We start from the raw sequence: 144,179 nt of genomic DNA on the forward strand, positions 1-144,179 counted from the left end.
ATTTGCCCCTGTGACTGGATTGGCTAGGCCTATTGTATAAACATGAAGCACCTAGCCTTCTGCTCTCACCAGATCTTCTATCTTCTGCACATCAGGCTGAAACTTCCTCAGCTTTCAGCCCCTGACGTTAAGGTGCAGAGGTCTTGTCCTCAGGGCTGACCCAGGTCATTTTGTTGCCTGAAGCAAAGAATAAGAGAGCTTCCCCCCCCCTTACGATTCCAAGTACAGAAGAATGAATAAGGTCTGGTCTTGGGGAAACAGCTGGTGTGGAAGCAACCCAGGTTTGCTTGTTTTTGGGAAGAAAACGACACTGCTTCTAGAGACTGGCCACTTCCCCACTAAGGCTCCTTTGCCTGGCTGAGCCATTTCAGTGCTCATAGCCCTTAATATAGGGCTACATTATCAGGCAATGCCTGTCCGCATGGCCAAGAGGATTTTGCAATGTGTGCCCAGGCAGCCACAAATAGTCAGGGAGGGAGAAGCAGTTGGCCTCCAGGCCTTGTGTTGTCCATGGTGGGCTGTGTGAAAAAAATGAAATGGACTGCCTTCAAGTCAATTCCGACTTATGGCGACCCTATGAATAGGGTTTTCATGGTAAGCGGTATTCAGAGGTGGTTTACTCTGAGGCTGAGAGATTACAAATTGTCAATAACACATTACCAGATTCAGCCTGACAAACGTGTTATTGACAATTTGTAATCTTTTGAATAACATCAACAATACCATCACTTTGAAGGAAGAATTTAAACTAGCATCCCCTGATGAAGGCTACATGTGATTAGTCGAAACACGTTGGGCTTTTTATATAATTTTTATTCATAAAAACGGAATAAAATTGTGACTTTTTATCATATTGCTTTGTCATTCTGGGCACCTCCCTCCTACCACACTGCTAGCCTACATGTTTCCTAACAGAGGGGAAAAATAGAGACAGTATAGTGGGAGAACAAATATCCCCAGTGTTTGCCTGGTTGCTCAAATTATTGTTGGGCAGGGGGAGAATTGCCATAATAATCCCCAGGTGTGTTCTTAATCATTCTTCTTCATAATTTCTATAGCTCTTTTAAGGGACAATGCCCTCCAAGCAAACCTGTACAATGTTAATTGTACAGAAAAAAAAGACGTAGGTTCCTTTTACACACTTCCTCACCAGCAAGGATACTGCTGCCGCGCCACTTCCATTGTTCCCACATAAGGCTGGGAATGGGTACAGCAGCCTTTGCCAACTTGATGCCCTCCAGGGGGTTTAGACTACAACTCTCATCAGACTCAGCCAGCACTTATGTGGTATATGAAAAAGCCTGGAGCCAGGTTTCATGTTACACACTCCACTGAGAGGCCACCCAAAATGGCACCTCCAAGATGGCTTCTCCCCTCTCTGTCCTCCATTATGGGTGCAGGAATGTACACCCTGTGAGTCCACACCACTGGCTGATAGGGATGGAAGGATCTGTCAGTTTTGGTTTTCTCTGTTGCTCAGTTTTCCAAACTTAAATTCAGTTCTAGAGCAATTTGCAATTTTTAAAAAAATCCTCAAAAATTCTTCAGCATTTTTAGTGTGAATTGTTCTTTTCATTTCTTTTCATTTTTGTGTGCAGGTTTGACTAGTGTACACATTTCTGCACGCAATTTCTCCTAAGAAAACGCATTTCTGCGTGTCATATTCACCAACATATTCATTTTTATACATACTTTCCCCTCATACATACATTTTTATAAACATTGGTTGGAGAACTGCATCGCAGCATTGAGAGAAGTGTGAATTTCAAAGGACGGCTGAGTTTCGGTTCTCAGATTGTTTTGGAAAGTGCAAATTTGATAGATTCGGTTTGAACTGCAAACTGAATGGAATTTCTCCCCCTTCCTTACAAGAAGCTCAGAACTTGGTGATGCTGAGTCACAGGGTAAGTGTTCCCAACTGTTACAGGGGAGAGGGCAGATTTTGGAAAAGTTACTTTTTTGAACTACAACTCCCATCAGCCCCAGCCAGCATGGCCTCTGGATTGGGCTGATGGGAGTAGTAGTTCAAAAAAGTAACTTTTCCAAGCTCTGGAGAGGGGAAGCATCTGTCCTGGGGGTGCTCTTTTCCTTTGCATCCCCATGGTGTGTTTAATGAGTAGCCCAGCTCACTCCTGGAAGCAACAAAATGGAAGCCTGTACACATTCCTGGACAAGCATGGGAACCACCAAGTAACTTGCCCAACTCTGAAAAGTACATCTACAGATAATTAGGAGGGTTTTGAAGTGCTCCACACACAGAATACACACACACAACTTGGGATTAGAACACAGGGTTGGGAACCTTTGGCCCTCTAGATCAGCCTTTCCCAACTGGTGTGCCTCCAGATGTTGTTGGACCACAACTCCCATCTTCCTGACCATTGGCAATGCTGGCTGAGGGTGATGGGAGTTGTGGTCCAACAACATATGGAGGCACACTGGTTGGGAAAGGCTGCTCTGGATGTTACTGAATACAAATCCCATCAGCCCCAGCCATATGGGCAGTGGGCGGAGATGGTGGGGATTGTAGTTCAGCAACATCTGAAGGGTCAGAGGTTCCCTGCACCTGGATTAGAACACAGGTGGTGAGCCTGCGGCACACATACTGTCAGTGGCACCAGCAGCAGTAATTTGTGATGATCCTGAAGAGATGCAGAGAGATTGAGTGGTTTAGCTACAACACAGTGAGGCCCTATGATTTTGCTTGACTCTTCCTCGCTGCACTGCTGCCTTGCCCATTAGGCTAGATATAAAGCCACACAAGAGCATAATGGGTTGCATATGTTATGTACTGTAGTGCACGCTGCAGAGGCATTGGCTCATGCTTTGGACTTACCTTGTGGCATTCTTGGCAAAGAGGGTGTCCAACCCACTGTATCAGGCAAGAACAAGAGAGACAAGGTGCCTAGAACAAATGGGATTAAAAATCTCAGGAAGAACACACCTTGTTGAAGGGTGCCTATTACGTTCCTAGGGTTTTGTGTGTGTATGTGTATTGTGCATCAGATACACTTCTCTCCTACATTTCCATGAAAGCCCATGAACCCCAAGGGATGGCATTCATAAAGTTTATGACACTTACCCTTTATCTGTTTTGGCAATCAGCCGGTTCACATTCTTCATTTGCTGCGAAAACAGAAAGGATTTCTGCAAGCAAGCTGGTCAACAAATGAAAGAGCCACATTGACCGAAACGTGTGTTTGGGTGTGGTGTTTTTTTTCTTTTTCTTTTTTAAATCTCTCTCTTCCTAATGCTGTTAATGCGCTACAGAAAACAGCAGTGATGCACTGAACGTGAAAAGTCTCTTGCTGCCTGATCATATCACACAGGAACCTAGGAAGATGCCTTCTACCGAGTCAGATTGTTGGTCCGTCTAGTTCAGTACTGTTTGGCAGTGGCTCTTCAGGGTTTTAGGCAGAGGACATTTCCAGCCCAACCTGGAGATGGTGGGGATTGAGCCTGGGACCCTCTGCATGCAAAGCAGGTCCTCTGCCGCTGAGCTAGGGCCCTTCCTTTAGTGCTGTGCAACCAGGGTGTTTGCATGTTCTTTTCGTTAGCCAACATTGGTCCAGCAAAAGGCATTGTCTCACCTTTTTCAGCCTGGTACCTAAAGTAGTAACTCGTATCTAGAAAACATTTTTCCAGTGTGTGACTCCAAAATTATCTGCTGAGTATGTCCACAGATAGGAGGTACATAGGGGCAGTGGCTTCTTTCTTTATTACATTTATATCCCACCTTTCCTCCAAGGAGCTTATGGTGATGCACATGGTTCACCTCCTCATTCTATCCCCACAACAACCCTATGAGGCAGACTGAAGGCCACATACACGCCAGATATTTATTCTACTATTATTCCACTTTAAACAGTCAGGCCTTCCCCCAAGGAATCCTGGGAAGTGTCATTTGTGAAGGATGCTGAGAGTTGTTAGGAGACTCCCTATTTCCCTCATAGAGCTACAATCCCTGGGAAGAGGGATTGACTGTTAAACCACTCAGGGAATTGTAGCTTTGTGAGGAGAATAGAGCTTTCCTAACAACTCTCAGCACCTTTCACAAACTACCCTTCCTGGGATTCTTTGGGGTAAAGACATGACTGTTTAAAGTGGAATAATAGTGGAATAAATGTATGGTGAATGTAGTCTGAGAGACAGTGACTGGCCTAAGGTCACCCAGTGAGCTTCATGGTTGAGTGGGGATTTGAACCCTAGTCTCCCAGTCCTAGTTCAACATGGTAACCATTACACTCCTCTCTCTTTCTGTCTCTGTGAAACTTTGTGGATTCATACACAGAGTTTGTAGTGTCTCGGGGAGTGTGGTCCAAGTACAAATTTTGAATTGGGCCCAAGAAAAAAACCTGTTGGCAGGCCTGCAAAATGATTTTATTACCTGCTTACAAATGTAAGGCAGGCTTCTGACTGCTCCATCCCATTATCCTCCTGCTAAATCCATGGATTGCCATGCAGATTGCTTTTATGTAGAATGAATTTCCAGACTGGGCAACTGAAGTGCCCTAAATCAGAACACTCAGCTATCAGATATCTCCCCACACAGCCTTCAGTCTACAATACTCACAGCAATCAGTAGTTTTTTATGTGAGTATAGGGAACTATCTGATTTCAAACCTGGACAGGCAATGCCACCATTTTTCTCTGGGGTAGGTTGTTATCTACAATCTTTTACAAATGAAAAGGAAGCCAACATTTATTGTGAAACCGCTAGGATTTTGCAGAGAACAGCCTTAGTTATATTGTTTATGTCCCAGAACAGAGAGAGGAGAGAGCACATACTTAATTTTAAAATTTTTATTATAGGTTCCCAACGCTTCTTCCAAGGATCCTATACAAAGCGGTGGCTTACCCTCAGTTTGGAGGCCTCATCTGGCCCCCAAGCAAATGTTTCTGGCCCTCCAAGACCAGTAGTATAGTGGCAAATTCGGAAGTACACAAACCTTTCATGATATTCATACCACATCCCCTCACAGCCATGCCCCCTTTTCCACATTGCCTTATCTCCCTTACTCTCCCTGTTGCCTTGTGAGTCCACACTCCACTACAACAGACGTCCCTAGCAGCCAATCATCATGAAAGGGGAGGCTGTGTGTTAGTTACTGAGAAGAGTCTTCTCAATATTTGTTTATTTATTTATTTATTTATTTTATTTAATTTATATACCGCCCTAAGCCCGAAGGCTCTCTGGGCAGTGTACATAGTTGTCTCACCTTCTTTCACTCTGATTGGCTCCAACCAGCACCCAAGGGGAAGGACTCCTCTCAGTGGCTAACACACTCCCTTTTCATGCAGATTGGCTCATATATAGGGACGTGGCTGGGACCCTGCTCCCCCCAAAATAATGGGACTATGACCCTCCGCAACCCCAGACAACTATACCCCTGCCCAAGACCCTACCAATTTTGGTGATGGCAGCAAAGGGGGGGGGAGACAGTGCTGATGTAAGCAGAGCCCAGTACTCTAATGAGGATTTCAAATGGCTCTCTTCCAGGTCATCCAAATAATGGTTTGATGAGAAGAAAGACAGCAATAACTCCCCTCTTCAACTGAATTGAACAGCTCACATGAAGGGGGGTTGTCTGCCTCTGTTTGTGTATCTGCATGTGTGTCCTATGTGTGTATGTGTGTGTATGTGAGAGTATGGGGTGGTCACTAAGGATGGGGGAAAATATCTGCTAAATTGAACTTGGTGCCGGATTCCAACTCAGTCCAACAGTCTGCTGTCTTTTCAGACTGGAACTGATTTCTTGGGATGGGTCGTGGCTGTCACTGGCATGTTTTTTTTAAAAAAAATCCACTCCAAATTTTATGTTATTATCTTTGTGGCTGTCCTCTAAATTGATGGCATTCTTAACAACTTAGGTGATAACGATCACCATTTACATCCATTAACCTCCTTCTAAGATCCTCCGTGGCGCAGAGTGGTAAGCGGCGGTAACGCAGCCAAAGGTCTGCTCATGGCCAGAGTTCAATTCTAATGGAAGGAGGAAGTCAAATCTCCTGTAAAAGGGGTTGAGGTTCACTCAGCCTTCCATCCATCCATGGTCGGTAAAATGAGTACCCGGCATATGCTGGGGGGTAAAGAAAGACCGGGGAAGGAACTGGCAAACCCACCCCATATATACGGTCTGCCTAGTAAACGTCACAAGACGTCACCCTAAGAGTCAGAAACGACTCGCACTATAAGTGCGGGGATACCTTTACCTTTAACCTCCTTCTAATTTTCTCTTTGTTTTGTTAATTCTCAGAAAAGGCTATTAACATGCATGTTAATTTCTTTTTTTTGTCTTTCTATTCTCTAATTCTTCTGTTCCTTAAATAATGTTTAGGTTAAGAGCATAAGAACATAAGAAGAGCCTGCTGGATCAGGCCAGTGGCCTATCTAGTCCAGCATCCTGTTCTCAAAGTGGCCACCCAGGTACCTGGGGGAAGCCAGCAAGCAGGGCCCGAGTGCAAGAACACTCTCCCCTCCTGAGGCTTCCGGCAACTGGTTTTCAGAAGCATGCTGCCTCTGACTAGGCTGGCAGACCACAGCCATCATGGCTAGTAGCCATTGATAGCCCTGTCCTCCATGAATTTGTCTAATCATCTTTTAAAGCCATCCACGCTGGTGGCCATGAATGCGTCTTGTGGGAGCAAATTCCATAGTTTAACTACGCGCTGAGTAAAGAAGTACTTCCTTTTGTCTGTCCTGAATCTTCCAACATTCAGCTTCTTTGAATGTCCACGAATTCTAGTATTATGAGAGAGGGAGAAAAACTCTTCTCTATCCACTTTCTCAATGCCATGCATAATTTTATACACTTCTATCATGTCTCCTCTGACCCGCCTTTTCTCTAAACTAAAAAGCCCCAAATGCTGCAACCTTTCCTCGTAAGGGAGTCGCTCCATCCCCTTGATCATTCTGGTTGCCCTCTTCTGAACTTTTTCCAACTCTATAATAACCTTTTTGAGATGAGGCGACCAGAACTGTACACAGTATTCCAAATGGGGCCGCACCATAGATTTATACAACGGCATTATGATATCGGCTGTTTTATTTTCAATACCTTTCCTAATTATTGCTAGCATGGAATTTGCCTTTTTCACAGCTGCCACACACTGGGTCGACATTTTCATCGTGCTGTCCACTACAACCCCGAGGTCTCTCTCCTGGTCGGTCACCTCCAGTTCAGACCCCATGAGCGTATATGTGAAATTAAGATTTTTTGCTACAATATGCATAATTTTACACTTGTTTATATTGAATTGCATTTGCCATTTTTCCGCCCATTCACTCAGTTTGGAGAGGTCTTTTTGGAGCTCTTCACAATCCCTTTCTGTTTTAACAACCCTGAACAATTTAGTATCGTCAGCAAACTTGGCCACTTCACTTTACTGTTAAGTAACCATTTTGGTCATTATTCATTATCAAATTAAATCTCAGAAGAAAATGTAGTTTCCTCAATCTAACAAATGATGTTTCAATGCAATGCAATTTTTTTCATTTTCATTTTCACCTATGAAAGACTACGTAAAATGTTCTTCTAAGTGACAACAACATCACGATGCCACACACAGCACAGCAGACACTCTGTGTGGGCCTTAAATAATGCTTTGTAGCAGTGTGTGGATTGCACTGGTGGACACAGGTGGATGGACATTGCATTAAAGTTTGCAAGCGAAGCAGCATCATTTTATTACAACAAATCTTCTGTCAATTGCAGCAGTTGCTCTCTCACACTGACTTATTTAGATGCCATTTTACACATACATGAAAAAATTGACTGCTTCTCCTTACTTATTAATTCTATATGAATTGGTCATGTCTGCTCATTATGTCAATTACGAAAATAGTGACATTTCACTGCAATGCAGTGAAGGACACTACTTTTTGAATGCAATAGAAGGGACTCACTTCATTCACTACTCAGTACTCAGCATATATGTTTGGCTTTCTCTTATAAATTATATAAATAAGCCCCTGAATGCTGATGCTAGAGGAGAGATGACAATGCTTATTTGTACTGCAGTGCATTGGGCACCTGCCTTTGGGGGTGTGTGTGTGTGTGTGACTGTCAATTAAGTCATCTGCGCTGTTGTGAAAGGAAGGATGCTTCCTCAACGAGGTGGTACAGTGGATTGAAAAGAGAGACATAGCTTAGGTTAGTAAGGTGCACACAAACCGCGTTAATGGCAATGCCATTGTATAAGCTTGACCTCATCAAATGCAGCAACATGCTAGCAGTAACAGTATAAAAAATAAAATGTCCACCCCTCCCATGTGAAAACGTTGAACTGAATTATATTTCAAAACACCATACTGCAGGCGGGAAGGAACTCCAGAGTCTAGAGCCAGAGAGTAGACCAGATTTGGCTAGAAATATAATGCACAACATTTCTGCCTGTTAATTGCAGCAGCTTGACTCTTGTCTCACAGCACCTTTTTTATCATCACAATTTTTAAAACATTAATTTTAAAAAAACGACTAAATTGCAGCACCTTCCGCTTGACTCTTATTACTCATCCAGATGACTGCAAAATGTGTGACACACCCTCTATGTGTGTTCATTATTTTTCGGTCGTCCAAATGACGTCTCGCGCTGTTACGCATTTTCGCGGGTTAAATCCGCTCCTTGCAATATTGGCAAAAATACGATTTGCTGTTTAAAATCGGGAATCACCCGCTGTGCCTTCAGGAGTTAGGATGCAATACCATGGACTTTACAGCTGATGGGTGGTTCTTGGGCATTTCCCCTTGCCCCTTCTTCTCATTCCAGCCAATCATGTATCTGCACTTTTGCGCATGTGCGAGAATAAGCCCGGGAAAATTGAACCAATCATCGCAATGGTGGGGTGTTGGTGGTGGGGTCTGCAACTACTGCGCAGATGCATTTTATTTTTTGCCAGCCTGCAAACTGGGCGGCCACTCTGGGTGACATCTGCAATGCACAGCAAGCGAGAAAGGGGGGAGGGTCGGTTTCAGCCTGCCTCGGAAAGCTTTGTCAATTTCATTCTACTTGCTGGGGTTTTTGCTTCAAATCAGAAAAGCAAACATTCCTTTAAGTGTAATATGGCAAATTCAAACAAGAAAAGGTTTGCTGGTTGGTTTCACGCCTGCTCCAGAAAGCTTTGTCAATTTCATTCTGGTGGGAAGGAAACAGAGAAGGAGGGGTGGTGGTGATAGGTTTCTTGCTTTTTTGGAGAAATAAGTGCAATTGCCAGCGTGTGTATCTCCTTAAATATCAATAAAGGCAGAAAAACATACATTCATTTAAGCATAATATCACAAATACAAACAAGGCAGGTGTGAAACCGACCAGCAGCCTTTCCTTCCGAGGCGAGAACTCCTTTACAGCCATATTGTGCTTCGTTGCAAAGGGGGAGAGGAGCATACGTAATTTTTTTGCTGACCAATTGGTTGATAGGGGGAGGTTTTAGAGGCAGAGCTTGGAAAAAGCGAAAAGAATGTAGGGGTCTTACTGCTGCGTGTGTGGGTGCAAACAGGCGTTTTTTTTAATTGGGAAAGAGCGAACTAAAAGGCAAAGTGAGGACTATCACATGACAAACCGAATATGGAAACCGTGGATTATCCCGCTCTGTTTGGATAAGCCCTTAGTCCGAATAAGGTCAATGAAGGGACAGTAGCCCAGACTTAAGGTGCATGTGTGTGTGTGTGTGTGTGTGTGTGTGTGTTGCACTGTGGGGTGGTCCTTCAACATTGTTGTCTAGTAATTGACAGTGAATAGTTGACAACGCAAAAATCAACGCAGCAGAAAGGAGAAGAAAGAAAAAACCCTAATTCCTAGATCTTCATGTTCATTGGGTTAAAAAAATTATGAACAGGTGTGGTGTAGAAGGCATGGCTTTTCATTTTCAGATTTTTCATCATCATACATTCAACAACTCATCCTTTTTTTTTCTTCCTTCCCCACCCCCCATTACACTGTAGTACAGAGCAGCCAGACTCGGACAGGATCCCCCATCCAGGCTTTTGAATCTGTACTGCTAAAATTTAGCCAGAAAAAAAGGGCGGATTGGGAAGGAAGGGCGGATTGGGAAGGAAGGATGGACTTTCAGAATCCAAGCAGATTGGAACTAGGCAGTGAACCCCATCCCTAGTGTTCATACCCTCTTTTGGTCACACCCTCTCTTGGCATGTGGACCTCTGGAGGGTTGGCTGTCGGTTATACACACTCTCTCTCTCTCTCACCTAGGTGGTTTTCCATCTCACCAACTTACTGGACCAGGTCTGTTTAGTTTCAGTATTGGAATTGACCTCTGTGCCTTCAGACCATTCTGTAGCCAAGGCTCTTACCTTAGTTATGCAAATGTATATTCATGCCTATCTGAGAAGAGAGGTGCACACTAGAGACCCTGCTCCTGTCAAAACTCCTTGGATGTGTCGGTGATATTATGTCAGAAGGTCTGTACACTACACAAAAGGGTCATTTGCTGCTCTTCTTCAGACCCACTCAGCATTATGAAATGAATGGTGTGACAACGCATTTTGATGAAAATAACCACTTTTCTCTTTTCTGTCCGCTGCCCACAATCAGAGGGAGAAAGGGTGAATGTGTGTTTCTTGCATCTCAGTGCCCCATAGCGAAGAGAATCGTGAGGAAATAATATTCTATTTGAAGTCTTTGTGCTGTCTTTAAAAAAAACAACCCTGTAAAGCAGCGTCTTCAAAGAGGACAAGCTGATAGGATGGAAGAAGTATTTGGTTTACTACTCAAAAAGTTGAGTAGTTCTGTTTCTTAGCAGAGTATATATTTTGCAAAGCGGAATGAGAATTAACCAGCCCACCTTCCCCTCATACAGACTAGCTAAATAAAAACAACTGAGACGGTCTTGTTTGGTAAAACGTATTAAGAATGTTTACTCCCAACCTTTCATATGTTCAGGAAATATAGGCTCCAGCTTGAAGAGAATAAGGTAGAAGTAGGTAGTAGATTTAGTCCATGATTAGGATCATCTGGGAGAGAAGCCTGTAGAAGTTTCTCTCTCCTGTGGCTTAATGGAGAATTATGCTAATAAGAGAACATCTCTTAACAAAGAAGAGGAAGAAAAGAAGGGAAATAACACCTATCAACAGGAAGTTACATCACAGTAAACAAGCATAGAGGTGTCCCCAAATTCTGCCTGGAAGGGATATCACCCTATTAAAAAGCATGCAAGCTTGCTTAGCTCAACCGAAAGGATCCATACTGTCTTACACCCACCTCCACCTGTGCAGACCACATGAAATTTTTATCAGTGAAGTTTAATCAAAAAGTGCTTCTAAGGAGCATTCCATGAGGTGCGAATGTGTGTGGGGAGAAGAGGAAATCTCTTTTGAACCAACATGCCGGTGTATAGAAATGCTGTCTGGGTAATTGTTAAGCCACGTCCTGAAAGAATCTCTGTGCTAACTCCTCTGTACTTGCAATGACAAACTAGAGGCCTTTAGCCCCAAATCTGTCTGGTTATTTAAAATCAGCATAAGAACTTCAACCTACTAATGCTGATCTTGGCCATGAGCAACTCTCTTCCCTGCCTGTTCTCCCTCCTAGTTTTCCTCCTCTGCCCTCCTCAGATGCCTTTCCTCACCACCACACCCATCTCAGAGGATGCAAAGAGGAGCATCTTGGGTCCCTTGCTTTCCTTGGTCCCCAGTTTTCCTTACCTCTTTTTCCCTAGAGTCTTCTGCCTGCCTTGCCTCTCCCCTCTACAGGATCAGGGCAGTTCTCAGCCGTTGGGAGCCAGACTTCCTTAACAGGAAAGCAACCCACTGAATGGCAAGCAGACTAGGGTATGGATGGGGTGTGGGTGTGGGTGTCTCAGGTTCCGTTTCCTGGATACGAGAGAGAAAAGCTGACCTTCTTTCCCATCCAGTTTTTCCTTTCGTTTGTTCCTTTCCTATTTTTGCTTAAATCATCTGTTTATGAATGCATCATTCTAAGCACGTGCACTGACAGGGAGGCCCAGAACTAGTTGTAAGAGCACATGGCACTGGCCTGTGCACATGGAAGATGGATGGATGGCGAGAAGCAGCCATGCTGGCTGGCTTGATACCACCTTCTGCCACCAGCCCTGAGGTAAATGAACCAGCGGGCCAGCCCTAGGGCTGACCGAAAAACTTTAGCTGCCTGACACGGAACAGCAAATGGCTCTCTGCCCCCCCCCGCCTCAAGTCAAGGTGCATCATGCCCAAGGTCACCCAAGTGACTTTGACACTTGAAGCAGAAAATCATATGACACTCAAAATATGCTGCAGGAGGTAGCCATCTCACTCTGCCTAATGTTAGGATGGCCTTGGCCGGTCTGCTCCCTCTCTCCCTCCCTCCCTGGTACCTGCCCAGGGCCATCTGGGCATCAGCAGTAACAGCAGTGGAAGAGCAGTGCTGCAGTTGCTGACGTGAACAGGCCAGCCAGCAGCAGAGAGGACCAGCTAGCAGATCAGGAGGCCTAACTCGGTGTCTCAGTCTGGGACAGGTCTTACTCTTCCGGCTGGCAGTGTGCATGACAAGAGATTGAGAGAGAAAGAGTCACTATTCCCTCTTAGGAACACAGAAAGCTGCCTTATACTGAGTCAGACCATTGCTCCACCCAGCTCAGTCTCGTCTCCACCAACTGGCAGCAGCTCATGCCTGCTCATAGGACAAACCTTGGTTACAGCTCCTGGTTTGTCTAGAGAGAGCTAACCCACAAGCCTAGGCTCAGATGACACAGTAAGCCAAACCATGGCTTGAGGCTGCACAGTGCAGCCGCAAAACAGCCTCAGAGGAGTAAAGTGCCCACAATCATCTCTCTGGGAACCCACATGCTTGTGCTTTCATGCCAAGCCATTGTTTTGCTTTATATGTGAACTAGGCCTGTGAGTCACAGTGAACGGAGTGTTGGATTTCGGCTGGGAGATCTGGATTCAAATCTACAGTGCAAATGCGGAATTCATAGGCAAGTCTCTCTCAGCTAATGTTTCAACACAGGGGTGTGTTTGGGGAATGTTATGGTGGGGGGTACACAATTTGCCCTGAGCTTAGAGAAAAGATAGCATACAGATGTGATAAATGTAACATGCCATTTCATGAGGGATTAGCCACTGTGGGTAAAACGTGGGCAATCAGGCCAGTTACTTCAAATGGTGCCCAAATGGTTCCTATTTTCAGTGGCTACCACAGTGCTATCTGTATGAATTAAGACTTATCTCTCACTGCAGGGAATCAGGGAGTCTGTTTTGTTTGTTGATACAGGAAAAGGCATTTTTCCTTGTTAACAGCTACCACCTTGTGCTTACCCCTTTCTTTTGCTGTTCACAAATCTCTCCTTTTGCTCAAGTAGCTAATGAGCAGCCCTGCTGTGCTGAGCTGCTGAGGTTGTTAGCATAACTTCGGAAGGAGTGGATAAAACAGGATTAGGTACCATTTCTGCTAACAGTTGTCAGGCTGGTCCTCGCCTGTGGAATTTCCTAAATACATTTTCTCACCAGGAGGATCCTATCCAGTTGACATGTTTATCCAGCATTTGGCAAGAAACGCACAAAGGATGTAGTTCCCACCCACTCATTACATTTTCTTCATCCCTTGATGTTGAGATGCTATAGAGGCCACAGGAAGCAGGAACTGAGTCCATATTTTAGGTGTGCATATTAAACAAACAAAAATGTGTCTTGAAGCTGCTTTAAATAATACCTATGAGGGTATATGCAGGAAATGAGAAATAAATGGGGTTGCTTTAACAGTGAGAAGTGATGTAGCAAAAACAAGAGCTATAATGCAAGGTCTGAGCGAGTTATATCAAAGAGATTTCACGGGAAACCTATTAATATAACCATCATCCAAGTCTATGCTCCAACGGCAAATGCAGAAGAAGAGGAATCGGAGAGATTTTACACAGAAGTACAGGAAGAAATTGATCACACACCAAAACAAGATGTTCTGATAATCATGGGGACTGGAATGCAAAGGTAGGGAATAAAGAAGAACCAGGAATTGTGGGGAAATGGGGCTTAGGAGATAGAAACAAAGCAGGATAAAGACTTATTGAATTCTGTGAAGCCAATAATTTATTTCTCGCAAACACATTTTTTGAGCAACTGAAAAGACGACTGTACACGTGGACATCGCCAAATGGTCAGCATAGGAATCAAATTGATTATATAATTGGTAGCAGATGATGGAGAAGTTCCATACTTTCTGCAAAAACAAGACCGGGAGCAGACTGCGGTACAGATCATGAACTGGTCATATCGAAAATCAGAGTAAAGCTAAAGAAGAACAACAAAGCACTCATAATTTATTTATTTATTGAATTTCTTAGTCGCCCATCTGGCTGGCTATCCAGCCACTCTGGGTGACGTACAAAATAAGCATACAGATAAAATAAACATTAAAAATCTGGACACAAGATAATAAAATCTAGCCAAAATACAATTTAAGTAACATCCCCGAAAAATATAAAGATCAAACAAGGAACAGATTTGAGGCTTTAAACTGAGTTGACAGAGAACCAGAAGAACTATGGAGTGCAGTCAGAGAGATTATCAGGGAAGAATGCAAAAAGACAATACCTCTAGTTAAAAAGAAAGACCTCAATGGATGACTGATGAAACTCTTAAAATAGTTAAAGAGAGAAGGAAAGCAAAAGCAAAAGAAGATGGAAACACGGTTAGAACCTTAAAGGCAACAATACAGCAACTAGTATGCAGGGACAAAGAGAACTATACAATGCTTATTGTATAGAAATAGAGGACAACAAAAAGGGTAGCCTTATTCCAAAAGATTAGAGAAATGAAAGGGAAATTTAAACCAAGAGTAGGGATGTTGAATAATCAGCAGGGGAACACATTGACTGACTGAGACAAAATAAAAGGAAGATGGAAGCAATACACTGAAGAACTCTATAAAAGAGATGCAAGGATGACAGATTAATTCACGGAGGAACTGTATGAAGAAGAACCAGAAATTTTAGAATGTGAGGTGGAAGCTGCTCTTAAAATCCTTGGAAGAAACAAATCACCAGGAACAGATGGCATACCAATAGAGTTGCTACAAGCTACTGAGACTGAATCTGTCCAAATTTTGACAAAAATTTGTCAACAAATATGGAAAACTAAACAATGGCCCACAGACTGAAAGCGTTTAATATACATCCCAATTCCAAAGAAAGGGGATCCCAGGGAATACAGTTATTATCGAACTATTGCCTTAATATCCCAAGCAAGTAAAGTAATGCTCAAGATTCTACAACAAAGGCTCTTACCATATATGGAGTGAGAAATGCCAGACATCAGAGCTAGATTTAGAAAGGGAAGAGGCACCAGGGATCATATTGCAAACATATGCTGGACAGTGAAACGGACCAAGGAATTTCAGAAGGAAATCACCCTGTGTTTTATAGATTACAACAAAGCCTTTGATTGTGTAGATCATGAAATACTATGGAATACTTTAAAAGAAATGGGGGTGCCACAGCATCTGATTGTCCTGATGCGCAACCTATACTATGGACAAGAGGCTACTGTAAGGACAGAATTTGGAGAAACCTATTGGTTCCCAGTCGGAAAGGGTATGAGACAGGGGTGTATATTATCATCCTGCGTGTTTAATCTATACACAGAATACATCATACAGAAAGCCGGATTTGACCAAGATGAAGGAGGTGTGAAAACTGGAGGGAGAAATATCAATAATTTAAGATATGCAGACGATATCATACTCTTAGCAGAAACCAATAAGGATTTGAAACAAATGCTGATGAAAGTTAAAGAGGAAAGCACAAAAGCAGGACTACAGCTGAATGTCAAGAAAACTAAAGTAATGACAAAAGATGATTTATGTAACTTTAAAGTTGACAACGAGGACATTGAACTTGTCAAGGATTATCAATACCTCGGCACAGTCATTAACCAAAATGGAGACAATAGTCAAGAAATCAGAAGAAGGCTAGGACTGGGGAGGGCAGCTATGAGAGAACCAGAAAAGGTCCTCAAATGCAAAGATGTATCACTGAACACTAAAGTCAGGATCATTCACACCATGGTATTCCCGATCTCTATGTATGGATGTGAAAGTTGGACAATGAAAAAAGCGGATAAGAGTAACATCAACTCATTTGAAATGTGGTGTTGGAGGAGAGCTTTGCACATACCATGGACTGAGAAGAAGACAAATAATTGGGTGTTAGAACAAATTAAACCAGATCACTAGAAGCTAAGATGATGAAACTGAGGTTATCATACTTTGGACATATAATGAGAACACATGATTCACTAGAAAAGATAATAATGCTGGGAAAAACAGAAGGGAGTGGAAAAAGAGGAAGGCCAAACAAGAGATGGATTGATTATATAAAGGAAGCCACAGACCTGAACTTACAAAATCTGAACAGGGTGGTTCATGACAGATGCTATTGGAAGTCGCTGACTTGAAGGCACATAACAACAACGAAGCCCAGAAGCCTTCTAATATGTGCACATCACAGAGTGAACAATTGTGAACTCCCTGTGGCCTGTACCTAAGTGTGTAATTTTCAACATTGTACAATGCAGTTGTAGTGTGTGTAGCTGATGAGTAGTTGAGGTATGTACCTTTTGAGTGAAGTTATAGTTCTCCAGAAGGCCATCTTCTCTCCAGAAGAGAGAGAGAGTGTGTGTTCAAGGTCACGAATCCTAGCTCAGCATATTTCTACTCACTGCAAGTTTCAAATTGCCAGTTGGTTTAGTGATAAATACTGTTTATATAATTGGATTACCAGCTCCTGTTTGTCATTCGCTCGTCTTGCAAATGTTCCTTTTGGCAAGTGGGTGCTTTACTACCTGGGACTTGATGTAACACATTTTTTTAAGCATATGAAAATACTTTGATGTGGTCTGTAGCTTCATGTGAAGCAATCAGCATAGATTCAGTTCTTCAAGGGACTGAACAAGTCCTTGCCTATCCCTTTTCATTTGACAGAATTAATGTTTTGCCTGTGAAGCTCCTTCATGTGAAGGAGGTGAAACTGCCCCTAAAGGACCAAGTCCGCAGCCTAGGGGTTGTCCTTGATTCCAAGCTGTCCATGGAGGCTCAGATTTCGGCAGTGAGCCGGGCAGCTTGGTATCAATTACACCTCATACGTAGACTGCAACCCTACCTCCCTGTTCATCAGCTCCCATTAGTGGTACATGCCCTGGTCACCTCTCGTTTGGACTACTGTAATGCGCTCTACGTGGGGCTACCCTTGAAAACGGTCCGGAAACTACAACTTATACAAAATGCGGCGGCTCGACTACTTACAAACTGTCGTCGCCGGGAGCACATCACCCCAGTGCTGCTCGATCTGCACTGGCTCCCAGTTGTTTTCCGGGCCCAATTCAAGGTGTTGGTATTAACCTTTAAAGCCCTACATGGTCTCGGCCCAGTTTATCTGATGGAGCGCCTCCAACGCCACCAATTATGCCGCCCGACAAGATCAGCCACACAGGGCCTTCTCTCAGTCCCACCAACTAAAACAGCTAGGCTGGTGGGGACTAGAGAGAGGGCCTTCTCAGTGGCGGCCCCCACTCTCTGGAACTCCCTCCCATATGATCTTCGACATGCCCCTTCCCTGAATGTATTCCGCCAGGCCTTGAAGTCCTGGCTTTTCAGACAGGCCTTCGGGACTTCCGGGGAGGGTTAATCTTTTTGACTAATTGCCTGCTACTCTGAACTGTCACTGTTTTACTGTTTTATTGTTGTACTGTATTTATTATGATGTATTTTAATTGAGTTGTACGTCACCTAGAGTGGCCATTGGCCAGATAGGCGACTTATAAATTAAAATTATTATTATTATTATTATTATTCATGTGTGCAGCTACTTCAATCTTTCCTTCAGAATCATGTAAGTGAGAAAAGGGGTTATCTTCTGAGTGTTCTTCGCATTGATCTTCCATTCTTTGGTGATGCTTGCTTAAGAATAAAGGTAAGGGCGCTGAAAGGCTGTGCAAGACTAGGTGGCCATGCATAGCGAGGCTGCAACCCTCTGCACATTTAATTGGGAGTAAGTCCCTTTCAACTTGATACACCTTGCTTCTGAGGATGGGGCTGTCAGGTCTCAGATACTGAAAGGTGGATGGTAGTTATAGCGATAGCTCTAGATTATTAAAACAATAGCATAACAATGAAGTACAGCAATTAGAAATTCAGAAAGTAAAATTCAATTTAAAATCAGAGCAGCAAAAGCTCCGATCACATTAGAAGCCTGGGATAATAGTCTTGCCTTCAACTGACATCAGCCATTGGAAGGGACACCAAATGTGAATGGGCAGAGGGAGAGAATTCCCAGAGCTTGGAAAAGTTACTTTTTTGAACTACAACTCCCATCAGCCCCAGCCAGCATGGCCACTGGATTGGGCTGATAGGAGTTGTAGTTCAAAAAAAATGAACTTTTCCATCTCTGGGAATTCCGCAAGCAAACTGTCACAACTGAGAGGAACCTGGCCCTAGCTGCCATTCATCTCACTTCCGGAGGTAAAGAACGAACAAAGCTTAACTGCTGGGACAGGATGTTTACGAGTGTCCCATCTCATTCAAAATTCACAATGACAACAAAATCTATATTATAATATATCAAAGGATCTGGTAGTGGTGACAACAGAGCCTTCAACTATAATGATCTATGTGGTCCTAGGAGGCTGCCTTATACCGAGTCAAACCAATTGGTCTATCTAACTCAGGATTGTCTACACTGACTGGCAGCAAATCTCCAGGGTTTCAGACAGGGGAATATTCCCACCCTTAAGCTGGTGATGTCGGGGAATGACCTGGGACCTTTGGCATGCCAAACAGATATCCTACCACTGAACTATGACCCTTCCTAGTGTCAGAGAGGGCAGGAGCAGGTAAGAGAGTCTCTGGGTAGAGACACACTCACTGTTCTGCAGCTTCCAGTGCGTCTCCGCCTCTCTTTTCTGAAAATGGGGGACATGACACTAGAACAACCCCACCCCTTTTTACTCTAAAACCTGGTGGGAGCAGCTTGAGTGCTGTTTTTTTTTAATCGCTTCAAAGAGATTTTGCAACTGATCAGCAGATCAACCCATTTCCCCTCCAGGTGGGGCCAATGGAAATGCTTTGCTGTAGGCGACTACTGTGCTCACAGCCTCTGTCTGTCATTGTCTGAACTAGGGAGTCAAGCAGGAGGATCTAGGTAGAACAGAGGGGAATGGAATGTAAACCTGGCAGGGAAGCAGGAGCCAGGGACCGGAGAAGGCAGCCAGACAAGGAAAGGGGGGTTCAGAAATGGGAGAGGCAGTGACCAGAAGAATAGGGGCAGGGGAAGGCTAGAGGGAGGAGTCTGAAAAGAGAAAGGTAACAGACCTGGTCTTGGATTATCAAGCAGCAGCTGTGGCCAGGAGTATGTTTTGCCAGATTGGGTAGGTACCTCAGTGGTGCTCTTGCTGGAGAACATCATTTTCAAATGTTTTGCATGTTCTGGTAACATTCTGACAACTAGAATACTTTGCATATGGAGCTACCTTTGAAGATAGTACAGAAACGTCAGCTGGTCCAAAATGTGGCCATGTATCTTTTGTCCAAGAATGGCCACATAGAGCATATTATACCAGTTTTTAAAAAGTCCCGCTGGCTACCTGTTAGTTTTGGGGCCTAATTCAAGGTGTTTCGTGTTAATGACCTGGGTAGAGGATATTTGAAGGATATTCTTCTGTCAGATGTACCCCTCTTCCCCCCACAATTACAGGTCAAGAGATGAGGCCCTTCTTTGGGTGCCACCCACCACCCACTGAGGCTTTCTGGTTAGTGGTGTCCCCCGCCCCCACCCCAACTTGAATGGGATATAATAGAGCCACACAACTGATGCATTTATATTAGCTGTAAAAACATTTCGTTTATTTTCCCAGGCCACCAGAACAATGGTCTTACATACAGCCTTTTGCTTCACAACGTCTGTTTCTGATTTTGATTGATGTTGATTGGAGTACTGCATTGTATTGTGTTGTAAGCCACCCACAGAACTCTTTCGTTAAAAGGCAGGATGCAAATCTAAACATAAATGTAAACAAATAGAACTCTGCTGTGTATGAAAGATCTCAGATGACACAGATGCATGATGGGGGAGAAATCAATACTTTCCCTTTCAAAAGTTGCAGCTCTCTTTACAATGCCCCAATGTCCCTCAATCCATATCCGGAGATAAAGTCTGTACCTCCTATTTCTACAGCTCTAACACAGTAGCCAAGAGCACTTCATATCTCTCTAAAGTAGGAGAAGCATGGCATGACATGTCTCAATATTGACAGAGCCCCTGCTTCCATGCAGCTGTTGCCACGGTAATCATACTGACAGTGATGTCTGTTCACAGTCTGAACACCATGGCTTGGCTGAGCACTGGACACTACAGAGCCAAAGAAGCACAACTAATTTGTGGTCCAGGGCAGATCACCCAGGTCACATGTGTGTCACCTTTGCACTGATGCTACATGGGAAATAAATGCTGGACCCTATTGTGTGATTTACCACAACAGGATGATGCCTACTCCACTATTACAATAGACCCTGTACCCACTTTCATTAACTTGACTCAATAGATGCACCCTTCTCAAATGCCTTGTACTTTGTTTTCAGAATTACTCCTTTATCTCGTTGTATTCAATTAACGTGGATTTTTCTTATTTGTACTCCTTGAAATGATAAAACCATTAAAAAAACCCTAATATATGGCTTTGCACTGGGAACGGATATGCAGTTATACTTTAACACAGTGGTTTTCAAACTATGTTTTGGGAATCTTGGGGTTAGCACTGCAACTGAATGCTGGCAGAAGCTGAACTGTAACAGGAGTCCCGTTGAAGCAGCACACCTTACCCTGGATATAATCACACTGAGAGTCTGGCATTAAGAAAACCATAAACTGGCATTTATGAAAGGAAATACATGTTTGATGGGAAAGATCCCTAGTTCTGCTAACTAAGGTGAAGGTGCAACAAGGCATGCACGTTCCTGCATCTCAAGAGAACAGAGATTCAGAGCATCTCCTCTCCAAGGGAGGAATGGAAGAGAGAGAGAGAAAGAGGAACCAGGAAGCAAGGTCAGCAACCCTAAGGTATCAGTCTTGCACTGGAAGGTAGGATGGGAATGGGGACAGTCTAGGAAGCATGGAGTTTCTCTTGTCTATTCTTTCCCATGCGGGCACATCAGTCTTCAGTGCAAGCTGAGTTGCACCCCCACATTTCCAACACTTACAAGCTTAACAGGGAGTTTCCCAAAGAGAAGGAATAGCAAGACAAGCTTCCTAGGAAGACAGCTTTCAGCTCAAATCTTTCAGTGCAATGTGTAGCCACATTGGTATGATCTGGGCTGTGATTTCTGTTCACACAGGGCAACTATGAGTCCCAAAAGGCCCAATCAGTGCCCTGCATGTTCACCCCTAGGGCACGCTCAGTAGCACAAAAGGGCTCCATGTCAGATGTGAGAAGGTGAGAATATGAAAACCAATGTATTATCAGCTGATCTATTTCATGGAAATATTTACAACAGGGTGGTTTATAACAGATGCTATTGGAAGTTGCCAATTCATAAGGTTGCCATAAGTCGTAATTGACTTGAAGGCATATAACAACAACAACAACCATACAGAATTCTTCATACAATGCTTAATGAACTTCTGCAATTCATTAGCCTTTTTAAAAAGATTAGATAAATTAATGGAGGATAAATCTGTCTACAGTTAATAGCCTTGATGAATGGAACATCTCTGTTGAGAATACAAATGGAGGAGAATTTCATTTGGTTTACATTTTTCAGTGAACAAAACTAATCTGCAACTCCTAGATTCATATAGGGACTGGAAGACAATCATCCTTAAAACTGTGCACTTCTCCAAATTTTGCAATATAGTTCTCAGCTAAAAGATATAACAAAATGCACTAAAGATACACATTTTATAATAAAATCAATATATATCTTTAAGTATGTATTTTCATATGATCTTTCTTGAAATGCAGATTAATGCAAAAAATAAGATGGGATGGACTTATTAAGAAGCACATGTAAACCTGACATGTACTGAAAACAGACTGTTCCATACATCCCGAGTTCAAAAGCTATATACCTCTAAGAATCATATGGGACAAGTAGCCATTGCCTTCCCACTCTTGTTACAAGCTGCAGGAGGTATCTATCAGAGTACTGTTGCAAACCAAACATGAAGGACGAGGTGGATTCTTGGTGTGATCGCAGAAGGATTGTTTTATGTTCTTATTCACTCTTAGGAACTTATTTTTTAATTTTTTATGTCTGAAATAGTTTACAATGTTCCATTTTGCTTTGTCTTTGAGAACAACGTATACCTATCTCTCCTTTGCAGTGCCAGGGAAATCTGCTCTCCTGTCAGCCTTCCGTTTTGCAAATGTTCATAGTTTGCAGCACCCAAGTAATGATCAACAATCTCACCCATTCCTACTGCCTCAGAACTTCAGGAAAGCGGTATGAGATGAGAGAGTCTGACATTCTGCTTTTTGAGGGGTCTACAAAATCCTCATGCCAAATGTCTGGTTTTACATGCAAGTAAGTTTTTAAAAATGTCCACAGAAAATCCTTGCTCAACTGCTGAACAGAAAATTGTCGTATAGTACTTTGCCTATACATGGGAAGTAATTGGGATCCAGAATGTGGCACAAATGTCACAAAGAGACCCAGAAGTGCTTGTTTGTTTGAAAACTTGAACCTCTGTTGCTGACAGAGTGGTTGCAATCTGGCTCGGATAAAGAGATCTTTGTTGGAATAATCAGCACCACCCAGGTAGGTACACACATACCTATCTCTCGGTCTTGTGATGATGACCGAGTACAAAAACATTTCTGCAATATCCTCCATTTCAATGGGTCGGGTGTCCTTGACACAACTGCATGTTGATTCTTTGTAATTAATAAATGGTATCTTGGTAGAAAGTGTAATTCACTGAAGTAAATTAAACCAGACAGTAACATCAGAATTGGATTTACTGGCAAAACATCATGTCTGAGCTAATTACTCATTATTAAACAATCCTACTGTATAATGATCACTAGAAGAGAAGGGAGGAGCCCCTTCTTTGCCAAACCAAAGCACAGGAGGGAAATTCTCTGTGGTAACTGAAAATAGCCCAACCTGGTTTCCTCCAGAAGTTTTGGACTACAACTCCCATCAATCCCATCTAGCACAACCATGCTGGATGGGGCTAATGGGAGCTGTAATCCAAAATATCTGGAGGACACTAGGTTGGGGAAGGCTATTCTAGGTTCTCAAGCCATGTGGTGCTCCACCTGCACACCAGGAAGGTCACAGGAGTAGTAAAACTCTCTGATGTTTACCCAGAAGAAAGTCCTATTGCATTCTATGGAACTTCCACCACCACCCCAAAAGAAAAGTCCATAGGATTGCTGTCAGCATTGGTGCTGAATGTTGGCAGAAGCTGGACTATACCAGGATCCCTGTTGAAAGAGCACACATTACAGGTGGATATCATATAATCACACTGAAAGTCTGGGGTTAAAAAACCAATAAACTGGCATTTATTAAAGGAAATACATGACTGAAAGGAAAGATCCCAAGTTTTGGCTAACTGAGGTGGAGGTGCAACAAGGCACGCTCATGCCTGCATCTCAAGAGAACAGAGATCCAGAAGGAGAGAGGGGGGGGGAAGTAGGAAGTGAGGTCAGCAACCCTAAGAGTATCAGTCTAGCACTGGAAGGTAGATCAACATAGGTTAGAAGAGAAAGGATGGTCTAGGAAGCAAGGAGATTCCTCTCTCTGTCTACTCTTTCTCATGCAGACACATCAGCCTTCAGTGCAAGCTGACTTGCACCCCAACACTTCCAACAATTGCAACATTAATTTATCTGTATACATAATGTATTTAAACAACATATTCTGCTACAGGAATCTGGAATCTTGGTTTCTAAACATATTTATTATCATTAACAACAACAAAGCTTGTTAGTCACTTCTTACAAAAAAAGGTCTCCAAGTGACTTACAACATATTTAAACGTAAGCATAAGTACAATATACAGTACGATATAAGTACATTTACACAAAAGCACATTCACACAAAAATACAAAAGCAACTCCACCCCAAATAATAGCAGCAGAAAGCTGCTAGTTATTTTTGTCACTGAGCGCTAGACAAAAGCAGTATTGTACACTGATTTTTGAAGATATATTGTATTCTAGGCGCTAGTTCCGTGCCATTCCGTTCATGGGCTGTTTGCCAGCAGTGATCAGGAATGCTGTCTGAAGCAAATTAAAATAACTGGGATTTGCAAAATGCCCAGTTCCTTTCAAAAGGGAAAATGGAGCACAAAAGGGCTCATCTGTTTATGACCCAGCCCCTTAGGCACTTCTAAGTTAAGGCATGACTCGAGGACAGCGTTTTTATATGACACGGCTTTAATTTGGGGGAGACTCAGTGACTTAATCGAGGAAAAACTTTCCCTTTTTATGCTCATTTGCTCCATCCTTTGGAGGCCAGTCTTTGAACAAAGCACCCCTATTGTGAGAGGCACGCTGGAGCAGCTGCAGGTGTCCCCATAGCGACACATGACAAAGCCCATTTGTTAATCAGCTGTGTCACATGGCCCGTGGTCCCCTTCTCCAGGCATCACCGCTGCCTTCAAAAGCAAAATCTACACATTTGGTCAAAAGATCTATTCTCCACAAATTTCTTAGCAACTACTGTCCCTGGGGTGCGTATGAAAGCAGGGGTCTGTCTCTTTGCCCCAGCGGCCAGCTCTGGCTCTTGGTCAGCTTGGAGATTCTTTGAAGAAATCTGTGAGGAGACTGCTGAGGCATTAAGAAGTTGGAGGGCGGCTTCCTTTGAGCCCTTCTCAGCATAAAGGATCACCATGAAAACACTTTCAAAAGTAAAACGGTGAGATAGCCCTGGTCCTAGAAAGGATGGTTTACACCAGGTTGATATTATTCATTCAGGACTGTTTACAAGTAATATTGTCCTAGGCACCATGTATGTTTGTGTGTGTGTGTGTGTTTATATTTTTGTTTTCAAATGTGTTGTAAGGAGCCTGGAGACTTTTTGATAACAAGCTACTAACAAATATTACTACTACTATTACTACTGCTACTACCACCACCACTTTTTCAGACAAGGTCAAGGCAACATACATGCCCCCCCTTTATCATCAGAATAACCATGTGTTAGTTAGCTTACCTCTATTTGTGTTATCGCCAAGACTGGTTCGTCATTTGTCCCTGCCCCATGTTGCTTTTAGGTAATTATTACTGTCTATTTCTTTTGCTTTTTGTTTCCACCTGACTTCTCCATTCCCTCAACCCTGATTGTACATATGACTCTGATCCATTAATGTTTATATGCCACAATAAAATCATTCATCTTTCAGGTGCCACAAGATCCTTTGTCGTTCTGGTGAAGTAGGCTAGGCTGAGACGCAGTGACTGTGGGTGGATTTGAACCCAGGTTTCCCCAGTCTAAATTTGACACTATAACCACTACACCACAGTAGCTATTATATATACTAAAACCTATTATCTTTGAAAATATTTTACTTAAGGTGGTTTACAGTAACAATCAATAAAACATTGTCATAACAAGAAAAGTGGCTTTGAGTCAGTAGTTTAAACAATGAACTACCAAAAAGGAAAGGGTTCCACCAAACAAACACAAAAGGGGAGTCACTACCCAACGTGATGGAAAGCAAAAAAGGGGGAACAGGAGGCACTGGGGCATCCCACTGTAATGCAATGTAAACAAGTGTACAAATAGCCAAAATACAAGGGAAATCACACCAAACAGTAACCAAAGACAATGAAGTATAATGCCGTAATCCTGATAATACAATGCAAACATATATTACAAATGGCCTAAATGCAATACAATACACAACAACCAGTACAATATCCCACAATGGCCAAAAGCAGTGAAATGAGACACAACGATGGCATTAAAATGACCCCAAGCAGTAAGGAATGAAGCTGCAATGACAGCTACTCCAGATTGTAGAAACTATTTCAATACTTCTTCAGATACCCCTGCTTCTAAAATCACAGATTCTTGGCTATTGTAGCACTCAGAGCTTGGAAAAGTTACTTTTTTGAACTACAACTCCCATCAGCCCAATCTAGTGGCCATGCTGGCTGGGGCTGATGGGAGTTGTAGTTCAAAAAAGTAACTTTTCCAAGCTCTGATTTTGTACTGATTGTTGTATTTTGGCTATTTTTAAACTTGTTTACATTGCATTACAGTAGTACGCCCCATTCCCCCCTTTTTTGCTTTCCATCATACTGGGAAGCGAGTCCTTTTTTGCGGTAGTTTAAACAATGCCATGGATTTGGTAATATAAGAATGATTTAAGATGGTGTACTACGACCTGGGAGACCAGGGTTCGAATCCCCACATAGCCATGAAGCTCAGTGGGTGACCTTGGGCCAGTCACTGCCTCTCAGCCTCAGAGGGAGGCAATGGTAAATCCCCTCTGAATACCGCTTACCATGAAAACCCTATTGGTAGCATTGTCATAAGTTGGGATCGACTTGAAAGCAGTCCATTTCCATTTCAACTTCCTTCCTCAACCTAAACTTTAGGGAGAGTGCTCCAAAGACCAGTCCCCACCATGGAGAAGTCCCTGCTGCTAAACCAAATAAATAACAAAGCAACATTAACCAATATGCTGTGCAGGGGTGGGTGGGAGAGGTATGTTTGACCAGAGCTGCCCAAACTCCTGTTTAGGTCCTGCAGTGCCCAGGTACAGGAAAACATCTCTAAAAAAGGTTCCAAAGTCCACTGTTGGTGGATACTTTTGTTAGGACTAGCTGAAAAGTCACAAATATGTGGCAAGCTTTTGATTTCTCCGGAACTCTTCATCGTACAAGATGTTACACAAAATGGCAGAGGGCTGGGGCTGGGATGAGGAAAAATAAAAAAACAAGTAGAAAATTTAGGCCAGGTGTTGCAGCCATGGGGCTCCATTCTAAGATGGAAACTGCAGGTTGAGTAAGTCCCTTCTTATTACTGCAGGTATCAGGTTGCACACCTAAGATTCTATGATAAAAAAGCAATGGCTGCTTTCTCCATTGTTTGGGAAAATAAAGTCTGGCTTGTAACCCAGATCTGTCCCACACCTTAAAATGAAACATACAGATTCCTGGGCAGAGAGCAGACGTAAAGAGAAACACAGCAATGCCAGTAGTTAATTTTGTTCAATGTGCTAGGTAAAAGAGTCAACTGAAAGCATATAGTGTAATGTTACCTGGTGGTTGGAGGAGATGCAACCCTCAAACTGCAAAATCCATCTTCAGATGATCTTGCTCTTGACTAGATTTGGTACTCTTCAAGGCACATAAAAAGCAAAGGTAGGCATATTAGGTCATGAGTGAAAGCTCTGAAATCGACAGTTGGAAAATACCGTTATTAGGAGGACTGACCAAAAAGAGTATGGGAATCTTTTGAGTTCTCTAGAATTCAGTAATGCCCCTACACTAACATTCTGCATAATGCAGGCATAAGCCATGGTTGCCTTTGTATAGTCAGGCAGGGGATATCCACAGACTGAAGCCCCTGTGGTCTATAGTAATAGAATGCCCTGCGGAGGTGCAGCCAGCCTCTGATAGTATGCACAGTACAGTATGCATTTCCAGTTATGTTATTTTGCAAACATTTTGAAGGGGAAATTCTTCCTCTAAGAAGATCAAAACTGCGTGCATGACGGGTGCTTCCAGATGGGAGTTTTATTGTGGAATTGGTGCTGCTAGGAATGGAAAGACCTGCCAGTTTCTCAGTTTCTTGTTTTCCCAGTGGTAAATTCAGCTCTGCAGCAATTTGTGGTTTTTTTTAATCCTCATGAAAATTCTTCAGCATTTTAGTGCAAATTTCTCCTAGTAAAAACACATTTTTGTATGCAGTTTTGACTAAGGTACACATTTTTGCAAACAATTTTCCCAATATAATGCACTATTGCATGTTATTTTCACTACTATATTAATGTTCATGCACATTTCCCCCTAAAATATTGTTTGGTAAACATTGTTTGGTTGGAGAACTCCATCGCAAAATTCAGACAAGTGTGAATTTCAAAGAATGGCTCTGTTTCGGTTTTTGTATTGTTTCAGAAAATGTGCATTTGACAGATTTGGCTTTAAAAGAGAACCAAATCAAATTTATCCCCCATCTCCCAGTGCTGTTCGTGCTCAACAGTATTTCATGTCATCCACATGACACTGCTATAATCAAAATGCCAGCCCATAAAAAAATCTAAAAAGGCCAGCCTGTTTTTTTCTTCATTTAATCTGGATGCACTCATTCCTTGGAAAACCTGAGAAACAAAAACAACATGTTAAACATCCACACTCACTGCTGGCGTGGAAGTATGCTGGTACATTATTTTGCCAAGTGGCTTGTCATCTACGTGGTGATGCTTTGGCTCGTGGCCTCTATCGCCACATTTCCATGCTCCTCATTCAAGAACATCCTAGCCATTTTGTTTTTGCATGCCTAAATGATACACATTTGTGTATTGCCACATGCTGAAGGCATGTCCAAATTTCAATAACCAGAAATTTCAACAATCCATTTCATCTTCATAATAATCCTGGGTGGTATGGTGGGCTGACCAAGATTGCCCAGTGAACATGGCTGAGCAGTGGCTTGAACTCAGGAACAAGTTCAACCCTCTTATTATCACTGATTCTGATTGGTGATGCCCTGAATTAAGGGTTAGGCAGAGGACAAGGATTGTCTGTGAAGCTCAGCTTTACTCCAGAACTTGCAATTGTTTAGCAGGCTTTTGGTTCTTAAATGTATGTATGTTAAATCTTTGTAAGTCCCTTTGAGACTCTTTTGTAAAAAGCAATTAATAATAATAATAATACACCAGAAAGGACATATAATCAAATTATTTATTATTTATAGTAATATAAGTCCTATTTATATTAATACAAGCAAACAACAACAGTTCTGGAACTCAATCCATGCAATTTATTTTGTCCCATCTGGATAAAAGGGACAAAACATTGTCATTGCATCTCAGGGTTCCATGGAGATGAGCTATTTAATATTCATAAAGCTTTCCACACACAGATGTTAAAGAAAGACTGGAGTGATTAATTGATCAGTCGCTGTTGAGCTGGCGTGTAACTGGAGAATTACCTTTGTTGAAGTAGCTTCAGAAGCCATCAGAAGGTTTCGTCAGGAATTTAGTAAATAAAAGATTCCCATGTCTTAATGGCACAGTAGAACAATTGTCCCCAGTTCTTCAATAATTTATCTTGAGAAATAAAGAAAGACAAAAATGTAAGTTGGGATATTTGTATTTCAGCATCCTTTGAGTGAGAGATTTAGAGAAGATGTGTTGTCATTGTGACACCTCCATAGCAGCAGCTGCAAAAGTCAAATAGTAAAGGGTGATGTGGGGGGTGGGTGGGCCTGAAGGAGACCTCAAATGTAAATTGGGGTCTTCTTGAAGTTAATGGGGTTTCATTGTCATGGCTTCCTCCAAAGTGCCAAGGAATGGTGGTAGCTTTGTTGAGAACCAGTTAACTTTACCAGAAGTTCCAACTGCTATGTAACAAATAATCAGGTTTGAACCATTTGGTTCTCTCCCCCAAATTTCCAGGAATTGTAACTGATCATGGTACATATCCCTAAGCTACCTTCTCCCAAACATTTGGTAGATGAGTCACACTCTTTGTTTCTCTCTCTCTTTTGCTAAAGTGAAGCTGGTATAGCACAGTGGGGAGGAGAGCCTGGCTGGGAGTCCAGAGTCTGAGAGTTCAAATCCCCGCTCGTGTTTCCTGGGTGTCAAGGGCCAGCTAAAGATCACCCCCACAGTGAGTAGCTCAGGGGTTATGTGCCCTGCCACCTGTGCAGCACTGGGCAAGCTGCATAGTCCCAAGGAGCCCAGTTGCCCCTCAGCTGGCAGTTGCAGACAAGGAAGGGGCTGGCTTGTGCAGCTGTGGCAAGCTGAGCAGGCCCTCGCCAGCTGGGGAGGACTAGCCTCAGAGGGAGGCAATGGTTAACCCCCTCTGAATACCGCTTACCATGAAATCCCTATTCATAGGGTCGCCATAAGTCGGGATCGACTTGAAGGCAGTCCATTTCATTTTTATTTTTTTTTGCTAAAGTAAAATTGAAGGCACACTTCATTCTTACAGACCCCCCTGCACACTTCATTTTTTTTAGAGTGTGCCAAAGTGAGAATTACCCACCACGAGTCCCCACTTACGTTTCTGCATGAGTCACTTTTTTGTGCCTGCCCCTTCACTTGAAGGAGGCAACCTCGCAGAAGTGACTCATACAGAGCTTGGAAAAGTTACTTTTTTGAACTACAACTCCCATCAGCCGCAGCCAGCATGGCCACTGGATTGGGCTGATGGGAGTTGTAGTTCAAAAAAGTAACTTTTCCAAGCTCTGCGAGTCATACATCGTCTCAAAGGCAGACACCTTTGAGGGCTGGTAACTCTGCTATTTGTATCGTGAAAGGTGGAATGCGCCAGCATACCCACCACAGAGAACAGGACAAAACAACCCACCCACAGTGGAGCTGATAGGAGAACGAGGCAAGCTGGGATCAGTGCATGTAAAGGTACAGGAGGCAGCCTTTTCTATGGCTAGTTCACAGAGCCTTGAGTTGTTTCATTAACCTATTTATTTCTCATGACGCACTAGCAGTTTATGCATGGCACACCAGCACATAGTTTGGGAAGTTCTACCCAAGGCATATTACAGAACTATAGTTCCCAGGAATAAGGATGGATGAATCTGTCCATTTTGATTTCTCTCAGCTTCTCATTTTTCCAACATTAACTTCAGTTCTCTGCTTTTGTGCAGCAATTTGCAACTTTTTTTAAAAAAGAAGATATTGGCATGAAAACTCATCAGCATTTTAGTGCAAATTCCTCCTAATGTACACATTTGTGTATGCAGTTTTCACTTAAACTTGTTTTTGAAAGCAATTTCCCCTAATATAATGCATTTGTGGTTATTTTTTGTATGAATGCATGCATTTTTACACACAATCTTCCCTGCTACATGCATTTGTGTATATACATTGTTTGGTTGGAGAAGTGTGCATTTCAAAGGAGAATTGTGTTTTGATTCATGTATTGGTTTGATGAGTACAAACTAAGTAGTCATTAAAATACAAACAAAATCAAATTCCTCCCCCATCCCTACCCAGGAGCTCTTGGTTCGGAGCAAAGACCGTTGAACTGACTAAAAACTGGTTTAAAACTGTGGTTTCAAGAGGCAGCTTGTAGCTACATTTTCACACACACACCCTTTTTCTTTTTTTGCTACTCTTCTTTCATCTTACTCATTTGCAGTTGCTTCCAAAACTTCCAGGTACAGATAATAAAATACAAAAACAAGGTTTTCTGTTCTCTGATACCATGTGATTGTGTCTCCCTGAAAAATTACATATGAATCTGAAAATATAATTTTTAGGTTTTGCTAAAGTAAGCAAACTCTTTCTCTCCCTAATTAAGTGCTATCCTTGTGGCCTTGTGTCATAGGTGTAAACCAGGGGAAAAAAACTCTGGACAGGAATGCTGGTCTCAGTCCTTTTAGCTATACCCTATAAGCACTCCCTTCCCCTGGTATTTGTCCATGTTCTGTCTTTGAAAGTACAGGAAAATATTATATAATAAAGAAAAGTATCTCTGGAGATAAATAGAGTGGCTTTGCCTTATTACAGAGCAAGCACTCACAATTAGAATTCTGTATATATGTTACAGAACATATAGTTAAATATACAGCATATATGTGTGTGTGTATATATATATATTAAAATGAACATTGTAAAGTGTTTTTTTTAATCAGAAAGAAAGAATCTGTAGCAGGAATGGGGAACCTGTAGTCCTCCAGATGTTTCCAGACTACAACTCCCTTCATCCCACACTATTGGGCATGCTAGTTGGGGCTGATGGGAATTGGTGTCCTCAACATCTAGAGGGGAAAATGTTCCCCACCCCTGCTTGAGTGCTTATGCTGCATGCATTGTTGGCAGTGTAGCAACAGTTCATTTGACTCCCAACATATAAGCCTATCTCTTCCTGTGTCAAATTCCTGCCTTTTCCTTGGAGTTCCCCCTCTCCTTCACCCTGTTGTGTTGTAAAACCTGTGATCACAGGTAGCTGCCATTTGGATGTAACCCAGGTTGTAAAATAGCTTGTAACTTTTACTAGAGTTTATATATTAATTTATTTATTGACAACATTTCTATAGACCACCCAGCTAGCACTGTTCTCTTGGCAGCTCACAATATAAAATAGCAATAAAATCAAGGTTGTGATTGACAAGAATTGTTGACCCCCAGGCAATATCCAAACCCACAGTTTCCTTTTCCTGCTTGTCTCACATCAGGAATTCAGTAAATATATAGCTTTCAGCAGCATAAAGAGTACTTTGTACAGGACTGGGACTTGCTTCTGAGTAAACATACATACAAAGATAAAATTTATAATATGCCATTTTTGCAAGTAATTAAAAAAACCCTGCATGTACACTTTTATGCCTACCAAGATCCTGCTGTGATCTTCTGTGATTTCCTAAATGCAATACCATACCAACCACAACAAAATTCCTATGAGTAAGATAGAAAACACAGCATTGTTCTTACAAGAGCAGAACAAGTACTAAGGAAAGCACACCTTGAACTTGGCCTGGTAGCAAATTGACAACCAGTGCAGATTTCAGAGCAGAGGTATGATGAGCTGACAGGGTCTCACTAACGTCAGCAGTCATGCTGCAGCATTCTGCACTAACTGCAGCCCCTGGGTCAGGTTGTGCTGCATGAGGGTTTCTGTGACCTTGGCTGACTGGCTGCCAGGATTTTTAAAATTTTGGTTACGAACCCTGACTGGTGGTGGGATGCTGAGTTTTTTATCTTATTCATAGGAATCTTGTTGTGGTTGGTATGGTATTGCATTGAGGAAATCACCACTGTCTTTTGTTTTTCTTTTTCTATTTGCATTTCATTTACCTCTGACCTCACTCCCTTACATCCATAGAAGCAACAACAGTGGTTCCATGTGGTCAACTTAACCCCCTTCAATCTATTGATGATGCACCTTGTTATTTGCATGATGGTTTGATTCTTGCCCAATAGTGAGAAAAGAGAATTCACATACTGGGAACTGTGGCTTCAATTGCTGTTGTTCCCAATCTACTGCCTGTGGAGGTAGACCAAACCGTGTGTGTTTTCTCTCTGTCAATAATTACTCAATGGAATTGGATTGGCTGTTAAAGTGAGTTTATAGCAGCCCGCAGAGTAGGTAGGAAAGAGTAGAGTATCTTGTAAACTCTGACTCATTTCTCAAACTTCTCTCTGCAGTGAAGGATCAAGTCTGTAAAGATGTTTGGAGCAGCCACATTAAAAGGCAGACAGGCTTTCCAGGCAGGGGGTTGCCAACCCTCTTTGATACGGATATAGTTGCAGAGGATCCCTAGTCAAGCCTTACCAACACCACAATCCTAACCATATCTACTCAGAAGTAAGTCCTGTTGAGTTCTATGGGGCTTAGTCCCTTAATAAGTGTGTTTATTGCAGCCTTCAGGGCATCCATCTTTACTCCTGAGTGCTCCCACTGAACATCTCCACAACACCAGGCTTTCTTCTTACAACAGCCTTCCAGTGACTGGCCTGGCCTGAGGGCACTTAAACCCTTCTTGCCAGAAACAAGTAGGCTGGATTAAATGTTCCTTACCCAGGCTCCATAAGTAGGTGGGAAGGGATTATCCTATCACTTCAGATGGACCTGGAAACACCCTCATTTAACTAAGATTTCTATCTTAATTTCCAATCAGATAATTTTTTTGTTTAAGTGGTATGCTCCAAGCAACTGTGGTTGATGCTTAATGTATCATGCTTAAAGACATCACTAGAACCCACCCCGGAAATCTCAGGATTTGGGATGCTTATGACTTGGCAACCCTAACAGGAGGTATATTTTGAATTTTGTGCCCTAAGCAACACAATTTCTTGGAGAGAGAAGGGAAACTATTCCTAATACCTCCTGTGTTTCAGCCTGATGGGGTTGTTCCTCAGAATCAGACAAGACATTTTCAACAGCAGGGTCCTCAACTGGAAGAAGAGGATCTTATACCACCTGATGTTGGTCCTTTATTCTCTTTTTCAACCCACTTTCTGAAAAATTTTCTGGACAATGTGACGAATCATTTACCTGGATATGTGGTAGACCATTTCAGGTTGTGGGAAGAATTGCCAGCACCACAAGTTGGAATGTCACCCGGTTCAATGCAATAAATCAGAAATCATAAAATCACAACAAATTTTACTCAGTATGTTTTTATACATACAGTAAACCATTTGAAAAATAAAATATTCAAAATACAAAAATTTTCCAACTCAGTAATAAAATATTTATTGCAAGATAGAGAAGGATACAACTACCCATCCATAGCCTAGGTAAATAACAGTCCAAATTGCTGCTGTTGTTTTTCTGTGGCAAATAATAGAAATTGGTAGATTAACTGCTCCAGAGTGGATTATATTTCAGGCTTGCTTAAATCAGGGTTCATGTTCTTAAAAATTGAAATATTGCATTATTTTAATGTTAATATTTTTTGCATCCCCTCTTTATAAACAGGCTACATATGACAAATCGCTATTTAGTTTTTAAGAAAATGCTGTGATGAGAAATCCTTCAGTAATCATACAATGACATGGGAAACAGCCATAGCTTATTGGCAGAGCACACGCAGAAGGCCCCAGGTGCAGTCCTTAGCATCTCCTGAGTGGATTAAGGAACGCTCACAAAACACTAGCCTACTGCTTCATGAGGAGTGCACACCCATCCAGAACATGCTGCAATCTAAAGCTAATAACAAATATAGCTATACACAGTACTGTAGTGGCAAATCCAGAAGTGCAGGGTCCCTTTACAATACTGATGCCACGCCCCCTCACTTGTTTGCTCTCTGTCATCATTCCACACTCCTCAGTCCTTCCCAAGCGTGCCTTCTCCCACAACAACAGATGTTCCTAGAAGCCAGTCAGTGTGGAAGGGAAGTATGTTAGCTACTGAGAAGACTCTTCTCAGCGGCTCTCTTACCTCCTTTCTCTCTGATTGGCTCCAATCAGCAGAAAAGGACAAGGAAGCAGAAAGTTCTTATTGGTGGCTAACACATTTCCTTTTCATGCTGATTGACTTGCAGGATGCTGGAGATGTAGGGACTCTGCTCCCCCAAAAGGAAGAGGTCTAAGACCCCCTGAGGCTCTGTACAACTACACCCCTGGCTATGCATGGGAAAACATTAGAAACAAAGGAAGTGGCCTTATACAGACTGGGTTCAAGATGCTGGAACCAGAATAGCTCAAGGAGTATCCTTCCTCCATATGAACCTGACTGAGAATTTCATTTCACTTTGGAGGCTGTTGCTTTGGTCTCCTATGGTCAGATGTACAGCAGGTGGCCACACGATCTGGAACAGCTTCTGTCTTTGACCCCAGCACTGTCTGCTATCAGACAAGCATCAGACCATTTCAAGGCGCTTTTTCAGAATTTTGTCATTAATTTTGGGTGTAACTGCTGTTTGGGTCTCTTGTGTGGGTGCTTTTCTATTTTCCTGTTTGATTTTGCATGGAGAGTGGGGGTGGGGATGGAAGGCAGGCAGGCAGGATTTTGTGCCATATGTTGGTAGGAACTGTGGGATCAGTGGCCGGGGTGTCAAGTAGGAGAGCAGCACACCACCAATCAGCTGTGTGTGTGGGCAGAAATAGCATTGAGTCCAAAGATACTGCATTGCCCCACAATTCTGCAGTCTTTGCCCCTGAACAACTCCTCATTTCCAGGGCATAGATTTTTATGGGGAGAAATGGCAGCCCCGTGGGCTTCTAGGCGGTTTCCCCCCCCCCCAAACCCAATGCTCCTGGAAATGAGGAGTTGCTCACGGACAGACAGATTTCAAATGGAGGCATGTCTGACAGTCCACAGTTGTTCAGCAGCAGCAGGCCTGCTGAGGTTGGAGACACCCTGCTGCGCCCAGAACCAAGGGAGGGAGCAAGAGAAGAGGAGGAGGAGGCCCAGCCTGAGCCCAAGCACTAGGCCTCGCTGGCTCCACAGGCAGTGGCAGGAGGTGAGCACATGTGGGCAGCCTGGGCCTGCCTCTGCCCCTAACACAAGCAGTGGGGCAGTGTGCCAAAGCTGGCTCGCCCACCTACACTCCACCTACACTCCACCGCTCCCTCTCAGGAACTTTGTCTGAGTCATCCCTTCCAGGAAGGAACTGTGTGATTCCCCCCACCCTTTGCTGATTCTCCAGCTCCTCCTTCCGTCCCAGGAATCAAGTGTGAATAATTACTTTGAAAGACGCGCTGCATGCTAAAGGTTTCCCCTGAGAAAGCTCCCCACACAACTGTTCCCATAGGCCCCTTCAGTTAAATTGTAAAAAAACCCAACAACGTTGAAATGGCAGAGGGAAGATGGATAGGGAAGCCCTTGTCCAATTCCTCCAAAGCCCTTAGTTACTAGGAATTATATATAATATTTATGGAGAAAGAGAGGCACATGCAAATTTTATGCAAATTTACACCCCATGAGCCTGTGCCCTCGATCTTTTAAGTACCTACCAGCATCTGACAGTTGCTTGGGAAGATTCAAATCAGGGAAAGCTCCATGTCCCAGTCTAAATTAAGGATCCAGCAACTGGTTTAAAGAAAAGGAAATGTCTAGTTTGGCCCAGAGGTATTTCTCCTCGCAGCACTATTTGGGCATTGCTGGGAGAATGTCATCATTGTGTGTTGTTGCTTCTAAACTGAGCAAGGAGGAAACAGTGCACAAAGGGACAGTAGAAACGGAGGGAACAGAGATATAATAGTGCAGAGAGATTTACTGGAGGGGGGCAAGGAGGAAGCAGATGAAGGTGCAAAAGAAGAGAAAGCTATAGGCAGTAGTGTAGTGGCAAATTCAGAAATACAGGGACCCTACACGTTAGTCACAGCTCCCTCCCCCCCTTTTGCTGCTGGATTCAGAATGAGAACCTTGTTAGCGCCTTCTCCCACAACAGACATCCCTAGGACCCAATAAGCATGAAAGTGGAGTTACCGTGGCTGCCTCACCTCCTTTCACTCTCATTAGCTCTAATCAGCCGGAAAGGATGAGGAAGCATCTTAGAAGACTCTTCTCAGTGGTTAATACATTCCCTTCTCATGCTAATTTTTTAAACAATGTTTTTAACCTTTTTTGAAAAGATGTCTTGAAAGCTTTTTTTAAAAAGTTTTTTAAGAAGTTTTGTTTTAATGTATTTTAAAGTGTTTTTATGATGTTTTAAAGTGCTTTTAGTGCTTTTGTTTGCTGCCCTGGGCTTCTGCTGGAAGGGCAGGATATCAATCAATCAATCAACCAATCATTGGCTTGTAGGATACTGGAGACATAGGGACCCTGCTCCCAAAAAGGTAAAGGGTCTTAGACCACTGAGACTCCAGACGACTACACCCCTGGCCATAAGTTGCAAGAAAACTGGTGGGCTGAGGCAAGGAGGGAAAAGGGGGTCAAAAAAGGGGTGCAGGGAGAAAAAGAGGAAGGTGGCAGAAAATGGGGCTGCAGAGAGACTTGCGGGTGAGGAAATAGACGATAACTGACAGTGGGGTGTGTGCAGACCGATGGTGGTGGGGAGAGAAAGAGAACGCTCCCGGTGGGGTGAAATGAGAAAACGAGACCGTTGACGGGATGGCGGAGGTTCGGAAGGAGCTACGTTGGTGCAGAGAAAGGCGAGCAAGGGATTACCAGAGAACAGGTTAAAAAGGAAACATAAACTGCAACAACAACAAAATGCCTTTCTTCTATTAATGCAGGAGCGATGCTCCTCTCCCGAGTTAATAAACTGCAACCGTGGCCCTCAAAGTGATTGGAGTTGCGCATCCCCGCTCTGGCCGGGGAGGGAGGGAGCTGAGGGACGGGCTGTGGGGGGGAGGATCAATTTTGCAGGGGGAGGGAGAGGAGGAGGAGGAGGAGCTGCTGCCGCCGCCGGGAGCCTGCAGCTGGGCGCGCGCACACACACGCTGCCTTGCCTCGGCTCGCCCAGGCTCCTTGTCGCTTTCCCGGGTGGTGATCCTTAACCAGCAGAGAAGGCAAAAGAAGGTTCCTCTTGCCTGCCAGGAAGGATTGGTTGATGGCCCTGCAGTCGAGAGGCTGGGAGGTAAGTGTCCGCTCTCGCCACCATCGCCTCTTTCATTCATTCCTGGCTCGCCGCGCGAACAGCACGAGCAACTGCGGGATCCGGCTGCGGCAGTGCAAAAGGGACCACGGCGTTTCCTCCTCGCTGCTTTGGCAGCCGCGGAGTTGTTTCCCAAAGTGACGTTTGCGGGGCAGTTACGGGCGCTCATTCATTCGCAGCAGGTACAGAGAGTGGCTGTGTGTGCGCGCATTTGCCTTTTGTATCGAAACCCAAAGCACGCTGCAAGCGAACTGCGGCGAGAGGCAAAGGGCAAAACTTTTTCAGCAGCTCATCTGCAAACCCGAGAGGGAGCTCGGCCGCCCTGGGCTCCCAGCCGAGGCCCAGAGCTTGTGGGTACAGGCAAGGAACTCGGTTTGCGCAGAACCTGCCGGGCTTCCCCGCCTCCTTGCAGTTTCTGTGGACGGAATCAGTAACATGAGGAGGGCCACTTCTTACTCTGACAGGACATCAAGGTTTGCTGTGCCTCCATTTTGCGTGGACGTTTGTGCATGGCCCTTCTACACGTGTTGCGCTCTCGTTAGTTTTATTAGATTGCGTGCTCTTGCGGGGTTCGCGTTGCGAGCGTTAACAATCAACGGGAGGAAAAGGGTATTCTTTGTCCGGCTTCCAGAGGGTTGCATGGACCTGAACGCAATGCGTTGCATGTAATGAAACGTCGCCCGCAGTAGCAGATCGTTGCCCGAAAGAAGTTGACGGGCGTTTCTTGTCAGTTACTTAGGTGAAACGTACAAGGCTGGCACGGGACCAGCTATTCGATTGTGAAGGTTTGACTTGGATGAGCGGGACAGAAGCATTTCCCCCCAAGCACATGGCTTCCTACAAAGCCAAAAAAAGCAAAAAACTATAGTGCTGCCCAGACGCCTGACTGGACCTGGATCTTTCCAATATCCTGTCTTTTAGAAACCAGATTCCTCTAAATACCCTCATCAGCTATATGAAAGGTGAGAGGGGATTTTTCTTAAAAGCTGTGGTAGTCTCGACTGAAATTAGATACAGTAAAATAGCAGTATTCCACATTTCTTTCGACTTGGCAAAGTTCCCAATCCTTTTCCATCTGCCTGTTGCTGGAGTGCAGTATATGCTGTTTGAGGCTGCAGCCCTATACACAAGTGAACTGGAAGAAAGTCCCATTGAACTCCATGGGGCTTATTTCTGAGTAGACATGTGTAGGATTAAGCTGTCGTTTTAAAGTTGGCAGTTTCCTTGTATCTTTATCTAGCTATGCTTAAAATACCTTCTTAACTTTTTAAGCATTAATAGCCTTAATTTTATGTTTTGATTTCAGAAAAGTTTTTCGGTATCTCAAATAACCAGGGAACCGTTTTACTTCTTTATTCTTTTAGGTCATAAAGAAATAGTAATTTCTTTGGTGGGCAGGCAAGGAAAAAATGTTGAGGGCGAAAATTTTTATGGACTCATTTGGAAGTATGGCCTAAGCTCCAGTTAATAAGCCTTCACTGATCCACAGGAGTTTTATGCTTAGTCCTATTTTGTGGATTTTATGATGGCTTATCTATTGTTTTATATATTATGATTTTTTTATTTATGGTGCTTTGTATTTTTTGAATCAGTTTGTGATTATTTATTTGATGAAAAAGCAGTATACAAATACTTGAAATAAATAAATTGGGAGTAGTGTTTATTAATTGCCTGAGAGCCAGTGTGGTGTAGTGGTTAGAGTGTTGGACTACGACCTGGGAGACCAGAGTTCGAATCCCCACACAGCCATGAAGCTCACTGGGTGACCTTGGGCCAGTCACTGCCTCTCAGCCTCAGAGGGAGGCAATGGTAAAACCACCTCTGAATACCACTTACCATGAAAACCCTATTCATAGGGTCGCCATAAGTCAGAATTGACTTGAAGGCAGTCCATTTCCATTTTATTAATTGCCAAAGAACCAAATTATCAATGTTTCATCAGCTAACTGACTTTACAACTTGTGATCCACAATCCAAATGGAGCCCACCATGCATGAACTTCATGTAGAAGCTTGATAAACCTGTTTTTAGAGGGTTTCAAACACCTGACAGGCCGCAGCGCATGGCTAGTGGGCTGCATTTAGACTGGAAAATCATAAATTGCACAATATTGTTCTATATTCTGATCTTAAATAGAGTGTCCTAAAGTAGGTACAGTGATCCCAGTTAATGCCTTCTCACCCAATTGTTATCAGTGAGTATGATCTAGGAAAAGCTAAGCATATTTAGATCCCATTGATTTCGTATGGACAGTTAAGCATGTGCTTAGGTTTGCTTTAATTGGGTTGTGCCCCATGTGTTTAGGATTCAGGTGACAGCCGGATAATTGACAACATTTTGATTCTGGGTTTTAGTCTGCAATTCTGCACATACTTAATTTGAATAAAGCCCTGTTGAACACAGTGGGACTTCTGAGTAGACGTACATAGAATTGCACTGTTCATTTCCTACATTGTGGCACTGGCCCAGAGAAAGTTAGTTTTGATTGAGTCCCTTTGAAAGTACTTCCTTGATTTCACTGGAGCATAGTTATGACAAGTAAATGTGTGTGTTTGGTGAAGAAGAACTTATATGCGGATTTTGTCCACAGAGATGTTGTGCCAACCCTGCCATATTGATGGATAATTTACTTCACAAAACATCACAGTTTCACACTGACTTTTCAACATTTGGACTGTAGGTATTGATAATTGGTTTTTTCCTGTAACTCCTGTAGGTGAGTTACAATAGATTGGTGATTTAAAACCTCAAAATGATTCTGTGTTCTGCAGGATGTGAGGTTTAATGAAACTGTAGGAATGAAAATGTAACTTGCATCTCCATTGCATATTACCCACTGTGTAATCTATATTTTAAAAATCAGGATATATTTTCATGTAATGTATTGATTTGATTATATTACCAGCTCCAAAATAGCCTGATTATGCAGATTTGGCACAAAGATGATGTCAGTTAAAAGGCAAGTTGGCCAAGAAAAGTGACATTAACCCTGATTGAGACAGTGAGCAGTCAGAAACTGAGCTGTCAGTATAAAAAATTACTATTTTTTTTTTACTGGGCTACCCAGAGTGATAGCTAATGGAATTAAACTTAAAAAGAAAAAGTTAAAATTGTAATGAAACAACACTTTGAACAAGATGGTTATTACAGAAATGATAGAATAGTTAATAGTGCATAGAAAGCAGAAGTGTCGAGTGGTCATCAGCCATAATTAAATGGAAACCCCCATGTACAAAGGCAGTGTATCTCTGAGTGCTAGAAGCTGAGGATATTTAGAGGATGCCCTGCTGTGAGTGCCTCCAGTGGAGTTGGCTAGCCTGTTGTTGTTGATACATGACTTCAAGTTGATTACGACTTATGGTGACCCTGTGAATCTTTTTTTGGATATATTCATAGGGTTTTCATGATAAGAGGTATTCAGAGGTGGTTTACCATTGCCTTCCTCTAAGGCTACGGCACCTGGTATTCCCAGGTGGTCTCCCATCCAAGTACTAACCAGGTCTGACCCTGCTTATCTTCCGAAATCAGACGAGATCGGGCATGTTCAGTGTAGTATGGCTGTTTGGTTAGCCCATGGCCCTGCAAATGTTGTTGGACTATAACTCTCATCATCCCTGACCATTGGCCATGCTGGCTGTGGCTGATGGGAGTTGGAGTCCAAAAACTTCTGGAGGTCCATAAGTTAGCCATTCTTGGCCTAGAAGCATCTGGTGGCAGATCTTGGAAGATTACTTTTAAAAAGTAATAAATTACACTTACATGGCTCAAAAAAGTAATAAATTACCATTACAATTACAATTGCTCTGAAACTAACTGCTTACTTTACCATTACTCAAAAGTATTCACTACAATTACACTTAAGTTACTTTTTTAAAAAATGGAGTGCCTACACAGTGCTGTCCTTGGCTGCTGCACATCTAAGTAGCCTAAAACAACATTAAAAATAAACATACACACAGAGAGAGTAGTAGAATTTTTTTTATCCGTAAGATTAACAGAATGGCATAACAGAATCTCACATCCACCCCCATCCCCACCCCAGCAGTGGTGATACTCCAACACACGGATGCTTTTTCACTTGAAATCAGATTTTACACTTGAAATGCTGCTTTTACAATACATTTCTGTTATGTCTCATCTTTGCTCAAAGAGCATGTCAGACAAAGAATGCCTTTTTCCAGTCATTACATTACATTGCCAGCAGTACTGAACAGGCATGCCTGTGTTGTGCTGCAAAAAACACCACAGCACCCCTTTCAACTGAAACACATTTTTATCAATATGGCAATCCCCTGTCATCAAAGAAAAATGCAAACTTTAGTACTTTATACTTTGCCTTTGTAATTTTTTTTGTCAACAGTATAATTTAGAGGTAACTTAATCCTGTAACAAACAACAACATTTACTTGTGGGGCCTTACAGACCAAGGATAGCCAACATGGTGCCCTCCAGATGTTGTAGGACTACAATTTCCATAATACCTGATAATTGGTTATGTTGTCTGAGATAGATGGAGTTGTAGTTCAACAACATCTGGAGGGCACTATGTAGAAGACCCAGTTAGATTAACACAACTCCCTTCCCACTGCCCGCCTGTTTCAAACACGTCCAGAAAAGTATGTCTCTTAAATTCTATGTCTGACAGCACGTTCCTTTTAGAGGTAAAAATTAATCTGCAATCCTATATCCATTTAACTCAATGAGGCTTAATGCAGAATAGATATATATAGGACTGGACTCCACCAGAATACATTTCAGGGGCTATACTTTATTAATGCTGTACCAACTACAGCTACCAACTGCTGCTTATGTATATATATATTGTCTCAGCCCAATGGAACTTACTTCTGAGTAGACATGTATTGGGATTGCAAGATTCCCACCCACCACCAGTTCCAGCCATGTCTGCCACCAGACTGTGACCCCCATTGATTGCCCCCTAGGGAATGTGGTTCTGAAGCAAAAAAAAAAAAAAGGCTTCCCACTTCTGGACTAAAACATAACTAACTTGATCTAACTCCATATTCCTGTGCTGACTGAATATTTCTGTTCTGTATTTGGAAGAAAATGAGACACGTATTTCTCCTTTCCAAGGACGAAATTCCAGATTTTCATTGAGAACTTGAGAATTTGACTGAGAACGTGGCCACTGAATTCAAAAGTATACAGACATTGTACACTGAGGTTCCTAGAAATATTAAATTACTACTACTAGAAACAAATGCCATAAAATCAATAGGCTAAGATCATCTGAGTTGTAAGAGATTGGGGTAAGATTATTTCATGCTAATGTTAACTAGCCTTGAAAGGCCGGGTGGAATTTAGTGCTGGCAGACAAAATGATTCTGATACTTAAACGTCGGGTAGGTTGACCACAATCCTGGCATATTCATCACTTGAGTGCACATCAAGTGATGGCTTGTGTATGTGAATGAACCACAGCAGATCTAACATTGCTGTCAGAGCTTTAATATCATCTGATTTAATCTCTAATAATTACTTTTCAATGAAAGCTGTTTGCACATTTAGTAATGAGTAATCAATTAATGGGTGTGTATGAACCAGCCTGTAGTTTTATGGAACACATGTTTTGAACAAGGCAAACTAGGTAATTGATAAGAGGACTGATAGTGAACTTGTTGTCTGAGTATGGATCCTTAGGAACAGCAACACACACACATGTGCGCACACACACACACTTGGCTTGGGGGAACCTCAACGTTTATTGAAATCCAAAAAAAATGGAAGGAGACGGGAATAAACCCTATACGGCAGAAGGAGACCCAAACACTCCAGTGAAGACTAAGCATGCTCAATGCCCACAGAATGTTGATAGAGGGTGGGTGGGGGTGGAAAAATGTGTGTGTGTGTGTGCGCGCGCATATACACGTGCAGTATCCTAGAAGATACCATGTGATAAAAGATGTGTTTGGTTGGTTGGAACTCTGAACAGAAGACCTCCATACTGCAACATTTTGTTGCAGGCCTTGTTGTTATGTGCCTTCACGTCGATTACGACTTATGGCAACCCTATGAATCGGTGACCTCCAAGAGCATCTGTCATGAACCACCCTGTTCAGATCTTATAAGTTCAGGTCTCCTTTCTTCCTCCACTCCACTCTTCTCCACCACCGTCCATTTTTTAAACAATTGTTTTCTCCACTCCACCCCCTCTCACTCTCCACTTCCTCCCTCATTGCCTCCTACCCACCCACAGAGCATGAGGGAAGAGCGACGCTGCACAGAAGCCCAGTTTGAGGCACATTATTTTCATCCACAAATCAGAGGAGCAGAAGACTTCCCCTGCTTCCCTCCCCCAAGTAATGCCCCAAAGTAATGCTGGAAACATTACAATTATTCCACAAAAGTAATAAAATTACTCCCAGTTCTATTACAATCAAAATGTAAAGGAATTACCCGCTTGTTCCTCAAAAAGTAATAAATTACAAGTAATTCGTTACTTGTAACGAATTACTTCCAAGCTCTGCTCTCACCTCACTCAAATACCACACCACTCTTCATGAACTCACTGGACAGTCTTAGGCAAGTCACTGCCTCCCCACCGCTGCCCCCCACCTGTCATGCAGATGATAATAATATTGACTAATCCCACATGGTGGTTGTTAGAAATACTACAGTCATATATATGAAGTGCTATGCAAACTTAGCAAAAGCAACTTATGAATGCTATTCTTATTTATTTCATTTATTACATTTGAACCTAAGTCTTCCAAGTCTTAGTCCAATACTCTTAAACTTTACACCGCACTTCAGACGTGCCTTGCTGCATCTGTATTTACATGTCCAAGACTTATTATATGGTACAAGTTTACTGTATAGTACTTTACATATGTTAAAGGTTGTATAAAAATATTAAAAAGAAATGCCAGCAACTATGCCAGTGGATTGTTGCAAAGCATGGTGCGTTATGTTGGTAGGGTAGAGAGCCTTGGTTACAGAATGGCCTGTAAATTGCATAAATAACATAACACTTATTATTACAGAACTGATGGTAATGTACAGGTTCTGACATACGGAACACATTTGTTCTAATAGGCAGCACCATGCATAGTCAGAAAATTGTTAGCACCATACAGTAGCTATACTTCTGGCTTGGATGGTAACTAGCTACTCTGCTGGTCCCCTGTGGTGAGTTACAATTGCTTCCAAGCAATAGGCAGGGATGCTTTACAAAAATTGCTCCTTTTTCTGTTTCAACCAGAAATGACTGACATGGGGAGTGAGTGGGCTGGTAAAAACTTCTGTTGGCTTGTAAGTTTTGAGGATTTATTTCCAAGGCTACAGTAAACCCTGCATTAAACGATTTTTAAAAACAGTCCGATGTGATAGACCTAGAAAAATAGGTTTAGAAGGGGGATTCTTCCATAAATGGGCGTGTTTCTAGCTGGGTCCTGGCAAAGTCAGCTTTTCCTTTTTAGTGTTGTAGAAGTAGACATACAGATGTTCTGAGAGAGATAGCTGCTGTTCAAAACCTGATGGATTGATAAGTACTATTTGTTTACATTCTGTCTTGATTTTCCACATGTTAACTTTCTGTATTTCCAGATTCACACACTTTCATGTTGTCACCTTACAAGGTTATCTTAGAGCAGGAACTTCCAGTCGGTGGCCTGCCAGGGAGTCTAATTTGGTCCCTAATGCCATTTTCCCCACACCCACCCACCCACCAGTTGACATCACTGGTGATGTCAGCTGATGGGTAGGACCTTCTCGGAAAGCCTGCCCCATGCTGATCCCTTCAGTGTCCAAAAAGGATTGGGGCGGGGGGGGGGGCTTTAAAAAACACTGTGCGTGCAGCAAAAGCAAGCAGACCTGGGTTTTTCTTCATCATGACAGAGCAGTCCCTGCTTGCAGATATCGGCTTTGACAGTGAGTGTCCGTTGCGCAGCGACGAAGAAATAGGCGCTTGTTTTGCAGAACTCTTTGAAGCAGTCAGAGTGAGACTGCTTCAAAGAGCACTTGGTTCAAGACTGCCTTTGCACTTGTGCCAAGACCAAAGCATGGAGGCTCTTAAAGCATTTTGCGGCGGTTTTTGTAGCAGACTGCTTCAAAGAGCAAAACAGGCGCAAGAGATTTTGACAGGTGGGTGGCGCAACCCACTTGTCAATTATGTGATATCATATGACTGGCAGGTGGACTGCCCTGCCCATTTGTTAAAGTTGGCCGGCGGGGTGGTGCTAGTTACAGATCTGGCCCCTGGAGCCAAAAAGGTTCCTCACCTCTGTCTTAGATTGTGTGCAGCTACTTAACACTCAGGAGTTGCTGTGGTTTATTTTCCCACAGGGTAGGGATGGGATCTGTTAGCTGATGCTGGTTTGAAAGTATTCCATCAACCTAACAGGCAGTATCGATTCAAATTTGTTCTTTGTCCGCTTTCTGCTGCTTTTACCCATCTGCTTTTTCCCCTCTCTAAAATTTGTTGTTGTTGTTGTTATGTGCCTCCAAGTTGACGACGACTTATGGCGACCCTATGAATCAGTGACCTCCAAGAGCATCTGTCTAAAAATATTGATGTTAATATAGATATTTTGTTCCAAAAATATTGATATTAATATTAATGCTTTCTTTCAAAATATTGATATTTTGAAAGGAAATACTGATAAAGGAAATAAAATACCAGTATTTTGAAAGAAAGAAAATATTGATAATTTGAAAGGAAATATTGGTAAAGGAAAGGAAAGCAGTTTTGCTGCCACCTCCTTCTCCACTGTGACTGAGGCTGGTCAGTTTTCATGTTAGGAAGCAAGCAGAGACTGGCTGAGGAGGAAAGCAGCTTTCAGTGCCTCCCCCCCATCTCCTCATAGAGTCATCATGGTTGAGACTTGGCTTTTTTCCTTCCGTTTGGAGTTTGAGTTATTGGAGTGGGGGAGGAGAGCGAGAGAGAGAGCTGTGCTATGATTAAAAGAGTACAAGAACAATATACTCAAGGGAATATTCCAGGGGGAAACAGTGTCAGGGGAAAGCCACTGAAGTTTAGAGCAAACAGGATCGCTCTGCAAAGATGGAGAATATGCAGACCATTGAAAAATCCGGTGCTAAATCCGAAATCAGCAGAATTCTCTCCCAACCCTACCACAGGGTGAGCCCCTCTTCTTTCTGATTTCACAATACAAATGACATGTATATGCATTAGGAATCAAATCCTGACTTAGCTATTGGTTTTCCTTCTTCCCCCTCACACATTTGCACAATTTAAAGTTCATTCATTACCTTACACACACACACGTCAATCAGTTTTAAAATCTGCTGTGTTGTGTGTATGCTTTCGTGACATCACATGTTCCAGCCAATTAGTGCTATGCATGAGCTTCTGCCAAAGACACACACTAGTTTTTACTGTGTTTAGTTACCTTGATAAGATTGCTCATTTGAACAAACCACAGTGGCTGTGCGGCATCCACAGCAACCAGGCTGCTCAAATAATGCGCCCCTTTTAAATGTACCCTGAATATCTCCACTGTTGGAGGCAGTGGACCACTTGGGTAACATTTCGATCAAGCAGCTTATACATTTTTAAATAAAATAAATAAAATGCCATTTGCTAGGAATCGCAAGTGGGGTAAGTGCTGTTTTAAATGGAGGTCCTACTTTCAGGTTTTCCATGGGCATCTGGTTGGTCACTGTGAGAACAGGATGCTGGACTAGATGGGCCACTGGCCTGATCCAGCAGGACTTTTCTCATGTTCTTAACATGCACCAATGTCACAGCCAGATCGCCCTTGCATCCTCTTAATGTGGAAAGAAATACTGTGTCCCGTAGGGCAGAGACCTAGTTGGCCATAGTTGGCAACTAATTATGTTGCATTCTTAGAAGATTGGCCTACATTTTAATTATTTACAAATTGAAATTGGAGATGTCATGCTTTGAGCCACTTACTCCAGAATAATTGCACTAATGAGTGGAACTAATTCAAAAGAGATAGTTATCTGTCTACGTATCTCTCAGTCCTACAGCTGTCGTAAGTTGTTTGATTGCTCAATTGAAACAGATGTTAATTGCCTTTTCTTTTTTGCTTCTCTTTCTTTGTATATTCAAGAACAATACATTTTTCAATTAATCATCGTAAGGTTTTTTGACTAGTAGTGTGGCTAGTTTTTAAAATGAGGGTAATCAACATTTTCCGTTACAATCCTTTTGTCTTTCTGATCCAGTTACTAGAATGGAATGGGAATTTTGATCCTGCTGGGGGCGTAGTCCTTCAGGCATCTAAAACAATTAACTGTTGTACCCTGAACTGAGAGCCTAATTTGGTGTAGGGGGTGGGGTCTGAAAGGGGCAAAAGCAAAGAGAGAATATTTTTAGAGCTCCTCGTAAAATATCACAATTGAATAACTGTAACACTGTACCTCCCACTTCTGAATTGTAGCTTTTTCTTTCTTAATTGTGCCTAGAACACACCCCAAATATATTATGTTGGAAAATCAGCTGATCATCTATACAATGTACAGTAGATTATGAACAGTGATTTCTTGAATTGAGAATGAAGCAAGTGAAGAAATAAATAAGATTGTTCACTAAACTGTGGTTTAAATGTGAATGTAGAGCATCCTAGTGCTCTTCACTCCTCCCACTCCTGCTGCCACCGAGCTTCCAGGAGCTCAGCTGTGGGTTGGCTTAGCTTTATGTCTGAACCTACCTTCATGGTTTTGTTTTCCCCAAGCAAACCACGAGCAGTTAGCCAAGAATAAACCTTGATTACAGCATGTCTCTTTCTTTGGAGAGAAAGAAACCACAAGCCTGGTTTTGGATGTACCTACCAGTGGCGGCAGCAGCAGAGGAGCAAAAGTGCCTGCATTTTTAGCAGCATGCACCTGCATATTCACATTTAAGCCATAGTTTAATTTAAAACTGACGTGCAAACGAGGCCATTGAGCTGCTCTAGCTGTTAACTAGTTTGAGGATTTGTATGAGGAAATGAACTATTAAAATAATAGTTTCTTATACTGTTTCACATTTATTTATATATTATATCCCCCCTTTTCCTTCCCTTTGGGGAGATCCAAAGCAGATTTAAATCACTTTCCTGATTTTGTCATTCATATTATTTCCTGAATGTGTGTGAGTGTGTGCATGTGTAAGTACACATAGTGTTCATCAGTGCTATGTCTGGTTGCTGTTGGATGTTTGAAGCAACAGAGAAATTGGCTTCCTTTTGTTTCAGTGATATGGATGTTTGTCAAGTTCTTGTTTGATTCATGCTAAAACTATTTCTTCAGATGCCCAACCCGTTCCTGTGTGCTCTTTACTTTTCTACTATATTTACAAAGGCGGTGTGACCAGTTCATAGAATGAAATACTTTGCGGGAGGAAAAACCCCAGAGATATGAAGTGTGTCTACAGATTGACAATAGGCTTTGTATAGTCTCTAGATGCTTATTGTTAGTGGTCGTCGTTGTGGAATTTATATAAAAACAGTCTGAGCGCTTTGAACACAATCCAGGCAAAGTTCAGCACTTTGGAGTCCCACTGATCTAAATGGAAAAGCTAAACACCTGCTTCGGTCTCCCTGATTTTTCAGGGACAGCAAGTTTTGCCATTGCAAGGGATAATATACAAAGAGAAAGGCGGAATGGGAGAGGCAAGAGGGATGCATGTGTGCAAATCCACTTAGCAAGCTCAGACATTGTACTGGATGGGAATGAAAACTAAAGGAAGAATTATGGGCAGGACCGGCCCTACTATTCGGCAGAGTGAAGTGGCCACTTCAGGTAACAGATGCTGAGCAGCAGAGAATGGATGGAGCTGTGGGTGCCACAAAGCCTTCCCTACATCTCTTACGCTAGCCTGTTGCCCTCAGATGCAGTGAAGGCCTCTGTCCCATCACCAGTGTTGTAGTCAGAGTCAACTCCCAGTCTGGTTGGCTTTTATAAATGGATGGGGGATGCGCAATCTTGTCCCTTGCATCAGACAGCAAAATATCTTGGGGCAGCCCTGGCTATGTGTTATAAGAAAGAGGAATGCTGTGTTGTGTGATCTCCCTCCTTAATGGCTACTATTACTTCCCAGTATCTTGATACCATTAAATGGAATATTTCCCTGTTGCAGCTGCCAATGATGGGGAGGGGGGGCTCAACACAGGGCTGACATTTTAAGTAGAGCCCAATGTTCCCTATAATGTGTGCTTCTTCTTTAAGAAGTTAAGCCAAAAACTTTGTAGAAAAGGTATATTTCCCATGCTTGAAGAGTTCTGGGTGCTATTTCTGAGATTTTCTTTAAGGATTGTGAGTGAAGAATTATTGCATCAAAAGAAAGTTTGATGTGTTGGCGTAGCAAGTGTATTATGTTCCTTTTTCTAGTTCACTTTTTCCTAAAGTAGTTTTCCATTTCCTTCTTCTTGAGGCCCTTTTTAAATCTGTTATTATGCATTATTATAACAACAAAATCAGTGTTTTTGATCAATTCTCTGAGCTTGCTTGCATGTAACGCTAAGCCAAACGATGGCTTGGCATGAACGTGCGAGTCTGAGGGTTCCTGGAGAGGACATTGCAGCTACTGCACTCCTCCCCGGCCCTTCTGTTGCTGCGTTGCTGTGAGCTAAGACATGGTTTGGTATAGCATGTCACTGGAGCCTGGGCTCGTAGTTTGTCTCCTCTGGATACACCATGAGATATAAACTCAAGAACAAACCTGGTTACAGCTTGTGGTTTGTCTGGAGTGACCAGCAGGACTGGAGGAAGAGCAAAATGACTGTGATTGTCTCTCTGGGAGCCTGCACGTTCACGCTTAGCCATAGTTTGGATTAGCATTAAGTGTGAACCAGCTCAGTCACTGTCAGTTTAGGAGATAGATTAGATCAGAATATAAAACATTTTATTGGCCTTCCTGTGTGGCTTCAGCATTAAAACAACCACAAACCAAGCGCACAGTGCCCACACTTAGAATTATAAGGGCTGGAATTTGTTTTTGTTTTTTAAAGTACCAGAACTGATAGAGCGCATAGCTCTTCTACACACAAATCTACTCCTGTTGCCCACTTCCCAAGGCAAGCCTTCATTTCAGCAACATAATTTAGAGTAAGGTAAGAAAGAGTAATTGTGTTGTTGCTTTTGCTAGAAAGTTAGAAGTCAGAAGTCCTTATGGATCCACTGCAAGTTACCTTAAGATTTACCAGTAGATCCGATCTACCTCCCCTCGTCTAGACAAAACAGGTACTGTAGGTTAAGTCTTCACATGACACTGTGTCCTGGTTGTAGACATATTTACTTTGTTCCATAGAACTGAAGGGAGCTGTAGACTCAGTTCAGACTTAACAGGAAATCATTGGTTCCTGCTAGAAGAATGAGCTTTGTCAAGTTTCAGGCTTGTGCACCCCCCCACCTGCTTTCAGTTTTAAACTAACTATAGTATCTTGTGATGTCCGAAACCATGGTTTGATCCTGTCTAGTTCACACTAATCATAGCCTATACAAATCACAACTCCCAGACTTTGGGGGATTGTGGTTAGTTTATGACTGAAAGTCAAAGCTTTCAGTCTCCCTTCCTGTGGGTGTGAAAGAGGAGGAGAGAGGAGGAGGAAGGATCTGGACTTAAGGCTAGCCAGATGCCACAGTTATGCCCATTATGTCTGAACTAAATCACTGACAATCAGACTTACTCCTGTATGTAGACTCTGCTGAGTCCTGTCCTGGGTCTTGATTCTTGATCATGCTAGAGTGTGATGGAATGTGGGAAGTTAGTTATACACCTAAACATAGTTAAGTACTGTATGCCAATTTAGGGTTGTTTCATGCATCTGATGAAGTGTATGCCATAAATTTGTTGGCCTTTAAGGTGCCACAAGACCCTTTCTTGTATGTGCTTAAATGTTTCCCACTGAATTCAATATAACTTTAAAGTGCTTAACATTGGATGGATTGCACCACATATTATATATGTTGTGAAAAACCAATGTGAGCAAACAGCCGTTCTAATTAAGTCATAATGCCTAGTTTTTCAAGCTGTGGGCTGGAATACCTGTGTAGATATCTGTGTGTGTGTAGTGGGGGTGGGTGAATGGGTTGTTGCTGGGATTCAGCGAGTGATTTGCCACTGTGGTTGCATTCAGACAGCAGTTTATTTGGTTTTCCCAACATTTCCTTACTTGATTTCTTACTTGATAATTTCCAGATTTTATTTGATCTTTCACATGACATACAAGTCACTTCTGGAAATCTAGAAGAATATAGTGGAAGTTCACTGCCAATTTCCATGTTTCTAGAAAAAATCTGTTGGCAACCCCATCAACCCAGATAATCACAGGAGTAAAGTGACAAAATTTAATGTGGCATATGGCAAATAGTTCTTTCCTGCTCTTTTCATGGGTGAATCTTGGGGGAACAGAAGTGCACATGTGCAGAAAGGATAGCCTTGTGTTATGATGGTATCTTGACATTTATTTTTGTATAATTCTTGAATTTATGTAATATATCGTATGTAATATATGAGATGTATTGTTGAATTGGGAAAGCCATTTTGGGGAGGTGGGAAGGTTAATGGGTAAGCTTTTTTTGTATATGTAAATTTAAATTTGAAACTTAATTTAAAAAATTAATTATCCAAAAAAAGAATCTGAAGAAAGAAAGGGTGGGGGAGTAGCAACATGTCCAATGACGTTCATTGTTGTGTCACACCACGCCCACTGGCATAACTGAAATTTAGTATGACATGGTGTTATCTTGGTCAAAAAGCCGCAGTTCCATAACGCACCATGTACTGCATTGTGAAAGGAACGTTAGAAATTGGAATGGAAACAGTAAAACTAAACCCCATGTCTGATTGCAGTCTGTATCAAGAGAAGAAGCAACTTAGATTCCTTTCTCCCCATCTCTTTCTTTAAAAGCCTTGAGTGAGAACTCTGCAAGCAGGAGCAGCAAAAAAAAAGGGGGGGATTGCTCAGTTCCTGTATTTTAAATCAATGCCTAGAGCAACCAGGTGGGCCCTGGTACTAGGTAAGAGAGGGTGTGTATGACGTTCTCAGGCCAATGGGAATGGGGAAGCATTCGTGCTACAATTATTTTTTAATATCTGTTCATTATAAGAAGAGCCCTATTGGATCAGTCCAAAAGCCCATCTAGTCCAGCATCCTGGTTTCACAGTGCCAACCGGATCCATAGATCTGTATGCAAGAGCACGATGTACACAAAAATCCCCACATCTTCTGGACATCTTCAGGCTATACACAGTACATATGTATATGCTATTATTTCCTTCAGCAAAGCCATATCGGACTAATGACAGAGATCCACACATCCGTAAGCACCCATGTCTGAATGTAATGGGGATTCCTTGCAAACACACGGGTATTTGCAAACTCTCATCTCTGGCTTACATATGATGTGTTTGCTCTGTGTGTGTGTGGGAGGGGGGAACAGAGCAACTTTCACACACTTGCATCAAATGTAAATTGAACTGTGACCTCCTTTTGGGAGGGGGGCATCCCAGAATGTAGAATTAACTTTGTGAGTAGTGGTGAGGAATTAAAAAAGCTGTAAAACAGTGGCTTGTGTAAAGAACATCCTCACATTCTCATGTATTAAGTTAACAGCAGCTTTGCGTTCTTTCTTTCCAGATAGCTCAGTTGCAAGACAGGCCAAATTGTTCAGACCAGCTACACAGAGAGGAGGAGTGCAAAATGAACAGTGAAGCACAGTATACAAGATGCAGAGGGCAGTCGAAGTGAAGCAAAAGGGCTTGAAAATGTCTGCGTGTAGTGATTTTGTGGAACACATCTGGAAGCCTGGCTCCTGCAAAAACTGCTTCTGCCCCAGACACTTCCACCAGCTGCAGGCCCCACCCCTTGACCTGGGAGGTAGCAGTGGACTCTTGCAGGATCTGAATGGAACCAGAGCCAAAGCTGAACATATACCTCTGGAGGAGGATGGTGTAATTTCCTTGCCTTACTCAAAGCCAACGATTGCCGTTAAACCAACGATGATAAACGCGGATGTTGCTGATGTGTGGGCAGATGAGAACCTGAGTACAGATATCCCACAGGTAATGATCAACAAGGGGTGTGGTGTATTCTATAAGGTTACTTCTGTTCTAAAATTTGCATTTGCCTCAGAGCAGTCCTGGTATTTGTTATTGCAGGATTCCTGTAAAAAAAATTCTGTTAGTTTTGTGAAGGAGCAACGGGAGGTTCTATAGTGTAGTCAACAGCTCAGGATTCTACTGCTTGTCAGTAACAAAGGAAACACTTGCACTGGCTGGGTCTTGATGGGAGATATCCAGCAACATCTGGAGGACCACAGATTAGCCATCCCTGCTGGCTTACTTCCACGATCATTTTTTTGTAAACCGCCCAGAGAGCTTTGGCTATGGGGCAGTATAGAAATGATTGATTGATTGATTGGATGTAGGTGATCCCCAGTGCTGCTCGCTGACATGAGCGAGCTTTCATTTGCCGCCTTCCTGGCATCAGAACTTTCTGACCTCAGCTGCTCTGAGATTCATACAAGCTCCTCCCAGGTGACTTCACCTGGGCTTGAGGAAACACAGGGCTTATCCAAACAGAGCGGAATAATCCACGGTTTCCATATTCAGTTTGTCATCTGATAGTCCTCACTTTGCCTTTTAGTTCGCTCTTTCCCAATTAAAAAAAACGCTTTTTTGCACCCACACACGCAGTGGTAAGACCCCTACATTCTTTTCGCTTTTTCCAAGCTCCGCCTCTAAAACCTCCCCCTATCAACCAATTGGTCAGCAAAAAAATTACGTATGCTCCTCTCCCCCTTTGCAACGAAGCACAATATGGCTGTAAAGGAGTTCTCACCTGGGAAGGAAAGGCTGCTGGTCAGTTTCATGCCTGCCTTGTTTGTATTTGCGATATTACACTTAAACGAATGTATGCTTTTCTGTCTTTATTGATATTTAAGGAGATACACACGCTGGCAATTGCACTTATTTCTCCAAAAAAGCAAGAAACTGTCACCCCTGTCCTTCTCCCTTTCCTTCCCACAGAGAATGAAATTGACAAAGCTTTCTGGAGCAGGCTTGAAACTGACCAGCAAACCTTTTCTTGTTTGTATTTGCAATATTACACTTAAAGGAATGTTTGCTTTTCTGATTTGAAGCAAAACCCCCAGCAAGTAGAATGAAATTGACAAAGCTTTCTGGAGGCAGGCTGAAACCGACCACACACCCCTTTCTCGCTTGCTGTGCATTGCAGATCTCACCCAGAGTGGCTGCCCAGTTTGCAGGCTGGCAAAAAATAAAATGCATCTGTGCAGTAGTTGCAGACACCCCCCCAACACCCCACCATTGCAATGAGTGGTTCAATTTTCTTGGGCTTATTCTCGCACATGCGCAAAAGTGCAGATACATGATTGGCTGGAATGAGGAGAAGGGGCAAGGGGAAACGCCCAAGAACCACCCATCAGCTGTAAAGTAACTCCTGAAGGCACAGCGGATGATTCCCGATTTTAAACAGCAGATTGCATTTTTACCGGTATTGCAAGGAGCGGATTTAACCTGCGAAAATGTGTAACAGCGCGAGATGTCATTTGGACGACCAAAAATAATGAACACACATAGTGGGCATGTCACACATTTTACAGTCGTCTGGATGAGCCCACAGTGATGCCTGCTTCTCAAATTCAGCATTTTTAAAAAAATGTGAGTAGAATAAAAATAGGAACAGCACCTCTGTCAGGAGTGGGACACACCACCTCACCTCATAACCTCATCCCTTAACTATGCAAGGTTAAATTTGCTGGAATTAATGTCAGAGGATGCCGAATAAATCAGTGCAAAACACACTTCAGGCTGCTGCTGAAGATATAAAGTGGCTTCCTGCATCCTGTTCCACTAGAGGCTAGGCTTGCCAGTGTAGTTGGCCTTATTTTCTTGATAGGTCTGCTTGTGGGGTTTGACAGCCACACTATGGGGAGCTCTTGAGGCCTCCCAAGAAAGGATATTTGAGGAATTAGATCTTTACAAATTCCAGTATGAACTGATCTGCAACTAATGTGCAGTTCAGAACTTCACTATCCACCAACTTTCACACTTCCCAAATAATCAGATGCAGTTTCTGGCTCAAAAAAAGTATCAAAATGCATTTTAAATGGATATTTTGAGAGAAAATATGTTTAATAATACTATTTAAATGCAAATGTTTGCATTCTCTGCTAGCATGAATTAAAAAACAAACATGGCAGATTTATGAGTGAACCCATGCAAAAGAGACACGGTCTGGGACATATATGGGAGATGCCCTGGAAGCAGGGATGGACAAACCAGTTTCCAGGGCATCTCCCATATACGTCCCATTATATTCAGTTCTCTACACTGCCTTGTCACATTATGACAGACTTGTAGCAGGTATAAATTACTTATTGGGAGGGTGAGGAATTGGTTCACCTACACTTATGTCAAAATGAGAGGCAAAATTAAAGCTCAGGAAAGTTGGAAGGGCTATGTGTTTGGGGTTGGGAAGGCAAGTTGAGTTATTTATACACGTTTCTATAAAAATTAAGCCACCATTCTGAATGGATCCACCATTTTCTCAGAGCAGAGAGGCCCTGTGCAAAGCTAATCTGCTCCCTCTCCACCACCATATGCAGAACAACTTCCTTACAGTGGCAAGAGTAAGGATAATCAGGTTTCCCTGTTGCAGCTTCCACTACAGTTAATAGGTACAAGGAAATCCCAGAAACATCACCACTGGCCACAAGGGAAATCTGACAATGGCATTAATTCCAAGACTGCAGCAATGTCTCATGTGAGCTGAAAGAGGGTTGTTGTTTCTCCTGACATCTCCTGGCAGGAAGCCATTGCTAGCCAATAGATCTTATGTTCCTCCAAACATCCGTTCAGATATCATGACGTGGGATATCTCAGCAAACCTGGTCTCCCACAAGCAGACATAGAAGTGGAACACTAACCAGTGCTTTCACCTGGGATTTGACATGAATAGTTTTGTCTTTTCCCATGCTGGAGGAAAAGTTGCTGTAAATCCACTGCAAGATACAAAGTTTACTGTTATTTCTTAAAATATAGTGGATTTAAGAAGGATTTCAGACAGATGCGTGAACACCACCATCATCTCATCAAGAAATGTCACCCGTCTTTTCAAAACTCCCTTTTTGCTGCCTTTGTAATGCCTTGGATCATTTTTCCAAGCGGAATTTTCCGTATTTGCTTTAGACAAAATTTGCTGGCAACTCTAATTTTACATAAAACTTATAAAGGCAAGACAAGAAGAATGGGCAGAACAAGCAATTTATTTCATGCAGTAACTTGAAAGTACTAGTGTTACTAATTGGGCTCAGTTTTAATGAACAAAATTTCATCAAAATCAATTAAAGCAAGAGTTCAGTGTTGTTCAGTTATCTACATGTGGAACAGAAAGCTTTTTCAGGCAGTCAGTGAATTAAACATATCAGATAGCGTGGAGTAGAGGGAAGAAATTGTTTTGTGATGCTCAAGAGCTGCTGCTGGAATACTAGCTATCTTTTTAAATTCATTTTTTAAAAGCAGCTCTCTATCCTTTTGGTTGCAGGGAAAATGAAATGTTGCCCCAAAGCCACAAACGTGAAAGGGAAAAGGAAAATAAGGAGCCTACATGTATTATTCTTTCAGATCTCACGATTACAAAATCTAGTTGGAGATTTTGAAGGCATGGTTCATGATTTAGAACTTCTGGGATGAGAAGCTCAGGCATTCTTTGTCATACCATCTGAATGGTAAACTCACTTTTCCAGGACATAGAGTCTTATTATATTTCTCAGTTCATATGAAATTGTTGCCTGATGATGCATGTCTCCTTTTTTCTGTTCAAAGCCACGCACTGCCCTTTTCCTTAGTAAATTCAGATTAAAAAATGAAGACTTCAAGCTTTAATCAGTAGATTAATCAACTAACACTTTTTAGTTGGTGAACTGGTGAAGGCCGATTTTAATTGGTCAGGCTGTGAGTTAAGGCACATACTTATTCGGATCTGATACGCTACTGGAATAGGGAATGAAATACTTAAGGTAGTGTTTTCTAAAGGTATTTTATTTTATTTTATTAAATTGTAAGTTATTTCCTTATACTTTCTTTAGCACCTTAAAATGGCTCCGGTGCTGAGGTTTAGATCAATCAGATTTGTATTTGTTGTACCAGTGGCTATTACAATATAAATCACGAAAAAATAAGACAATTCAACAGTAGGTTATAACATATCAATTTTGAGAACTGCAAATTATTGAAATGTAAAGTTTTAAAGTTCTCCTGTATAGGATGAGTGTTGGCTCCGTGATAGAACAAATGTTTCTCAATCAATCAAATAATCATCTTTATTACTGTCAATGACCAGCATAAAAAGTATTCACAAACAGAATAAAATATATCATCCAAATATGTAAAATAGAATAAAATAAAATGGCATGCCCTAGAATAAAATTAAAATATTTGCAGAAAAATATAGCAGAAATATTATTCATATTACAAACTCCAAAAGGGAAGATTATAAGATAGCTGAAATTATTTTTTCACAGCAGATCCTAGGTTCAATTCCTGGCATCTCTAGGTAGGACTAGGAAAGGCCCCTGTCTGAAACCCCAGAGAACTACTGCCAGTCAGTGTGGACAGTATGGAGCTAGATGGATCTATGGTTTGGTCTAACTCAGTTGTTCCTGTGTTTCCGTCATTTAGATTAAAAACATTCCATTGGCAATCAACAGTATTTGGGGTAAAAAAAAGTAGCCTGTAATTTTCTTGCTGCTAGCATGTATAAAGCTTGTAAGGTTTAGGTAGCAATTTATTTATATGTAATTGTCTGATTAAAAAGCAGATCAACAAAATTTCTTGATCAGTTAAAAGGCCTTCATCATCTACAAGACACCCTGGTATCTTACACTTCTAATATTGCAATGTGACTGGATGGCATCACTGGAGTGCTGTGCATTTTATAATCTGATGACAATCGAATCTGTGGATTTTATATAAAATATGTTACTTCATATTTCATTAATACATAATTAACTTTTTGTTCATTTATTTATAAACATATCTATATACTGCTATTTCATTTTTTAAAAAAAATCAAAGCTGTGTAATAATAATAATAATAATAAACCTTAAACGGACTTGCCCTTGCGGAGCTGAGAAGGTGGAGTCTATACAGCACGTATTGTTGTACTGCCCCTTATACTCGGATTTTCGCTGTAAATTTATTTACCCAGTTTTGGGTGATTTTCACCCGGGCTCGGAGGTGGTTCTCTTGCAGCGCCTACTGGCAGACCTGGATTCCCGGATTACCACGAAGGTTGCTTCATTCTGTGTTGCGGCCATGGCCCGCAGGAAGGAATTAATGAGCTCTTTGTAATCCACATTTAGTTGTTAATTGTATTAACCTTGGTGACCCTGATTTATATTTTAACCCTTATTTTATTGTTCCCCTTTTAACATTTTGTCATCCTCGCTGTATTCTTTTGTATTGTGGCATTTCTGCTGGTCATGGACCAAAACAAATTTATTCATTCATAAACATGCAAATTAGACTTCTTACCACTGGTTTTTCACATTGTCACTAGTGTTCAGTCATGTTCAGACAGCACACTGTATACTAATGGAGTGGTGGTTTGTCAAAAATCAAAGTACCTTTTTAATCTAAATGTTATTGTTAAGCAGTTTAATGAAAGAAAACAGCAACAATGGTTGGTAATAAAATAACATTTAAACGGTAACCAATGTTACTTGCCTAACATTCTCATTTGGTCTGACCTGTTTCGGAAACAAAATGAAAGGATGCTATTGCTGCAAACGGGAGTCTTCTGTGTACTTCATTCTGCCCCAAAACTATTTAAATGACATCAACGTGTTCATAAGCAATATATTTCCCACCAAAACTCTGAGAGCGTGGCTACATGTTAGGTTAAGTATGTAGCATGCAGTGTCATCAACAGGGGTCTTAAAAATAAATACTGAGTATGTAGATGTAATTTTCATGGGGACTGATACATGTGAGAAGAGTTTTAACTGTTTCTTCCCCAGCCTTGATACCCATGAAAGTCCCCTCATGTGGCAATTACCTTTAGGGAAAAAATTCCCATTGGTGTACAGCCCTGTTGATGTTTAACTAAACGTGTAGTTAGGTACTTATTGCAATATTTGCACCGAAAGAAAGAGAAAGTAAAGAAAGAAATCCATAACTCTGATAACCTGACACTGTGTGTGTTTACTCAGAATTAGGTCCTGTTGAGGTAAGACTTGCTCTCAAATAAGTATGTGTAGGATTGCAGCCATAACATTGTTCTGGACCAAGCTATAAAGGTGGCTGGGTTTAGAATGAATGCCTCCTTTTTGTTGTCATCTAGGAGATCAGAAGTGACCAATTAAAATTCTTTTCCAGACTCAAGCCATGTTGTTGCTTTCACTCATGGGAAGCTAGTTGCCACACTGCTCTTTGAAGTTCTTCCTAAGGCACAGATTTTCCTTCATGTGGATGGTTTGGCTCAAGGGTTTTGAACTGCCGTGACGTTGCTTCTCAATAAACCAGATGCCACTTCACAGAGGATGACGCCTACTCCTTTGTAATGTTTATACCAGATGAGGGCAACAATAAGACTACTCCATTTTATAGCATGAAGTGGGAGAGGAAATTATCTGTTTCCCTGATTCTGAACTTGGGGGGGGGGAATCTTTTACCACAGTGGCTGTGATTAGTAACATTAATGAACCCTTTTCTCTCTTCTCCACTCTTCCAGTGAAGTACTTTCAGTTTAATTTCCCTTACTTAGGCCGAGTTCTCGCTGAAGTGGTAAAGCTGTGTGTGGGCTGCACTATTCAGATTGCAGGTGGGAGGAGCTCACGTGATTCAAGGGTCCTCCATCAAAAAAATATTCCCTGCACGTAGGAAACTAGCCTGTCAGGGTGAAAGCTAGTTTTGTGTGGTGGAGCATTCAGTCATTTGCAGCCAGTGTTTTCTGCCTTGGCAAGAACAAGGCCTTAATACACACTATGCGGGTCTGACTGTTATTCCGAATGAGGCCATAGCTGGACCATACGTTTAAAGTACTCTTATATCACTTTACCAGTCATGGCTTCCCACAAACAATCCTTGGAACTGTAGTTTGTGAAGGGTGCTGAGAGGTGTTGAAATGGAAATGGACTGCCTTCAAGTCGATCCTGACTTATGGCGACCCTATGAGTAGGGTTTTCATGGTAAGCAGTATTCAGAGGGGGTTTACCATTGCCTCCCTCTGAGGCTGAGAGGCAGTGACGGGCCCAAGGTCACCCAGTGAGCTTCATGGTTATGTGGGGGTTCGAACTCTGGCCACAGAGCTACAGTTCCCAAAGTTCCCTGGGAAGAGGGATTGATTGTTAAAGCACTCTGGTGCATGTACAAAGCGATGATTCCGAACCCAATTTAAAGTGCTGGCTTTGACCTATAAAACTCCTTACAGTTCAATATCTCAATATCTTTTGGAATGCCTCTCCTGATATGAATCTACTCAGACCCTTAGGTCTTCTTCTGAGGCCCTTCTCCAGGTCCCCTCTCTGAGGGAGGGTTGAAGAGTGGTGACAAGGGAGAGGGCCTTTTCAGTTGTGGCTCCCCATCTATGGAATGTGCTCTCCAGTGAGGTCTGCCTGGTGCCTTTATTGACATCTTTTTGGCGCCAGATAAAGACTTACATTTTTTTCCAGGTAGACTGAGATGATGATGTGTTTGTTGTTGTTGTTGTTATAAATGATGATCATGTGCAATGTGTAGAATGGCTCTTTAGTCCTTGGATTTCATTTATCTGAGTGAATATTTTAGGCTGGGGTGGGAGACCTTTTGCAGTCTAAGGGCACCTTCTGTCAATGGACATCCTTCTAGGGGCTGCATTCAAGGAGGGTGTAGAGCAGGACCAGTGGTGCTGGCTTAGGGAGAGGTGTGGACTGTGGAGATTCCCGTGGGCAAGAGGGAGAGAGAGACCTGGGCATGAGGTTCCTCATCTCCAGTCTAGGCCTGCATCAGTTTACTTGTACCTCGATGTATCACAAAGGATGGGAAACCTGTGTATGACATGTTTTCAGAATCGCCTGAAGACCAAAGAGTAGGACGACTTATGATTTTATAATACCTGGTCAGAGTGAAACCTGCCAGGCTGGGGCAGGTCAGGGGTGAAAGCCTTGTTGGTGTTGGTAGGTCGGAGAAGAGCCAGACTCATTTTGGCATATCGGGATTTAGCTTAGTAGTATAGAGTTAATCACAAAACAAATTAAAGCCCCTGGCTTGTAATATCTATACTATCTATATTTATTCAACAAAATAACTGATACAGAGCCTAAGACAAAATCGGTAAATGTACATATAAAATACCTGATTGTTGGCACTTTAAAGTGAGGTAATGTTTGCTTTGTACAGTATAATTTGTTTGGCAGTGTTAAAAAGAGGCACCATTCAGCCAAACATAAGCATTGTTAAGACTAATGATTTCAGTGGGAGAAGGTTGAGTATATAATTATTCACTAATAGGCAAAAAACCTTGCCATTTAAGAACATATCTATAGCCCACAGATATTTCTATCAAACTTTAAAAAGCAGGGAAATTGGGCAGCTATAGTGAATGCACCAGGGGAGCAGGAGACTGACCTCCTCTCTGAGATGTTGGACTGCCCTACAAATTTGTCAAAATGCAAACACAATTTGAGTTGGTCTTTCACAGTCCAATCCACTTGCTGTGTAGCTTGGAAGAATTTGGTAACATGTGCCTCTGATCATATGGTAAGTGGTGGCAACACCTGCCATCTCCAAAGATGGAGAGTTATGTTTTTGTAGGTGTTCTTCTTACTTTGCTTCTTTCCTGTGTTACTAATGTTTCTACAGAGAATCTAAACTAGAAAATTTTATTTCCCTCATTATTCATCCTAGAAATCTGTGTCATTAATTTCAAAGCCTTTTTATTGGTCAATGTCATATGATGGTGAAGACAGCCTTTTGTGTTTCAAATTGGAGGTTATGTTCCATTTCTATTTTGGGTGCATTAACAGTTGAATCTGAAACTGCAGTTTGATGTAAAATCAGACTGATTACAGGCATACCCCGTTTAACGTTGCCTCACTATAACGTACATGCTCCATTCGTCCCCATACCCCTCTTAACGTTCACACACTTCGCAATAACGTATACTTTATTGGCATGATGCCGCTGCCATCTAGTGGTGATTGCGTGCAGTACAAGTGAAGACAATTGCTTCACTTAAAGGTTATTTTCACTTAAAGGATACTCCCCGGTCCAATTGCATACGTTAAAGTGGAGTATGCCTGTACAATATGTTGCTACTTCAGCAATGACTCTAGCTATTGGAAAAAAGAGGATGCATGTTTTCAGCCTGCTATGTTTAAACCACTTCATTTAAGGCAAGGTGGGCACAGTCAATTAAAAACATAGAGCACACATAGAATTTTGCTAGAATATATTTCACCTCCCACTGTTTTATCTTGTGCAAATTGAGACACTCCTGAGGTCCACTGGAGACTATTTTGCAGAAGTCAGTGCCATTATTCCACGATTATGTTTGGAGTTTTTTTAGTGTAAATTTTGCAAAGTGTTACTGTACTTCACATATTCATAGAAATAAAAGCAAAAAAAAAAGATTTCCTATAGGAAACTTCACTAAAATTCCAAAGTAAATCAGACATATTTAAAGTAACCATCTGAACTATATCAACTATCTTAATAATGTTGCTTCCTCCCTGCTAAAACAAGAACAGCACAGCACATGTCTTGTTTCTATTATTTGGGCTGATTGCAGGTGTTGCCACCACTCACCATATGATCAGAGGCACATGTTACCAAATTCTTCCAAGCTACACAGCAAGTGGATTGGACTGTGAAACACCAACCCAAATTGTGTTTGCATTTTGACCAATTTGTAGGGCAGTCCAATATGTCAGAGAGGAGGTCAGGTCTCCTGCTCCCCTGGTACATTCACTATAGCTGTCCAATTTCCCTGCTTTTTAAAGTTTAATAGAAATATCTGTTGGCTATAGGTACGTTCTTAAACTGCAAGGTTTTTTTGCCTATTAGTGAATTTCCCTGCTTTTTAATCCAGGAAGTAAGAAATGGGATGCTGTGCAAGTTTGCTGAGAATGGATTGATCATTTGCATGCTTACATTGAGTTCAGTGGGATTTACTCCCCTGCAATCATGCTTAGGATAAGTGAAACTGACCACAGGGGATGGGGAAGGGAGGAGGAGGAGGAGGGAGGGGAGAAAAGGCAGAGGGGAGGACTGGGATGGGAGCAGGCAGGAGGGGGAGGGGAGGACAGATTTGATCATTTGCATGTTTATTGAGTTCAGTGCGATTTACTCCCATGCAATCATGCTTAGGATAGGTAAAACTGACCAAGGGGGGAGGGAGGGAGGGCTGAAGTGGGCAAGGGAGGAGGAAGAAGGAAGGGGGAGGGGAGGAGGAAGGGAAAGGAAAGGGGAAGGAGGGGAAAGGCAGGTCTGATCATTTGCATGATTATTGAGTTCAATCGGATTTACTCCTGTGCAATCATGATTAGGATAGGTAAAACTGACCATGGGGGGGAGGAGGGGGAAGGGGAAGGAGTGTATTGGAGGGGGGCAAAGGAAGGGGGAGGTGAGGGCAGGTTTGATCATTTGCATGCTTATAGAGTTCAATTGTATTTACTTCCGTGCAATCATGCTTAAGATAGGTAAAACTGACCATGAGGAGGAGGGAAGGGGATGGGGATGGGAGGGAGGGGCAAAGGAAGGGGGAGGGAAGGGGGCAAGAGGGAGGGGATAGGAGGGAAGAGAAGGAAGGGTGGGTTTGGTCATTTGCATACTTTTTGAGTTCAATGGGATTTATTTTTGTGCATTCATGTTTGAAAATGGAAATGGACTGCCTTCAAGTTAATCCCCACCTATGGCGACTCTTTGAATAGGGTTTTCATGGTAAACGGTATTCAGAGGTGGTTTTACCATTGCCTTCCTCTGAGGCTCAGAGGCAGTGACTGGCCCAAGGACACCCAGTGTGCTTCATGGCTGTGTGGGGATTCGAACCCTGGTCTCCCAGGTTGTAGTCCAACACTGACCTGGGGAAGGGGCAGGGGGGGAGGGGAAGAGATTGGGTGGGTGAGCACTGGGCAGACGGGAAGCTCCTTTCCTTTCCAAAGGAAAACATTGTGAACAGTATCATTGCTTTTCAGCGTTTCCCCCACCTTTTTATTCTACAGAAGGTACATGTAGCCTCCCACCCAAATTTAAAACAAAGCTGTCCCTGGCCACATTCACACCAGGCCTCTATTACACTGGACAATCATGGCTTCTCTCAAAGAATCCTGGGAAGTGTAGTTAGTGAAGGGTGCTGAGAGTTGCTAGGAGACGCCCTGTTCCCCTCACAGACCTTCAATCAGAGTGGCTGACTGTTAAACCATTCTCTCAGGGAAAAGGAGTCTCCTCTCAGCACCCTTCACAAACTACACTTCCCAGGATTCTTTGAGGGAAGCTATGACTGTCTCATTAAATCAAAGTCTGGTGTGGCCCTTTGATTAGGCAAGCTGAGCAGCTGTGAGTCTGGCTTTTAGAACACTGACAGTTGGTTCTTACTGAGCGTACCCGACATTATCATTGGCTTCCAGCCAAAAATTATTAAATTAATTAAAAAGCCAGACTTTTTTTATCTTTTAAACTGCAGAAGATGAAGGTCAGCGTATGGGGCAAGGTCATTATTATGATTACAGGTACTCTGTGAACATGGCTGATTTTTAATGAATTTCAACAGATTATGAGAACTCTGAGAGAAAAAAGTCCAAAAGGGCTCTGGGTTTTTTTTCTCTCTTTTTAGACTTTGAACTCTCGGTTCTCTCTGACTTTTGTGTATCGCCATGAAAATTTGGAGGGTTGTTAAGCAAGCATTTCTGAGTTCAGGACTATAAGTTTTGTAAGATTTTGTTTTGAAGTGAGCTTATGGGAAGCATCAGAATGGCATGGGTGTATTTTCAATTTAACATTGCGGAATGTGAAAAATCCACGCTGGCTATAGTATACAGCCACTCTTGTGGCTGTATAATTTCTCTCCCAGTTAAAATTGGTAGATTTTAAACAGCTGAATATAATTTACTATTACTGTTTTGGAGTAATTTCTGTTAATTATGTCAGGTGGTCTTGTTATTAATGCAGATGTCTGAATCTCCTGTTTTTATCATGCTTATTGCTATCCTTGCTCTTTAATCCTTTGTAAATAGATCCCCCATAGCATGGAGATGAATGGCAGAAGAGGAAGATTACCTTTTAGAATATCTCTGTTAGGGATGAGATCCATTGGCCGGTGCCAGTTGAAAAGCATTCCGTCAACCTAACAGGGTGGTATTGATTTGAGTTCATTCTTCATCTGCCAGCTGCTGCTTTTACCAATCTGTTTTTCCCCTCCCCAAAAATATTGATATTGATATTTTGAAAAGAAATCCCAATATTTTGAAAGCAAATATTGATACATGAAATATTGATAAAATTACTGTTCTTAATATCAGCATTTTAGAGGTTGTCAAAAATAGCTGCGGAAGATCGCTACATAAAAATGTGATCCACAACAATAGAGAATAAGTGAATTATTGGAAAATTCGGTACCGAATCCGATGTGGGCTCAATTCTAGGACATCCCTAATCTCTGTTGAGTCTTTTCTTCTTGGTAACAAAGGAATTATTAAATGTTTGTTTTGTGGGTTGGATACAGGAGATGGGTTATATGGTTTTAGGCAGGTTTTGTGAAAACATTGGTTGTAGTGTTTGTTTCTATGTTTTTCTCTTCAGGAGATTCTCTTTAATTATTGTAGAAATAAGGAATACGTTCAGTTTCTTGTAGAAAGAACTATCCTCAGTTGATAACAAGATATATTCTGGTATTGCTCTAAATTTGTAAATCTCAAGGTGGATTATATATTACATGGATTATGATATATTATTTGTTTATTAACGCAGGTCAATAAGAGAACGCCATCCAGAAAACATGTCTTGATGAAAGCTGGAGAAGAACAAAGTGTATGTATCGACAATTTCAGCAGCAACATCATAAGGAAGCCTGTCATTCAGAATACTCTGAGTGATCACACTTCTCATTGTCCTCAAGGCCCTTCTTTGCTTGGATCCCCTGGTCTTGAAAGCAGGGCAGCAAGGAATATCTCCTTCAGTAGTATGGGTGCACAGGATAATGAAACCGAGGTGCCCAGCAAGGAGAAGTTAGCCTTGCCGTATCTGGGCCACAGCCTCAATTCATCCTTTTTCAGTGACAGATATGTAGGGTCTGCCATGGACTTCATGGGACACCCTCCCATCCACCAAAGAGGGGAACCATTGCTTTCAGAGGGAGCCGGTATATTCACTTCTCTTGACTCAGAAAGTGAAGGTGGAGAGTACTGCTCCATCACTGACTATTGCAAAGAGGGCCCTGTTCCCCAAGCCATTGACAGTACCAAAACCAAAGAGGCATGGCCTGAAAATGAAAAGCCTGTTTCAAAGTGTCAAGGGCAGGATGCTGTGACAAATGCAAGAATGAAGTCCACAGCGGCGAGTTTCAGTGAAGAGGAAAGCAGTGTCTTGAATTCAGATTCAGACTTTCAAAGGGAGATGCGTCTGCCACACAATTGTGAATATAACCACTTATCCACAGAAACAGACATATTAGCATTTCTGCCAGATACTGTGCTAAAGAGCAGCACCCCCTCTGGGTTGTCCCAGGGAAATTATTGCTGTACTCTAGTCAGGAAATCAGATCAGACAGGAGGCAAGTACGTAGAAAATGTAAGCAATTCTGCAGAGCAACAGCTTTCTTATGAAGTGGGCCCTCAGAGTGAGCCTATCTATGCTGAGAGCACAAAGAGGAAAAAGACGCAGCTAAATAGTTCCAACACACATACAAGGAGTGATGCTTTCACTTATAGCCCATGTAAAGATCAACATGATGACCTTTGGAGAGAGAAGACACATCACTTGAGCTGTGAAAGAGAGTTTCAAGATTCTGGCACACAGGTAACAGCGACAATTACCATAATGGCAGCCCACACAGAAGAGGACAATCGGACTATTTTTCTTAGCAGCCCAGACTCAGCTGTAGGGGTCCAGTGGCCGTGTATTAGTCCCACTTCTAATGCAGAAGCTGGGAAAACATCACCTTTCTTTGAACACAGAGAGCTGCCACAAGCAAGCAGTGAGATGAGTTCAAGGGAAGGTAGCTCAAGTCTTCAGTCCCAAACAGCTAGCATGAATGTGATTGGTCAGACTCCTGTTATTCCTTCAAAGTTGTCTAGAGGGAGCCCACCTAGAGGTGAAGCATCTCTCATGCAGTCAGTCAGTTCTTTCATGGCACAAACCTGCGATAACAATGGTCATCAGGATGGTGATGTTCCAAAGACTGGTGCAGACGGGATGATCTTTGGCCTCTCATCCTCCATGTGTCTGCATATGAACAGAATCTCTTCAGAGGTATCCAACAGAGGTCCAGCATCCTCAACCTCTGAGAGAAGGCAGAAATACTACAATCTCCCATGGAGCAGGCAGTGCAGGATAGAGGAAGAAGAAGAAGAGCAGGGATTCTTGAAAAGTACACCAGAGACGAAAATGGAGAATGGGGCAAGCAGTCTCCAAAGTACTTCTAATTCTCATCAGGCGGAAAAACACTCTGTCCAAGAAAACAAGACTGCGGGAATGTGCAAGTCAGCATCTTTTGCCTTTGAGTTCCCTAAAGACAAGAATGGAATCGAGGATTTTGCACCACCTCCTCCACCTCCAAAGAAACAATCCAGGTACAGAAATGAATGTTTTGTATGCATGCTTCTATGCAGCCAAAGATAAGTGAGCAGGTATAAATGACAAAATCCAGGGCTTTCTGGTAACAAATCTCTGCCCTTTCTTCTACCTCCCTCTCCCCACGTCCTCTGGTGGAAATAATATAGGTGTTTCCTTTGGTGAAACTTTCAAATTTATGAGTCTTAGATTTCTCTAAATATTCTTTAAGCTGAAAAAATGACCATCATAGAACTCTGTACTGATTATTGGAAAACGTTGCATAGATCAGCAATCATTGGATAGCTGGACTACTTTATTTGGTATTTACAAAGCAGTTCCTGGATTATAAATTGTAAATTTATGCCCAAAGGACAATGTAACCAAACAGGCCAAAACACATTTGGCATGTAATTATCCAGATAAGCTGCTGTGGAATAACGTCAGCTGTGCAAACAATATTGATTATTGATTGGACCATATGCAAAACCATTGCATTTTTATGCACCATGTACAGGCCTTATCCTACTTTAATTGATGCATGGTTCTTTTTCAGCATTTTCTATTCAGATTTTATGTTGCATTGCATTTTTTTTTGTTTATGTTGCGAAACCTGTGCATTTTTGTATTGTTTATCCTTCTACTATTAGGATTTATTTATTTATTTATTTTACAATAAACGCTTGTCTTTTAGATATTGTTAATTTTCCATTCATATTTGTAGTTTTAATGTTTGGTTTAGATGTTTGGGTACCCTTGCCTCTTTCGTTGTTGTTGTTGATGTTGCAGTCTCATTATATTTGTCAGAGAATCTCTCTCTTTTTCTGTTCGGTCAGTACTCCCAAAAGAAAAACATTTTTCAGTAGCCGTACAAAGTACCGTTCCCAGAATTCCTGGTGGAAGCCACGATACCTTTTTCTTTTTCGTTACGATATGTTAAAGTTTTCTTTCAAAATGTGCTAGTTTGAACTAATCACAGAGTGTTTCATGTGCAGGAGCAATTTAAAACGTAACATTTTCAACTGCCATCTAAAGCAGTGGTTCCAAAACTTTTCGCCCCCATGAATCGTATTAAAATTGCTGATGGTCTTAGCAGACCACTTAATGATTTTTCTGCCTGTTGTAGCAATTGTAATGCACGGTGCTAGATGCTGTATGATTGCACTTGTATTTTTATTGCTTCTGTTATTTCTTATGTGTTTTATCTTATTGTATTACAATTTGCATTTCATAGAATTCAAATTGTAATACAGTGAAATACTATATAAGAAGTAAAAGGAGGAGTAAAAGTACAACTACAAATCAATAGAAGTATTTAATGCAGACATGCCTTGGACCATCTGAATGAAGCTTGCAGGCCACTGGTGGGACCACAGTTTGGGAACCCCTGATCTAAAGGATGATAATGAAGGGTACAACCACACTTAACCAGGGAGAGAGTTCCATAGTTGGGATGTTGCCAATGGAAATATAAGGTTCCCCTATATTCAGTCTGACGTAGTACAGCTGTATCTGCTCAGTCTCCTGCCTCTTTTGGTGTCATGTGTAGAATAGCTCTGAGTGCTGCTGGGGAAAGGTTCAAATGAACTCTCACCTTTCAGATGCATGGTACTTTTAATAAGAAGACTCTGGAGCTCTGTCTCCTAAAGAGCCTTGATTAAAAAAAAGGAAGAGAACTCAGAGACTGATTTCTATATTTTGATGTTTACATAATTATAGGGAACTGTGTGGATGCAATTCCATGTTTGTGTGAAGGGAATTCCCGCAGAGCGTTCTCCATTTCACCAAGAAGGAAAAATGGAGGGCAGCGCCAATAAGTAGAAGAAACGAGGACCTCACATGAGCTAAGAAAGAGTTTATTGTAAGGAGATGCTGTAGCTGTAGCGTAACCTGCTTCCTAGCATCTTTACAATTACCTCTACTAATTTTAACCAGGCCATTATAGCTCCTCTCTTAGGCACCACATGGGAGACCACTAAAAACATCCAATGTGGAAGAGTGCCCATACTGTTCCGTTCTTTGGTGGCTACCACCCTGAAAAATTAATACTCGACTCAGGCCTCAGTTTTGTCTGGGCTCTAAACTCTTTTTTTTTTTTTTACTGTATAGCTGATAGATAAAACGGGTGTTTCAAATGATTCAGTAGTGAATCAGTAACCTTTCTGGAATTCATTCCCTCCGGTGAAAGCAGACACATTGTCAGTTGTCAGGAGGGATGGTTGGGCAGGGAAACAGATGTGTGTCGAAAGCAGTCACTTGCTCTGAAAAGATCTTCATTACATTTCTCTGAGCAGATCCATTTCAAACACTTGCCGTGCAATTTTATCTCCAGAGGCAAAAAGAAAGTCATAACAGAAGGACGCTGACTTTGTATTTGGAAGGTCAAAGACTGACTGTGGTTAAGGCATATCATTCTTAGGAGAGAGAAGTGAAAATAACTGGGAAGAATCAGAGAAATATGGCTCTCTTACACACAGTGATTGTAGGATGCTTTTTCTTTGTTTTCATGGGGAATCTTCAGGATGTCTTCTGCACCACCCATTCGTCAGAGGCTCTATTCTCATAATAGAGCATCATCATCATCACATAATAGAGTTCTCCTGTCTTTGAACTCATATACCTAAGACAGACATTTTAATATGGATAGAATTCTGTCTATATTTCAGCTTCTTTGGAATGTGTTTGTAGGGATCAGGCATCTGGCAGCTGTGATACCACATAACTGTGGTAAACTCTAGGGTCAGTTACTGCAATGCACGCTACATGATTCTGCCTTTGAAGAGCATCCGGAAAGTTCATCTAGTCCAGAGTGAGGTAATTCAGTTTTAAACAAGGACTAATTGTCTACAGAACATTACTCCTCTTCCATATGAGAGCTACTTTGGCTCCCAGTTCATATCCATGTTCAATCCCAAATGCTAGTATTAAACTTTTAATACTCTACAGTGGGGAAAGAAGGTACATCAGAATCTACAGATCTCTGGGTGATTTACAGTAGGGTGTGCAGACCTTCTGACCCGCAACTACTTAACAATAGTAACAGTAAAAAGAGTTTCCCTCACCCCCCCCAACACCGCACAAATTAGGTTGCTGATATGAAGAAAGCGTAGGAGGAAACTAGGAGTAGACTTTTGTGCGACAGGACTGTTAACTGAAAATAAGCTGGCTCTGGAGGACCTTGAAGTGCTATTAAAAAAACAAAGTACATCCTGCAGGCTCCATGGGCCTTAGGGTGGGGCCTTGTTCCAGGTGCTGCCGTACCAAATAAGGCCTTTGGTTTGTGAATGAACGATGTTAGCCCTATGCCCCTCCAACTTCCTGGGAAGGGAGATTGGGCTGTGTGGATGCACCAGGGAGCCCGTGAGGTGTCCCCAGTGGTGTGCTAAAGCAGCCCCAACCTCTCTGCCTCCCCACCCCTCCTTCTTGGTGAGCAGCAGCAACGCCACTGTCAGGAAGCTAGTGCTGCGGATCCCCACCCTAGGTGAGCCGCTTCAGGGAGGGGCTGTTGGGAAGGAATTCAACGCTGTCAGCCCCATTACATGTGTGTGGCCTCAGAAAAAAGAAACTATGCAGAAGTAGACAGTGTGGCATTTTTCCAGATGTTGGACTACAGCTCCCATCATACCTAATCAGTGGCCAAGCTAACTGGGGCTGATGACAGTTGTAATCCAACAAAATTTGGAGAGCTGGGTACCTTGCATTTTTTTTAAAGCTCCTGGGTTGTATCTTCTGTCTCCAAATTGAATTCTGTGAATGTTTGTATAAATTAAATTTAAATTATATCCTGTACTTCTAGATATTATAATTCTGAATTTCTGAACTGTTGGGGTGTGATGGAATGGCAGAAGGGATGTTGTGAAAGAACCTTTGTCTTGATGAATGGTCAGTGAGCAAGTAATCCCACAAAACATAATCATCCGTTTTGTGTTAAGCAGTGGAAACGGGGATGGGCCTTTGTGTATTACCCAGAAATATGCTGCAGGCAACACTTAAAGGAGGAAGAGAAAGTTGACTGTGAGAAATAAAAAGTAATTAACTGCCATTTAGTTATTTTTAGCACTTAAAAAGCCATGACCCCTCTAAAAAGAGAATTGAAGAACAGCCGTATAAAATCATAGTGATTGGCAATATGTACATCTTCAATCTTTCCACCTCCAAATCCAAATTCTGATTTAAGGCAACTCAGATTGTGCTCATCACCCAAATTAGAGAAAGTTAAGGCTGCAGATTAGTGCACACCTATATACAAGTTAAGTTGGTGTAAGTTACTCCTATTCCAAGCTCCGTTCAGGAGTGGGGCTACTGTCAAATGAGCCAGCCCAAGCCTGACAGAGGGAAAACAAACTATTAAAATAGAGTTTGACTAACAATACCCTTTTTGCCAGTGTAAGTTCTGCTGGATCGCCAGGTCATGTGACTCAGCTGAAAGAGGTTTGAAATAGGTACAAGTCTTTCCTTATTTATTTATGTATTTGTTTTATATCCTGCCCTTCCTCCCAGCAGCAGCCCAGGCGGCAAACAGAAGCGCTAAAAACACACCAAAACATAAAAACAGACCCTAAAATACACCAAAACAAAACAACTTTAAAAACATTTTTTTAAAAAGCTTTTAAAACATCTTTTAAAAAGGGTTAAAAACATAATTGTTTTTTAAAAAAACATATTAAAAAGCAATTCCAACACAGACGCAGACTGGGATAGGTCTCAACTTAAAAGGCTTGTTGTAAGAGGAAAGTCTTCAAAAGGCGCTGAAAAGATAGCCTAATATTTAAGGGGAGGGAATTCCACAGGGTAGGTGCCACAACACTAAAGGCCTGCTTCCTATGTTGTGTGGAACGGACCTCCTGATAAGATGGTATCTGCAGGAGGCCCTCACCTGCAGAGCGCAGTGATCGGCTGGGTATATAAGGGTTAAACGGTCTCTCAGGTATCCTGGTCCTGAGCTGTATAGGACTTTGTACACCAAAACTAGAACCTTGACCTTGCACCATCATGCCCCTGGAACTCCCCTTTTTGGGGACTTAAGCCAAGTTTAAGTTCCACCAGCTTAAATTCTGTCGACTGAGCCCCAGCTTAGCCGGCATAGCCCAGGCTAAGCTGGGATGAGAGAGTTACGACAGCCCAAGTTCCACCTATTCCAAACTCGTGTATCCTGGGAGCTCTTGGGTTTGAATTGCACTGTGAATCAGTGGAACTTACTTGGAAGTATACATGTATAAAAGACAAATCCAGAGCGGACTTGAAGTGGGCTTCCGATTCTTCCTTTGAGTTGAAAAGTGCCCTGCACAGCAACAGGAAAATGAGCCAAGTTCAAAAAGCAACAACTTTATTATGCAAAGGAAGAAGTAAGGAGGGCACCTAGAGTGGGCTTCTTCCCTTGAATTAAGACAGGCAGCACAAAGGATCTTCTTCTGAGGGTGTGGCTCAAGCCTTTGGGTCATTGTGATGTCAGGTGATTGGCATGTGGGAAGCCCTACCCACCTGTCAAAATGGTCCACGGGGGGGGGGGGATCTCAAGATGCAGTCCATTGGTTGGATCCTGTTCCCTCTTCCTGCACTAGGTCATGATATTGTTGTAGATGTGGCATGTTTGGTGCTAATTTGCTCAGTGTTTTTTGGAAATGGCCAAAAACCAGGCAGTACTAGATACCAACACTACAACATATCAAAGAAATGCCATTAGTTTTTCTCCCCATTTTATTTGGCTATTTAAAATAATTGGTCGCTGTTTCATGGCGGCAAGAATGGTGATTGCCAAGGATGGAGAAGGTGCTGAAAGCAATGTGAATTAAAAATGCAATCAAGAGTTTAATGTGTTTTAAAAGTATTAACCCTTAAAGAGGTCCTTATTACCTTAAAGTTCAGTTGGAGTTCTGCTGACGTGCGTACGGAGTCCCAGTGTCAGCTGTTTTGCTTAGTTACTTCCATAGTGTGATAGCATTGTGCATGCATGGAGCTGCACCCAGTGCTCTTGCATATATAGAAGCGCTGTTTGCAGTGCAATTAGATGCAAAGGAGGGCAAGGTTCCTGTGCCTTTAATAGCTATGCAGAAGAGGAATTGAATTTCAGCAGGCTGCAGCTTGCCATGCAGGGCAACTGCACCAGCCGAAATTCCCTCTGTGACATAGTTGTCAAAGGTATAGGGAGACAGAGCTGAAGCTCATTATATTACTTATTTATTATTTACATTATTTATAGCCTGTCTTTCAGGATACAAATCCTTCCAAAACAGCTTACCAGTAGCATCCAAATACATTAATAAAATCACAGTAAACATCTCGCAACATCATAAATCAGCAGGATCCTTCTCACAGGGCAGTTGGATGGCACCAAGCCCTGTGGGACAAGGAGGCAATCCAGCTATGGCGAGTGTGTGGCTTTTCTTTGCCTGCCTCTTCCCGCCCCCCAGCCTAGAATCCTTGCCAGGGGGCACTTGGTAGATGCATACGCAAGGTCCAAGGTGCAGTCATTGGCCTCACCAGGTAAAGCATCTCGGGGTGAGAGATACCTCTTTCTGTTTGAGATTTTGGGTCGCTGCTGCCAGTCAACGTAAACGGCACCAGGCTAGATGGACCAAAGTTCTAACTTCCTAAAAGGCGGCTCCTTAAAACAACTGAAGGTACATGAGCTCCTCTGCATCTAGATAGCCTATCTGTGTGCCTGTTGGAATGCACATACATCCAAGCAAAGGAACTGCTGTATCAGCAGTCTTGTCTCGTTAGTTTTTAAACGCAAGGATAAACTGTAAGAGATAACTGATCGAACATCCGGTTTGGTCTATAGAGAATGTTTCCAAGATGAAGGGACTAGCTAGGTTTCTTGTACTATTTCATCTCCTTTTCTGGTTTTTTACTAAGTAGTCTGAAATTTCATATTTTTGCCATGGACAAGAAACTTGAGTTTTGGGTTTTGGGTCTCTTTTCAGAGATGTGTAGTAGCTAGGCATTTGGGGGGATTAGTTTGCTGTATTCCTGAGGCCTACCCTCAGTAATTTTCCATAGGCCAAATTTGGGATCTAAGACTAAAGATTAAAAGTGCTGCCTAACCCATATCCAGCAGCAGCTGTCAGTAAGAATGATGAGTCTTCAGACCAACAAAGGGACTTTCTAAAGGTCAGAAGATAATTCTGCAGTTGGGCCTCTAGAAGAATTCAGTATCCATTGCAATGGCAAGTGATTTTTCAGTTCCATCATCAAATTTCATGAAGTGATGTCCATTGAACTTTCTCAAAGATGGCTACTAGTAAGAACATCCAAACTGTCTCCTCTGGGCTTATGTAACCATTAGTGTGAATACCTTAAAAACAACTCATATTGGTCCTGTACGAATATCACAGTAAACCATGGTTAATGGTTTATTATGAACATGCCTATCTGGACTCTTTCTCTCCTCCTTGCTAGTATGCAGGAGAAATGAACTATGACCCTCACTCAGCATTTTGTCCAAACCAGGTATTGTTTCATTCCAACAAACCACGATCAGTAAGCCAAGAGCGAAACTTGGCTACAGATTATGGCTTGGAGAGTAAAACATTGTGGTTTGTTTCCTTCTAGCAGGAAGGAGTAACGCAGGTATGATTTACTCATACATGGTAAGCCATGCTGTATGGCTTACCATGACATGCAAATATAGCTATTAAGACAAGTAAAACTTTATTGTTGTTGTTATTATGTGCCTCCAAGTCGATTATGACTTATGGCTACCCTATGAATCTGTGACCTCCAAGAGCATCTGTCATGAACCACCCTGATCAGATCTTGTAAATTCAGGTCTGTGGCTTCCTTTATGGAATCAATCCATCTCTTGTTTGGCCTTCCTCTTTTTCTACTTCCTGTGAGGGCGTTTGAGTGTGTTGAAGAAGCTGAGAGCAATGCCGTCAGGAGTCAAAACCAAGAGGCTAGGCTCCTAGCAGGGGCACCCAAGGTGGAATGGTTAAAGCTGAGACACCAGACTAAGATGCATCCAAACTCAGAGGAAGGCAATGGTAAACCACCTCTGAATACCTCTTACCATGATAACCCTATGAACAGAGTATCCAAGTAAAACTAGAACGCAGAAAAGCAGGTTTTAAGATTTAAGGAATTTGCCTCAACTGAAATCTGGGGAAATAACTCTCAAATCTTTGAAACTGTCATCATTTTCTGTTTTATTACATGGCTTTCATTTTTCCCTTGTTGTCTAGTTTGTTTTGCTAATACCTAGTTAATTGTATGTACAAACAATGTCTAGATTGCTCATTTCTTTTGGGAAACCACACAAGATAAAACCTTACAAGAAAAGGGGGATTATTTCCATGGGAAATGCCCCCTCATTAGCAACAGAAGTTTGGATTAGGATTTTTTTTTCTCCTAAACTAGGGCCCTATACTTCTGAAAAGTACCTTTGCTTTATTCACATGTAGAAATACCTTGGTCTAGAAATGTTCATATTGATGTTAATTCATTGGTCTTGGTTGGCAAGAACATGTGCCATATGTACTTTAGAAAGCATAGGAACGTAACTGTGCCAGGTTTCCCCCCCTAAGTTCTGCAAAAGTGTCAAACCTAGCATCCCATCTCCTCCAAATTTTCATGCAAACCCTCAGGCACTGTATATTTGGAATTCCTCTTGATTGTAAACTATAAATGAAGAAGGAAATTTTTAGCACACTTTCCATAGGTTTTATATGGGCAAATATACTTTTTTCTTTCATTTATTAATATTGAAACATGGGGGGGGAGGTTATGAATCCAAATAAGGGCTGCTGTCCAGAAACAGGTTTCTACCTATCTTTAGAATGTAAGCCTGCGGGCAGGGAGTGTCTTGTTTGTTGTTTTTATTAATATTTTGTAAGCCACTCTGGGAGCTTTGTCGGCTGAAGAGTGGGGTAAAAATGGCTTTAAATAAATAAAATCTTTTATTTTGGTTTCTGTACTTTAAATATTTCACTCATTCGCATTGAATGACCTCAGAGAACAGGGTTTCATAATGTTTCGAGGTGAAAGATTTCAAAGTCAAGTGCATCATTTATTACAATGACTGAGGCTGGGAGATAATGTTATTTCATTGCATTCTTCTGAATTTACAAGCATAGTAATACAATATCCTCATTTACTTTACTGTCTGTTCCAAATGTACAAACTGTTAAATTTCACAAAGCTCTTTTCCAGGTATAGAAAGAATTTTTTTGTCCCTAAATGAAAAAGAAATTGTGTGAAACTTAGAGGCAAAGAGTGTTGCCTAGTTTCTTCATATGAATTGGTTTTAGTAGAGTAGGGGCTTGTAGCCAACATTTTGGCTGGTAAATTCCAAAACATATTCACCCTGCCCAAATGCAGGACCATGAAGATTTTTTCCCTCCCTCCTCTCTACCTTGTCTCTAATGCGTGCTCTCTTGTGCACACACTGGCCTGGTTGTCACATAACACTAAACCATGCTGTGTGAGACCATGGCTTAGCATTATGTGCAAACGCTGCCCAGCAGCTTAGTTATGGTTTGTTTACTACCAACAAACCACAATCTAAAGCCATGGTTTGTTGTTATGGCTTGGCGTTTCTTGTTTGACCACCACACCCCAGAAGCTTGCCAAACTATAAAGACATGAGGCAAGAGCAGCTGGAGAACAAATCAAACTTAGAACAAAAAAAAAACAAGCTGTGGTTTGTTTCATCCTCTGTAAGCCAACTCATGGTTAACTCATGGTTTTTTAAAGAAGCCATGGCTTAAAGAAACCATGGCTTAGCATTATGTGCGAACCAGGCTACTGTGTCCATAATGTAGAGCTTGGACAGTCATTCAACCCCTATCAAATTAATGGCCAGGCATATTTCCAAACTTGGGTCAATTAACTCCTTCAAGAGTACACTCACATCTTTAAAAAGTAACTTGACAAATGACCCAAATAATGATTACATTAGGGCTTTCAAGCCTAATTTCTCCAAAGGAAGGGACTCTATGAGCACCAAAGAAGGTCTCTGTGGGCACATGTGCACCTGTAGGTGCCACATTGGCAACCCCTGGAATAAACAATGAGAGGATAAGTTATACTATATCTTGCAGTGGGCTCAAGCTGGTGATGGCATTGGCTCGCCTCACATTCAGCTCAATAATATTTTGCCATATTTTCTGAAAGTTATTCTAATTTTGCACAAAAATATTTTCATGGGCAACCTCTTTCTTTCTCCCTCCCTGATTTTCTTCCCCAGTGTTGGAATTTAAATGGTCAGCTCCCCTGAGCAGGGATATCTCCCCCCCCCAATAAATAACCCCTGAAAAGTGCCATGTATATTTATGGTGTTATATAAAAAATAAACAGTGCTGGAGATTATTTTCTGCTGTGGCAGTAATATCTGAGTCCAGGAGCGGCTGTTCCTCAAGCAGCAATGATTTCTGTTTCAGTTGTATCCCTATTCAGAAAGTGCATTTTGTCTAAGGCACTAGGGCAGTGGAAATAAAGAGAGCCCTCCTTGCATGTGACTTCACAACAGTCAGTGCTGCACTTTGCAAATGCAGCTAGCTAGCTTCTGAAAAGATTTCCAGTCTGGATATGACGCCACAGAATGCTTATATTGCTCTGACAGTGTTGATGTGACTGTATGATATATCAGACCCTCCAGAACAAAAGTTTGATTTGGTTTTACACCATTTACTGGGATGGTAAGTTACCCATGAATAGCATGTTGGTGTCCTGTTGGTTTCTGCTGCATGATCAGCGATTTGTTGTTTTTTGCTTCTTAATTTTGTTTTTAATCTATATTGTAGTTTTTTAATAATTTTGTTAGCAGCCTTCTAGATCATTGGACTGGAAGGCCAAGATACACGTATTTTAATAAATAGATACTAGCTTGAATAGATACATGTTTTATGTGAATGGGTTTTGAAAGAAACAACTTAGCCTACTATCCTAGGCACACTTACCTGGGAGTAAGCCCTATTGAACTAAGTGGGAATGACTTCCAAGAACACTTGAATTGCACTGGACTGTTAATATATTTACTCCTGAAAAATCAGGAGCAAATAATTTTTTACAGATTTTAAAATATTTTCTGTTGGGGGAGTGTGTCTGTGTGTCTGTGTGTGAGAGAGAGAAGTCCTAAACAAAACTGTTGATCTGAAAAAAGGCTTATTGGATAATGAAGATATACAGATGAATCCTGTGCAGATATTTAATATCAATCCTAATCCTTCAAAACCCACACTGAGGTTCTCGACAATGACTCCGATTTAGGTGAAAATATGAATTTGTGTTAAGGATTATTGTTTATAATATGAGGAACAATGATACAAAGAAGGAATGTGGGGTCTCTAATGTTAATTCATATGGGGTCTTGCGTTACCTTACTCATGGCACAGTTTTCTTCAACTCAAAAAAATAATGGAGGTATGAATAAAAAAGCAATTGAGAATGTTTAAATTCTCCCTGTCTTAGCTGCTATATCAACCTGAAGTAGCTTTTGTTACAAAACAACAAAATATTGTGGCAAGTTTTCTCTATGTTGGGTCATTAGACAGCCTCCACCGCATGCTTAGGATGTGTTTTTTGTTTTCTCTCATTTGCTTTGTTTTATTTATTTACGTACCTAAATATGGTTAATACCCTGCCCATCTGACATGAGTGATGGCCAAGATAGCTAACAAAATCCAATAACAACAACGTAAACCAAAAACATACATGCTGAAAAAGATCAAAAAAGCAAACAGCCAAGTGAAAAAGAACGCAACGGCAAACACAGCAGTCTGTAGAATCCTGCATAGCACTCACTTGCATTATTCTCCAAGGGGAGGGAGGTCCTATGGTCCTCCAAATGTTGCTGGACTCCAACTCCCATCATGCCTGATCACTGCCCACACTGGCCAAGGCTGATGGGACTTGAAGTCCAACAACATGTGGAGGGCCAAAGGTTTCCCATCCCTGCATTACAATGAAACCTTCAAATTTCCACCCTCCAAAAACTCAACAACCCACAAAACATAGGAGATATATATCTACTATTGAGGGGTGTGTGTGTGTGTGTGTGTGTGTGTGTGTGTGTGTGTGTGTGTGTGATGCATGAACGATTTACAAAAAATAAATCATATAGGCACAGATGCATGTGTGTTTTTTAAAAAGTAAACAAATAAGGCCAGATAGAAATGAAATGGAAAAATACGCAATCTGTATAATAATATATATTATTATTATAGGGATATCTATCAAGTCGAATGCTGCATTCCTTAGCATATTTCCTTGAAAATAAGTTTTACTGTAACCGCAAGGAGCTATTTAATTGTGTTTGGGATTTGGGAATAATTTGTTTTATAAAGAACAATAAATAACTGAAGAGACACAATGAAAGAAAATAACACTGCATTGTTAGGAGAAATGAAATCCTGAATCATGTTCTTAGCATATAATTGCTTGGTACGAAAATAATCCAATGTGAGCTTTTGTTGTGATCTTCAGCTACAGATAAAGACATGTTGGCTAAGCAGGCATTTGTTTTTAATCAAAAGTATATCCTGCACCTTGGAAATGAGCTCTTCTTTTGTAAATGATCAGCCCAGTTGCTCCAGTTGATTTCTGTAAATGTACTGCAGAAAATAAAAGCAAATCTGTTGCTTTGCCCTCTGTATGCAGAAACTCCCGAGCTAGAAATTGAGGAATCCTTTACCGATTGGGAGAATTCCTCTGTAGTTCAATTTGGGCTCCTTTGGGGGGAAGGGCAGGATATAAAATAAATGAAATAAATAAATAAATGTTGTTGCATAATACCACAGTAGCAATGCTGTGCAGATAGCCAGTAATGCAAAGGTGAATGCATGTTGATGCTGAACAGACCTCACTGAGGATATTCCACCCTTGAGGTAGCCCTGGTGCACTCACATTTGAAACATTCCAGCTTGTCTTTAAAGTGGGCATTTTGAAGAGCAATAGAAAATGTACTTATGAATTGCTTCTCAGGAGGCATCCTGAAGCGATTTACAATATATAAACAGTTAACATATATAAAAACTGTTAATGGAATTGCCTGTATAAAAACAACTGTAAAAAAAGCAATTGTAAGTACAGTTTGAAACAGCACGTAATAAAATCAATTCAAATTCAAGACAAATTCCAGCTGGGATAAAGAGGAGTAAGAGCACCAGCTTGTTACCAGAAATGGCACTTGGTATCAGTAAATGGTTTTTCTTTTCTTTTGCTCAGAGAAGCATACGTTGTTCTTCCAAGCCGCGACTTACCTGGTTATTGGCCAAGCTGAGACCTGCTTAGCATGACAGCATAATATGACAACATTCCTTGGTGTGCTTGGCTTCCTCTCTCTTACCTCTTGTTGCTCCTGTGCCACTTTTTGCAGGTATGCAGGAGCAGCTGGAGGGGGGCAGCATGATCCTGGTCTCCCAGCGGCATTACCGGGAGGGGTAAAGTGCTGGGAGGTCAGCACAGTGTGGGTGCATCAAGGGAACCAAACCGGTGCTCCCGCTGGTGCATCTGCGCAGCATTGACTTCACCCCCGCCGCCCCCCACCCATCTCTGTCCCAGTGAGCAGTAGCACCACTGCTGCCAGAAAGCCAGGTGTGTACTGCTGCCCCTCCCCACTGGCTGCTCCTTCTTGTATGTACTAGAGCAGCCTTTCCCAACCAGTGTGCCTCCAGATGTTGTTGGACCACAACTCCCATCAGCCTCAGCCAGCATTGCCAATGGTCAGGAAAGATGGGAATTGTGGTCCAACAACATGTGGAGGCACACTGGTTGGGAAAGGCTGTACTAGAGAGACACAAAAAACAGTATGAAGGCGAACGAAGTTAGAGAAGAACAAATCAAAGAAAACTAACAGGATCATAGAGGCTTTTGTGTAGACATACCCATTTTCTTCCAAATCTGCTGCAGCGTGACTCTTGTATCAATTTAACATTTTCCCCTGATGTATTTCCCCCTCCCCCAATCTCTAGGCATTTTCTTAAAATGAACAGAAGTAATTCTGAGTTGGAGAAGCTCAGCAGCGATTCTACAGAAAACCTCAGCCCTGCTTCCCAGGGAATCCACATCACTTTCACAGCCGGCTCCACAGACAGTTTGAATCTGGACTCAAATACTTTCAGCGATGGAGGTAGCTAAATGTCGTGCATTCATGTGGGATTGTGGTGTTAATGTAAGAAACATGTGCTGTAAATTGTGACATGCAGGCCCACTTTGCATATCACATAGTTAATGGTTTACTCTGAATGTAGAGATGGCTCCCACTTTGCTCCTCCCCTAATGGGAGCAACAAGCCACAATCCCTGGTTTAGCGTTACATCTGACCCAGAGATTGTAGTTTGTTTCACTCAAAAAAGCGTAATTGGTAATATCTGCAAGTTAGCAGTAAATAATTAACTATGGTTTACCGTGATGTGCAAACACAGCCAGTAAACTGGCCCTATAAAGTTGCCGTTGGGACTTCACTTTCCCAGGGAAGCTTTATATGGTCAGTTGGCTTTGGAGGAGAGAGTACTGAAGGCTTATGTCAGCCTTCCCCAACCTGGTGCCTTCCAGATATTTTGGACTTCAACCCCTACCATCCCTTACCATGGACTGCTGTCAGGAGCTGATGGGAGTTGCAGTCCAAAACATCTGGTGGGCACCAGGCTGGCTTTTGGTGTTTCATAACATTTTGTTTCTTTACTGATGGAGCAAGTGTTGCAAGGGTGCAGAAACAAGCACACCGTAGTCAGTCTCAGACCAACACCACCACTACATTTGCCAGCCAGCTCTCAAAAACTCACAGCTGCTTTTGTGGCCACCTTTAAATCACCTCCTGTTCCAGGTCTCTTGGCACACAGACGTCAAGGTCCCCCACTCAGCAGAACTGCAGGCGGGGTGACCAGAGTCATCAGGGCCTAATATGATGGGCAAAGTCATCCTGCAATCTCTTCCTCCCACCTACAGGGGTGTGTGGGCTGTCCTAAATATCCATTGTACTTTGATGCCTCGATTGCCCATTTATTAGGCTTCATTTCTGTTTGCCAAACTGCCAAAACTAAAAGGAGACTTTGAATGAATAACAGGACAACATAATCTATGTCAGTAAAAGCATTCACACAACTTGAAGGTATGTTGGCTGAATATAGAATAAACTCAAGGAGATTGGACTTTTTATGATTAATGGCCAGTGTCAGCGCACTCACAGGACCATGCTTCCTAAGATGTCATTGGAACTAGGAGCAAGACTTGTGCCCTCTGCAGGCAATGGACTGCACAGCACATGGTGACCAGCTAGGAATCATAAGCAACAGAAAAGCCAGCACCCATCCCTTGAAATGGCCCTTTTTGTTTTAGCGCACTGCGGTAATGAAGAAATCTGAGAAAGGTATAAAAAAGGAAACGTGATAAAATTCATGTCCTGAATGTAGATTGTGCTAACTTCATATATTCTGGCCTTACAATAAGAAGCTACTGGGGCTTGATAGTAAATAAAATTAAAATTATTACTGGTTATGAGATACCTATGAATCCCTTAACAACTCTTCTAGGATATGTAGAAAATTTAATACCTCCAGATGACAGGGAAATGCTTACAATTAATGACACCTGCCCGGTTATCAGTCAGTTAACAATCGGAGAAAGATTGATCCACCTTCCATTGAAGTATGGCTTTTAAGGATCTGGGACATGGTTAAACTTAATAATAATTTAAGAATAAGAGAGGGGAAACAAGATTACTTGTTTGTACAGAAGTCAAGTCTGGGTATTCATGATTGGACTCACAAGGTACAAGGTGCAGTTCAGCTGCATGTTGTATTAGGAACAATTTTCTTTTCCTTTTTTCTTCCCTCCCTGCTTCTTTATCTTATTTTCTTGTATTCTTTTTCTTTCAAAAGGATGAATTAAATGTTTTTCATTGATTATCTATGCTCTCTCCATACCAGTTTGAGTTACCTTTCTGCTGTATTTTATGATAGGATAAAGTCATTATGATCAACACAATTATGATTATTGTATCATTTGCCTATTATTGTATTAAAATACAGGGAAATCATGGCATTTTAAAGTAAACCCAAACAAGTTTTAAAAGAAGAGCAATCCCTGCCCTGCTGTGGAGGATTCTGGGGCATGTTCCAGGATGCACAGCTGTTGACATGCAGAGTACTACTCACAGGCTTATCAGGCCTCATTGTTGCCCTGTGCAAACTGTGTATGTATCCTGTGGCTGCACATTGCAGGGGGAGATGAGTTTTGACATGAAGAAAGCTGTCCTTCAGGGACGTTGTCTTCCATGCTGATTTTTCTAATTGAGGACCCCCCTGATAAGCTTCGAAGGAACCCCTACATTACCAGTAGGAACACAGTTTGAAACCACTGCTTTAGGTAGCAAGAGGTACATTTAAGCTGCAAACTGGATGCTGTGTGTGAACTGCTAATGCGCCATTGGAAATAAATAGGTGAAATAATAGAAGACTTCCGTTAGTCCAAAGTACCCACCCATAGAGGAGACTGCTTGCTGTGTCTCTGCATGATATACTGCTCTGGACTTCCAGTCAGGAGGAGGCACAGAAAATGGACTTATTTGAGGGTGGGTGATTCTTACTCTTCACACACTCTAAAAACAAGCCTTTTTTGAGTGGGAGAGTGAATTTCAGTTCATAAAAACATGTGCCTCAAGCTTCCAGAAGTTTTGGAAACACCACACACTACCCTGTTTAAGAATGCCATGCTGCCACCAAACAAGCTCCCCCACCCCAAGTATCTGTTACTGAGCAGGTATGCTTTTTTCCAAGTCCTCAAATGGCTTACCACATTGCTTCAATATTTACTCTGGTCCAGCTTCACTACTCTTTGGCAGCCAGTGCCCAGTTCTGTGACAGAGAGCCAGGTTGGCTTCAAAAACACTATACAACATTGATTCCATCTTTCAAAAACATTTCTTTATGCAGTTGGATAGATTCATTCACAGCAGGACATACAGGGTGCACCGTGCTTAGCTTGCAGTGCTTAAGCAATTGTAATAAAACACAGTTCAGGCTTCCCACTTTAATTTTAAGGTTGCTGATACCACAACTTGATGGGTTTTAAAGTAAGGAATGAGGAATGCGCAAGCGTACCACTTTCCAACCAGACATGCATTCCCACCCCTCCACCCTGCCTCCACTCAACCCTCAAAACCCCTGAAGTGGAGGGGGTAGGTTTTAATGTTCATAAAAATACACAAGGAAGACTGATTCCCAGCATGCTGGCAGAGAAAGGACTAAACATCTGTCCCTTCTTTGACAGCTCACTGTGTTTCTGTGCTGGCTGCGGAGAAGGGGGCTTCCCTTCCTGCATGGTCAGCATTGAAACAGTATGTTCTGTTTGTTTCCTGTCGCTCTGCACTGAGGGACCCTCCCCTCTGTGCTAAGGGTGGGGGAGAAATTTGATTCAGTTTGCATTTAAAGACAAATTACCTAATTTTCACTTTTTGAAATAATATGTGAATCAAAACACATGTTATTTTGAAAAGGCTCCTGGGCTCCTGCTGGGAGGAAAGGCGGGATATAAATGAAATAATAAATAAACACAACCATCTTTTTTGTGATGAAGTTCTCCAACCAAAGAATGTGTACAAAAATCATATTAGGGGAAATTGCTTATAAAAATATGCATATTAGGCAAAATTGCATACAAAAATGTGTGCATTAGGAGAAACACGCACGTAAATGCTGATAAATGTTCATGAGGACTTTATATTTATTTATTTAAAGTAGCAAATAAATGTAGGAATGTGGAGACCTGAATTTAAGATTGGAAAAATAAGACACGGAAACGGACAGATTCGCCCGTCCCTATTTTGTGCAGAACTGGAGAAAACAAGGTGCCTTTCCCAGACACAGACATTGCTACCAACAGCCTCTCCTGGGCAAGGTGCCTTGTTTTCTCCAGTTTTGCACAAAATAGGGACGGGCGAATCTGTCAGTTTCCGTTTCTTATTTTTCCAGTCTTAAATTCAGGTCTCCACATTCCTACATTTACAAAACAGGAGAAATAAAGACACTCTGCCCAGGAAATAATGCTGCTGCTAATGCCCCATGCTGGGCAGAGCACCTTTTTTCTCTCCTGCTCTGCAGTCTGCACAGAGGGGGAGGCTTGAGGTGAGCTGTGCTTCTGCCCTGATTTCGCTTGCAGAAATTGGAGAGGATTGTTTGCCAATTCAAGCAGTTCAACTCAATTTCTCGCAACATCCTTTGCATATGGGGCACATGTTTGACAGGATTTGTGGTCAAGAGGAAAAGCCACATCATTTTAGGAGCACTCGAGAACAAATCTTTTGATGTCAGGCATAAACCCAGACTTGCTCGCCTGGTCGCTTCTGCCTTTCAAAAGTCAGTTATTTTAGGGTGCAGATGGCTAATGTAGGAATACGTGGCCAGATAAACTATTTAAACAATGTTGTAGTCTAATACCAGAGCCATACAGTGTGGTTTTATCAGAGAGAGAGAGAGAGAGGCGTGCACACACACACAAGTATTTCTCCCATCATTTTCTCATATCCCTATACAAAGGCCATTCTTGGTTTGGCTGCCGCTGACTCCACAGATTATCCTGTCCCAGTCTAGATGAATGTAAAGGCTTCCTTGCTGCTCCTTTTGTAGCTCTTCAGGAGTGAAGTGTTGTTGTTTTGTGGAGATTACCTCCTGTGTCAAAGGATACACCCTAACATAATCTGTTAACCCACATGGTATTTCTATACAAAGGTTACTGTACCATGCCCCAGAGGCTCACGTGCCATTTTTGGATCAACCCTCATACAAGAAGTTCTCAGTCTTTAATAAGTGTCATTATGCTTTGCTTGTATGCTTACCTTTTTAGATGGAACTTGATACTAGGCCTTGCGTTGTAAAATGTCTTTATCCATGCTGGTAGGAATCTCTAGCTTATAATTGGTATACTGTCTGTTTGTGTTTCAGGACAGTCATGCAAAACAAGTCTTCGTTCACCCACCCATACTGGGAAGCTGATCTCTCCTTTGGCTCATTTCTCTGCATGCCCCAGCAAAGACAGGCCACACTGCAAACCCTTACAGCCACCCCCTCTGCCACAAAAGAAAACGGTCAGCAGAGCTGTTTCCTCTCCCGATGGTTTTTACTGGGGTTCAGCCTCTCCAGTTAGAGCAGCACTTCCCAAAAGTCCCAAGCTGAACTTCAGTCGGTCAGAAAGTAACGTCTGCATCCGTCAGGAGTCTTCATTTGGCTCCTCCTTGGGAATTAACCACCAAACATTTTCTTCCTCTGAATCACTGGAGAAAGACTTCAAAGGATCCCATTCCCCGTATCCCTGTTCTAGCAAGAACTGCAATACCTGCTGCAGCCAGAACAAAACCCGTTCCTCCTCCCAGCACAGCATGTCCACCCAGGTTCCCTCAGGTTCCAGTCTTCAGCTCCACAACCTCCTCAGCAACATTGACAACAAAGAGGGAGTGTATATCAAATTGGGCGGGCTCTATGCGGAATCCTTGCGCCGCCTTGTTTCAAAATGTGAAGACTGTTTTATGCGCGACCAGAAGAGTGAGCTGCATTTCAGTGAGAACAACTGGTCTCTCTTCAAACTGACCTGTAACAAGCCTTGTTGCGACTCAGGGGACGCCATATATTACTGTGCAACCTGCTCCAAGGATCCCTCTAGCACCTTTGCTGTGAAGGTATGTGGTTGCAGAGGCTGTTCTGTAATGACTTCTTCTGTCCTTTTGGCCATTTCACTGATCTCTGGCTGTCAGGAACTGGTACTGTACTCATCTGATTATCTTCACAGGGATGAGCAACACACCCCCCCACACACTACTGTTTCTGTGACATTTTGTAAGTCTTACTAAACTCCCTCAAAATTCCTTGGACATTTTACTCAAGGAGCAACCTCCACATTTGCTTTGAATTTTGCTTTAGATGAAATACAGGTCAACCGCGAGATGCACAGAATTTCCCTGAGGAATTTAACTAGGTGTAAAAAAAAAGTTTAAGAAGAGAATTTTCACTAGTCTCTTCCTATTTCATTAGAAATACATATATTTCCTTCAAAATATCTCAGATGTATTGCCTGATAAGGAACCTTGAAATTTGCTTGAATTTTGCTTTAGGGAGAAGAGACTGCTGTCAACCTAGTTAAGTTTAGAAACCAAGTATTTTGCTAACCTGATTATAGAATCATGGAATAGTAGAGTTGGAAGGGGCCTATAAGGCCATTGCTCAATGCAGGAATCCAAATCAAAGCATTCCCGACAGATGGCTGTCCAGCTGCCTCTTGAATGCCTCCAGTGTCGGAGAGCCCACTACCTCTCTAGGTAATTGGTTCCATTGTCATATGGATGTCCAGTCGAAATCTGGTTTTCTGCAATGTGAGCCCATTATTCCGTGTCCTGCACTCTGGGACGATGGAGAAGAGATCCCGGTCCTCCTCTATGTGACAACCTTTCATGTACTTGAAGAGTGCTATCATATCTCCCCTCAGTCTTCTCTTCTCCGGGCTAAACATGCCCAGTTCTTTCAGTCTCTCTTCATAGGGCTTTGTTTCCAGTCCCCTGATCATCTTTGTTGCCCTCCTATTTTGTCTTCTGCTGCAACATCTTAGAAGGAACTGCCAGATTCACTTCATATTTTTCTTCAGTGAAAAATTCAGTGGCAAATAGCATCTAGTGAGACCCAAGTACAGGACAAACGAATTGCTTAAAAACGTTAGAGATCAGAGCTTAGAGTCCAAAGTGCCTAGTTAGAGCAAGCAGAGTCAAGCCGGGGGCCAACTCCAAGGAATCAGTCCAAAAGTTGCCCAATAAGAACAGAAAGGAACACAGAGAGTTTACACAGCATCTGTCGATGAGCCTGCCAGCAGCTATTCTCCTTTCCTAAGCAGGACTGCTGAGAGGCTGGAATAAAGCCAGTAGGGTGCAGCTGGGCCTGGTTGCCATGGCGACCCTCGCAGCGCAGGTATAACAGAGCAGGGCTGGAAGCAAGACTTCACACCTAGATTTTCATCTGAAGCACTGCCAAGTCATGTATCCCAGTAATCCACGCAGTTCTAAATTGCCATATATTGCTTGTGAAAGAGTGTTGGAAGGCACAGGATGCAATTCACAGGGGATTTCTCTTGCACAAGCCATGTCAGAATGAACTGGCATTGCATTGAAGGTTACCGCCTTTTCCGTGGCCTTAGTTTCTATGAGATTTGGGGGGCGGGGGGAGGCTGTTGTGTTTCTGACCTTTGAACTTGCCACCCTGGGCTCCTTTTGGGAGGATATAAATTTAGTAATAAAAATAATAAAGATATATCGTACAGGAGTACTTACAACATGGGGGGGGGGACCGCAGTCCGGGAAGATGTAGCTGCTTGAATACTTGTTTCCTCTTTCCTCCCCATTCTTTGGGCACCTGTTGCACAAGTGTAAATCAATGCACTAACGGAATGACTGACTTACCACTACTTTGGATACAAGCCTTTTTCCCCTTATGGGTCACATCTGTTAGACTGTGAGTCTGCAGTCAGTCACTGTCTTATATTTTATTTAATATATGCACACTCTTTAGAAAACGTTAGGAGCTTTATAAGTGTTCGGTATTAATAATTATAATAACAACAACAGCATGTTGCCATCCTGTTCTCAAGGTTTTTTCCAGTCATGAGGACTGGAGACTACTACTTTGTCAAAACGAAAAAGCAGATCTTTTCAGATCATTAGCAAGAGTGAATGAGGTAAGACAAAATGTCACAGTGACTGTATCTGACTACTCTTTGCTTTAAAGTTAAGATTACATTTTTTAAAATGGAAGAGGCTACAAAATAGCCTCAGAGAAATGGATCTATACCTTTATTTAATAGATTTATAAACAACTTCCCAGCCAGAGGCCATCTAAGCGATACACAAGATAAAAATAGGATAAAACACAAAAAGCTATTTCTAAGGGCAATAAAATCATTTCTACAAAACTCTAAAAACAATAAAACCACATCTTCCAAATTCTAGAAAACAGTAAAACCGTCTCTGTAAACACACAATTAATATTCCATAAGTGACTGTCACCCCTCAGGGAAAACCTTGAATAACAGTGTCTTCAGTAGGCGCCTAAACGTCATGATGATAGGTGCCTGCTTCATTTCAGCTTAGACTGTAGAGGTTCAGACTTTACAGGGCCTGAAACCTGCATAATTTTGAGTCCCGCCACCTCTTTCTTCCCACAGTGTGAACTGTGGCACTCATTTTCAATGCATCGCACGGAGGGCCGTCTGCACTGGTGCCAATTTCACAAAGGGGGGGGGGGAAAGGCCTGCCTTCCTGCTGCTCGGCTTACTTCACTAGGCTTGGACTTTCAGTGGATGCTTACTACAGACAGAGTGTGACTGCAAGGGAAGGAGACAAACCTTGTCTTGTGCTCACTGCAGACCACACGTGTGTCTTCCCACACTACAAAATGCGCCTTTATTGTCTGATGCTAGCACAGTGAAGCTGAGCCAAAGGTAAAAGCTCAGCTGCTGTGTGCAAGTCCTAAGTGGGGAAATGTAGCTAGGCAATTTTTAGGAATGCTTTCATTTTGGTGCTGGAATATTTCTGATAGACAGTCGTTTCAGGGTTTTCTCTTCTTTTTCCTGTATGTGTGATATTGTTGCACTGGTCACAAACGTGAAAGAAGCCGTAGATCAAATTGTTGCCTTCAGGCAGACTTCAACAGGCCAATGTCAAAGTTTGAACTAAGATGAGCTTCCTGTCATCCCTTAGAGCCAAGACCGTGTTAGTCTTTTTTTTCTCATACATATGGATTATGGGGAAATGAAGCCAAAATATTTTTCCTTCTGAAATTCTTTTTCGGGACTGAACTATATCTGTGACAGAAGACCAAGGACTAGTCATCAAACGTGTAAAAAGAGGTGGGGGGCCCTATTTTGAGGGGAGAAGCAGTAGGCAGAGGGATGCTTAACCCATCTCCCACCCACCACTTCTCTCGTTTTTCTCAAACACGTCTTTGCTGTAGTTGGTGAAGAAAGGGCTGGAGTGGAGAAGAGAAGTACAGGAGAGAAACAGAGGGAAGCACTATCCATCCCTCTGCCTGCTACTTCTCTCCAAATTTCAGCCTCCTTCCCTTCTGCCCACCCCACCCCAAGCTTTTCTTGATGCTCAGGAAAGATTCAGGTTTCCAAATACCAGTCACTGTGCTGCCAAATGTGTAGTTTGGCACTCAGAGATATTCTTCTACAGTGGCCCTATCAACTCACTTGTAGTTCAGTCACATGATGAGACTCTTCATTTGTTGCTGGCTTATTACGTCTGCACAGTGCATTGGCTTATGGACAATACTGTGTAGGAAACGGAGGCTGCAATGCCCTGTGCCAGTCATTTTGGTTGCGTCCATCCCATTACCGCCAACAGGATTTTAAGCCCTGTGCTTGTACACAGCAGTGCAGTTCTAGAGAGCAAGAGTGGCATACAGGATTCTCTATGGTAGACTGGCACTTCAGTTAAGAACATGAAGATGTATTCTGTAGCTTAAAGCACCCAATCCTTAACATCTCAAAGCAAGCAAGAGCATTGCAATACCATTTATAAATAATGTTTCCATATAAAATACAATTAAAATAAATATGCCGTCTGGAGATTTCATTAGACCAGCCCCCTCCTCATTCCCAAGCATTGATGGTTGTGTGACCCCTTGCAACTGCAAGAGAAACAACTTTGACCTTAAATAGGAGGCACTTTAAATAAGTGGCTATTCTTATTTGTGAATCCTTTTGTACCTCTTCAGACGCTATATTGCTTTATTGAAGCAAATATTATATTCTACATAGGGGGAAAATATTCAGGCACATATCAGGCACTCTCCACAATACCCAGGCTTCCCCTCCCATATTGTCACTCAGTTAGGGGCAGTTAATAACTGGCCAGATTTGGAGGTTGTAGCATTTTCTGCTGACAACAAAAAAGGCCACCTCTTTTTTGTCTCCAAGCAAGCAGCAAGAAAGATTTGCTCATGAGATCTGAGGGCTCTTTGGCTAAATTGTAATCCAGGATGAGGTGTATTGGGCTCCATAGCTCACTGGCAGCCAGCACAGAGCTTTCAAAACCAGTGACATATGGTTCCGTTGGGCTGCCCTACTTATCAGCTAAGCTGCCACATTCTGCACTAGCTGCAGCCTCCTTGTTTATTTATTTATTCATTTATTTATTTAATAACAACAACAACATGAACTACCTGGTCACTATCAGCTAGCATGCAGACCATGAGTCCTAATGCTTTTGTGGGTACATATTTCTCTAGAGCCAGTTCTTCATTCTCTTACCTCTTCCCTTCCCGAAATGAATTGACCACCTCAGGCTTCGCTTCTGACGCTGTTCTGATTTCTCTTCACAGATATGTAAATCTCAAGACACCAAAGCTGCAACTTCCTGCTGCAGCCCTTCTGTTCCCATCCACTTCAATATCCAGCAGGATTGTGGGCATTTTGTTGCCTCTGTGCCCTCCAGCATGTTAAAAAATGCTTCTCTGGATGGCCAGTGTCCCTCCCGTGCGGCTACCGAACAAGATTGTGTGGTGGTCATCACCCGGGAAGTGCCGCATCAGACTGCTGCGGACTTTGTGAGGGGTGCAGAGTCTTTCCATAAAGCCAAGCCAGAGCTGTATGAGAGGCGGGTGTGTTTCCTGCTCCTGCAGCTCTGCAATGGGCTGGAGCACCTCAAGGACTACCATGTCATTCACAGAGATCTTTGCCTAGAGAACTTGCTGCTGGTACACTGCAAACCTCCTCCCAGCTGCAGCAAAACCAAAGAGGACAAGCACCTGCCAAGGCTCATCATCAGCAATTTTTTGAAAGCGAAGCAGAAGCCGGGTGCCACTGAGTCCAAAGTGAAAAAAAACCAGGCTCGCTTGGCCCCGGAGATTGTCTCGGCCTCCCAGTACAAAAAGTTTGATGAATTCCAAACCGGCATCCTCATCTACGAGCTTCTGCACCAGCCAAACCCCTTTGAGGTGAAAGCCCACCTCCGAGAACACGAGTACAGCCAGGATGACCTTCCCCTGCTACCCCACCTTTCAATTTATTCTCGGGGGCTCCAGCAGCTGGCTCACTTGTTGCTGGAAGCAGACCCAATCAAACGCATCCGCATCATAGAGGCCAAGCGGATACTGCAGTGTCTGCTCTGGGGTCCCAGGAAAGACTTGGCAGATCAGCCTCTTAACCACGAGGAAGCCCTTCACAGTGCTCTTCACAACTGGATCGACATGAAACGGGCATTGCTCATGTTGAAGTTTGCAGAGAGGGCTGTGGATGCAGAGCGCAACATTGAGCTGGAGGACTGGCTCTGTTGTCAGTATTTAGCCTCTGCTGATCCATCTTCTCTCTCCAAGTCACTGAAACTTCTTCAGCTACTTTGATCTCCATAGTGTGCTAAAGTGTGGCATTAGTTCTAAGGGAAACAGAATAAAAGTTTTCGTTTTCTTATGGAGAATGGAACACGTCTCAATTTGTGAAATAATAATTGAGTGAAACAGACCATGTTTCACATACAAACACGCAAAAAGATCAAAACCCATGTACATTTCTGGATAAATATTGTGAGTGTTGTAAATTGTAAACAGACAATGGAACTGAAATCCACCACCAAGTGTATTCCTGGGTTAGTCTTGGAGGTAAATTAAAAAAAACAAGTGTGTGTGTGTGTGATCTAATTTGGAGGATTTTGTTCCTGTAAGATTTTGTTCTTTTACTTTCATGGTGAATATGAGCTCACTCAGAAGTTTATTCTCTGTAAAAAAAATAAAAAAATCCTAATTTGTTTTTGAAAAAAGAACATTCTAGGCGATTCCAGATGGGGGCTTAATATCATAAATAGGTTGTTCAGATACTGCAAACCGGGTGTAGGCAACAGGTAGTTCTTTAAAACATTTATCTAATTTTTCCTGGAAAGGGTAAATCCAGATGAACTGGGCAAAAATACAGCATTTTGATACCAACAACTTGTGTGAATGCTAAAAAAAAAATTGCATGCATGAGGAGCACCCATCCCACAATATACACAATAAGCACCTTCTACCCCAATACTACAGCATGATCCAGAAAAGCAGGTGGGACAGGGCTATGTCAATAGGCGTAGAAGTGCTTCCCCACCCCATCTTAGCTTGGCCCACTCCAGCACTTCTCTCAGCCCAACCACCCTCCCCAGATGGATCACCATCCACATAGGGTACTCCAGGAACAGAAGGAAGGCAGCTTGAGGAGGGGAGAGAAATGAAACACAGGCCGCGGACACGCTAGTTGCTTCAAAAGCACGAGAATGGTTTTTCTGGCTGTGTTTCGAAGTGACTGCCCTCAGCTGGACACCTCCGTTCCCCACTGCTGTCTTCAGACTTTTCAGGACCACCCAAGTGTTGGGCCAGTCACTGTCTCTGCCTGAGACTACAGCAAAGCATTTCCATTGGCCACACCTGGAGGAGCAACAGGTTGATCTACCAATCAGTTGTGAAATCTGCCTGAAGTTGAATTAAAACAAAAACGCACTCAAGCTGATCTGACCAGGGTTTTAGAGTAAAAAGGGGCCGAGTTTGACTAGCCTCATGTGCTCCTGTTTTCAGGAGGTGGAGACATACTGGAACCACACAACAGTATGTGTGTCTCTACCCAAACTGAGCAAGAAGAAAGAGGTTCTGGGGTTTAGTTTCCCATCTTCTCAATTGCAGAGAAGCAAGTCTGTATTTTGTCTCCCACATCACCCTCCATTTAAAAAAACAAAGCAGACCTTCCTCTTCAACCATCTCTGTAATTACGGTACCTTTAGCTGCTCTGACACAGGGCTTATCCAAACGGAGCGGGATAATCCACTGTTTCCTATTCGGGTTGTCAGCTGATAGTCCTCACTTTGCCTTTCCCCCCCCCGCTGTTTCCCGTTGGAAAAAACGCTTTTTTTGTGGCACAGCGAGATTCCCGATTTCAAACAGCAAATCGCATTTTTGCCAGTATTGGAAGGAGCGGATTTAACCCGCGAAAATGCGTAACACCACGCGACATCATTTGGACGACCGAAAAAAAATAAAAACACATAGCGCGCATGTCACACATTTTGCGGTCGTCTGGATGAGCCCACAGTGTGCCTGGACCTGTGATTAGTTATTGCAACAAAGACCATGTTTTGCACCACATTCTGTTTGAAGGAATGGATGTTCTTTACCCACACTCTGCCTATGTCAGGTACAGAAAAAATGTAATGTATTTCCTTGGGGGGGGGGGCTGGACAAAGGAGGAAAAAAATGGACCCATTCATCTCTTGGCATTCTAATAGACCCATTTTTTTAGATGTATAAGAAAACTAACCTGAGGGAATAGAGAAAAAAGTCACTTTTTCCTTGGAGGGGCTGGCAGACTACCATCCCCTACCCTCATGTAAAAATCACTGTGAGAAGTCCAGACCAGAATCCTTTCAGAATGTACAAAAATTCAGTTGTTTATGCTGTGGGCAGCACTGCTTACTAACTTAGTACAACTGCTGAGTATCCTGTCAAGAAACTTGTGGTGCTGTTTAAGGTGACAGAAAAGTGTAATGGGGTCTCCAGAAAGGTTTAGTGGCTCCAGCAGGCCTCTTGTTCAATATACACTACTCTGTGTAACACTCGCAAGTAAGGAAATTCAAAAGAGCTGCTTCACAAGACTATTCTCCATTTTGGGACCTGCACATATCTTGTCATGTGCAAAAGGTTGTGTGAATTCTGCTGTGGGTATTGTGAATAGTGTGGCAAGTTTGACTTTCTAGAGTGAAGGCCTGCAATCTGGTAAACAGCCTTTCCTTCAAGAAACCTGCAGTGAGGCAATCAAGGAAGCCTTAAAGCCCCACCAGTCAAATTGTCTACAGAGGAAGGAGAGGAACAATTCAGCCTTTACAGTTCAGGCTTTGTACCATGCGTAAGCACAGCAGCATCTGGTTTATTAATCATATCATGAATGGTTTGGACACCTTCCGACTTTCCCATAGAATACAGATCTGACCGCCAAAGAGAGGTGAGTGCTTTTAGGAACTCGGCACTGGAATTGAGAAAGATAAGCAAACGGGAAGGTTTTGAAGGGAAGACTTTCTGTCCCTGGGGAATTGCCAGTTTTACTGGTGGGCTAAATCCGCATGCCTCCCTCAAGAGGCTCACTACAAGGTCCCATTGCCATTATGTTACTTATCCATAACTTTTGCCTCAAAGGTTTGAAGGGATAGGGGAGCCCAGATAGCACCACACAGGCTAGATTTGGCCCATGGGCACCCATTGCTGACCCTGTGTTATAAATTATGCAATCACCATAACCTTAGCAGTTCAACCTCTTTGGTAAAATTACTTTGGTGAATCAAGATGCAATGAGGTGAAGGAACTGAGAACCAAAAATTAATAATTCTCAATATGGTTTTCTAAAACGCTTTTTTCCCCTGGTCTTGCTTCTGTGCCATTAACAGCAGTTTGACACACAGAAATTAGACACGTGAAGCTGTTCCCAGCAGGGAAATCAAGTGGTTGGGAGAGTTTCAGTTGCAGAATTTCTGCATATATCCACCGCGCATGTGATGATGATATATGTGGAGGAGGTAGCATGAAATTCATACTTCATGTACAGCCTTTTTTTAACCAGCCAGTTTCATGGGGTTTTTTTGGTCAATGGAGACATGCAAGTCAGATTGCCAGTTACTTACTGGCCCAGCTCCTGTGCTTCTACTACCAGTAATCCTAACACGCATACTAAGCAGGTGAAGCTTTGTTCTGACTTGGTGAGAGATGAAGCAATGGGAAAATCCCATGTATTTGTCTTAATGCCAGGCTGCTGTTACAGCCATAGGAGCAGGGTCAGTACATTTGTATTGCAGCCTTTTCCCAAGGAGTGTGGTATGCAGGGGTGTCGGACGCAAGGGAAGGCTAGGGCTCCTGTAACCGTTAATAGTTGCGCGGAAGGGGTTATTTCTGCAGCTGCTGCTTGTGTTACTCAGCCTCACTTATTCAACACAGCTATTAAAAATACAGGAGCCCAACCTCCTTTTTATCTAGTCACCTTGGCTTTTCTTTCATCTTGAAAGAAGCAGATGTTGGCACTTGTATGAACCTTACGTTGGAGTAGAAGGCATTTTAGTTTGTTTATTTCAGTTATGAATCACTTCCCATGAAATATCTCCGTGGGATCAACAATACAAACATCAGCAATAAAAACATATGTAAAAACAATTTCAAATTCAACACAGGTACAGACTGGGATAAGAATCCCTGCTTGAAAGACTTGTTGAAAAAGGAAGGTCTTCAGTAGGCACCAACAAGACAATAGAGACTGCACCTGTCTGACATGTAGCAGAAGGGAATCCTTAAGGGTTGAAATTGAAACGCACCTCCTGATGTCTGCAGAAGGGTAAGAATCGGGCATATAAGAGGTGAGACAATATTTTAGGTATCCTGGTCCAGCTGCATAGGGCTTTGTACACCAGTAGCAGCACCTCGACTTGAAGGCACATAACAACAACAAGCAGCACCTTGAACTTAGCCCAGTAGCTAATTGGCAACCATTAGAACGTAAAGGCCAGATGCAGTCACCTGCTGCCCAAGCTGGATGGAAGCATTTATACCCCGCAAGAGCCAGTCGCCTGCCTTGGGGATGGAGACATGCAAAGTTGCAATATTAGAGCTTTCTGATGGAGCAAGCCTACAGCATTTCTGTTCAAGGGTTGGTGGTTCAAATCCTTTAGAATGATAATAATTATATGTCTCTGAGAATAACACAGCAAGCAGCATTTTTTACCCTCCCAAGCCAGGTTCCTGTCCACACAGGATCTCCAGAGCAATCAAGCCAGATGCTTCCAAGCAACAGATCCCACCGAGAGCCTTTCTGTTTTGAGCCCAGCACCATAGGGTGAGAATTGGTGAGCATTAATGTTTACTAGGCCACTGCTAGGAAATCAGTACGGTTACAGTTAACTGAGTCTGGTGACAGCTGGGAACCTGGCAGCCAGGCTATGTTTGCTCTCATGACTTGGGACAAGAGGGAATTAGCAATGGGTGGGACATGTTGTGCTCGAAGAAAATACTTGGACCTGACACAAAAAGGTAGAGATTGTGCTTGCCCAGACCAATTGGGCAAAGTTCATGCAGTTGCACAACATTCTCACTTTGCCCTGTGGGCTAAAGAAGAACTGAAACCGAATTGCTGGAGTACAGAATAGACTTGTGTGGTGCTAGCGCTTGCTAGATCCAAACTATACCCAGTATAGACCACAGGCCCCACAAGAGCTGGTACTTTGGATATGTCCTTACCACACCAGAGCTGCTTCTCCACTCCTTTTCATATCCCATTACAGGGGTGAAGGGGGAGAGCCAGTGTGGTGTTGTGGTTAGTGTCAGGTTAGGACTTGGGAAGATCTGGGTCCAAATCCGCACTCATCCACAAAGCTCACTGGGTGACCTTGGTCACAATTTCAGCCTGACCTACTTATTTATTTATTATTTGATTTATATCCCACCATGAGAGCCAGTGTGGCGTAGTGGTTAAGGTGCTGGACTACGACCACGGAAGACCAGGATTCGAATCCCCACACAGCCATGAAGCTCAGTGGGTGACCTTGGGCCAGTCACTGCCTCTCAGCCTCAGAGGGAGGCAATGGTAAACCCCCTCTGAATACCGCTTACCATGAAAACCCTATTCATAGGGTCGCCATAAGTCGGAATCGACTTGAAGGTAGTCCCACCACCGTCCTGCCTTTTCTCAAAGCAGGAGTCCATGGTTGCTGTGAAGGTACAATGGGGAGAACCTTGTGCGCCACCCCCAAACGCCTTGGAGGAAGGATAGAGGAGAAATGGAATAAATAAAATCAACAGTGGCTAAACAGAGGCCACAAACAAGGTTTGCCCTCAACATTTTTATTAAGAGACATATTGCTTTTAACAGGGAGGTCCCATTTAACGTTTAGAGCAAACCCTAACCGCTACAGTGGCCATCACCATCTCGTTTGCACGGCCTTCATTATGGGGCTAGAAATTAGTACAGTATTTTAAAATATCTTTTGGAGGCTATTAAAAAATTCTGTTTTATTATTAATTAATTTTAATTAAAATACCTGCTGACGGGAAGGAACACAAGGGATTAAGAGTGAGCGGTGGAAATGGCTGCAGATTTCTTTGGACCCAGATGCAGTGACTAAAGTCTTTTACAAAGAAGCAGATACGCTGTTGTGAATAGACAGTGGGGAGGCAGAAGGAACCCTAAGTAAGCTGTTGATTTCTTGCTGCCTCCTCTGCATCATACTTGGCATGTTACCACCCAATGGACTTGGATGCACTGACTATGCATAGAAAATAAACTCTCATCTCAAGCAGAGCCCTCCAAATATGTACCTGAAACACTGGGTTGTGCTGCCACCTGGTGACATTGTTATAAAACGCAGCCAGGCTGCTTGCAAAGGATGCTGCAGGACATCCTTAGGTGGCTAATGTGGCAAAGGCAGTGAGAGCTTGAGGCATCTCTGGACAGCACCAAGAGGACTAATGGGCTTAACTGTGGTATAGAGACAGGCCTCTTCTCCCACCTGCGCGATGTTGCTATCTGCTCAAAAGTCCAGGGGTAAAAGTGCACCAAAGCACCCCGGGGCCACCATATGTTCTGTAGTGGCAAGACAGTGGCACTGCCTTATACTTTGGACTTGTGACACACTGGCCCAAAACAATGGACCAGCACTGGAATAAGATGCCAAGCACAGCCACAGCACGTGGTAGCATTTCTGCACATTATATAAAACACACAAAATTGTACAGGCGTTGGTTGCTTAAAAGGAAAAGCAGGTGCTTCCTACATTGTACAACCATTGTGCTTAGGAAGGGAAGCCACAGCTGCTTCATCTCCGACTGTACTGGGGGATTTAAAGGTATGTACCCCACTGTCAGGCTCTAAGCGTGCTCAGTGACAAAGGTGTGTGATCACAGACTGTGCAAGGTGTGAAGGGTTCACGGTGTAATACCCCAAATATGCATGTTCTCCTAAAAGATTTTGCCAACAACAGGACACACATTTCTTGCTTTATCTGAAAAGCCGGCTGTGTACGAAAAGCTGAGCTAACTCTCGACCAACATAAAGTCCTTTAAGCCAACTGTGTCCAAAAAAAGAAAACAAATTCCTTCTTTTCCTGATTTAAATATTCCATATTCCAAAAGGGCCCTCTCAAACTTCAGTCTAATCCTATGCAGAATTATTAGACTGTGCCTACGTTATCTATGGGCTTACTTAGGCATGCCTAACTTTGCATGGAATTAGACTGCTAGGGTTTTGCAAAAGGGGAACACTGGAACTTGGGAAGAAGAGACATCCTGGATACTGCATAGCTTGTGATCTTCAAATGACAACTGAAAGTCTTCTAAATACTTTCTTATCTGTGCCAATTGATATGTTTGGGGAAAAGGTCTTTTCCCTTATATTATATGCAAAATGGCAATAGAAACCAGGTACTTTCACGTCCTTCAGTGGACATGCTCAGGGTAAAGGCAGATGTAAGACTTGTTGTGTTTGACAGTACTTTTGCTGCATTGGAACTCAAAACACTTTATCATCTACACATTTTCTGAGTGGTTCAACTCGAACAGGGAAACGCTAGCTGTGGAAAATTCCTGTTGACTAGAAACCATGCCATCAACACCAGCTCACCTCCACTATTACCAATTCATGGAGCAGTTTTCAAACAGTTTTTGATAAAGCTTTGTGATTTATTTTTTTTAGGATAAGGTGAAAACTTTTATTTAAAAAGAAAAGGAAAAATAAGATAGCCTTACTGATGCATAACAGGAGATGAAGAACTGATCCCCATTCACCTTGTTGGTCTGTGTGTCCATAACGCAAGTCGCCTTACAAGTGGCCTTGTAGCACGGATTAAAAACCTGCTGCAACTGTTTTAAAGATCCTGCATCAGTCTGCGTCCCTACTTTTCAATAACAGAAACATGTTTCTAAGGATGCAGAGTGGGCTAATGAGGAGTGGCGAGGCTGCTCACTCTTTTATCTGCTAGCAGAAGAAGTGTAATGACATAGACTAGTGGAAAAAAGCCATTGTATGAAGAAGACAGCCACCAAAGCATGGAGGGACTCCTCATTTCAACGGCCATCATAATGAACGCTATCACTAGCTGTGTATGACACCAAGTCACTGTTCGATACAGCAGTCTCTGAACCTGGGATTTTGCCATTGAACCAAGGAAGTGATGAAAACGGTAGTCAGCTTCCACCATAACAGCCCAGCAGAGGAACCCAAAGACCTGGCCAGGGTGAAGGCCATGCCACCAGGCTGAGAAGGCAAAGGTGGACAGGAGAGGATAGTAACTGCTCCGTTGGAATATGAGCCTTCTCAGCCACTGGGCGGTACTCCTGTTCCATGTTCGGGTAAAGACAGCAATCATGTGGGCTGTTTCTAGGGTCCAAATGTCAGTGTCCATGAGGACTGCATCGGCAGTCCCTGCATTTTGATTGCAGCCAAGTTCCAGCCCCAAACCAGCTGCAAGAAAGAGGGACTCGTCGAGAAGCCAATGAGAGTAGTAAGCCAGCCTGAAGGACAGGGCCGAAGTCCACATGACATAAACACAGCCAAAGCGAGCACAGTCAATTAGGTCATCCTGAGGGCAAATGTACCCCCTCACAATATTTTTCAAAAAGCCCAAAGTCAGGGCCCCCAAACCTCTTTGAATGGCAGCCCGGAGGGAAACTGGGCTTTTGGAATACCTTATCCATGCCTGAAATCTGTTGAAAGAACACAGCGGGCCTCCTAGCAAAGTAGGGAAACAGAGTAAATAAGTACAAAACGGCAGTGCCTGGAGCAGGTGCCAACCAAGAGCCCTCCTCTCTTCGCTTGGCAACCCCACCCTCACTTTTCGTTCATGGATATCTAAAGCCAGTGAGGTGACCTTCTGGGTCATCAGCATGAGGGCAGAAAGAGTGATGGACAATCTGAAACAGAGGAAAGGGTTAGCTCAGTGATCGATGAACATCATATACTTTACATTTAAGAGGTGCTAGGCTTCAGTTCCTGACCATTCTTCTGTTAAAGAGCTTACATCATATACCAATTTGTAAGTGTTCAAAAGAATCTTGGGAGTTGTAGTTTGGTGCAAGTGCTGAGCATGTACTTCTTTGGCCAAGTACACCTTAATAAACCTGTGTGATATTTTGTGCTTGGTGCAATCGAATCCAGCGTGGGCAACATTTTTCGGCCTGAGGGCCACATTATCTTCTGGGATACCTTCTGGGGGTCACATGCCAGTAGTGGTGGGGGTCAGAGGCAAAAGTGGGTGGAGCAATGAATTTAAATTTTACCTGCGTACAGTAGGCTAGTTTCTACACTCTGTCTATCCAGGCAAGCAAGAGGCATTATCCGAATTAAAGGACACCCTGCAGCTGGTGCCAAGCAGGGCCAGTGCAAGGTGTGACTGGGAAGGGGGTGTGGCCTGGGAAGAGCCCCGAGGGCCAGAAAGAGAGGCCCAGAGGCCACATGCAATTCCCAAACCTGAAGTTCCCCACCCTGATCTAAGCTAATGAGTCAGCTAGGGTGGCCAGGAGCCCTGTTTACAGGGAACAGCCTTTGGTTTGAAAGAGTCCTTTTTTGAAGGACTGGCCTGTCTGAGTCCAGTACAAAGAACCATAAAATTGGGAAGCAAGAGTCTCATAGTTACCCATCTACCTGAATAGGCAACAGACTGAGGAGGTGTAGACATTGTCTGGTCACAGTCTTCTCCATCATGGCGAGATGTATTGCATTTCTATTCACATTTTAGTGTTTCTAAAATTACATCTATACATATATTAGCATACACAAATTTTATGCAGATCTGTGCCTTTGTTTATCCTGTTTGTCGTGCACCCTAGAGTCTGCAAACCCCTTAGCCCTCATCTTCTATATGATTAAGTTCATGTAACTTAACTCCAACACATATTATTTCGCTGCGTACCTTCCCCTCCATCTTCCTCCCATCCTTCTATTGCTTCCCTGTGTTGAATTCTAGATTGTAAGCTCCTCTGGGCAGAGACCTGGCTTTTTTTGTTACTCTCTAAACCATCATGTATATTGCAGGTGATATATAAAATATGTTAATAAACAAAGAAACTAACATGTAGGCAGGACTTGCACCAGGACCTTTACCAGCAAAATATTTTTCTCCCATCCCCCCACCCCTGTTTTCTGTTTTAGCATAGAGCCGGATGAAGTGTTCTGTGAAACTTTAAAACGGGTGCGTCGCTAATGCACTGCCCATGGACCTCAATGGTGCCCTTGAGGTATTCCCCAGTTGCCCCCAAAGCTTTAGAGTCTCCCTCCCACTCTCCTTTTGTAACAAGGTGGTGAAGGTCGTTCCGCTTTTACCCTTCCAAAAGCACATAGAGCTGAAGAAGGAAGCAATGTTTTCCAGTTACTTTTTCAGTTCTATTACTTTTTCAAGGCTCAGATTAATTCTGCCGGATCTGATCTTTACCAAATCCCTTGAAAAAGCAATGTTTGTGTGTGTACACTTTCTCCCTTTCTGTCTCTTGGGTGGTGAGGGGGCTGCTCTGGGGGAGAGAAGAAGTGACCAGAATGGATGGCACTCACATCACTCACTCAAAAATCCAAATATGCCCTTGGGGCCTAAAAGAGTTGGCAACCACTGCTTTAAAAGTAGCTCCCTCTTTTAGTTATTATTTAGTTTGTTCAAATAAAGGTATTGTGTTACTGTCCTGTTTATACTGGGTATAATTTCTATAAGTACAATGAAAATCAAGTTCATAAAAAAAAAAAGAATGCAGGCCCAGGAAGGATCCTCTAAATCCATTTGGTTTGGATCCTAAATATCTGTACATAAGGCCAACCTGTTGAGCAGCCTCTTGCAAGTCTGCTGTTCCTTTGTGTGCTAAATAATGCAAAGTAAACTGCTCCTAAAATTGTCTACTGCATAGTTGGTTGTGCCAACGGATAAACTGGACCAGAGCAATCACATCTTTACCTGATGCATGCAGGTTCTTGTAGGTAATATTCTTTATAATGCAGCCAAAGATGGCACAGTGTTTGCCAGGTCATCTGGAAGAAGAATGCCCAGGTGTGGACTTGCTGTGGGCCAGCGGAATGGAGTACAGCAACAGAAGAGAAGGCAGATATGAACAGCAGCAGGGCATAGCACCGCATGGCAGCCCAGGCCAGGAGGAAGCCACCTGCCAGGAGGAAAGCGTACCTGAAAAGAATCAGAAATGTTTCCAACATCAGCTAGGCAATCTTTCAGGGTGAGAGGTTTCCTACAGTTATGGAGGCTCCAATGTATCCGTGACTAAATTAGGGAATCAAAAATGATTTCCAGAATCTGGAACTAGATGGTACATCACAAACATGTAGTTCTGAATTCTCTGTTTAGAGCTGAATGTGAATGAGGTGGGGAACATTTGCAGGGGAGAAGTGATGATGGAGATGGGTATTTCACCTTTCTCTTGCCAGCTACTTTCCCCCAGGCTGCTTCCTTCAGCTCGGCTTTTTTCTAGCCTTTTAGCTTAATTGGGGGGAAAGTGGATGCAGGAGAAGGATTTCAGGGAAAGTGTGGCAGGGAAGGGTTAAAAAAAGGGAATCTGTGTTTCCTCCTTGACATCCAGTTCCTGCCTAAGTCCCAACTATGGATGAGTGAATATGTCAATTTCCGTTTCTCTCTGTTTCTAGTTCACCTTTCTGCATCAGTTCCCTTTTTTTTTTTTTAAGTTCTCATGAAAATTCTTCAGCATGACAAGTGCGAATTTCAAAGGCTGGCTATGTTTTTGGTTCGCATGTCGTTTTGGAAACGGCAAATTATATAAGTTTGTCTTTAAATGTGAACCAAATTGATTTTCTACCCCCATCCTTTGTGAGAAATTAGCCAGATCATTACACTGGCTAAATCTGCATTGACGTCCAAATATGCCACTTTGTTCACTATTAAAAATAAGCACACAGCATTCTACATGGAGCTACCTCTGAAGACAGTGCAAAAACCTCCGCTGGTGCAGAATTCTGTGGCATGCAGTTGGAAGAAAGATGGCAGGGAGCTCCAGTTGTAACACTGATTTGCTCTCCAGTGCCATTCAAAATGCTAGCCATTACCTTTCACATCTTAAATGGGCCATGTTACATATTTATTTATTTTATTTTATTTATTAGATTTTTATACCGCCTGACTAGCATAGCTCTCTGGGCGGTGTACAACAAAGTGCAAAAATATACAAAAATTCCATAGTAAAATACAACAACAATTTAAAAGAATAAGAAAACCAAAATCAATTACAACACATATTAAAACTAAATTAAGTTAGATTAAAATGCCTTAGAAAAGAGGAAGGTTTTGACTTGGCGCCGGAAAGACAGTAACGCATATCTCAGGGAAAACGCACATTATTATATACCAGGGGTGGGGAGCCAGATGTTGTTGGACTACAACTCCCATCATCCCTGACCTTTGGCCATGCTGAATGTGACTGATGGGAGTTGGAGTCCAACAACACCTGGAGGGCCACAGTTTACAACAGTCTTCTGTCCACACAGATAACCTGAAGAAGGCCTGTTTCACATACTTTCTTTTCCCAAAGGCAGAGAAGTTCAGGAATGGAGCACAGCTCTCCCCGTAGTGGTGCCCAAGGGGATTGCTAGGTACTTAAAAGAATTGGGAGCCCGGCAGATGACACACATTTCCATAAAATTAGCGTATGCTAATTTATAGATATAGATGTCCCTAGGAAATTTAAATAGTTGGATTTCACCAGCACTGCACTTCGCGGTGTGCCCAGCTGCCTTAAAAGTAAAGTTTTTGTAATTGTTTGATTTAAATAGGGAGGAGGAAGGGCAGGAGATCAGGGGCCTGCTGTCAAAAGCATGGGGCTCAAGCTCTCTGGATCACCCACTAATGCTGCCCCTGTTGGCAGATTATTTTGGATCTCCAGTCCAGTTTACCAGTTGGTTGGCAAAACAAACTATGCAGAACACAATTTTTGGAGCAGTTTGTTTACTTCCGGAGCAGTTGACGTTGCATTATTTTAATACATAAAGGAACAGAATTGATACAGGATGTTCAGCATGTTGATCTTACGTTTAGACAGTTAGAATCCAGACGACTGGATTCAAAGGGTCCTTTCACCTCTAGCCCACCTCTCTCATCTCCCTCTATCTGCAGGTGAAAACTTTGCTTTTTCAAGTGCTTTTCCTAGTTCTTAATACATTGCATATAGAATTTTCTAGAAACTGCTGTTCTGAAGTCTTTTTTTCTCAGGTTTAAAAGCTTATTAAAAGTATTTATTATGGTTTGCATAGCAGGTTTTAAAAATCCTTGTTTTATACATTGCTTTGGGAGCTCCTTGTTGGTGATGAAAAAAGTCTCAACAGATTTAAAAAAAATACTAGCGATAAATTAAACAAATATAAGGATACCTACCTTGCATTTATAGAAAGATTCCTAGAGGTGCATAGATAATGAAACAAAACAGCAAACGGAAAAGCAACCAACTGGTAGAAAGCTGTGGCGTGAAAGAAAAATGGGGTTTCCCAGTTCATGGAGACTCTCATTCTCAGAATGTGCTATCTTGCTGGTTGTCTTCCAGCCTTTCTCACCTACATAAAGAGTCTCAGCAGCAGACATCGCTGCCTTTTCCCTATATTTGGATGGCCTAGTAAGGGAGATCGCATAGATAATGAAGTTTATAACCAATGCATTATGGAAACTTGGCTTTCTGCCTGAAATAGACCGTCAAGCAAAAAAGTAAATAAATTATTTGCCCAAATGCCATTTTTGCTGTGCTTCCGTGCCATGAGACTTGGACTGACTGATGTTACCTCCTTGTTCTGCTGAGGGCCTTTTGAACACCGATTACAAGAACAGATGGAAGCAGAGATAAGAACCGAATACCACATTATTTTAATATCTCCATGATACACAAAACTGCAAGGAATCAAAGAAGTAAAAGCTTATCCTCCGCTAACTGTTGCCGTCATGAGCATGATGAGAAGAATATGCAGCCTTTCAGTATAAATGATGGCAACTGTGGTAGGCATGGAAAATTGTTTTAATACACTGGGTGGGAGTGGGTATAAGGGTCAGGAAGTCAGATATCAAACTCTCCAAGTGATCATATTTACCATGGACAGTCCCAGTGCTAAAAAAAGGTGTGCGGGGGGAGGGAGATTTTAATTGGGACCAAAGGAGCGGAGTTAAATCTTCTCTTCCTATGCCCTGCAGTCCTGTTGAAAACCACTCCCACCCATCCCCAGTGCCACCTCCTAATAGTTCCTAATGAGGCATTTAAGATCCTGTGTGGCTTGGCCCTTGGCTGAGCAGGTATTCAAACCCACGCTGCACTGGTGCAAGCCAAACACTTCATTACACCACAACATTGGTGTGATGAAGTGTGCACTGTGTGCCTATCCAAGCGGGACCAGGCTCAGGTTGAAACCTTCACTCGGCCATGAAACTCACTGGGTTGACCACTACCCCTTGTCTAACCTATCACACATGGTTGTTGTGAGGACAGCACTGAGGGAAAACCGTGTACACCACTTTGAGCATCTAGGAGAAAAAGCAGGATATAAATATTCTAAAACAAATGCCGGCTCCTATTATTCTACCAAAACAAAAATTTTGTGGAAATGCATGGAGCATACAAAGCCCCATTTCTGCATATTGCTCCATGCTAGACTCCCACAGAGATCAAGAGAGGCCTAAGTCACTTCTATTTTTGAAGCTGCTAACTATAGCAAACATTTTAAAAATGACGCTCAAAAACAAAATAAGGCACCAAAATGAGTGAGTGGTTTGTTTACATAATCAGCTGATCTGAGAGGACACGTTCCTCCTGGTCTAATCTTGCACCATCAGAACCAAATATATATATATAATTATTGATTAACATTTTTAACTCTTTAATATGACAAAATCTGTATCAGTTAACTAAATAAAACCTATGTCTTCTACCAAATCACATCTCTTCCAGTTCTACATTTCCACTTCTAAGTTGACAAAGAAGTTGTGAAGCTTATCAAATACCAAAAAAGGAACAAGTGTCTAAATTTGAGGGCCCCTTTGAACTTGAGGCCCCAGGCCAAATGGCCCCCTGCTGCCGCCCCCCATTGGCCCTGCTCCACACAATAACTAAGAGTGGGGCCATGCTCCTGGCTCAGCTCCCTGGACATTTATGTCTTGGCATATAAAATAACAAAGAGGAAGCACAGGCAATAGCAACTGTTTGTGTATGAGCTTTCTCCTTGCAGATGTCAATGCCAGTGTGTGGATGTCCAGGTTGTGGGGCCAGTGGTGGACCCATTCCCCAGTCATTGCTTTCATGCAATTAATGTGTGAAGGCAGCTAAGACTGCCATCTTATTATTCTCTTAGAGCATTGGCCATGCTTGCTGGGGTTGACGGGAGTTGTACTTCAACATCGGGAGGACCAAAGGTTCCCCACTCCTAATCTAATGTGATCCAACAACTGCAGCTTTGCTTAGCATTGCTGTGAGACTCTGCACCTGCTGGATTTCAGCACATTGTGCAGCTGTTGAATCTTCAGGAGACTTGCTCCCCCGCAAACAGTGCCAATTTAAAGTAGAGAGTACTATATATCTGTACTCACTTTAATATTAGTAACACTGAGTCTTGTGGCACCTAAGAAGACTTAACAGATTTATTATGTCATAAGTGTTCATCAATTATAATCCATCAGATGTCTGAAGTGTTTCCCTGAATTGCAGGTGCACTGAGACACATGAGGGGACGAAAGTTGTAAACAGTCAAGACGGATGGAAACGCAATGCAGAAAGTATAGACAACGATAATGACGTTATTAACAACAGCCAATCACTACAAGCATTTGATGAAATAGCCTGGAGTCCAGGATAGTTTGTCATAATAAATTTGACACGTGTAAGGTGCCACAAAACCTTGCTTTGATGCAAGAGGCTAATATGGCTACCCCCTGTGGGAATTTTAATATTAATACAATCTCCCTTCCCCTTTGTTCTACAATCTCAATGTAACTCCCACATGAACGTGAGATTGCCAATATTCACCCCTTTTCCGATGGGGACCCCTAAAGTAGACTGCGGGAGATGGGCGGGGCCTGAGAGCGTCTCGGTCCCACCCTCAAGCGCTTATCATTGGCTACGAATGGCGTCATGCGACGTTGATCTCTCCCCGCAACGTCGCTTCCATCTTAGGGTCTGATAATCCATAAGGCTGATGAATCGATTCTGAGATGCTCTTTCGCCTCTCCTTACCGATTGTTCAATGAGCAGGCTGTATCGTCGCTGGCTGAACAATGGATGAGAGAGCGGAAAAGATGGCGGAGAAGACGCAGAGGAGGTGAGCTGATCCGATCCCTCCAGGTGTGGCTGGTGGGGTCGGATCCTTGGGGGTGGCAAGTATAGGCATTTACATTTGGGACTAAGAAGCTGCGTGGGACGCTGTGGAATTGGAAGCCAGAGCCCTTGTCGTCTCATCACTTGTACAACGTCCACCCTCCTTGCAGAAGTTAAATGAGCATAGCATGGCTAACGCGACAGCATTATCGCCAGTTTCTGCGGCTGTGAATTGGTCTCTTATCCACTTCTGTGTCGTATGTTTCCTAGCCTCTGAGCTCCTGTTTATATTCCTCCCCCCCTTGTCTGTCAATTGAAGATAGTGCTTCGCTCATCTGATGTAGTCCACGAAAGCTTACGCCACTGCAGTAATTCTTTTAGTCTTTAAAGTGCTACAAGACTAACGGGGAGCCTAACCTGATAATTTTCTAGGTTGGAACTTCGTTCTCTTTATATTTTATATATTGACTTTACTACTTATTCAGGCCTCTAATTTTTAATGGAGGTGTAGCATAGTGGTTAAAGTGTTGGACTACGACTTGGGAGACCAGGGTTCGAATCCCCACATAGCCATGAAGCGCACTGGAAGACCTTGGGCCAGTCACTGCCTCTCAGCCTCATGAAAACCCTATTTATAGGGTTGCCATAAGTCGAAATTGACTTGAAGGCAGTACATACATACATAAGATTTTAAAAAACCCAAAAACATACCCACTCTCCTATTCTTTTGTCTTGCAGAGAAAAGAAAACCATAAAAGTTTGACTAGGGCTGCAAGCCTATATTCACTTCCTAGAACTCATTAGGGCTTACTTTTGAGAATAGGATTGCTCTATTAAAATGCTCTTTTTCCCCCTGGTGGGAAGTGCTCACAGTCTGTATCCCAGACTGTATCTCAGTCTTGTCAAATCTTTGTTTTTTACTAGAAACCCAAGATCTACAAAAGACATACAGTTAGAATGAAAGAACAGAGTGCTTCTGAGCAGAGCTTGGAAAAGTTACTTTTTTGAACTACAACTCCCATCAGCCCCAGCCAGCATGGCCACTGGATTAGGCTGATGGGAGTTGTAGTTCAAAAAAGTAACTTTTCTAAACTCTGCTTCTGAGCACATTCTGAGTCTTGAAATTGGTTTTCAGTACCAGACCTCCAGTGAGCTTACAGTCATTTCACACAAAAGGCCACTCCTAAGTAGCTTTCTTAATTTCTGTAGTGCCTTCTATGGTGGACAAGATGGAACCCCAAGGCCAACAGCCAAGGCATTGAACAGGAGTTCCCCTAGCACCCCTTCCTTGAATTGCCCATCCAGGAAGAACTGAAGCCACTGTAACACTGACCCCAGTTCAGCTGAGTGAGACAGTCCAGAAGGATCCCATGGTCTGGTATTAAAAGTCACTGAGAGATTCCAAGTTTGCTTGAAATCAACTGGATTTACTTCCACATATATGTGGTTTGGAGGGAGATGCAAAATCCTGTTGCTATTTTTGTTGATGTTCTCTTTTCCAGTGTAAAGATTGCTCCTGGGGCTGTTGTCTGTGTGGAGAGTGAAATCAAGGGAGATGTGACAATTGGTAAGAGAAAGTACTTTGTGTGGTTACTATAGCTATTAGAATTTTCAGAGTCAATTTGAATTACTGCCAGAACCTGGAAGCTGATCTACAGAATAGCCTCTTAACTCCCACGTATTGCTTATTGTTGCAAAGCAGGCATTGCATGATGTCTGTCTTGGGTACTTGGCAATCCCTAGCACATAGGGAGAAGATAACCCAGACAGGCTCATCGTTTGTTTATAATGTGAGTGGAGAACTGGTGGCTCTCCAGGTGTTGATGGACTCCAGCTCCTATCAACCCCAGTCAGTTTGGCCAATTCTAAGGGTTGTTGGGAGTTGCAGTCCAACAACAAATGGGGGGCCACAGGTTTCCCACCCATGGTTTACAACATTGATCAGCGGGTAGAACCAATGAGCTGATCAGAAATATAGGCACTCATGAGAGATCGCTTGTAGTCTGAAATCCTCCTTCTGTGGTGCCGCTGCTGGGAATGTGCAGTCTAGTTCACTGTTTGAGAATATAGTTGGTGGCGAGAACTTTGTCCACATCTGCAGATTTCTTATCGGTTCCATGTACAGCCATGGTAACCATGTAATAATGGAGACCAATTGATACTGCTGCCCAGGATCATATGTTTCCTTGAAGTACTGGGGGCAACATATAATAAACCTTAGGCATTTTCCACAGGGCCTCGGACAGTGATTCACCCCAAAGCACGGATCATTGCAGAAGCTGGACCAATAGTAATTGGGGAAGGTAACCTCATAGAAGAACAGGCAATTATCATAAATGGGTAAGTATGATATGTTGAACTTTCTTAGGCCAGTGTGTTGTATGTTGGGAATGCCTTAGGGAATGCAACCAAAGGCCAACTTAATGTTTAAAGTGTGAAGACAAACATAGGTTATAGTTTATGCAGTCTCCTCTACACATGCATACCTATCATAGCTTTCCTACCTTTGTAGCTGCTCTCAACAGTAGAGCACATGTTATATGTACAGAAGGTCCCAGTCTGGGTCACCCTGCCACTCCAGCGAAAAATATCTTGGCGATTCTCGTTGAGTTCTTAGAAAGTGCTGAGCTAAATGGACCATTGGTCTTATTCAACATAGGATGCTGCCTTGTATACCCAAAGCTACTAAAACTTAATTCTCCCAGGCTACTTCCTTTGCTCTCATTCTCTTGCCACCTTGCTAAATGGCCACTTCTTATTAGCTCAATTTTCCAAGGGTAGTTTAAACTCACAAGAGTGTCAAGGTGGGAGAAAGGCAAAGCCACTTTGTGAGTATGCTGTTGCAGATTGGTAGTGAATCTCCATGAAAAATCCCCGTGTTGATTTATGTTCCACAGTAAAGAGAATATGCCATTAAAGAAAGCATGTATAAAAAATCTGAAATAAAGAACATGGCTTCCTACAACCCTTTCATGCCTTTAATGGTTCACTGTTGTACCAATGTGATTTGATCACACCATATTTAATGTGATTTTTAAACTCTTCTCACAACACTGATTTGGTGATGAAATGTTTTGTAGTGTTCTCATGATGTTTTGGGCACAAGTGCAAAGAGAGTTGGAAAGCAATTGGAGAATAGTTTAATCTTCTGATCCTTCCAGCTGACACACCTGCACAGAGTTACTGGTCCCCTCTCTAGCCTGGCAGAGCATATTGCTGTACTATGCCAAGGTCAGCTATCCTTGCTAGCTCTGCAATCTGGACAATCAACTTTCTAACTCTTAAATAAAGGTGAAATAAGGTGTTTTCTATACTGAAGGGCTCTCCTCATCTGCATCCATGTTTCAAACCTCAAGTAATGTTTTGGGATGCTATTCTGCAAACCTGCTCTCTTAGCTTAGTTTTTCCTCAGAATATATTTATATAGATGCAAAATATGATGATGTTTTGCCCAACATTCTTCTTCCAAGTTCACACCTGTTCCAGTATTCTAGAAGAAACAGACTTGCCTTTCAGGTATGGGGAGAAGTGGGAAATCAGAAGCAGAGGGTTTGTGCCAGTGCCAAAGTTTAACTGTCCAAACCTTTCAGCTGCCAAAGACATCTCAATCTTTCTACAAGGACACAGCTTTTTTTAAATGTAGAAATTTTAATGCAGACTTCAATCCTTTTACAGCTATCCTGAAAACATTATCCCTGATACAGAGGAGGTGGAAGCCAAACCAATGATCATTGGCACCAATAACGTGTTTGAAGTTGGCTGTTGTATCCTTCTGAGAAGCAGTAGTTAAAAAAGAGAGAGATGTTTGCTCAGGGCAGTGAAGGTTACAGAATACTTAAGTAATGAAAACACCAGCTTGTGATGAAGTAATTCCTTAAGTCCCCATTTTGCACAGGAGAGAATTGCCTAAGATGTATGACTTATCTAAGATTAATGCAGCTTATAACTGTTGAAGCTACAGAAGTGTGGTAAAAAAACCTGTGTTGTAATAAAGGGGATCGTTCTCAGTTATAGTAGCCAACTGATTGCTCACAAAGAACTTCTTTTAACCTGTTCTTCTGAGAAAATTCAAATCACCATTCATGCCTCCTCTGTGGCGGTTTGTCACAGCCTGTGATGTTACAGCATTGAAAATCTAGGGCTACACACCTGGTTGCTTTGGGCACGGGGAAGCCTTTAAGCGTACACTCTGAGGTACATGGGGAACCTTTGGTTAAACTAAAGGCCGCTAGGCTTTATTCCAGGAGCTTTCAAACTGAACGTTACTGAAGCAAATCAGTTGTGTAGTCTTGGAGCCTTTTGCCAAAAGTGACAGATTTTAGGATCTGCACTGTAAGTTTTTTTAAAGATCTTGTTTATGTTTCCAGTGCTATGAAACTAGCAGCATACTTGCCCTGAATGTCTTTCCCATATATGGGGATTCTTCAGATTGGCCTTTATTAGGAGGAATCCAGGATAAGGGAACACGCAAATGAAGTACTCTTATTAATCAAGGGCCGGTTCACATGGCAATTGAATGTGAGATGGGTTCTACTTGCATGCCTGATTAATTTGCAGCGATCACATGACATAGGTGGCAAAGGGAAGGCATCCCGCTGCTTTTAGCTTTTAATCCGCAGCAAATCTATCCAATTTTAATCTGAAAAGGGGAGGAAAAACTGTGTGTACTTTGTATCTCTAGGGGCTTGTAGATGCTTAGCTCCGATGCTTTTGTGAGTCCACGCCCACTCCCTCCTCCTCCCTTTGCTATGTCATTTCCTGCTGGCCCCCTTTCTGCAAGCCCATTGCAAACAGTGCTTTTTTCCCTTTTCCCCCTAATTTGTGCAAAAAAGCATAACATTGTTCAAACAAATACTTGTATTTCTGCTGGATTCTGAAAATACAAATAATAAAACTTGAGGATTTTTTCTTTTTTTATTAAACTTACTGTGAAACAAACTGAGCATGCTCGGTTGCCAAGGTAACCAGAGGAAGTGAGTTTGACCTTAAGAGGGCATGGTCATTAGGAAGCTGCGTGATTGACTCTTTCTCTTCAGTATGAACGGAAAACAGCGATTGGAACGTAGGAAGTGTGATCTTTAAGCTCCCATTGCAATGGAAAAAGCTTTGTCTTTTAAATGGAGTTCAGCTCCCATGTGAACAGATTTTCCCTAGGTAGCAAGCCATCAGGAGGGTATTAGCACCACCTAGTGTCCAAAGGCAAGAATGCATGGGATGCTCCTTCAGACGTTCCTTCCTGCCTGAGCCCAGTCCATTCCTGCCTTTGTCCTAGGTTGGATCCTTCTGCCTTAGCTCTTTGTGAGTCTGTTCCTGTATTGTGCATTTTGTGAGTCTGTTATGTATCTTATTTGTTGCGATTCCTTGATTTTGTTCCCTTTTTATAAGGGAACAAATGAAGTACTCTTCTTAACCATGACTTACAGATTCTCAGGCAATGAAAATAGGAGACAACAATGTAATTGAGTCCAAAGGTAAGCGTGCTGATTAAATGGAAAGTCTAACAGTGGGCTATTTTATGTTTACAATTTTTGCGTTGTTTGCTTTCTGTATGCTTGTGAGGACCACTCCTACATCTGATAATCTTGGAACAGTTTATGTGAGAAACTTTGATACATGTATTGTAAGTCCATAGTAGTATGCTTAGAATTACAGTCTTATAGTTCGTTATTTTTTTTATATATATATAAGTCAGTGACACCCTGGCATCCTCAATAACAGTACTGGCAACAGCTGGCAACTACTTACCTGGAAAACAGCTTGCCCTTCACCACCAATCTTCCTCTGGGAAGCATAGCCACAAGAGGGTGGCTTTAAAAGAAGATTAGACAAATGCATGGAGGACAGCGCTATCAATGGCTACTAGCCGTGATGGCTGTGCTCTGCCACCCTAGTCAGAGGCAGCATGCTTCTGAAAACCAGTTGCCGGAAGCCTCAGGAGGGGAGAGTGTTCTTGCACTCGGGTCCTGCTTGCGGGCTTCCCCCAGGCACCTGGTTGGCCACTGTGAGAACAGGATGCTGGCCTAGATGGGCCACTGGCCTGATCCAGCAGGCTCTTCTTATGTTCTTAGGGTGTCTTGCGTTTACACTTGGCAAGAGTGGGTCCTACCAAGCCTGGCCAGTGCCTGACATGAATTGCATGTATGCTCTGAATGTACCCAGAGTTTTCCGCAGTGTGACCGACTTCTGTGCTCCTTAGCAGAAGAGTCAATGTGAAGGTGAACTTTTTGCAAACCTCTGCATTAAGGCAGAGTCGGATAAGGGAGGGACTTACGGGAGTACTGTGATGTCTTAATATTTTAACACAGAAAGTTAAGGCCAAGTGTGTGTGAGGATGTCTGTTCACATTCATCCCATGTTGCCCACGCATCTCCCATTTCCCCCCGTTTGGAATTTTAGATTGGAAGCTCCTTGAGGCAGGGACCTGTCTCCTTTACTGGTAGTTCCATGTACATCAAACAAAGTATGATAAATTAACTATGGTGTAAGCAATCTCAGGAGGAAGTACAGGTTGTGGGAAAATGTCATGCTTCTCAGTAGCAACATATTATGATAGCTACAGATGGTGTATATTGTAAAATGGGGTGGAGAACTAAATCCCCCAACCCTGACAGGCCACCTTGACAGGTGCACTCTGCCCACTTCTCAATCCCCTGGCATCACTATGTCAGGTGGTCCATTTTTCCTTTGCAGCACAGCAAGCCACACAACAGAGCAAAATCCAAACCCAGCCAAGGTGGACTTGAAGTTACTGCTAATCGGCTGATCAGTGCTGACTTCACCTTCCACTTTCAGCAGGGGTTAGCTGCGTTGTCCTGTGGGGAACTCCATAGCACAGTCAATCCCAGCAGGCTTGAAATCACCTAATCAGCTAATTGACAGTGGCAGCAAGCTTCCTTTCCCGATGAACAATTGGCAGCTCAATTTGAGGCTCCCAATTGTGCATTGGCAACTGCTTCTCTACCTCTCCCACACCAGATGTTGCATATGATGTCAGATGTGGGGCAAGTGGCCCTGGTTTCAGGGGAATGGCCTTACTGGTCAAATTGGGACCCATGCCAGGCCTGATTAGGCCCATATTGCAGAGGCTCCCCATACCTGCTGTGGAACCTCAGAGAAGCAAACTGTGCAGTTAGTAGAGGCCACCTCAGGTTCAAAGGGAAAAGGGAAGCTAGGACAGGAAAGGTCAGAACTTGGCAGGATCAGTGAGTGATAAAAGTTGGTGTTGAAGCTTTGCAACAGCCCATTTGCAAACTTTCATCGCTCTGAGGTTTCCCTGTGTTTTGCTAGAGCAGGTATGGGGAACCAGTGGCCAAACTCCCAGCAGCCCCAGCCAGCATGGGTCAGGGATTATGGGAAATGGAGTCCAACATCATCTGGAGGGTCACAGGGCCCTCATACCTGTGCCAGAAGGTACAGAGTGTGGCAGTGTAAGGCCAGAGTATAGTTACATGTCACTGGATTGTGATGCTGTGCATACTTGGAAGTAAGCCTTGAAATTGATGGTACTCATAAATACAGTCAAAATCTGATCTCAGCGTTTTGGCAAATGGAAAAGTTGTGTAACAAGTTGAGTTCTAGACACAAGATAGCAAAAATGTGAGACATTATGGAGGACTGGCAGACAATGGAATATCTTGATGGTATCCTCCGTTCGTAGAGGTGGGATGCTGGGGTGAACAGGCCATTGATTGGACTTAATGATGCCCATTCCAGTTGGGTTTTTATACCATTTCCCCATAATGCATGTTTTAAGAATTTTTGTCTCTGCAGCATTTGTGGGTAGGAAAGTGATCTTGACAAGTGGCTGCATCATTGGTGCCTGCTGCAATGTCAACACCTACGAAGTCATCCCCGAGAACACAGTAATCTATGGAGCTGACTGCCTTCGGCGAGTGCAGACTGAGCGGCCACAGGTGGGTGCATGATAGGAGCTCAAACAGTGGCTTGTTGAGGTCCAGTCAACAAGGGCTCTGATAAACATGGGCTCCTCCAAGTGACTCGCTCCTACGTCAGCTTAGATGCTTGGACTCCAGATCCCATCAGCTGACATGGTCAGTTTTCAAGGTTAATGGTAGTTGTTGTCCATCAACATCTGGAGGGCCATAGGTTCCCCATCTCTCCTCTGCAGCTTTTGGGGGGGGCAGTTTGGCTTTCTCACAGACTCACCATTGGTTTGAACAACTGAGGTGGATTGGAGGAGAGCTTCCTTTGCTATTCATGCTAGGAAGAGGAATTAAAAGCCTGTTGTTTTTCTCATCTTACAGGAGACTGCTGGGATGTGGGGGGGGGGTAGGAAAATGTGGGGCATGGAAAGGAAGTTTCTAGAGACTGGATCATTTGCCCTTTCCTCCCTTACATCTTTACTGATTCTGTGGTTCTTGATCCAATTACTAGAGCAGCCTTTGCCAACCCAGTGCCTTCAAGCTGTTTTGGACTACAACTCCCATCAGCTGGATTGCTTCTTTTATTTTAATTTTTGCATCAGGTGCCTGTCAGGAAGTTACATCTCCCATCAGCCAAAACAGCTAGGGGGCACCAAGTGAGTGAAGTCTGTACTAGATCAATGTATTATTTTCCCTGGTAGAGCACAGCATAGGCAATTGAGCTCAGACTGTCAATATTATTGCCTATCTTACACGGTTTTTTAACGCTGCTGTTCTTTTTAGCCACAAACATTGCAACTGGACTTCCTAATGAAAATCCTACCAAACTATCATCATCTTAAGAAGACCATGAAATCAACCTCTACTCCTGTAAAAAGCTGAAGACCTCCCCACATGATTACCAAAATGGCAGTGCTTTCAGGACCTTGTGTCTGCAAAAACTAAACTTGCTTAGCTTACTCGCTCATTCATTCCATTGTGCAGCATAATTTTATTTATTAAAATGGTGAAAAATAAAAAGTTGTGTTTGTATTTCCCTCAGTGGGTAGTCTTCCTAGCTGGTAAAATCTTGTATTTTGATGGAAGAAGGAATAATTTAAGCATTTCAGAAAAAAGAGCTTTCAGTGGAACTGGAGAACATTAAATACCATAGGCATGATTCAGGCAAAGTTAGACACTTTTAAAAATCAATGGGCGATATTTAAATGCATGCTTAATGCTTGCACTAAAGGTTAAAAATGCTTAGGTACTTAAGAGTGGAGAAACCGTGGTCGCCATCCAGATGTTGCTGAACTCCATCAATTCCTGAATGTTGGCCAATCTGGCTGGGGCTGATGGGAGTTGGAGTCAACAAGATCTGGAAGGTGGCCACAGCTTCCTCATATCTGGCCTACATTGTAACTCAAATATATTAGAGATGCTCATTGTTTCACTTATACTTGTGTCTCTTCGGGCAAAAATCATGCAAATCCCTAAGTGGTGTGCTGGCTGGGGCTGATGGGAGTTGGAGTCCAAAACATCTGGGGAACACCAGGTTGGCAAAGCCTGCCCTAAGGAATCCAGATGTGACTGCTTATCAGTTCCTCATGGCTTCTTGATGCTACCCCACATGCAATTCATACAGCCATGTGTATGCCCTCTATATAGTGTGGGAGAGTGTATATAATTTACAGAGCAAAGCTATGCCTAAGGGTGAAATTCTAAACACCCTTATAGGATTTTCTTCTATCTAACCTGCAGAAGGTAATCAGCTCAATGGCTCATAAAAAATCTGATCTTTCTTCCCAGTTGCTTAACATGTGCAACCCAGGCAAAGTCAAGCACCCTTAAGCCTGTTGCTTGTAAAGGAATTAAGCACTTACTTGTGTCTAGGCAAGGTCTGCTGATTTCAAGTTTTCTTAAATTTCTCTGGATTACACCTTTCCAAAGGTTTTTGCCTGGGGTAAGAGTTGTCCAGTGCAGGGATATCTAACATCTGTATATTCTGGGGCTGTTCTGGTCTCTAGTAGTCCAGGGGCCAGCAGCTTAACACAAAGCGACCCTCTCAGAAGTTGCCAGGTTCTGCAGTAATGCTGGTGGCAGGAAGCAGTATGGCTTTGCAATTATGGAACACAGGCATGCTGGGTATTTTTGAGGTATAGCAAGACAACCACAAAAACTGCTACATTCCCCAACCATTTTTCTCTCCTGAATGGAAGATCCTCGAGATAGTCTTCCTGAGATCTCAGCGAACAGAAAGGCTCTCACACTGAAAATACTATGTAAAATAATGTTCTGGGACTGATGGTACCAGTTTCACCTTATTTAAGTGGCATCCTCTAAACATAGTTGCCCCGATCGGCATGCAAAAGCAAGCTTCAGGCTCCACAACATTTTCTAGATGTGCCTTTTGGTGCTTATAGCCATCTGGGGTCACTAGCAATTGCATGCTGAACTGGGATCTAGGATCTCAAGTGTGTTAACTGCTGCTCTATGCTTTCCATCCCTGTGCTGCCCCTAAGGCTTATGAAATAGACTTGTAAACTGAGAACACACTTCTCTGTACACACAAGGGGTTGAAGCCTTGTTACAGCAATGCTTCCCTTACTATTTCCTAATTCAACAATCCTTTGCCCTGCTGCTGTGATTAATTTTCTCTTAGAAACAGCCTTGAAATGCCTCATCATAACGTTAAGGCTTTTCACATACAAAATAATACACTCTGCCCTTGGCAAACAGTATATGTGCCTAAGCAAGGATGATCAGTGGTGAGCAGTGTGCCGTAATGGATAGACTACTGGATTTGGAATGGGGAGATCTGGGTTTAAAGCCCTACTTCATTGGGAGACACAGGGCAGGTTTTTATTTCAGCCTAGTGCTGCTACGAGATAACTGGCATGGAAACAATCCTTTTCCTTAAGCCAAATATTTTCTCAAAATGCTTTTATCTCTTGAATGGAACCTAGAGGCATACTTTTCACTCTTAAACCTGAAATATATTATTTTAGAGTATGTAACAATAGGAATTATCTGACCTCAGAGGAACACATCACTTATCTTTCTTTCTGCATGAGTCACTGACCTGACCATGTCTTCTGATTTGGAAGGAGATGAGACCAGAACAATGACTCGTGCAGAGACACACTGAGTGTGATCAAATCACTACTTGACACTTGTATCACCTCTTCCCAAGGTAAGGCTCCCCCCCCCCTTGGGGAGAGAGGGAGACTGGAAGGGAACAGCAATAAGGATGAGCTGGTTTGAGAAAATCGGGGCCAGGAAGCGATGTTTGGCTTCAGCTGGGGCCAGGCTACTCTCTTCAAGGGCATGGGGGGGGGGAAACACAACGCATTTTAAAACCAAGAGTGAAGGCTGATTTGGCTTTCTCATAGTACCCATTCAAACTCAACAGTACGTGCCTTTCACTTTCCATTTTTTACACTTTGTGGACTATTTCAACAAACTAGATAGAACAAATTGGCAGTGCCGTCATACACATATCTGCTTGGAAATAAGCCTTGTTAAGTTTCATGGGACTTATTCCCAGGTGAGTATCGGATTGCAGCCTTAACTATGGCACGACAACAGCCTTCAATTATTTTATTTTTTTAAAAACCACTGGAATAATGTATAAGCTTGGATTTGGTGATCTGTAATCTAATCACAGATGATAGTGATGAAGAGGAAGCAGTGTGCCCAACAAATTTTACAAAGAACATTTCTGGGTTTGCCACATAATAAGCAAGATTGTTTTTTAAATATGGTCATGATTAATGAGTCATAAATCACTCTCCAAATCAGACATGCCTGTGGGCAGTTGCTTCACTGATTTTCACTGAACAAAGAATATGTTTGAACCTTATTAAATACAGATTTTGTGTTAGTTCCGGCCACAACTGATCAGCCAATGCTTAGATGTACAGCTTTCCTGGAGGTGAAATCTTATGACTTGTCAAGGTTGGCTGCTACCTAGTGGGTGCCATGCACTTGGTCTTTTCTTTGGATAACTTTTATATATATTGAAAGTTTTCAAAATCGGGGGCTCCTCAACATGAAGTTTAGTGATTGGTGAACAAGCTTTTTTTTTTTCCCCCAGGGGAGGCGGACTTGAAAAGCTTTCCACTACACTGTAGATCTTCCTAATACAATGAGCTGCTACATGGGGAAATGAGGTATAGTCTAGGACACATGCTCACTTTGTGTAGGGGGGAACAAAGGGAGTCAGGACAGGCCAGTGGTACCAAGTCAGACCATTGGTCCATCTAGCTCACGGCACTGACCGGCAATGGCCCTCCAGGCTTTCAGATAGGAGTCTTTCTGAGTCCCATATGGGTGTGCCAAAGATTAAACCTGGAACTTTCTGCATGCAAAGTGTACAGGGCCAGCTCTACCTACAAATGTGAAGGCCTGGGGGGGAAACCAGAAACATTACGAAATAAACCATTTTCCCTTGAATTTTCCCAGCTTTTTCCCCTGGGCCTTCACATCTCTACCGTTACACGGAGTTACACAGAGTGAGGCAACCGCCTCAGGCAGCAAATGCTGTGAGGCAACTGAGGTAGCGCCGTGGCTGTTTCTTCTGAGCCCCTTAGGCATACTGTTCTGTTGGGGAATAGAGCTTTGTGTGCATCACGCAGCCTGTTCCGTACCCCATGACTGGCCTGCTGCCCTCAAATGTGTGGGAGGACCTGATCCACTGCACTTGAAGTAAGTAAGGTGCAGCTGCCAGTCCAGTTTACTTCTGTATGTGGAATTGTCCTTTGCCTCAGGCAGCAAAACATGTGTCTTGGACCGGTCCCTAAAAGCATGTGCAGGAAAAAGGATGGAGGGGTAGGAATGGATACATTTAATGTAAGCTCAGCAGGGGTAGGGAACCTCCAACTCACAGGCCAAATTAGGCCCTGTGTGTCCCAGTTTGCTCTGTGAGGCTGCTTTCCCAAAATCACACCCATCTGCCCCACACCTGACATCAGTTGTGAGGCAGATAGAGAAGTGGCTGCAAAAGCACATTTGAGAGCCTTAAAAACGGCTCCCAATTGTTCCTTGACAAGCAAGGCTTGCTGTCGGCACTGATCAGCTGATAGGTGGTGACAGCAAGCCCTGGTGGGAACTGTTGCACTATAATCCCTACCCAAAATGGGCCTTGCTGGCCCTAGCCCCTGTGTGATTCAGCAGGACTCATGATTTCTTATGTGATGTAGGAGGCCGCTGATAGCGTGATACAATCTCAACTCCACCCTCTTGAGTATGCAGAACAAGTTGTGTGGTTTTTGGGTCCTTGCCACTTTTTTTGAGGACATATGTCCTCCCCAAACAGTGAGAGCCAGCCACTCTTTCCTCAGATTTGATGCCTTAACTTTCCAATAATACAGACATCCGTTAAGCGTAATGATTTCTCAAGGAACATGCTAAAGCTTGCAACAATGCTTCAAAGATATCAAATGAATGCAGAGTAACATCTCCCTCCCCACATTCCAATGGTAAAAAGTCATTAGAGGAAAGGCTAATGAGTCAAAATTGCTCTGATAAGGGAGCTGGTATAGCTTGACCCCTAGGAGGCCCAAGGATTTAGAAAAAAACAGGTAAATAGTTTAAACAATGCTGAGGAAAGCACAGGAAATTGGACTGCAAGGGAGTAGTCCCTCCAGCCCAAGTCATATGAATGGCCTGGAGGAATGAAAAGCCTTTTCTAATACTGCTCTAGTCCTGCTGGACTCTGTGACTATAATGCTATTTTGTGGCTGCACCAAACCAAGGGCATTTTCTCCAGTGGTGTGATATATGATGGAGAGAAAAACTCTGTGTGTGTGTGTGTGTTTGAGTGAGTGAGAGAGAGAGAGAGAGAATATAAAACGGGCATAAAGGACACATAGGATTGTATTCAACTAAGTTCTATTCAGCATTGGCCCATTGCAATAAATTATTATTATTAATAATAATAATATTAATATTATTGTCCTGCCCTTCCTCCCACCAGGAGCCCAAGGCGGCAAACAAAAGCACTAAAAACATTAAAACATCATAAAAACAATCTTTAAAACACATTAAAACAAAACTTCTTCAAAAACATTACTTAAAAAAAGCTATCAAAACATCTTCTAAGATTAAAAACATTTTAAAAACGAAAGCTCAAGAACATATTAAAAAGCAATTCCAATACAGATGCAGACTGTGATAGGTCTCAACTTAAAAGGTTTGTTAGTCATGCCTAAAGTAATACCTAACATAAATAAAGTTAGTCATGCCTATTGGATTTACTGAGTAGGACTAAGAATTTGGAATCATTATAGATGTTTCCCCCCCTTTAGGATTATAGAAATGAAAGGGAAATTTAAACCAAGAGTAGGGAGGTTGAATAATCAACAGGGGAACACACTGACTGACCGAGATGAAATAAAAGGAAGATGGAAGCAATACACTAAAGAACTCTATAAAAAATATGCCAGGATGACAGATTCATTCAAGGAGGAACCGTATGATGAAGAACCAGAAAATTTAGAATGTGAGGTGGAAGCTGCTCTTAAAGGACTTGGAAGAAACAAATCACCAGGAACAGATGACATACCAATAGAGTTGCTACAAGCTACTGAGAATGAATCTGTCCAGTTTTGACAAAAATTTGTCAACATACATGGAAAACTAAACAACGGCCCACAGACTGGAAGCATTCAATTTACATCCCAATTCCAAACGAGATCCCAGGGAATGCAGTAATTATCGAACTATTGCTTTAATATCCCAAGCTAGTAAAGTAATGCTCAAGGTTCAACAACAAAAGCTCCTTCCATATATGGAGTGAGAAATGCCAGGCGTCCAGGCTGGATTTAGAAAGGGAAGAGGCACCAGAGGTCATATCGCAAACATACATAGGATAATGGAACGGAGCAAGGAATTTCAGAAGAAAATCACCCTCTGCTTTATAGATTACAGCAAAGCCTTTGACTGTGTAGATAATGAAAAACGATGGAATGCTTTAAAAGAAATGGGGGTGCCACGGCATCTGATTGTCCTGATGCGCAACCTATACTCTGCACAAGAGGCTACTATAAGGACAGAATATGGAGAAACCGATTGGTTCCCCATCAGAAAGGGTGTAAGACAGGGGTGTATCTCATCACCCTATCTGTTTAATCTGTACGTAGGACATATCATATGGAAAGCGGGATTGGACCAAGATGAAGGAGGTGTGAAAATTGGAGGGAGAAATATCAATAATTTAAGATATGCAGACGATACCATACTATTAACAGAAACCAGTAATGCTTTGAAAAGAATGCTGATGAAAGTTAAAGGGGAAAGCAGAAAAGCAGGACTACAGCTCAACATCAAAAAGGCTAAAGTAATGACAAAAGAAGATATATGTAACTTTAAAGTTGACAATGAGCACATTGAACTTGTCAAGGATTATACCTTGGCACAGTCATTAACCAAAATGGAGACAAAAGTCAAGAAATCAGAAGAAGGCTAGGACTGGGGAGGGCAGCTATGAGAAAACTAGAAAAGGTCCTCAAATGCAAAGATGTATCACTGAACACCAAAGTCAGAATCATTCAGACCATGGTATTCCCGATCTCTATGTATGGATGTGAAAGTTGGACAGTGAAAAAAGTGGATAAGAGAAAGATCAACTCATTTGAAATGTGGTGTTGGAGGAGAGCTTTGCACATACCATGGACTGAGAAAAAGACAAATAATTGGGTGTTAGAACAAAATAAACCAGAACTGTCACTAGAAGCTAAAATGATGAAACTGAGGTTATCATACTTTGGATGATAATGAGAGAACAGCAAATAATATCAGACAGCTGGACATAATGAGAAGACATGATTCACTAGAAAAGGCAATAATGCGGGGGGAAAACAAAGAGAGTAGAAAAAGAGGAAGGCCAAACAAGAGATGGAGTGATTCCATAAAGGAAGCCACAGACCTGAACTTACAAGATCTGAACAGGGTGGTTCATGACAGATGCTCTTGGAGGTCACTGATTCATAGGGTCGCCATAAGTCATAATCGACTTGAAGGCACATAACAACAATGACAACAGAAAATATATGTAACTTTAAAGTTGACAATGAGGACATTGAATTTGTCAAGCATTATCAATACCTTGGCACAGTCATTAACCAAAATGGAGACAATAGTCAAGAAATCAGAAGAAGGCTAGGACTGGGGAGGGCAGCTATGAGAGAACTAGAAAAGGTCCTCAAATGCAAAGATGTATCACTGAACACTAAAGCCAGGATCATTCAGACCATGGTATTCCCGATCTCTATGTATGGATGTGAAAGTTGGACAGTGAAAAAAGCAGACCTGAACTTTCAAGATCTGAACAGGGTGGTTCATGACAGATGCTCCTGGAGGTCACTGATTCATAGGGTCACCATAAGTCGTAATCGACTTGAAGGCATGTAACAACAACAACAACATAGATATTTTCAGAGAGCCAGTGTGGTGTAGTGGCTAGAGTGCTGGGAGACCAGAGTTTGAATCCTCACACAGCCGTGAAGCTCACTGAGTGACCTTGGGCCAGTCACTGCCTCCCAACCTCAGAGGAAGGCAATGGTAAACCCCCTCTGAATACCGCTTACCATGAAAACCTATTCATAGGGTCACCATAAGTCAGAATCGACTTGAAGGCAGTCCATGTCCATAGACGTTTTCAAGGTGATCAGTGAAAAACCAGGTAAGAGGTGCGCAGATGCTTAGTGAGGGCAGCTAGCCAAGCTGAGTGGCATCTATGTTGCTGGATTTGATCTGGGGAGAGGAGTGCTTCAGAGGGAGAGACTGCTCTTTTATCCAGGACAAGATAGCCAGGACTACAGTTCCCAGCATTCTTTGAGGGAAGCCATGGCAGTAAAAGTGGTATAATAGTACTTTAAATGTAAGGTGCAGATGTGACCTAGGTGTCCAGCAGGCAGTGGCATGGGAATGGCTCTCCAGGATCACCTGATTCACAGGGCCATGCGGATTCTGATCTGTAGCCTTAGTATCCTGCTGTGAACTCCCTGCAGTTTCCTATTCTGACCAGGAGACTAAGGAAGGAGAGACCAGCAGTGCTCCTGATTCAAAACCACTTCTAATCATTGCTCTATAGTGCCTGACAGGGAATCCAAAGAGCCCCCCACTGTTTTGTTGTGTAAAGGAAATCAGCCACATAAACAGCATGTTTAGATGTCTCATATCTAGCCATTTCAGAGGGGAAAAAACCACATCAGACAGTGCAGGGATGAAAAGGCTCCTTGGCAGGCAGACAAGTTGTCAATGTGATGCATAACAAACCAGAGCTCTGGCAGTGGGCTGGTAAAAGTCAAGATTACTAATGAGAGAACAGCAAATAATATCAGCAAACAGACAGCTGGACATAGCTACAGATCAGTGGGAACACCCCAGAGATGTTTCCTTGAAGGGCAACTGAAATATTTAGGCAGCCTCTGAGCCTGTGTACAGACAATACTCTTTAAAGTGATATGATAGATCTGTTGTTGCCTGCCATGCACACATTTGAGTTCCTCCCCCTCCACACGTCTCCCTCTATGGTCGCTGTTCAAACCTACAAAATCTGTTTGACCAGATAGAATGTGGAAGAGAAATGGAGGCTGCAACCCTATGGTCTAAGGGTTGTCAACCTTTTTAGGTCCATGGGCACATTTGAATTTCTGCGGGAGTGCCATGGATGCTACCCTCTCTGGTAACTTCTAGCTCCTAGATCCCCTAGATCAGCACCCTCCCTTCCGCTGAGACAGTAAGAGAAAAACTGTGGCACAGACACTTCACTTTTCCATATACTTTTCAAGTGAGAAAAATGTTAAGTACCCGCCACACTGAGTTAATATCCATAGGACTGAGATGTCAATATGCGTGGGAGCCAACACAGATTTTACATTGGCATCACAGGCTAATTTAATAGTCTGGATACAGATCTTGGAAAAGTAAAGTTTGCACAAAGCTTTTGTCACAATGTGGTTTTTTTTTTTAACGAGCATGTCATTCACCAGAAAACATACCTTTCCACTGTAGGAAATAATATAGAGATGAATTGAATTACAATATTTTATATTTTTCTGAGATTAATATATTAGTGAGATAGCAACGTAGCTGAACGTTTCACAACAATCCTGCACTTTTCACAAAAGCACCAAATTTACAACATACTTGTTCTAATATATAGTGACCATTTTCAGATATGCAGTCATTGATAGCACACATGTATGTGCGTGTATAGCCAATTTAGTTATTTGAGCATGGTATAACACATAGCGGCTCACAACAGTAGTGGTTTTTTTTAACAGCAGCACCAAATGTACACTATATGTGGATTAATAGTTAGTGACAATTTTCAGATAATGGGGCATGGACATGTGTGAGCATGTGCAGATAATGGAACATGGTAAAACAGAGAGTGACTCATGTCACATTTCCCCCCAAGAAAAGTACCAAATTTACATGCCTCACCTATGTGGTCATCATTTTCAGATATTGGGGCATGTGGTATTGCACATAGGTCTGCATGCAGTATGTCTCTGGGCAACTACGGAATGTATCATGTCAAGATATGGTGTAGGACAGCTCTGTAGCAGACTCTCTGTAAGGGAGTGCAACGACATGTTGTAGGGCTGCTTGTCCTGAGCCAGGAAAATGGAGAAACTTCCTTCATCAAACAGTCAAGGGAGGACATGTCTGTTTTTCACATTTGAAGAAATGGAGGTTCCCAGTGCCATGACTGGCAGCCATGGGATGTCTACCTGGCTACTCGTTAAATACCCACCTGCCTTGGACCTGAGAAATCACACCCCTATAAGATTCCTTACATTGCCTGGCGCCAACACTGTTATCTTTTCGGCGCCAGGTCAAGACTTTCCTCTTCTCCCAGGCATTTTAGCATGTGTTCTATATTGTTTTAAATTTTTAAATTGTGTTTTAAATTGTTTTTTTAAAAGATGTATTTTAAATTGTATTTGTTTTTAGTTATTGTAAACCGCCCAGAGAGCTTCGGCTATGGGGCGGTATACAAGTTTAATAAATAAATAAATAAATAAATTGCAGGTTGTTGCAGCAGGGGAATGAGTAGCTTTGCATTTTTCTTTCCCTTTTCTATTGCAAAAGACTTCATGGGTGAGCATACAAAGCAAGTAAGCATTCATCCTTCATTGAATAACTTAAATGGATATAAAGATAGTTCATGTAATTTGTTCTATATATTTTTTTTAAATACATATTAAAACTATTTGGGCATGATCCAGCCACAGTTAATAATTTTGAACTCCTGCTGTTTTCAACAGGAGAGTTAAGCACACGCATAAATCTCTTTTGCTGAAACCAATGGGACTTCAAAATGTATCAATTTGGTTGGATCTTTCTTTTTTTGGAGTGAACAGATTGCACGAGAGGAGCCCACTCTCATGGGCATTTACGTATGTAAGCCCCAATTCGCAATCAAGCTACAAAGCATTTTGGTGGATAATGACGGGGCCAAAATTTGATTCAGTTTACATTTTAAGCCAATTTTATCAAATTAACACTTTCCGAAATAATATGAAAAATGAAACAGCCGTTCTTTGAAATCTTATCCAAATTTTGCAATGCAGTTCTCCAACAGTGTTTACAAAAATGCATATATTGGTGGAAAGTGTGCATAAAAATATGTTAGTGAAAACAACATACAAGAATGCATTGTGTTAGGATAAATTGCTTGCAAAAATGTGTTTATTAGGCAAAACTGCATGCAAAAATGTGTTTATTAGGAGATACTCGCACTAAAATGCTGAAGAATGTTCATGAGGATTTTTAAAACAAAAAATCACAAATTGCCATAGAAATGTGGAGAACTGAATTTAAGGCTAGAAAAATGAGAAACCGAGAGAACCGAAATTGACAGATTCTTCCATCTCTTTTGGTGGGTGGCACATGTTTCTGTGCTCCACTCAAGGCCGGTCCCAAAGGGCGGCCAGGTCAGGCCCTGGCCAAGGGCCCCTGGAGCCACAGAGGCCCCTGAGGGGCCTCTCAATAGGATGGGGGAGGAGTTATGCTCCTTTTCTGCAATCTGCAGCAGAATAGCTGCCATGGATTGCAGAGAGGAAGCTTCTTCTGCCCGCTCGTCTCTCCTATCTTTTGAGGCTGCACGGGCTGTGCGCGCAGGACTGGCATTAACCAAGATAGTGGCTGAGGATTCCCTAAGGGGCTGAAGCCTTCAGCGCCATCTTGATTGATGGCAGTGACGTGCGCGCGTAGCAGCCCGTGCAGCCACAAATGACAGGGGGAAATGTAAAAGAAAAACCCTTCTCCACATAGACTAGGGGTGGGGAACCTTGGCTCAAGGGCCAAATATATGGTCCACCAGGCATCCCTATTGGACCCAGGAGGCTGTTTCTGCCAAGCCCCATCCACCTGACCTACATCTGATGTCATACATCAGTGTAGGGCAAGTAAGGGCAGGGCTTGGCCAAAAGGGCCAGGCTTGCAAAGTGCCTCGTGCAGCATTTCCCAAACAGCTGGTTTTTGGTTGTTTGGGAAGCGCTGCCCAAAGTGCTTTGCAAGCACTCTCCTTAGCCCTTCCCAAGTGCCATACATAGGACTTGCAAAGCACTTTGCACAGCTTTTCCAGGCCCCGGGCCCACAGTGCTATGCAGCCCAATACCCCTTCCCAATACAGGAGCTAGGAAGACCGCCCATGCGTCCCACCTATCTCTTGCGTCAGTGTGCATGACCAAGATGGTGGCAGGGGTGCCAACCCCTCAGGGAAGCCCCCACCTCCATACTGGGTGATGGCAGGCATGCACACACAGCGTGCACTGTGTGCACACTGACGGAGAGGTAGGTGGGACGCACAGGCAGGCTTACTGAAGCCCATGCTGCTTTTATCAGGAGGTACCTGGAAGCTCCTGTCCTGATTGCAGGTCCTGACACTGTGGTAGATCATGACTGCCACCCTCCCTCCTAAGGATTGGCCCCTCAGGGGCCCTCAACCAGGGCCCAACCTGGTTGCCCTCTGGCACTGGGCGTGAGCCTTTCCCAAACACCTGACAACCAGCTGGATTGAGCCTCTGGATCAGCAAATTCTGCCTAAAAAGAAGAAGCTGTATCACAATACCCCCATAGCAAATATCTGTGTTTAGCTTGTGGAAAGCTGAGCTATGAAACTCCTTGCCACAAGGAAATGGTGTGGCAAAGAATTCAGCCATTTCCAAAGACAGATTAGTTATCAGCAATGTCAGTAATTGCCAGCTGATTGTGCTGCCTCCACCTGCCACCTTTTTGTGACTAGCTCTGCCCCTGCACCACTATTTTGTGACTGGTGGGGCTCAGTAATTTTCAGCCATCTCAAGTGGGCCGTGTGGGTAGAAAGTTTGAGAACCCCTGTGTTAAAGGAATACCCATACTGCAGATGTAACTTGGTTTAACAGAAGTTATATCCTGCTAGGAAACCCTGGGGATCATAGTTTTGTGAGAGAAAGAAACTACGGGTCACTACCAGAGAATATTCAGTTTCTTCTCACCAGAATGCAGTTCCCAGGATTCTCTTGGGGAAGCCATGACAGTTCTCTCTCTCTCTCTCTCTCTCTCTCTTTCTGTGTGTGTGTGTTCTGTGTATAAATATAAATCATGTTAAAATTCTAGTGTAATCCTAACATTGTAAATGGGATGAAAATCCTAGAGTTTACACTGAAACTTAGTCCCCACAGGGTAGAATGGCTACTGTCTGCTGGAGGAAATGCTTCAGTCAACAGAAGTGAATATGCTTGCTTATGCATGCCAGCTTGTGAAATTGTGGCCTATGTGGATTAAAGGGAAGAGGAGGAGGAGGGCAGCCAAGAGAGGAGGGCCTTTCAGAAGGAGAGGAGCTGCTTTTAAACAGAATGCCTACAGACAAAAGTCCCAGGAGCCATAGAAAAATTGTAGCTACAGGTGCCCCTTGATAGTCAATATGGCTTTCACTAGCTGGAGCATTTAAAGGTGCCCCCTTCTGCCTTAAACAGAGAAGTCCCCAGGCACCACATTTTAGAAAAATGAATGTACTCAGCAGATACATCCTAACTCTAAGGAATCTTAAAACAATAGGAGGACTGTTCTCTAGCTGCAAAGGAAGAGAAACCTGTTTATCTGTTTATGTTAGAGAGCAACAGGGAATGTTTGAGGCACTGTTTCTGATGTGCCACACATGATACAGGTTAATAACCTAAGAAAAGCCATCTAGTCTAGGAGCTCACAATCTGGAGGACCACAGGTTCCTCACCCCTGGTCTAGCCAGTGGTTTTCAACTCTTTTTTGGTTGAAGAATCCTATTACAGGTTGTTATATTCTGCAGAACTGCAACCCTTTTCCCCTGCCCTCCCCCACTTTGGGTTGTATTCAGTTAAGTCCTACTCAGAGCAGACCCAGTGAAATTGATGAACCTAAGTTAGTCACGCCTGTTTACCTCAATGGGTCTGCTCTGAGAAGGACTAGCACTGAATACCGTCCGTAAAGTTGAAAAAGAAAAGTAAAAATTGGTCATAAGTAATTTAGTTAATAGCCACAACATTTCATAGAAATGTTGGAGGATTTTCACGGAATCCTTGTGTTTGCTCATTATTTTGTAACATTTTGGTTGGTCCTAAGGCTATTGCTTAACCACAGATTTCAAATTTTCTCATGGACCAACACTACACCTTCTTTGTTGTTGTTTCACAAGTTGAATATGCATTGTGCAAAGACATTCATTCTTATGCTGGGCCCAGTCCTACTGCAAGTCAACTGCAGTGGGTGGCCCCTAGCTGTAGGAGAGACGTTCTCCCTTTCTTCATTCTCTGCCATCCACAATTTAAAGAAGTTCTATCATGTCCCCAACCTTTAGTATTTTTTTCCTAAGTATAAACATTCCAAAGACTTTTAACATATCCTCCTAATCCTTCCAAGCATTTCACAGTTTCAGCAATCCTTTGCTATACTTCTTCTAGCTGTATGATATTATTATTGTTATTTTATTATTAGATTCAGTGAGCTGAATGAGATACTTCTTTCTTTCTTTGATATCATTTCCAAGATATCAAAACATCTGGCTCAGTTGTTAACTGGATGTGACCGTTGCTCCAAAACCGAGTTTTTGCTTTGGCAATACTAATAGAATAACAACAGAAATAGTGGTTTTATTTGCTTTGGCAGTGACAAAACAACTTAAATCTTATATGGAAACTGATGCTGTAAATTGCTGCAAGGATAACCGAGAATTTTACTTGTTTTCTTTCATTACTGTATTTTTATTTATTTCCTGATTACTACTATATGTAATTTGATGGTATATTTCTTCATTTGTTTTCACACACAATATCTCAGTCTAACCTACCTCACAGGGTTGTTGTGATGGTAAAAGGAGTTGAGGCATATATGCCACTTTGACCTCCTTGGATATTAGCCCCTCCCATATATACCTGCCCAGAGACTGAGGACTTCATTAGAGGCCTTCTCCACATAAAGAAATGAGACAGGTAGTTATGAAAGACAAAACCTTTTTAGTGGTGATGCCTTAATCATTATGAAATGCAGTCCCCAGCAATGCTTCTCAGGTATCCACACTAAGATCCTTGTTAGCAGTAGTGGAAGACTTATCCTTCCAGTCCTTTTAGATATTTCCCCTTGGGACATATTTCTGAAATGGAAATGGACTACCTTCAAGTCAATTCTGACTTATGGTGACCCTGTGAATAGGGTTTTCATGGTAAGCAGTATTCAGAGGTGGTTTTACCATTGCCGTCCTCTGAGGCTGAGAGGCAGTGACGGGCCCAAGGTCACCCAGTGAGGTTCATGGCTGTATGGGGATTTGAACCCTGGTTTCCCAGGTCATAGTCCAACACCTTAACCTGGGTTTTAAATCCTGTCATTCTGCTTGTGTTAATGTTTTGGCTGGAAATTGCACTGATTAAGTTTTAGTGGTTTTCACAAATGTATTAATACTTCAGTGTTTTAATTGAACTCTGTGTGAACCACCCAGAAGACTTAGTTGATTGGGCAGTCAACAAATGTTCTAAATAAATGAAAAAATGTATTGAAAGTCAAATAACATTGATAAATTGTGGCCATGGAATAGGGGGGAATAAGTGATAAGAAAATTTACTCCCATGATGCCTTACTTTTCAGATCATTATAACAGGTTGATCCTCAGTGTTTTATATATGTCGAAGTGCTGAAAATTGTATAATTAGATTACTATCTATAGTGTTTGCCTTGAGCTACCAAATAAATGTTGCAGAAGGCAACATTTGAAGTCAATTTGGGGGCTTCTTCCTCATGTAAAATTTCTATTTCTAGGGAAGCCACAGGCATTTCAATAAGCCTAGCAAAAAATAGGAAAAGGATTCTGCAAATTCCTATTTGTAACCATCCTCATGCTCTGCACCAAAGGCACCAAATGAATTTCACACCAGGGCTACTAGTGGTGACCAGCTTTTGCTACCCGTGCTCCTGTGCCCCCAGCGCCCTGGGCCTTTGTCCAGCAAGCCAGACCAGGCTCCACAGGGCAAGGATGCTCTCTACATTGCAGTACTGAAGTGGACTCTGGAGCCTGTTGGGGGTGAGCTTACCTCACTGCATTTTGTCTGATGAAGACTTCTGTCTGTGGGCGTCCACAAGGGTGGGGCAAGGGAGACAGGCCCATAGCTGGGGAGGGTCTGGGGAGGCTGCTCCCCTAAAAAATTGCTCCCCCCTCATTTTTTTAAAATAAATACATTTATTACAGACAGAAAATCCCCCACCAACTTTTTTTTGCCCACCCCCGGACTTTTAGGCTGGCTGTAAGCATGAAGGGAGGCAGTTGCCCTTTCCTAATGAACCTCAATCCTCAGGTGCTCAGCTTTCTTTTTTCTTTTTTTAAAGAGCAAATTTCTTTCGTTTGCAGAACCTGAGATATGAGGCAAAAGGTTGTTGTTGTTGTTATGTGCCTTCAAGTCGACTACGACTTATGGCAACCCTATGAATCAGTGACCTCCAAGAGCATCTGTCACGAACCACCCTCTTCAGATCTTGTAAGTTCAGGTCTGTGGCTTCCTTGATGGAATCAATCAATCTCTTGTTTGGCCTTCCACTTTTTCTATTTCCTTCTGTTTTTCCAAGCATTATTATCTTTTCTAGTTAATCATGTCTTCTCATTATGTGTCCAAAGTATGATAAGGGAGGTGGTGGGATCCCCTTCGCTGGATGTCTTCAAGCAGAGGCTGGACAGCTATCTGCGGGAGATGCTCTAGCTGTGGATTTCCTGCTGTGAGCAGGGGGTTGGACTCGATGGCCTACAAGGCCCCTTCCAACTCTATGATTCTATGATTCTATAACCTCAGTTTCATAATTTTGGCTTCTAGTGACAGTTCTGGTTTAATTTGTTCTAACACCCAATTATTTGTCTTTTTCACAGTCCATGGTATGTGCAAAGCTCTCCTCCAACACCACATTTCAAATGAGTTGATTTTTTTCTTATTCGCTTTTTTCACTGTCCAGCTTTCACATCCATACATAGAGATCAGGAATACCATGGTCTGAATGATCCTGACTTTAGTGTTCAGTGATACATCTTTGCATTTGAGGACCTTTTCTAGTTCTCTCATAGCTGCCCTCCCCAGTCCTAGCCTTCTTCTGATTTCTTGACTATTGTCCCCATTTTGGTTAACGATTGTGGCAAGGTATTGATAATCCTTGACAAGTTCAATGTCCTCATTGTCAACTGTAAAGTTGCATAAATCTTCTGTTGTCATTACTTTAGTCTTTTTGACGTTGAGCTGTAGTCCTATTTAACTTTCATCAGCATTCTTTTCAGATCATTACCGGTTTCTGCTAGTAGTATGGTATCGTCTGCGTATCTTAAATTATTTATATTCCTCCAATTTTCACACCTCCTTCATCTTGGTCCAATCCTGCTTTCTGTATGATATGTTGTACGTACAGATTAAATAAATAGGGTGATAAAATACACCCTTGTCTCACACCCTTTCCGATGGGGAACCAATCGGTTTCTCCATATTCTGTCCTTACAGTAGCCTCTTGTGCAGAGTAAAGGTTGCGCATCAGGACAATCAGATGGTGTGGCACCCCCATTTCTTTTAAAGTATTCCATCGTTTTTCATTATCTACACAGTCAAAGGCTTTGCTGTAATCTATAAAGCAGAGGGTGATTTTCTTCTGAAATTCCTTGCTCCGTTCCATTATCTAACATATGTTTGCGATATGACCTCTGGTACCTCTTCCCTTTCTAAATCCAGCTTGGATGTCTGGCATTTCTCGCTCCATATATGGCAAGAGCCTTTGTTGTAGAATCTTGAGCATTACTTTACTTGCATGGGATATTAAGGCCAGAGCTTGGAAAACTTACTTTTTTGAACTACAACTCCCATCAGCCCCAGCAAGCATGGCCACTGGATTGGGCTGATGGGAATTGTAGTTCAAAAAAGTAACTTTTCCAAGCTCTGAAGGCAATAGTTTGATAATTACTGCATTCCCTGGGATCCCCTTTCTTTCGAATTGGGATGTATATGGAACGCTTCCAGTCTGTGGGCTATTGTTTAGTTTTCCATATTTTTTGACATATTTGACTGGCCAAGTAAAACAGAGCAAACAGAGACTCTCCTTATTTTGGACTGATTCAGTCTCAGTAGCTTGTAGCAACTCTATTGGTATGCCATCTATTCCTGGTGATTTGTTTCTTCCAAGTATTTTAAGAGCAGCTTTCACCTCGCATTCTAAAATTTCTGGTTCTTCATCATACGGTTCCTCCGTGAATGAATCTGTCGTCCTGGCATCTCTTTTATAGAGTTCTTCAGTGTATTGCTTCCATCTTCCTTTTATTTCATCTCAGTCAGTCAGTGTGTTCCCCTGTTGATTATTCAACATCCCTACTTTTGGTTTAAATTTCCCTTTCATTTCTCTAATCTTTTGGAACAGGGCTCTTGTTCTACTCTTTTTGTTGTCGTCTTCTGTTTCTATACAGTAACTATTATAATAGTTCTCTTTGTCCCTGCGTACTAGTCATTGTATAGTTGCATTTAGGGTTCTGACTGTATTTCTATCTCCTTTTGCTTTTGCTTTCCTTCTCTCTTTAACCATTTGAAGAGTTTCTTCACTCATCCATTGGGGTCTTTCTCTCTTTTTAACTAGAGGTATTGTCTTTTTGCACTCTTCTCTGATAACGTCTCTGACTTCATTCCATAGTTCTTCTGGTCCTCTGTCAACTAAGTTTAAAGCCTCAAACCTGTTCCTTATTTGATCTTTATATGCTTCTAGGATGTTATTTAAATTGTATTTTGGCATTATGATTGCTTTGTTGTTCTTCTTTAGCTTTACTCTGATTTTTGATACGACCAGTTCGTGATCTGTACCGCAGTCTGCTCTTGGTCTTGTTTTTGCAGAAAGTATGGAACTTCTCCATCTTCTGCTACCAATTATATAATCAATTTGATTCCTATATTGACCATTTGGTGATGTCCACGTGTACAGTTGTCTTTTCGGTTGTTCAAAAAATGTGTTTGCAAGAAACAAATTATTGGCTTCAGAGAATTCAATAAGTCTTTCTCCTGCTTCGTTTTTGTCTCCTAGCCTCCATTTCCCCACAATTCCTAATTCTTCTCTGAAAAAATCTTCTGGACACCCATACTTCTGTCAAAAGCTTATGATACTCTTTTGCTAAAACAGTGTCCACTTAAAGATATCATCTTACCTATTGTTGCAAGGTGATGTCTTAGAACAGGGGTGAGCAGCCATCTCCATGTGAAAGGCCACAGACCCGTGGAAAAGTCAGGGGGGGGAACGTATCTGATGGTGGGCGGAGCTAGATACGATGGTGGGTAGAGCCAGAACCACATGTGGGTGGAGTTTGCAGCATTGCAGGATTACATGGTGCTTTTCTTCCTCCCTCCAACTCTGTTTTTAGTTTTTCCCCATTTCCCCTCTTTCATTACTGACCTAGTCACTTGCAGGGGGCCTGAACTGATCACTTATTATACAGTAAACGAAGTATTAAAGGTAAAGGTAAAGGTGTCCCCGCACTTATAGTGCGAGTCATTTCCGACTCTTAGGGTGACATCTTGTGATGTTTGCTAGGCAGACCGTATATATGGGGTGGGATTGCCAATTCCATCCACGGCCTTTCTTTACCCCCCAGCATATGCCGGGTACTCATTTTACTGACCACGGATGGATGGAAGGCTGAGTGGACCTCGACCCCTTTTACCGGAGAAAAAAGACAATAAACTCCAGATTCTGTCAGGCTCTGCTTATGATGACCTGCTAAATTCTGCCTGACCCCTCCCATGTACGTCTTGGTTCTGTTCTGGTGCCAACCCAACCCATGACTCTACCTCAACTGTTCAAAACCTAAGCCAATCTCAAATTGCAAATGGGGCAATTCTTATTTTCCGTTCTCTCCAGCTATGTTCTTCAGATCCTAATAATACTCAAGCTCTCACCCTAAGGTTTCTGTATGTCAGAACTGCTTTGATTAACTGCTCAATTTCTCAGTGGTTTATCTTCTATACATACCAGCGGGAGGCCCATTCTCCTCTGGAAAGAGAACAGTACTACAGTAGCTAGAATAACAAAGGGAAAAAATGCTGTCAGGGAAATGGACCATTCTGCCAAATGAATGTTTTTTCCACAGGATTGGGGCGAGGTGGGTGTGGGTGGGTGAAACACATCAGTTTTCTGTATATCACAAGTCAAGTTCCTACACATGCATGCATGTATCACACATACAGTCATAATACTGTGAAAAACAATGATCCAAGGCTCAGAAAACAGAGCCTGAGGCATAGAAACATCACGTCCTTCAGTTGACCTTTGGCCAAAGCTTTCCCACCCATTTGATGATACTTGCTTTCTGGCTTGTTGTTGGTTTAATGCGGATCCTCAATAATAAACAAATGGAAATAGAGCCATTCCTGTGCATTTATAATACCTGTATTTTCAAACAGAAGTTCACTCCCTTAGCACATGGGCATGTGTGCACCCACACGGAGATGTAGTCCTCTCCTATGCGGAATTTCCTCTGCAAATACCTGCCCTGCACTAAATCAGTGCAGGACAGGTAATTGCAGAGGAAATTCAGCAGAGAGGAAGAACAATGTCAACAAGGTGAACATATCTGTGTGTGGGTACACACATGCCCATATGTTGCAGGAGTGATCTTTATAACACACACAGAGAGAGACACAGACACTATTGCTTTATGTATTTCTATAAAGTCTTTAAATAATTGTGTGTGCTTGTGTACTACCCCATAATTATCCTAATTAGCTAGCAAGTTAAATTCAAGGTGCTGGTACTTATGTCTACAGCTTGGCATTGGTTACCTAAAAGGTCATCTCATTACATATCCAACTGATCATTGCATTCTGCAAGAGAGAACATCCTGCAGATACCATCCTATCAGGAGGCCCATTCCATACAATGTCGGGCCTTTAATGTGGTGTCACCTACCCTTTGGAACTCTCTCTCACTGCGTATTAAATATCTCTTGTTGGCATCTGTTGAAGACCTTCCTTTTTCAACAAACCTTTTAAGTGGAGATTTTGATTCCAGTCATCAGTATCTGAAATTATTTATATATGTGTAATTGGTTTGTTTACATCTGTAATGGTTTTAATTTGTTTTATATATCCAATTTTTTACATATGTTTTTATTGTATTGTGAAATTGCTTTCAGATGCTTCATAGGAAGTAATTCATAAATGAAACAAATAATTGTCATTAACAGTTAAAAATGAACCTCACCAGCTGTAATGCATGTGCTGTGCATTGTGCACAATTCTTCCCATCAAATACTAAATTAATTTTCTCTGCAACCACCTATCCTACATATATTTTATATGTGTGTACACACACACGCACACACACTATTGCTTAAGCCTTAAAGGCATTATAGAGATACATAATTATCCTGCCATATGCCATTAACAGATCAAAATTAACCTCACCAGCTGTAATGTGTGTGCTGTTTAGGATCGCCAGGTTCTTGGCCTGAGACTGATCCTGTATCTTTAGGAGAAGAGAAAGTCAGCCAAGTGCAAGTGTTCTTGCAACTCTGTAATGGGAAAAACCATAAGGTGGAATTCTCCCTTTCCACAGCACAACTTTTAAAGATACAGAAGACCTCTTGGAGGCCGACCTAAAGATACAGGATCAGTCTCAGTCCATGGACCTGGCAACCCTGGTGCTGTTGGTTGTGTACTATGTTGTTAGTATTCATGTATGGATATGCAGTTGCCCCAATTCAACAAGAGAGAAATCCACATTGTAAGTAGCCTTCTGTGTCATATTGGCAATGGATATTGCCACCTGCATAGAGATGCTCAGCGTGATGAGTCCTACTTGAACCGACTTGATGCATCTTTTGATGTGAATGTCCATGTGCATCAAATCCAGGGCCATCAGTTGCTATGTTTACCTGGAAAGCTGCCAAGGTGTATCTGCTACCACATTCAGAGATTTAACTTCTATAAATCCAGAAGAAGGACATGAAACCCAAAGAAGTACAACTCTAGCAACTCACAGTAAGAAAAATTGTATTTTGATATTACATTAAAATGTGGTAAGCCAGCCCTGCTGTGTTTGGGGGTAGCTATTCCCCTGCTAATTCTGCTGAGTAGGGCCTTGGACATCTGCCGTGACAGCACCATTAATTCCCAGTTCAGGAGAATCATGTGGAGTGGGGATGCCCATTGCAGGAACACTACAAAGCATGGAGCGTACCAAAATCTCATCTGAGCTTGGTTGTTTTGACCACCCAGCTTCAGCAATGTATGACATATCTCTTACATCATAACTAATTCATTTGAGGTCATAAGAGTCTCCATAGATTTCCCCCTTCGCCATATTAATCAACCCTCAAGTAAGGGAGCCAACAGCTGCCTTTCATCTCTCTTATCTCTTGCAGCCTCTCACGATCAGTATTTGCAGAGGCAGATACAATGCTGGAGTAAAAAAGCCACAACTTGATTTGATTTTCAGAGGAAAAATTGGAATGGAGGGGTCAATGAAAAATGGAGGGTGGTATCCAATGTAGTGCTAAGTAACCCATCAGTGCAAAGATTTACTCTTGAGCAATGGAGCTTCTCCCCCCCCCATTCATTCCCTAAATCTGTTTTGAGTTTTCCCAAAACCCTCCAGAGCAGATTTGAAGACTGTGCATGCAGAGGGAGGAGAGGGAAGTTCTATTGCACAAGTGTAAATCCTTCCACTAATTGAACGAGTGCTTTGGATCCCACCCAGAGGCAATAAAATGATGGTGGCAAGGGGAGATGTTATAGCTGTCTTGCTCCTTGCACCACCTAAGCATCCTGATTAGGAGGAGGGTCCGTTCAAGGTCATGTGGTATAGTCTAAGCCCAGCTCCACCTCCTAATTGCCCAAACTCTGCAAGGTGGTGCCAAATCAAGTCCCCAGCCCCTAATCTAGGCTGCCCAGCATCCTAGTAGGCCCCCTGCCCGTATCAGTCACAATCAGTGGATCCTTCCTGATGAGCCATGATCTCCTCCCAGTCTTTTTTACCTGCCTGTAAAATCAGAAACCACCTCTGTTAACATTTCTTACAAAAGATAAACCCCAAGGAAAGTGAAAAACATGTCATCCCTCAGGCTGTCAGAATGGCATGAAAAAAATCCTTCCTACCCCTTGAACAGCAACTGAGAGAGGGTCACACTACCCTCTCCAGCTTGACTGAGGCTAGAGCACTTGTGTGGGGCCTTTTATGTGGCCCTCCAAATCACACCACAAAATCCAGGATCTCACATGATCCAAGCTGCCAAGATCTCACAACCCGACAGGGCCTCCCCTGCCCTCGCAAGACCGTGGCAGCCAGGCCAACCAGGGGCTGTGGGTGGGAGCGGCACAGAAGCCATCTCCTTTGCCTTGCAAATTCTTGCCCTTCCACAGGTGATGCTGCAGATTGGAGGCATTCTCTATCTCTGTCCCCATCTTGACGTGGATGGTCTCTTGGCCTTCAACATTTGAATCTTCTGAGGAAGAACGCTGATTCTGGTTTCTCTCTCTCTCTTCAAGAAAATGAGAGTGAGGATCAATTCGATGTCAGAAATGAAGAAGAGCAGCAGGCTCGTAGCCAGCCTAAAAGTTCAGGGGGACACCAAAAAAGTAGGGGGGGATAATTTTTTTCTATAATACATTAGATTACTTTAAATGTACTTACTTATTTTTCTCAGCCAGAACGACTGCCTGAGAAAACATTGACACCCCATCAAGTGCTTTTTATTGTGGGGAAATTGTTCTTTGCATTCAATTTATTCCACATTCGGAAGCTGCAGCTTGTGCAAAATGCAGCGGCCAGATTGGTAACAGGGACCAGACGGTTCGAACACATAAAACTGATTCTGGCCCGCTTGCATTGGCTGCCTGTATGTTTCCAAGTTCGATTCAAGGTGCTGGTTTTAACCTATGAAGCCTTACACGGCTTAGGACGACAATACCTGATGGACCGCCTCTCCCGTCATGAACCCACCCATACACTACGCTCAACATCTGAGGCCCTCCTCAGGGTGCCTACTGCGAGGGAAGCTGGGAGTCTGGCAACAAGGGAGAGGGCCTTTTCAGTGGTGGCCCCCAAATCATGGAATAATCTCTCTGACGAGGTGCGCCTAGCACCAACACTGTTATCTTTTCAATGCTAAGTCAAGAGTTTCCTCTTCTCCCAGGCATTTTAGCATGTTTTTAAATTGGTTTTATTTATTTTTAAATTGTGTTTTTAAATTTTTTGTGTGTTTTAAAATTTGTATATTCATTTTTATTGTTTTTAATTGCTGTAAACCGCCCAGAGAGCTTCAGCTATGGGGCGGTATATAAATGTAATAAATAAATAAATAAATAAATAAATTCCCCAAAATTTGGATACCTGCTGGAGGAGTTTTCTCCTTGATTAAAATGGGAGGCATGTTTTGTTCTTACACTAAAAATGTCTGTGCCTTTTTATCAGTCAGCTCACAGAACAAGAGGCAGGCATAAATACAATTGTGAGATACCCTAGTTAATACTGCCTTCCAGCTAGGGTTGCCAAGGTCATGGCCTGAGACTGATCCTGTATCTTTAGGAGAAGAGAAAGTCAGCCAAGTGCAGGTGTTCTTGCAACACTGTAATGAGAAAAACCACAAGGTGGAATTCTCCCTTCCCCCTGCACAACTTTTAAAGATACAGAAGACCTCTTGGTTGTGCAGAGAGATGGGAGAATTTGTCATTTGATAATCACCCTACCCACTCTTATTAAGTTAAGAAACCGAGGATAAAGTCAGATAAAAACATTAAAAACAAGTCAAAGGGAGTTCTTCATAATTTTGTATGACAGATGTATGTTCCATCATGTTGGATGTCAGGCCAGCTTTCAGACTTGCTCTTCCTTCCATGTTTCAGTCCTTGTAAAATCTTATATAAGCACTGAATTATTAATGTCTGTGTTTGCCTTGAAGATGTATAGCTCACCTTTCAATAAAACAACCTCCATGCCAATGTGGCTTACAACAGACTATAGGAAGACAAACAATAACCCCGCTGCCCTGTTCCTCTGGCCAGTGGCACAGGCCAGAGTGCCTTTTATCAGGGCAGCTGTAAGTTGGCGCAGGAGTTGTTTCTAACAATGAGGAGGGAAGCAAGCTTCTTCAGACATTCTTTATCTGCCCAATAGCTGGAACCAGGCTGATCTCCTTGCCAGAGTGTCCTCCTGGAGAGGTGTGCAAGTTTCCTGTGGACCTTGTTTGTGCCACTGATGGTGGGGGCCAGAGTACTTTTCTCCTCACTGCTTTTTCTGCCCAGGACAACTTTATTGTTTATTAATTCCCCTCATTCCTTATTTAAACAAGCACCAATACCAAAATTCAAATAAAAAGTGACTGAAAGTTTTAAAGTTGCAAAATTTTTGCTAGGGATTGATGGATATCTGTGTAATATGAGCGTTGGCCAATCTGTGCTGCTCAGAGCCAGAGTTACTTGCACACTTATAAAATTCCTTTTGTAGAACTTGATCCTGGAGAGGAAAATATATACTTAGACTAAACACACTGAGAGTGCCTGCAAACAAGCTATACTGCACTACAAATGTTATGTCTTTCTTCACCCTAAGTAGGTTGGGCTCTCTAGAAGAGCTTCAGCACTAACATCAAACAAAACATACGCTTGGCCTGCTTTCTTTTTAACTCTCTATCCCCCCTCCCATTTCCTCCTAATTCTGGATATTTCTAGTTTGTAAGCCTTACAAACTGAAATAGAAGCATCCTGAGCTTCTTCCCCAGAACC

At 42.6% G+C, this 144,179-nt stretch overlaps 3 protein-coding genes, 1 long non-coding RNA gene and 1 pseudogene across 11 annotated transcripts; 2 read left to right on the forward strand and 3 right to left on the reverse strand.

Annotated features, from left to right (window-relative positions):
- Positions 1 to 27,213: 27,213 nt before the first annotated feature.
- Positions 27,214 to 36,711, reverse strand: LOC133383285 (uncharacterized). The gene is made up of 3 exons (XR_009762236.1): positions 36,551 to 36,711; positions 29,110 to 29,227; positions 27,214 to 27,293 (listed from the first exon to the last, which is right to left on the reverse strand). It is a non-coding gene; the product is annotated as an uncharacterized LOC133383285 (long non-coding RNA).
- Positions 36,712 to 37,389: 678 nt separating this feature from the next.
- Positions 37,390 to 94,521, forward strand: PRAG1 (PEAK1 related, kinase-activating pseudokinase 1). Of its 7 annotated transcripts, none has more exons than XM_061635537.1 (6): positions 37,390 to 37,538; positions 53,706 to 54,130; positions 67,038 to 68,857; positions 82,748 to 82,905; positions 87,716 to 88,446; positions 93,134 to 94,521. In XM_061635537.1, exons 2-6 carry the CDS (start codon positions 53,795 to 53,797, stop codon positions 94,151 to 94,153), a joined length of 4,065 nt encoding a protein of 1,354 aa, XP_061491521.1. In that variant the 5' UTR covers positions 37,390 to 37,538; positions 53,706 to 53,794; the 3' UTR covers positions 94,154 to 94,521. The 7 variants fall into 7 exon arrangements, with proteins under 7 accessions (XP_061491521.1, XP_061491486.1, XP_061491495.1 ...); XM_061635502.1 differs by lacking the exon at positions 37,390 to 37,538 and adding an exon at positions 37,929 to 38,118; XM_061635511.1 differs by lacking the exon at positions 37,390 to 37,538 and adding an exon at positions 38,213 to 38,318.
- LOC133375821 (5S ribosomal RNA) lies at positions 41,586 to 41,702 on the reverse strand (annotated as a pseudogene).
- Positions 94,522 to 101,479: 6,958 nt separating the features above from the next.
- MBOAT4 (membrane bound O-acyltransferase domain containing 4) lies at positions 101,480 to 110,339 on the reverse strand. 2 transcript variants are annotated; one of them, XM_061635581.1, is made up of 3 exons: positions 109,790 to 110,339; positions 104,731 to 104,955; positions 101,480 to 102,706 (listed from the first exon to the last, which is right to left on the reverse strand). In XM_061635581.1, exons 2-3 carry the CDS (start codon positions 104,907 to 104,909, stop codon positions 101,734 to 101,736), a joined length of 1,152 nt encoding a protein of 383 aa, XP_061491565.1. In that variant the 5' UTR covers positions 104,910 to 104,955; positions 109,790 to 110,339; the 3' UTR covers positions 101,480 to 101,733. The 2 variants fall into 2 exon arrangements, with proteins under 2 accessions (XP_061491565.1, XP_061491555.1); XM_061635571.1 differs by lacking the exon at positions 109,790 to 110,339 and adding an exon at positions 107,167 to 107,285.
- DCTN6 (dynactin subunit 6) lies at positions 109,930 to 118,980 on the forward strand. The gene is made up of 7 exons (XM_061635593.1): positions 109,930 to 110,081; positions 111,580 to 111,644; positions 112,312 to 112,417; positions 113,753 to 113,841; positions 115,501 to 115,548; positions 117,848 to 117,990; positions 118,744 to 118,980. The coding sequence occupies exons 1-7, from the start codon at positions 110,038 to 110,040 to the stop codon at positions 118,840 to 118,842; spliced, it is 594 nt and encodes a 197-aa protein (XP_061491577.1). The 5' UTR covers positions 109,930 to 110,037; the 3' UTR covers positions 118,843 to 118,980.
- Positions 118,981 to 144,179: the final 25,199 nt, after the last annotated feature.

This window comes from Rhineura floridana, chromosome 1 (assembly GCF_030035675.1).
Source record: "Rhineura floridana isolate rRhiFlo1 chromosome 1, rRhiFlo1.hap2, whole genome shotgun sequence".
Taxonomy (NCBI): domain Eukaryota; kingdom Metazoa; phylum Chordata; class Lepidosauria; order Squamata; family Rhineuridae; genus Rhineura; species Rhineura floridana.

Bases quoted from the DNA above. Each gene is read 5' to 3' on its own strand.
- PRAG1 (XM_061635537.1), top strand. From the start codon at position 53,795: ATGCAGAGGGCAGTCGAAGTGAAGCAAAAGGGCTTGAAAATGTCTGCG. The intron at 68,858-82,747 runs GTACAGAAATGA...CCCAATCTCTAG, and splicing joins CCTCCAAAGAAACAATCCAG to GCATTTTCTTAAAATGAACA. The intron at 82,906-87,715 runs GTAGCTAAATGT...TTTGTGTTTCAG, and splicing joins AAATACTTTCAGCGATGGAG to GACAGTCATGCAAAACAAGT.
- DCTN6 (XM_061635593.1), top strand. From the start codon at position 110,038: ATGGATGAGAGAGCGGAAAAGATGGCGGAGAAGACGCAGAGGAG. The intron at 112,418-113,752 runs GTAAGTATGATA...ATCCTTTTACAG, and splicing joins CAGGCAATTATCATAAATGG to CTATCCTGAAAACATTATCC. The intron at 115,549-117,847 runs GTAAGCGTGCTG...TTGTCTCTGCAG, and splicing joins CAATGTAATTGAGTCCAAAG to CATTTGTGGGTAGGAAAGTG.
- MBOAT4 (XM_061635571.1), bottom strand. From the start codon at position 107,285: ATGAACTGGGAAACCCCATTTTTCTTTCACGCCACAGCTTTCTACCAG. The intron at 104,956-107,166 runs GTAGGTATCCTT...GATTCTTTTCAG, and splicing joins AATCTTTCTATAAATGCAAG to GTACGCTTTCCTCCTGGCAG. The intron at 102,707-104,730 runs GTAAAGATGTGA...CCTCTGTTTCAG, and splicing joins CAAGAACCTGCATGCATCAG to ATTGTCCATCACTCTTTCTG.